The following is a 144,179-nucleotide window of genomic DNA, read 5'->3' on the forward strand; positions in this document are numbered from 1 at the left end:
ATGCATACGTCATTCATTACGCATATAGATGATCTAAGGGTCATGCATCCTTAAACAGTGGCTTGATCGAGACGTATCTGTATATGTTCTTTAAGGGGAAGAGAAATGCATGAATAAGCATGGCTCACAATTCGTGGAAGCTTCGGTTACGGCTCACTTTGTGCGGCCATGACTGGAACGGATGCCAAGCGCCTGAGACACGACGTGCCTAATCATCACGCTCGTCAACATGAAAACATTTGTCCGTCGGGTGTGAAAATACTAATCTCCTTTACCCTGCGTTAATCCCCGTTAGGCCAGGGAGTGGTTTCTCTCTCCGAATTCCTGTTTGTGGGTGTGACGTGCCATTGTGGCCGTTGGCTTCTATGGGGTCCGAGGCGGTGTAAAACACATACAGACACAGTGGAGACCAGGGAGGAACTGCGAAGTCCTTTTTTTTATTCCTCGAGCGCCCCTCGCGAGTTCGGCGCCGATCTTTGTCGTTTTCACGCGAAGGCACTAGACCCATAAGTAGCAAGCGTCGTCTTCTATCGCTCGTGACATGCTCGGGTTTTGGGACAAGTCGTCCCGACTGCATACAACGCTAAATACACAACATGTAACATTCGCGAGAGTCAAACAGAAACTATATACAAGGGCGAGCATTGTCATCCCATGTTCACACATGAAAAGTAAATGCGATCACTGGTACTATACTGCGCCACACGATGCACTGCATCCACACTGCGTCTGGCACATGTAGAGCTTAGTCCAAAGCACGGGGTTCTTCCATCTCTGCAATTGTGCTCAGTTAAGGCTTCAATTTTTGCACATGAACAATGTCCGTTCCCATGTTATCGCCGAGTTCGATCTCGTAGTTCACGGGAGAAAGTCTATTCACTATCTTCTGGGGGCCGTTATACCAAGTGGTCGATTTAGCTTTAAGAAGCACTAGTTGTCCTTTTCTAACACAACGTCCTTGCAGTGCTTGTTCAAGTAGTCCTTCTGTTTTTCTTGCGCCAATCCGACGTATGCATTCGCAAGCTCTCTATAGCTTTTGGCAGTATTTCGCGCACTACCGCGCCATAACTGGACTCTTCTTTCAGTTCTTCAAGTTCTCGTCGGCTGTAAACAACGTCTTCGTAGCTCACCCTGAGCCGTTAGACGCCAAATGTGACGTGCCGTTGTGGCCATCAGTTTCTATGGGTTCCGGAGCGACGTAAGATGCACCCAGACACAGTGGAGACCAGGAAGGGACTGCCAAGCCTTTCCTTTTTTTTATTCCTCCAGCGCCCCTCGCGAGTGCGAGCTCGGCGCTGATCTTTGTTTTCTTCGCGCCAAGGCGCGAGACCCGTACGCAACAAGCATCGTCTGCTATCGCTCGTGAGAGTAGAGAGCTTTATTTTAGGGGATGCAAGCGGCTTGCGTCCCCTAAACTAAAACTCTCTAATGTGTTCACCCGACGTGACCGGCACTCCCCACCTGCAGACCAGTGAGTGGTTTATCTCCATATTCCTCTGTGTGCGCAGGCTTGTGTGCTGACAAGGACCTCTACCAGGGAGCAAGCGAGAATGAGGTCGCCCGGATTGTGTAGGGCATAAAAAGTCCAGTGAGACGCCACGGATACCATCTTCAGTGCCCATGCGTGCAGGAGCACGCACGCCGAATGTTTCTGTACTTGTGTTGGAGCGCACCACTCACCCGTAACGATGTATTAAACTTCTGTTATTTGTTTCCATATCATCTCGTCTTCCCTTCCGGACAGTCTCCGACGGTCAATCTGGTTCGAGCTGCAAGCAGACGCTGTTGAAGGTCGCCGAAACCCCGTCCCCGTAACAACTGGTACCAGCTCGTAACAATTGGTGGCAGCGGTAACACTTCACATAAAGCTCGACATTTCGTTCAGCTTCTGACGCTGGCTTGTCGCGGGGCTCAGTCCTCAGTCGCCCACCGACCGGGAGAGTGGAAGGTCCGCGGTTGGGCACCGGGCGAAAGAGCGGAAAAGGGAGAAGTGCGGGGTATTGCAGGTCCCATCTGGAGGTCCTGCCCAAGAACACCTCGTTTATTTTTCATTCTCACAAGGCTTGAGGCACGGCAGCCAACGTGCAGAGTATCGTTGGCCGGGCAAAAAAAACCAGCGCACCTGTCACTCCGACAGCCCGTAGGCTCAAAGGAAGCCGTAAAATGTGTTCCATTACACACACACACGTACACACTTGTCTGACCGCAGGCATGGATGCCCACGCGCACACGCGCACACGAGGGGCACAACAGATTCTTGCAGCAGAACGAGCGAACGCCTTGCGTAAGGCCCTTCGGTCCGTTTATCCTGTTTGTATCGCAGCGCTCCTGCGTTTATCGCCCGGGGCTGTAGCTGTCCCCCGTAGTGCGGTCGCGTCCGCCGGCGTCGACTTCCTCAGAGGCACCGGCCGGCGTCGTCTGTTTCGCTCGGCTAAGCTCGTCTGCTACATCCGGTGTGGATCCATGGGCGTCTTTCTGCCTTTCTTTTTTTCCCCTCATGTCTTTATGTTTTCTTTCTCTTATAGGAGCATTTTGCGAAGTGACCGTGCCTGGTAAGTATAGCAATTAATTCATTCATCGCCAGTGCCTACCTCAGCCGCGTAGAGTCCCTTACGGCCGTGCCTCCCGTTTCCGCTAATCTTTCTTTCCCGGTCTATAGACACCTTGCACCGACCAGAGGGTGCTACGACGCTTTCATTTATTAACCAATCGTCGCGACACCACGTCGAGTCACGCCAGGCATGCCTTAAAACCAGAAAGCGCGCTTAAAATTGAACATGTAGTGACACTTCCGTGAGTACATGCCAAGGAAAATGCATAATTTAGAATCTGCTCACAACTCCGAAACTATTTCGCCGTTTGAATTTGCGAGGAATATGGAGCGGGACAAGAAGCTGGGTTTATGCGCCGGAGCCTATGGGCATTGTTGGTAAGCATTACTGCTAAATCATGACGAAAATATATATTGACGCGCATATTTAAGTAGGGATTCGTATCCAGCATCGCATTTTCCGCATTGCTACCGTGTTACAAAAAGCCTGTTTTTATCTACACTTCAATAAAAGCATTCCTTCTTGTTATTTACTTATCTTTTTGAAGTGCTCTCAAGGCCCCAAGGCGTTACACAAAGTGGCTAAAAAAAAAAAGAGAAATACGTATGCATTCAATTTAACAAAACCCACGGTATCAGTTTTCTTCTGACATGAGAAATCGTTAGTAGGACATCAGCTGTCGAATTCGTATGTAGCCGAACGGTATCGAAGCCGCAGAGTATCCGACTTCGCACCTATCAAGAGTGGCAAGCAGCCGGCTTGGTTCGAAGTAACCAGACGTGGCAACCCTGTGTTTTCAACCTTCCCCTGACAGCTCCTCACGCCCCCGTATGCTACAAGGCTAACAAGGAAGGTTCTTTCAAAAAGAAGAGTGCGACAAACATTTGTTTTCAGCGCACCACCACGCCAAGATCTACACGCACAACAGAACCGCCGCCAGGGGGAGCGGTCATCGCGGAACCCCTTTGGCTCAGGGCCGCTCGCATCAGCTGGTTCCCGGAAGTGACTGGCGGCGCACAGCTTAAGCAAGGCATCGGCGGCCGGTTGCCAGACATCACGCTGCGAGGAGGCTCGTTTACGCGGAAGACATGAGCTGCAGTCGTCGCCACCTTTGTGAAAAGTCGTGAAAGGCGCCTGCCTCCGGCGTCGAAGGGCGTGCTCGCTCCGTGGTGTTCACCCGGTCACCGTCGCCGCGTGTCTCAGGCAGACATACACTGAAGCGGTGCGAAAGAAAGGCATCAACCCTTTCGTTGGAAGCCAGGTTGCACAGCAGGAAGGGAGAGTAGTACCTGCGCAGGCATGGCTAGCTGAGGAGCTCCAGCGCAAACATACGTATAGAAACTTTCTTTGCATTGACAAGGACGTCCATACGCCCTCCTCTTCTGCATTTCTTTATGGAAAATGCGACTCTTGCGTGCGCAAGAAATATAGGGCTGCAGCGCAGCGTACTGACGTGTGTATAGGGACCTAGAATGCTCCTTCCAGTTCCCTATAGACGTGTGCATGGCTCCTTGGGCCAGCTCGAACTAGACATCGCTGCTGTAAAGAGGCCTCGTTACTCTGCCCAAGAATGAGAACATCCGAGAAGCGAACTGAGACGAGACTATGCCAAGACAAGCTTTCATTGAGCACTGCCATTATTCGACAAGCCCGCGTCACGTTTCTCCGCCGACGCCAGCGCTTGTCATTCCCCTACCGAAACAAGGCAAACTCTCGCGGGTGTTCACGCCTGTGTCCTCCAATTGTCGCTTCGCTAAATTGCACTCCGCCCGCGTTGCACGTTGCCGATTCTTTATTCGATTCACGTGAAAATATCAACATTGGCTGCAGGAGGGACGACTCTCTCGAGCCAGCGTTTCAAGAATGGGTCTTGCCTTCATCGAGGCAACAAATGCCACGTATGCTCGGTGTAAACGCGCAGGCGTGAAATTGCCAAGTGTGCGAGTACAGTACGATGACAGAAGTCGAAATGTTCAAAAGTGAGAGCGTTTATTTAAAAAAAAAAGTGTTAGCCACGGAAGGAGGGAGGGGTGAAGCGTGAGGGGGGGTGATGTAGGGGAGTGCAACTGATTCTTTCGAAGTACACGAGTCCCAACGCGTAAGCAGGGCTTGTCAATCTGAGGGGCCTCATTCTTAGTAGAAACCGGAAGGAAACTCGAAACACTAGTGCGCCGCCTGCGGCTTGGAACTACACTTACGCGACACTTCTTATGCAGGATAAAACGTGCCTCTAGTCCGCAATGTTTTTGTGGCCACGCAGACGAAGATGTACATAATCTCGTCCTCAAGTGCACAACATAGTGTGCACCACTAAGGATACTTGCAAGCAAATTTGTTGCTTTTAGATAGAAGACCATTCACTTCAAAAAAAGTACTTGGTCCATGGCCAACAGCGGCCCTCCAGAAAAGATAACTTTCAGCTTTGAAAAGTTTTTCTAAGACACAAACAATTTGGGAAAATATTACATTTCATTTTATCATGAGAGATCAAAACGATTGAAAATTCAATGTTCAATATTGATTTATGTGGTGATCGTCTTTTTTACGCTATATATGTGTAATTATTTTTGTTCTGTGTTTCGGACATTCAAAATATTTGACCTTACAAATGCGCATGTGTACTGAACTCATGCACAAAACTTTGTGATTCATGTAGTGTTGGACTGTATTGTTTTAGACATCTTGTGTTCTACTGAGTTCCATTTTTTGTGACATTATTCACTCTTATTGCGTATATTTGTTTCCTTTGATAAGTGACATGAAGTAGGCGGTGCCGCCATAAAGACGCCAAGCTCTCCTATTGATCATTTCAATAAAAAAAGCAGAAAAGAAGAATGCTATACTGTTTCGACAGTTAGAAAACGAGCAATAAAAATAATAATAGAAGGATAACAGAAAGTTAGTTGTATTAATATACTCATATTCAAGCTCATTGCTTTCATTTCAAATTTGCTCTACTGCTTCAATGCGCTTGTTGGCTATATAGCGTTGCGCTGCTTAGCACGAGGATATGGGTTCGATTGCCGGCCATGCAGACCGTATTACGAGAGAGTTGATGCAGTAAATGCTCGGGTAGCGCGCTTGGAGTGTGACGTAAAAGAAGCCACATGGCAGACACCAGACGGAGTGCTCTGCTACGTGTCCCTCGTATATAGTCCACTTTCCAACTTTTGCACACGATTTAACCTAACCTAACACTTTTCTCACTGCTGTGGGCTGGAAGAACAACACAGCTTTAGGCATTATATTATAGAAAAAATAGTATGAATGACGTTTTTGTTTTGCGTACATATCGCAATACAAACGCATTATACGGGGAGAATAATTAAACCGCAGCCTTCCGGCTATCAAACTGCGGAACGTAAATTCAACAGGACGCACACGAGATCAATAAATACCCGAAGTCGCTGCAGACTCCTGAGCGTGAACATAACCTCCGGCAGGCTGCAATGTTATTTTGGAGAAAGACATTACCATAAGTGTCCACGTTCGCCTTCACTTAAGCCACAACTGTAATCATTCCAGTATTCCAGCACCTGAAAAAAGAATGGACCTGACCTGATTCTAATGATTACGTAAATGAAAAATTACTCTGTCAACCATATTTTGCCTTAGGAACATTTAATATGTGCTGCACACAGAAAAAAAAATATGTGGATCCCACGAACTGTAGGAATCGATGTAAGCGAAGCTTTCCATGCTATGTGGTTGTATCGTCAATAATTAGCGGTGATGGTGACAGCGAATGTTTAATTTCATCAATGTTTAGTCCAAGACGAGAGTAGTGGGTTGATGTTAAATACCTTGCGTGCATCGCTGCTGTTTCTGTGCGTAGTACACGTAACACAGGGGCGGGAAAAAAAAAGGGGGGGGGGGGTTGCTCGAGGCGTTTTTGTGCGCCGTACTTAATAACCTCCGAGTACATTGACCATATTGATCATGTCACATGGCACATCGCATCGCGGCAGAAGTAATAAGCCGTAATTGAATTATGCGGCTGTACGTGCAAAAACCCCAATCGGATTATGAGGCACGTCGTAGTGACGGACTCTGAATTAATTTTTACACCGTGCTGTACGTAAACGTGTCCCTAAATCTAAGTGCGCGAGCCTATTTCTTTAATTTTTATTTCGACCCCGTCGAAATGCGGCTGCCGCGGTCGGGATCAAGCCAGCAACCTTGAGCAATGCCATAGCCGCAAAGCTACCGCGACGGGCACAGAAGGGTTCATTTGACGTTGTCAGGAATGACCTGCCGAGTTGCGGACCTGCAGGTTTTCTCAGCCAGCTGTAGCTGCGAGCGTTGCGATCTTCCGCGAAGAGAACCAGCGACGACAGCGCTAACCAACCATGCGCCTCGTTTGGAGGATCGGTGACGACAGCAGGGCTGGCCACGTTTCGCGCCTCGTGCATTGTTGGTTAATTTGCCAGGTCGTGGTCATGGTCTCTCTGCGGTAGGGGGAGCCTCCCTGGCAAAAGGGTGTGGTAAGCTGTGCAGGGGTGATATGGGCTGGACTAGTTTTGAAGTGAGGGACGCTCGCAGTAAAATTGAGTATGAAGAACGGCTGAGGAATATGGAAGAAAGTAAATGGGCTGGGAGAGTGTTCAGGTAACTGTACAGGAAAAAACATTGATTCACAGTGGAGGAAAAGAACTAGGAAGCTTACCAGCAAGTATGCGGCCTGTAGGGTGGACAACACAACAACAAAGGTCAAGCGGAAAGTCAGAGAAGCTGAATTAATCTCATGGGTGGCGGCAATGGAAAAGAAACCTGCCATGAGTAACTACTTAAGAGGAAAAAACGAAATCAGGAAAGAAACCATTTATGATAACTCAAAGGGAAGCTCATTACTTTTCGAAGCGAGATCAGGATGCCTTAGAACACGCTTCTATAAAGCGAGATATAAGAAGGAAGAAGAAGCATGTGCTTGCTGTGGTAAAGCTAGGGAAACTACGGAGCATGTTTTATTAGAATGTGAAGACGTCTACCCAGCGGTCGATTTAGGCACCACTGGCCTCCTTGAAGCCCTTGGGTTCAGAGGGAGCAGTGGGAAAGCAAACATGTCCGCAGTAGACATTAGTAAGAGGCGACTGGAGGATTGGTGGAAGAAAATTAGGGAAACGACAAAAGACGGGGACATACAAAAGCACAGTTCACAATGGGGGATCTGAAAATTTGGGCGTAGCAGTTCATAGTGTTTTTTTTTTCTTTTTTCATTGTTTAACCTAGGTAGAATATTTGGCAGTAGAGTAGCAAGAGCTTGATGGCGCAACCCACCGCCCCGTTCCAAAGGGGACGCTCATAACATCCATCCATCCATCCATCCTTCCATCCGTCCGTCCGTCCGTCCGTCCGTCCGTCGGTCCGTCCGTCCGTCCGTCCGTCCGTCCATCCATCCATCCATCCATCCATCCATCCATCCATCCATCCATCCATCCATCCACCCATCCACCCACCCATCCACCCACCCACCCACCCACCCACCCACCCACCCACCCACCCACCCACCCATCCGTCCGTCCATCCATCCATCCATCCATCCATCCATCCATCCATCCATCCATCCATCCATCCATCCATCCATCCATCCATCCATCCGGTGCTTTGCGGTACGGGGGCCCCAGGATTCGTCACAGTCTGCTGACACTCGTGGCGACTCAGGAGAAAGGCAGCTCTGGAATTTAGAGGCGACAGGCCATTTACGGAAGCGAAGATCTTGGGAGCCTGGCCTCACAGTTCGTTGGCTCAGAAAGCAGTTCGAGCGCTTTTTCGCTACCTGAGGGCAACAGACTTGAGTGCCCGACTATAGACATCCTACACCTAAATTCTCCCTCTGTCTCTTTCATTCCCCATTCCCCTCCCCACCTGTAGGGTAGCAAACTGGACTCTGGTTAACCTCCCTGCCTTTCCGTCTTCCCTTCTCTCTCTCTCTCTCTAGAGGCGCGAGACAATGGGCAACCGGCAGCCGCGCTGCGGGGGTCAGCTCGGGGAACCGACGAGCCTTTGAAGACTCAAGATAATGGACAACCGGCGGGTCGACTGCGTTGACGATGTCGAACGGTTCTCTCGCCTAGGGATCTAGGGAGAACGGAGTGCTCGTGATCGTGCTCGTCAATGTACTCGTCATAGTGCTCGTTTGCTGTATGCTCGTCTTGCGTGCTCCATTTGGGAGCCACGCTAGACTGTCAATGTATCTCTTGTTTAAAATGTAAATACTGTAAATGAACCCTGTACGCCTAGTTCCTCCCAAGTTCCTCCTACGACCTCCAACCCTTACAAATGGTGGCAGCGGCGAGATCATCCAACTCTAATAACTGGATGCCAGCGGTCCATGGGATCGTCCTCCAAACTCTAACAATATATAAAACCATGGAGGAGCGTGACTGTGGCAGTCAGTTGGCCGCCTCTTGTGCTACCGTATTTACCCGCATAATGTTCGCACTTTATTTTTGGGGGGAATATTGGTTTTGGAGTGCGATAATTAGGTAGTGAATATTCCGAGAGAACGTTATAGAAGCTAACGAAATTGTGTGGTTGTAAATTAGGGTTCTTACACAAGCCCACTGTAAGCGGAAACAAAAAAATGCTTTTTAACAGCATTGATCTTTCTAATGAAAGCACAGGTTATACACAATGATGAACTGCGAGTGCCCTGTATTGGCTAAACTAATAGCTAAAAGATCTCAGTACTACAAAATTCCTTTAAAAAGAGTAATAAAGGACTTCGGCACCACGCAGGAAATTACATAGCCTCCAAGATCAGAAAACGTGTGGTACGGGGCTTCGATTTCCCACTTCTGGCAACCCGCGGGCTGCCAGAGCCAGCCAGAGCGCCTTCGCTTTACTCGCGTTGTTCCGCCCACTGCGCCACACATTTCCGCCAGGTGTTCGTTTTACTCGGGCTGGACAGTTCTGGCTACCCGCGGGCTGCCAGAACTACCCAGGACGATTTTGGTTTGGCTGCTCTATGGAAGTCCTCTCTCTGGCTAGCAGACGGCTAAAAGAAGCGGTGAGCGCTCGCCGCCATGTTTGTGGGGACTTGATCGATTGCAACGCGGGCGCTTGAGGACTGTTGAACTGCAGGGGCGATCCCACCGTTAGCAACCAGTTTCTTGCGTACTCCAGGGTAGCGTACCGTACTGCTGCCGAGAAGTAGCGACACCTGCCTTTCGAAGCTCGATCGACATTACTTATTGGGTAACGTAGCGTTGTCGGCGGGCTGCAGGCATCCGGTAGACTATGGCGACCGAGCAAGGGCGAGACGACGATTTGCTAGTGCGAAACTTGCACTGTTTATTCAAAGGTAATTGAAAGAAAATAAGAAAAGCATGATGTATGAAGTATCTCACAAGTACATTTCGGAGCCCCTTAAATAGGCTCTCTACAAGTGTGGGCGGGCTCTTGCTTCCGTCGAGGACACGTGACAGGCACAGAGAGAGGGCCCCTCCTCCTGCATTACCGAGCACGGGAAGGAGAAGTCGATCCTCTTTTCGACGAATCCTGGGAGATCGGGTGAATGACCTCTTCGGCGCCGTGGGGTCCGGCCAAGTAGAGGGTAAGGGGAAGACGTAGCACCCGCGGTGCCCGACCAAGTAGAGGGTAAGGGGATGACGTAGCACCCGCGGTGCCCGACCAAGTAGAGGGTAAGGGGATGACGTAGCACCCGCGGTGCCCGACCAAGTAGAGGGTAAGGGGATGACGTAGCACCCGCGGTGCCCGACCAAGTAGAGGGTAAGGGGATGACGTAGCACCCGCGGTGCCCGACCAAATAGAGGGTAAAGGGATGACGTATGGCCCTTGGCGTCCGGCCATACCTAACAGGACATTACCTGGCTCAGGCTACAGTCAACTTCGGATTTCCTTAGTTCTAAGCTTGAGTTCTAGGTTCCTAGATCTTCTCAGGTTCTAACGCACCGTTCCGCATTGCGAGGCGGGGCGATACGAGCGGCGGTGAACCATTTGGAGCTTTTATCTGTGTGTGTGTTTCCCGTGAACGCTTCTTCCCGGCAGTGAACAGCGTGCTGCGCTCTGACGCGTGCATGTTATCTGCATCGTGTTCCGCGCAAGTTGTAGACGCTCATGCACACACATCGCGGTGCATTTTCGGTTCACCTTTCTCTGATGGTGTTCCTTTTCGCATATTTCGCGTGTATATGCGGCGATATCTCCTTTTTCCACACTTAGCGAAGGCGTTGCAGCTATAGTCCGTGCTTGCTCCGTCTCTCCGTCGTATACGCTTGGGTGGCAGCTTGAAACCGATATGTGTTTAAAGTGCAGACCGTTGATGTTAAGAAAGGATTGGTTGAGTACAATAGGTATACGTACATTAGCTTATTGCTCTCATGATCGCGCCCAACATTGTTTTTCGCGTGAAACTTTTCGCTGGTCACAGACGGCGTGTATTTTCATGCGCCAGCCACGTCCCCAGCTTCTTGCCATTGGGATGCGTCGGAGGCCGTCAGTTGCGCTGCGCCAAGTGCGGTTGGCCCAGTGCGCGCTGTTGCGATTGGGGGTCCGAAGATATGTGGAATGTACTTTGCTCGAGGAGGAGTAAGGGAACGTGGGGCTGGGCCCTATATCCAGGTCGTTTTACACACACGTTTGTACTAGATATTTACAAGGAAATTCAAAGTAGTGCAGGAAAAGTTCAAGAAGTTGTAGTAGCCGATCACTCTCACCGTCCGTTGCTCTTTTTATGCCCTGCGTGCTCATTGTTCAGTCACTTCCCCTAATCCGGCGTCAGGAAGCCGATGACACCAGGCCCCACAAATCCGGAGGTCTGTCGCCCTTTCCCTCCGAAGGGAGATTTGTCAAAAACACACGCACATCACTGGGCACAAACAAGGAAAAGGGTACCGTACACTGTCTCAAATCGTACACTGACTGTGCCCCCGGTGTGAACGTGCTAATTTGGGCGGCTGACAGGTGATGGGCCGTATCCTTGCACTGTTTGCCCAAACCTCTCCTGACCAAGGTACTCCCGTGCTGGCCATAAATCATCCGTTTTGAGAACCGTATTTACGAGGCCCGTTTCTCATAATCACGCTAGCAGTGACCGGAGGTTGTCGCGGGGTGAAGGACCGATCGCAACAGCGTCCTGTGCCGAGTCGCGCGAAATCTCGCGAGAGTGATCGTATCCCTGAATGCAACTACTATATCTTTTCAAACTCATCATCATCATCATCAGCCTGGTTACGCCCACTGCAGGCCCACTGCAGGCCCACTGCAGGCTATACTTCTCCAACAACCCCGGTCAATCTTTGCAGCGGTGGCGTAGAGGTAGAACACCCGCCTCGCGTGCAAGAGGTCCCTGGTTCGAATCCCGGTGCCGGCAATTTTCCACTGGATTTTAAAAAAAATCCGCGTGTTGATAAAATTGCACAAACAGGCCTGGAATGTGGCCTGATCCCGGTGACCAGAACCGGTAACGCACTCCCTCACCAGAGCAGGATTGGCCACCCTGGTGCAGTACTTGGCCACAACCTCCTATATGAACACAATAATCTTTTCAAACTGGCAATGCATAAATAGGCCGACTATACGCCGAGCGCGCGCAGGTCTCGCCGCCAGCTGCCATGTTGGTACAGCATGTTCACATTTATCCCGCGGCCAGCTGCCCCATGCAGCGTTAGATTTTGCAAACATCAGGCAGCTTCAAGTTGTCTTGTGATCCCAGCCCACGTGACTTCCTATCAGGACCAGAACTATCTGGATGCCAGAACTCCGAAAATCAAAGAGGCCCAGATTGTGCGCGCCACCCGATCTCGGAGGCCATGTCATTGTAACGTTCCTTTCGTTGGCATGCCTATTGAAAGAGGGGCGCAAATTAACCCCTAAACGGACGAAATAGACAGCACCTATGCATCTGTTAATTTACGACCCTTTTGTAATAGCTATGCCGTAAGCGTATATAAACGCTTACGGTATTTAACACCCTGTCTATGCCATCGATGCCGAACAGGCTGCGATAATCCGAATTTTAGTATGGAAAGCTTGTATTCATTTTGGCATTTATGCAAAAAACATACCAAAATCACATATACGCTCCAATTAAAAAAAAAAAAATGTGCTCAAGGCTTCTGAAGAGTGCGACGTACGGTATTACAAGGAAATAAATACCTGAAGGGAATAGATAAAAAATAAATAAATAAATAAATAGAGGAGCAAATGAACATCATAGAAAACGGACCAACATTAGCCCTAAGGTATAGAGAATGGTCGCACCTCTTAGGACTTCAGCTATATAACCTGCATGTGCTCACACCAATAGCTTTATTAGGGTAATAAAATAACATAAACTAAATAATGTTTGCTGTTCCGTACGATGTCGGCCTATCGTTGGTGCAGAGCTGTCAATGCTTGCGGCTTAGGGCCGATTTACGCTCGAGCCGCCCATCGCCGCAAGCCGCACCGCACGCATGCGGTCGCGCGAAAGATTGCACGTGTCAAACACTTCTGCACAAATTACCATTTACACTGTGCGCACAGTGTATGCCTTACACATTGTAAACCGAGATTTGTGCACACGTGTTTGATACGCGGAATCCTTCGCGCGACCGCACGCGTGCGGTGCGGCTTGCGGTGATGGGCGGCTCGAGCGTAAATCGGCCCTTAGAAAGTAAGTCGAAGAACCAAATTCAAAAGCGCGAACTCGAAACTACTCTTATTTTATCGAACCAAGCGCATATAGGAGCTGTTTGGAAGCGCAAATACAGAGAAAGCATAATAGAGAGCTTTAGTTTAGGGGACGCAAGCCGCTTGAGTCCTCTAAACTGAAGCTCTCTAATACTTGCGCACCCACAGTTACCATTCGCGCCATGAACATTGACAGCTTTTTCGCAGCTAATGTTCGCTCAGGCGAACCCAAAACAGCTGTTCTCGTTTCACAATATTTCGTTCCGAACGTTAGCATTTCGGCCTGGGGGTCCAAGACCAAAACGCGTTCCGCGCTGCGAACGCCTAGCTCGCTTGTGACTCGAAGTCGCGACGCTCTGCCCCGCGTCCGTGCAAGCCGCCATACGGCACAGACGCGCGCGGCGCCAGGCGCCAGCTCGCACCTACTAATCCTCTCGCCGCTTCGGGTACCCCCCCCCCCCCCACCAAGGGTCGCAGCAGCTTTGACGTGCCTAGGGGGGGGGAGGGGGAGAGAAGAGCGAAAAAAGGCGGGAAGGCCGAGAGCGTCTCTTCTCCACGTCGCCGCAGACCCGCTTGCAAAGAGGCGGTCCGTACCTGCCGCCCGGTGGCGTACGCTGGCGAGGCAGCCACTCCAAACGCGCGCTGCGATTCCAGGCAGAGCCGGCCCTCGGTAGAGAGAGAGGGTGTCGCGCGGAGGAAGGAGAGGGCGAAAGCAGGCTCGCCGTGCAAGCCGTCGGGAAAACGCATTCGCTCCGCAGTCGCGCTCCGAGAGCGACCCGTGAACACGCCACCGCGCGCTGCGCCCTGCCGCCGCCCGTTGTTGTTTTTTTTTGGTTACCAGCGAAGACGTCGACAGCGTCACGAGTTCAGCGGAGTGTGGAACGCGTGCGTGGTGGCTGCGGCTTTTGTTTTGTGTTCCTTTGGGTTCCGTCCGAGGTGTGACACGCGTGTGGTGGCGAATCCGCGGTGATCAACGACTCGGAAGCGAGGCCCTCCTCCTGGAAACGTTGCTCGGAACCGAAATGGCTGCTTTGCGAATCGCGACGTTGATCGTACGGTCGTCACCGGTGATGCGGTGACCGGGTGGACGTATTCGCCGCTCAGGCACCAGGAAGAGCCCGGGAACATCTGCACAGAGTATTCTTTTTTCGTTTGTGTGAGTGAGTATCTCGCGTCACCGTCGAGCTCGCTCGGTGTGGGTGCAGACCCGTCCGTTTCCAGCGCGAGCAGACCAGCAGCCAAGAGCGTTGCGCGTAATCGGGACCCTGCGAGGGGGCAAGGACTGTGACGCCAGATGTCCTAAGGACAAGAGCGGCTCGCTCGGCGTGATACCCGCGAAGCCTTTCGGCTCCCACGGCCCCGGACCGCTGTCCTGGGCTAACCACCAAAGGAAGACTCGTCCGACAGTCGGCGCCAAGGGGGCCGACACCCGTAGTATCGCGACGCCGTCGGCACAGGATTACTACCTTGGTGACATCGGCGGCGGCCGCAGCAGCTTCACCACGCTGAACTTCACGGACTTCTCGGCCGCCTACCCGACTTCCATGTCGGGGGTGGTGGCCGACCCCCTGGACCCGGACAAGTCGGCCTTCATGGAATTGCAAGGACAGGCGGCCCCCGCGCCTCACCAGCCGTACCCTCTGCGCGCCCCGGGCTACCAGCCGCCCGGTGCGCAGGGCCACGACGGCCCGCCGGGGTTCCAGACGCAGGGTCCGCACAGGGCCCCCCTGGGCGCCTACCCTTTTCCGGGCATCAACAACGGGCCCCTGCACAACTCGTACGGCGGACACCCGACGCATCCGTACCTGAGCTCCTACCCCGGCGGACCTTGTGGACCGTGTCCGTCGCCACCGAGGGACGGTGAGTGTGAACTTCGTTGGTCGATGCGGAACTCGCAGAATGTGCCTCGAGGCATAACCGTGGTCACAGCCACTCTGCACTTATTGGAAGCTTGGGTATGTCCTGCGAAGGGCACCCCTCACGTTATGTAGTTCCGTTGGTGGAGCCGAATATATTCGCTGCATTTGCGCGTGTCCGCCATCGCTGTGCACTGTCGCCACTCGTGGGGCTGTGTGAGCCGCGACAGGTCCTTTCTGTCCAGCTGGCAATATAGATATATGGCGCGAAAAGCATTGCACACTGGTATATGGGCTTAGTAAGTTTCGCCCAAGCTCATTTATTTACTCAAGTTCCTGACTGCCGACGCACAGGTTTCACCATACACAGCTTAATCTACACAACATTAAACCTAATTGACAGGCAAGCGAAAATTTAAAAAAAGAATATTGTAGAACGGCCTTTTGCGTTTGCTCCCATGGCGCACTGCTAGTGTCACTGCATCTTAATTGATGAGAATTGGTGATTTAAAGCAACAAGAGATAGATGGTTCTATGATCGTCGATAAGTGATACCACCGATCATGGAAACTTCACGCCATGTCTGCAGTGCACTGCGCTATTTTCATGATACTGCCAGTGCATCGAGTGCGAATTGTAGACGTCAATCTCTGTCGTTCTTCCCGTAGAGCACGCGGTTTCGGTATCCGAAAACTTTGTTAGTCTCGAGGCATATGCGATATTTGTCGCTTCATGCAGATACACAGCTGACCCTCTTTGCTGGAGTCTCAGTAAGGTTAAGAACTTCTAGGAACACAAAATCCCAACACTGACCTTCATGTCCTAGCTTTGGAGAGCTGGATTCGGCACGGGAAGTGGTCGGCGCACTGATGGCTGAACAGTTCGGGCGGTTGGAATGGCACTGGAAGTACATAAGGGCAAACGTCGGCAATGCTGCTTCATCGCCTTCCCAGGAATATGCACAGAGCTCGAAGCACAAAAAAAAACACAGTGGGTGACGTGTCACATGTTTCGCCGCGATCCTGCGTGAGCGTTGAAAGCTCTCATGCGGACAACTCCCTCCAGAGGGCAGAACCAGGCGCGTGGCACGGCTGCCTTTTATGGCGGCGAGTTTCTACCGTACAGGTTGGACCGCTATAACACGAACCGCGGGTTCATAAGGGCCGACAGTAAATCCAGCAGGACGGTAAAAAAAATAACGTGCGTGGTGGCATCGGGTGCCATTCCTTTTCAAAGAAGGTGTTCATATCTATCCATGCTGGTTCACGCTTCGAAAATACCGAGCAAAGGAAAAAAAAAAGGCGTTGTGCGCTATGCCCTAACGGCAGTCGCCGTAAAGGACATGCATTCCCAGCGTGCGCGTCGGAAATCGCCATGCAAATGCGCGTGTATAGCGCACGACTTAAGAGTCTCTCAGCTGAATGGGCGCTGACCTCTCCCGACAAGATGATTATCCGCCGAGGGCCCCAATTACGCCTAAATGGCTTGTTTGCCTAGGTGGGAGGCAAAAAAGGCGCGCGAGATAATGAGATCATTGATCGAGACGCTTGTTGACTCTGCCGCGTGCGCCATTGTGGCTTGCGGCTTTCTTTTTATTCTTTTATTATTGCCCCCCCCCCCTCCTTCTTTCACTTATCTCGCGAATTACGCGCGCGACGGTTGTTAGCCTGTCACTATACTCGCTTTCACGGACAATGATCACGGGTGTGTATGTTTTGGTCAGCGTGCCCCCTGGTCTTTCTGTAGGCTTTTATTTGTGCCGTTAAATGCTTTGAAGACGTCGGCAAGTTGGTCGATGGCAATATGGCCGCACGGATACGCACTGCTATCTTAGAGGGCCACTAAAAATAAACAATTAATTACTTTCGACCTATATATATGCTCGTTAAGAGCGAAATTTTCGATAATTTCGCCGTAACAGATAGGTTGGTGGAACAAAAAATGAGAGCTTGATTTTTAAAACCTTGCGCCGATACGTCGGTGCGGCATTACACGGATTTTAACGTACTTTGTTTTATCAATTTCTTTCTGAGCCACTGCGGCTTGGCAAGCCTCTGTTTAGAGATATATCGTAGACGGTGACTCGGTAAACACGGCATGAAGCTTTGGCCTTAACTTCAGAGAACATACATTGTAAAAGCGCTTTGGAAGCAGCTGATTAAGCTATGTTCAAACGGCGCGAACAGCATACCTGGTGGTTGTTCTAAAAGCGGTGCTAAATATGTATTCCAAGCTATCCACACTTTCCGCTCGTGAACTAAATCAGGATTTGTGTGTTTTGCTCTTCGTTCTTCATTTGGCAAATATTTTTGCTTTACGTTTCTGACTCAGTAAATTTCTTTGGTGCGGTCACTATGCGATTATTCCTGCGTAATCGCTCGCGGTTGTGCTCAGTTCCGATAGATTTGTTCTTGCTGCGCTCAAGGCTTGAAACGTAGCCGTTTTGTACATTGTAATGCCTTGAAGAAAAGATGTATTGTCGCTAGTAACTCGCTTACTCCTGTGGACCGTCGCGAAACATTCAGCTTCGACCGTTCGTGCGAGTGTGCACCCATTCACTCATTCACACGTCGGCGATAGAGTGGGCGTATGTTTTCGTGCCAATTGGCGTAGATGTGTGTTGATACTGTGCGCGAAACTTACTAGGACATGAAGAGGCGCTACTCCCTTTGTCATTCTTTAACGAGCGGTATTGAGTAGTAGTGAGTATACTCACTCTTGCCGACGTTCCGGGGCTGAAGCACATTTTTTTGAAGGTTAGCGATACAACGTTGGCGGATGGGCGTATTTCTGTATCCTCGAGGAAAGCCGTACATCTCGAAGTGCCGGTAACACGTAATGACAGTTGCAGCAACGGTCCTCGAACTTGCCTACACAGATTCATTCCGTTTCCTTAATATTCCAGTCACTACTTTTGCATACTGCACACGTCATCAATCCACATGGTTCAATCCCGCACGATTGGAGCACAGTGCGTTGGCGAAAACTCAGTTGCATTTCCGGCAGTTCATCGCTCAGTAGCAATTAGGGTAGAAGCGGTGATGGTTTCGTATTCGTTCGCTGTCGCTGAGGCGATGCGCGGCGCGCCGCCGAAAGCGCCATCTCGTTTCTCCATAACGAACTGCTCCGCGAAAATGGTCAATACTATATACATAACTACGCTTTAGTGTAGAGAATGCATGCGCAGACACCCAAGAAAGGCAAAACCGTTGTCGTGCGTTTTTATTTGTATGTCGTACGAGAGTGGTGCTGACTGATTGAGTCGATGCTTGTTTGGGTGAGGCGTTTGAATATGTCCATTTTTATGTAGCTTTGGCAACTTTATTATAACGAGTAAGTTGAATGCGGCTTCTGCGTTCTATTGTGACATGGGATTTCATTGAACGCAAGCCCATTCTCAGGCTGTTTAGGAGCGTTGGCTAAAACAGTGATATGTCGCGGCTAATGTTTCGCATTTCTTTTTTTCTTGAGGCGCTCTATGGACTAGCTTTGCACAGCGCCGCCTACTCGCCGTATAATAAATACACGTTGCAAATTAGCAACATAACACCTTCGTTATTCGCGGTAATAGCGCGATTCTCAGTCGTTACCAGTCGCCGAGTGCAAAGCAAATCTTTATCGAAAAATGCGAATTGATAATATCTGCCGGCGAACTTTGCCTCCCGACCCGCATACGTTTGTTTTCTTTTGCAAACAAGCTAAGGCTGTGAAAAAGAGAGAGAGAAGGTGTGTTCCATCTGCCTCGTGCGGGCGAAAACACCGATGGCTGCACTATTTTCGATTGAAACACATCACACCTGCGACCGCGGTGCCCTTGTGGCAAGTAACACATGTACTGCCGTTCCTGATACGCATCGCGCCACATGTGTTACGTGGGATATTCTGGCGCTCAGCGATGACGCCTGTCGAGCAAGTGCGACGGATAAACATCTGGCACATACGAGAGAAACGCTCAGTAGGAAGTGAATCGCCATATCGCGCAAACGTGTGTCAAGTTTATTTCATTTTGTCCTTTGTGTAACAGCATAGCGCAGTGAACAGAACGAAGTGAATCGGGATTCCCAAGGAGACTGTGTCCAAACACCGTGAAAATCGCACGAATATGAGCAGCCACGTTGCTGTTATTGATGCCACGACATAGCCGGTAGGGTATTATACTGTTGTTTTCACGTATACGATAATGATGTGCCTGGAAAGAAACCATCAGTCGAAGCCTCGACGGAGAGCTTGAATATGCCTCTCGAAACAAACGTTATCCTGCAGGTTGGCGGTGCAATGAGATTACTCGGTGCGCGTGTGGCGTGGAAAAAAAGGGCAGCACGTTCTTGAGAACTGAAAATTAACTTTGCAATTAAAAGCATGCGCCCCAAGGTGACGCACTTAACGCCACGGTTCTACAAGCATGCTGTCCATGAAGATAGTCTAAATACGGCACCGGGCGCTGCATTTTTGTTACTCGGAGCAGCAAATTAAGTACCGAAACATCTGCTTTAGTAGTGACATTCCGCATCAAAGATGTATCAGATTCCATCTTCTAGATTAGTTACAGCGCAAAAGGTAACCCAGACAAAACAGCGTAACTAATGCAATTGTTTCCACGTAAACGCTATAGCTTGCCATCTCCGGAAGGCACCTCTGCTTGGAGCTTAATAGGCAAATTAGTGAGCAGAAAGGTGCTGCATTTAATAAGCACGTACTGCAGAGCTTACGCAAGATATCTAGACAGATCGACAGTTCGACGTGTTCAAGATTTGTGCGCACAATAGTTCAGCTATACACTAAGTGTTCGTCTATAATGCACATCAGTAATACGCGTACAATAAGTAAGTACAACGTTTCATAGAAGCATCAAGATTGTAGGCCGAGATGCTCCGGCCCATTGCACAGCATATAGGGGCAGGAAGCGATACCGTTCCTACATATCTATATAGAACTGGGCAGAAATGGCCTGCTGTTACATCTGTATTGCAGTCTTTTAGCGACTAACACGCCCAAACTCCGTACAATGCATCAAATGGTTCCAAGTAAGCCATTCTGTATATACGCAAAAGCTAGAGCCTTTCCCTTAGACACACCAGTGATGACAGGCCTTGAAGACATCGGCTTTTGCCACGGTGTCCGCAATCGAGTTAAGGCAGCGCATTGGGCACCCCTTCCACTATAAGCGCGCAAACAAACTGGCCGTATCATGTTTCCCCAGCTCCCCCAGCAGCGCAGGCATACAGTATATATATATACGCCTGCACACCCACCCGCTGCCGCGTAGTCACACATCGTTCTTGAGAAATGGTTGCAAGCATCCTGCGGCCGCCGGGTATCCACGCCTTCTGCCCTGCCGACCGTTCCTTCTTCGCTTTTTTTTTAGTTTCGAAACGGGCCGATCCTTCTCCGTTTCGCGATCTCATCGACACGTATACGGCCGCCGCGCGGACCGCCACGGCGTTGTTCGCACGGTGGTGTATGGTACGCACACACACACGTACAGACACCGCCTGCCTCGGCACCACCGTGGTGCCTTCGTCATTTCGCGGCGTCTCCGGCGGCGCGTTGTCGGCAGAGAAGAAAAAAAAAAAAAAAAAGGCGCGACACGACTTCTGAGAAACGGCTCCATTAGGGGCGGTTCGGGCCGGGCTCGTTAGGGAGTGCTCGGTTTACCTGGCGCGGCGGTCGGTCGGTCGGCATGCGCGAGGCGGGCTGGCCGTGGTCGTCGGCGCGCCGCCGGTCCACCTTGAGCCATCAGCGCCGGCTTCGCACCGCGGCATCTATCACGGCGTCGTCTCCGCCGCCTATCCATGGCGCGTACTGTCTGTGCGTGTGTGTGCAGGCTGGACGAGGAGGGGGGGCGCGTACTGTCTGTGTGCGTGTGTGTGCAGGCTGGACGAGGAGGGCGGGTTTCGCGCAGGCGGCGAACTTTGCTCGAGCGGCTGTTTGCGCGAGGCAGTTGGCGGGACGATGTAGGCGCTTTGAAGCGGCTAAACCGCATTGAGCGTATTTCGGGCTTGATTTTCGACGATCGAGTCCGCGCGGCCTTCGCCACGAAGCGCGATCAACACGCCGTAATAATAATGAACGCTGTGCGTGCCGTACCGTTTTCGCTTCGAAGGAGCACACCGACAACACGTGTTCTGACAGTTGTAAGACAACCGCTCGTTTCTCGCGCGCGATAGGACGACACAGAGCGAGTGTGAATGTTGGGAAACGCAAATTACGTTAATTTGATACGAAAGAGAGAGAGAGAGAGAAGTAGATGAGAGGGAAGGCGGGGAGGTTAAGCAAATGTACGATCGGTTTGCTACCCTGCACTGGTAAAGCTCATGTCTTTATGACGCACCTGCTGTCGTCGACGTTATTGTGAGGTCATGACACAGCAAAATCTGCTGACGTTGTTTAGAATTATGAGTATAGGTATGATGTCGTTGCTCATGAAAAACAAAAGAAAATGGGATGCGTGTGTGGTTTTATATTGTTCTCGCGTATGGCAGCCGCAGTAGGTGCAAGGCACACGATAGGGAGAGAGAGAGAGAGAGAGATGCAAATGAGAGAAAGGCAGGGAGGCTAACCAGACTTAAAACCTCCGGTTTGCTACCCTGCACTAGGGGAAGGAAAAGGGGAAGTAAAGACGGAAAGAAGAGCGTGACAAAAATAAAAGCGTGAGAAAAAGGGATAGCGAGAGAAAGGACAGGAAAGGCAGGGAGGTGAACCAGACGAGCACCCGGTTTGCAACCCTACATCGGGAGTGGGGGAAAGGGGAATAGAAAGAGGAAAAAAGGGGACAGCGTACGCGAGCACTGAATGTGTGCGGGAGGATGCACAGGGACACCATAAACGGTCTCTTAAGCCGGTGCACTTCAAGTAGTGTACCATAGTGCACGAATCGCTTTTCGTGCCAGTGATGGGTGTGACCACGGTCCGAGTATCCTTGACGAAGCGCTCCCTTCGATATCGGCGGAGTCGTCGTCCCCAAGTTCGTTGGCGGTGCACCTCGGCTGTGGGTGCAGCGGCGACGAGCAGCACCACCCGAGCGATGAATGCCGGCCGGCCTGCCCCCACATAGTGCACGCCGGCGATGGATTGCGCGCACCCGCGCCCCGGTGGGTCATCGATCACGCTCCGTGCTCGGTGAACACGCGTTGCGTATAGTGCGCGCTCGGACTGGCACCGGCTCTGTGCGTGTGCCAGATCGTGTGTGTGTCGGCGTCCTTCTCGGGGCCAACGAGGCCAGCTGGTCTGCAGAGCACTGCTCGCAGGCCGTGGCCCGGACGCGATGGCCACTTGTTGGCCCGAGCGGCGGCTGCTGCTCTGCTGCCCATGTCGGACAGACCACTCTTAAGTATAAACCCCATGCAAGCGATCTTGCACGCGACAGCGACAAGCGACGCGATGGAGATGGCTGTCGCGTTCGCTCGTCGCCTACAAGTTGCACCCCATGAGAGCGATGACTTCGAGCGACGTCTCCCCAGTGTTGCCGGGCTGAGGGCAGCAATATAGGCGCCGAAACTAGCGTGACGCGTGCTTTATTAACTTAAGTTGATGTATTTTACTGCAAAAAGCAGCATAAAATATTTCTGAAAGTCTTGCAGATAGGTTCTTATCCTTGCACGTATAAAAATTCAATCGTTTGCTCGTTCCGTGCGACAATCAGAAGTACCGGAGTTGTGTACATCCAGTTCCGGCTTTGCGCTATTGGCTAGTGGCTCATAGCACTTCCGGGCGACGAGCGACGAATTCTAGATTTGCAAAACCGAGCGATCGCGCGACAAGACCGAGCGATCTGTTCAAGCGACGGCCCGATCCGTCGCGCGAACCCGTCGCTGTCGCGTACAAAATTGCGCTAATGGGGTTTAGCCTTTACTCGCCGAGTCTTGTGGCAAAAAGCGCGAAAAAGGACGACGGCACACAGATGCAGACCAACAAACACGAGGTCCTTCCAATTTCAACAAATTTATGCAGTTGGTGTTTAAGCCAACGCGAGCGATAAACAGACGGCAGCCAGAAACTCGAGAGCGCCGGTGTGTATACGTTGGTGGGTGTGCGTTCGCGTGTGTTGTGCATAGATCCATTCATAACAGTGAACTGCGCCAGTTATATAGCAGCAGGATTGACTACAGGCACGGTCACACCAGTTCGCGTATTCACGCTGTCGGTGGCCCTTTAATTGGAGACAAGCCCGATGCCTAACTCGCCGTTGCCGAAAGAGTGGTGACGCCACTTCTGGCGCGCCACGATACGCAGTTCTTGGCGTCACAATTTTGACGTCGCCCGTCAGGCAATTAGCGCGCGCGCCTACCGTCTCGCGTGGTGTTGGGCAGGGGATTCGGGTCGAGGCTTCGCGGATTATGCGTCAGTAAATACAAGGAAAGCTGGCCATGTTTCTGAGTTTTTCTTTTAGTTAATGAGGGAATGTTCTTCGCGGCTTCTTCACCGGTAAAGTGACGAGGAAGAGAAGTGGGAGGGGGATGAGGGAGGGAAGTGGCTTCCTAGGGCGGTGGCGGAGAGGGTCAGGCCGCTGACAAGCCGCCTGCGAGCGGTACTTTCGCGCGAAGCCGTGTCTTGGCACTCAACGGGGCACCTGACGGCACCCTCTTACGGGCTCAGCGGGGGTGCCCCGAAGGTACAGCGCAGTGGTCGAGCTATTGCTGCTTAATTGAACATCACTCACATCTTGTTTATTGTGTAGCCGCAGCAGCGTGCGAAACGAAGCGTGGTGGTTGGTTGTGGTTAAAAAATTGTTATTTTCGTTTTTCCTGCGTAAAGCAGTAATGTTCAAAGAGGCCGAATATAAGCCTCTGCAATGCCACACTGTATAGCTTAGCGCGCTGAAAGTGGGAGCTTTAGAGGCGGATACATTATTTGGCACAGAGAAAGAGGGCCGAAAGTCTGAAGAAATTTGTGAAAATTTCAAGGTTTGGAGTGTCATAATTAGCAAAGTGATAATTATTTGCCAACTGTAGCCTAATTCAAAGCAAATAAACAGCGGTGGAGAAGAGAAAGTACATTCCGATTGCTTTTGAATGGAACGCGCGAAAGCATTTATACCGAGATAACTGCTCTGCGAGATAACTCGTGAAACGGTAAAACAAAAATGGAATGCCAGAAAACAGTGCCTATATGATTCTTCTTTGCTCAATGCGCTAGCGTTACACTGGACAACCACCATTTCTTGATGTTGATGTCGACGGAAATTAAAGTGGAACGATTCCGGCTGCAGTGAATGATCAAATGCGTGTGTCGGCTTATCTTGCCAATCTTATCAAGCTTATCTTTGCCAATCCTATCTAAATATAGTGGCTCAAATATGTATACTATAAAAATCTAATTTTTCTTTATTTTCTTATTTATTTATTTATTTATTTTGTGTGGATTACGGTGGTTGAGTCCTGACGAAACTTAAGTGTGAGTAAAGAATATACCATAACGGATCACGGTTTAATGTTTTCAGTGTCTGTAAATCGATATAGGGTTTGCAGGGGGCTTGTCTGAGATAAGGCAGCAGTCGTTTCCTGCTTTTTGTGTCAGCAACACGCTGGTGAAAACGTGCAGGACGAGTAATAAAGGATGTGCTCTGCTCGCTTGACGATGCACCTTAGTGAGAAACAAATCAGAGATCAAGTGAACGACAGGGATTATGTATTCTAACTCAAAAATCGTACTGGCTGTGTCACTCAGCATATCGTAAATGTTGCAGTATGGGTAATATGTACGGCGCCGTCGGTCCTCTGTGCCTTTTGCGGAAGTGCAGTCGTGTTTTCGGGGGATAATCCATTTCGGTTTCTGCGCCTCAAGCTTTACAAATTTACAATATGAATGTAGCGACTCCTGATTTGTTCGGAATATTTACCACTCGTACGCGTGGGGGATCATACGATGAAAGACAATAAAAAAACGTCGAGTATTTTGTTACAGCGCAGAGTTCACAGTTAATAGAAACTCTCTCGACCACGACGCTTGAAGCGATGTTTTGACCACATGCTGTTTCGAAGGCTTTACTGGAAAGTATCCAGGGAACTTGGATTAGAGTAGCAAGAACCGAACAAAACAAAGAAAACACCTTTTAAGCGCCCATTTTCGCAACTTGGGAAATATTTATAAAGCGTCCCGCGTCCTCTGCATGTCCTTGCTTCTGCCAGCTCACAGCAATGGGAAAGGGCGGCGCGGTGGGTTTTACTCGTAAAGGAAGTTGTGCAGAAGCCGCGACGCTGGTTCTGCTCAAGAACAATGGGCGTTTGTTATTGTGGTGCGAGAAGCTCTCTCCCGTGCTTGTCGCCTGCTGTAAGGTGAAACGTGCTTCGCATGCGGCAGCTGAAGTCTCTCGCGGGCATGCACGCAAGAAAAAAAAAAATATGCGCGCTTTTGCGTGGGTATAGATGAAGATGCATATCTGAAAAGGCTGGCCGAGCAAGTCGTCGCTAGCCGCGCCTGCAATGCTTATCGCCCCCTGCCCAACTCGCTCACGAACTCACTTTCTCACACACATATACGCGCGGGCTCCCGAACCCCGCCTTTTCGTGTTCCTCTCGTTGCAAAAATAATGCGTGGCATTTCAATTAAATTTCAAGGAAAAAGTCTATTCAGTGCACCGCAAGGTAAACAAAAGCGCAACAGTGCTTAACGCACGCACTTCACTCACGAGCTCACACAGGCATCCGAAAACCGCTTTTCGCTTTCCTCCACCTGCACAACGAAATTTGATTGAGTTGAACCGAGAGTCCTATTGTATGCAATATAAAGCCAATTAAGCAATGTAGTTCCCATCTTACCGACGAACTATGTAACAGTCGCACGCATATTAACTACGGTTCTCGCATTTCTGTCCATAAATATGATGAGATTCAATGGTAGTTCAACAGAAAGTCTATGGAACGCAACAGGGTGTCAATAGAAACACAACAGAAATCATTACTTACAACTTTTGTGCGGGAAAACTAATTTGATCCAGCGCGTTTCTGTCCGATTAGGAATGAACGCGGGGAATCACTTTGCTCCTACAAGCGAAGGCGAACGCGCATATACACGGGGTGTATCGTGAAAGTTTTGTAATGACTGATAAGGGCATAGATGCTAAACAGGGCGCCCACAGGGGGGCTGGAAAAGGCAGCGGTGGGTTGCGCCGTGTGCAAATCATTCCGACAGCGGCCGTTTGCAAACAATGGGCCCCGTGCCGAGAAGTTTCTTTTTGCGCGCTCGAGCTTTTTCCTTTTTCTTTTTTTGTTCGTTGTGCCTCGCTTGCGGGCCTCCTTCGCCTTTGGGAGAGGATTCTCCGGCGAGGGAGTGCGTTGAAGTGGCGAGGAGGTGCGTCGATTGTTGCGGGCGATTAATTGCGGCTCGAATCGTCGCTCTATAATTACTGGATTACGGGGCGTTCTTTATTATTAGCGATAGCCGTGGTTGCTTATACGTATATGTACACGCCAGCTTCAGCCCTGACACGGCACTGAGTCAGTAAGTTTCCTCCAGGAGCGCCACCTCTGTGGTCGAGAAAGTGTTGGAGGCAGATAGGGCATGAAACCGCGAGTGGTTGTCAAGCTGTGCGGTAAACATTCTTTCTTTTTTCTTCTTTTCTTTTTTGTTACTTTAGAGCACTTTGGGGCCTCTAATTGCTGTAAGTATAAAGAGAGAGAGAGAGAGAGAGAGAGAGAGAGAGAGAGAGAGAGAGAGAAGTCATAAGGGAAAGGCAGGGAGGTTAACCTGGCTGAGCCCGGTAGGCTACCCTGAACTCGAGAAGGGGGCTTAAAGAGGAGAAGAAAGAGAGAAGTTCAGACTTTGCACAGTTACACAGACAAGCATTCATCGCTGAGTTGGTCACGGGTGGTCGTACAGGCTGGTGCATTAAAAAAAAAAAAGCGTAGCAACGTCTTTGTAGCCTCGCACATAGCAGACAGACGAGGCCGCGGGCCCAATCTCTTCTACTCTGCAAAGGGCCTGTCATCTAAGTGTCGCAAAGCTATCCGAAGGGCACTCCTCTCGTTTTCGTGTGTGGGGCAGTCACATAAAAAATGTTCGGTGCTTGACTCAACACCGCATGTGCTACAATTGACTGGCGCTGTCCGCCATTCTAATTATGAGTGAGTGTGCGTTTGTAAATGAAACTCCAACTCGCAGGCGGCATAGTAATGTTTCTTCCCGTCGGTTAAAATCCCGTAAAAGTTGTAATTTCATACTTCATGGGGTGCGATATTCGCGGGCGGCTACATGTGTTCATGGCTAAGGTGCATGACAGGAAATGGGAGTCACTTTGTGCGCGTGTGTGTGTTGCCACCTGTTCCAGGAATGAAGCGCAACTTCTGTTGAAGACGAGAAAGCGCAGTTATCGTTTCCGAGTGCGGCAAGTAGCAACAATATAAATATTTGTACTGATAACATATGCTTTCATAACTGTATTCATGCACTTGGCGGAGCAATGCTGATTATTACTCATGGAATTGAAGGACAGAATTCCCTTTGTTCAATTTGTCGCTTAACTTCGACGACGGTGCGCCAATGTGACGTCATGGATTCCGAAGTATCTCGTGCTTGCTTCGTCTTGAAACCAAAGAAATGTCTTTGGACTTTCGAGGTTTAGTGCATGGTTCCTGTGGAGTAAAATGCAACACACACACCCACCCACCTACCCACACACACACACACACACACACACACACACACACACACACACACACACACACACACACACACACACACACACACACACACACACACACACACACACACACACACACACACACACACACACACACACACACATATATATATGTGTGTGTGTGTGTTGTCTTATCGCTAAAACAACTGCATTCTACTCCACAGGAACCATGCACTGAACCTCGAAAGTCCATATATATATATATATATATATATATATATATATATATATATATATATATATATATATATATAGACCGATGTGGTAAGGCGCAGTCAAATCGTGACGTCATGACGTCACGTCAATCGTGAAGCTTCAAGGCAGCCAACACGATCACAGCCGTTACAGCACAAGATGGCAGTTAACACAATGTCGACTATGGCGTGGAATTTGCCCTTAAAAAATACCAGGTGTTTCAGCGAACACTTTCAAAAATGTTTGAAAATTACCGGCAGCGCAGATAGCACAATTCTAGTCCATGAGCGGGTCTATCCGAAGAGTCGAACATTAATTGTTCAAATAATTGAAATACGTAATTGACTAATTAAATATAACTAATTGGGGTTCAACGTATTACGTTATGGTACACATTGCAATTAATAAATTTTAGCCGGTGAGACAGCAAGGAATATCCACTTGAAATAATTGTGTGGATGACACAATCTACGAGATATGCGCCGTCATGCTTTCGGCAAAAATGCACTGTCGTTCAACTTACTTTCCTAACAAAATGTCGTTTCATGCATTGAAGCACAAAAGTAGCTGGAACGCAAAGTTCGAGCCTTAATATCTCCAAACTGATGTCATCCTGAGAATTCGTTCCAAGTGGATACCTTGCGAACTCCCCGGCTAGAATTTGTACATTTCGATATGGGTCATACGCTAATTAGTTAGAAACTTAATTACTTTATTTTCGTTAATCAGTTGTGCATTTCAATTTTTTGTATATGTAATCAGCATCACTTCGAGTAGACCAGCTCACGGGCTAGAATGGTGCTATATACCACAGGCAAATTTTAAAAAATTCTTATTTTTTTTAAGTGTTCGCTGAACCACCCGGTATATTTCCTTTCATATTGACATAGCTCACAACACTGCTCAGTTGTGGTGACTGTGATCGCGAGAAAACGTTTTGTGTGACTGTCCTCCATACAGTTTTACAGACACAATCGATGGCGATCTGCCCCATAGCTCGGGGTGACCGCCAGACCCTTGTCAAAACGAATCATTTCAGAGTACCGACCTGATAAGCCGTCGTCGTTGAGGGCTACGAAACTTGCACAAGCGACTTTACCATCAGCGACGAGAGTAGCTGTCGTGCTATTTTACGTAAATTACTAATCCGAAGCCGCCAATATTAATCCCCGTAGTGCCTCTGGGAAACATAGAAAGGAAAAGGAAAAATCGCAATATGCCGACCTTTCGTAAATCGTGCTCACTTTCCAGAGTAAGCACAATATCTTATTACCTCAACGCCTTATTACCTTATTACCTACCTATTACCGTATTACGATTACATATTACCTTATTACCTTATCTATTACCTTACTACCTATTACCTACCTTACCTATTACTTTATTAGCTTACTTATTAAATTATCACATATTACCTTATTACTACCTTATTACATCACATATTACCTTATTACTACCTTATTACATCAATGCTGCGATATTTGAAAGATACAGGATTGAGTCAGCGTCTGTAATCCGGACTGAGTGACTGAACGATATCCCCGGTGGACTTTCTCTTCTTTCTTTAATTTTTCCGTCCCCGTTTCCTTTTCCCCAGTGTAGGGTAGCCAACCGAGCTCAGTCCTGGTTAACCTCCCTACCTTTCATTTATCATTTGCTCTCTCTCTTTATTACATCAACGACTTATTGCTGGTCTGTCGCCCACCCGAATTAAGAAATAATAACAAGAAACCAGATCGCTTTTCCTCGCCACCGACGACGCCCTGTATAAGCCGGGCACTGTTCGCGTGTGCGCCAGTCGTGTCCGATGCGGCACATTGTGTTTCGCGCCTGCAGCTCGTTGCGTATTCCGGTCGAGGCGCCGAGGCCGATTGAGCCGTTTCCCTCCCCTCGCCGGGATGTGTCGCGCGTGTTCTTGGCGGCTTGTTATCGGCCCCGATTAAGATAAGCCGCTGCCTGTCGAACGAGGCGCGCGCGTGGCGGTGGGCCCGAGTGCCTTTTTTTATTTATTTATTTCTCTCAGAAAGGTGCCACTGTTCTCGCCTCCTCGAATGCGCTTGCCTACGGACGTGTTCTGAATGACGACGTGCGTTTTGGAGAAAAAGAGAACTACTGCGAGTAGTATTCGGCGGTTCTCGATGACCTATTTGTCCCAAGCGTCATTTTTCTCCTACTCGGGATTTGGTATATACCTCGAAATTCCGGTTAGGCGCGGGGAACTTAACACGTAGCTTCTAATAGCGTTCTTGAAGCGTTACGTGGAGCGAGCTTTCAGTTGCGAATAGTTCGGCAGACAAATTACTTATTAATTAATGCCTATTAGGCCCCTACTGAAATAAAATTCCGCAGTTGTTTTTTGTACGAATGTCTCTATGCGCAGGAATAAATGTGAACAAATTCAAATTTTCCGCGAAGGGGAACTGCTTTTCGGCATCTCTGGGTTAAATGGTAAAAAAAAAAGAAAAGACAGGAAGGAGGTCTAAGCTTGCGCTGTATCTGCCTAACAAGAGAGGGAGAGAGGCTGCATGAGGGAAAGAGACGCCGCCTAGTGTTTCGCGTCTTTGCACTTTAACTTTAAGAGCAGTCAATATATGTAAGGGAATGTGGAAGAAATGTGAGAGTGAGTGTACGAAACGCGCGCTACAATCACATGTTCCCAATTAAGCGAATCAGCTTTATTTCGTACGTTTTGTCAAAGTACAGTAGGAAAGAAGATGCTGACTTTGGGGAGTTGTCCTCGTGACTCCCTTCGTTTGAATAAAATTGAAATCCTAAAACGGCGCGATAGAAATAGTTGAGCACATATACAACTTTTAGAGTGCTTGGACACGTGTCGTACTCGCTGATATGGTGCCGAAGACTTTGCGCTGTATCCCGTGGTATCGTCGGCGTAAATACGCGTAGATGCACGCCAGCAATTCCTAGAGGTTCGAGTCGTTTTTGTTCATAAAAGTGCCAATCGCCGGTGGTGGAGAGAGAACTGTTTTCTTCACACTATTAATTTATCCTGCATGTTGCTTCGTGCCGCTCGCTTTGTTTTAATTCCTTCGCCTCGGTGCTGGCTTATCGTGACCAGTGGACCCTACAGTGTAACGACTTCTTAAGTTTTCCGGGCTCTTTGGACGCTCGCTGAAATCAGAAACAAACTGGCGAGCGTCCGAATGACTTCTGCTCGAGAAAAGTGCCGGCGCGACCCGCCAGTCTGGGTCAAAAAGCGGTGCAGTCTTGAGAGAGAGAGTTCCGAATGTCGTGTCGCTCGTACGGGATGCGCTTCTCGCGCGTTTCTGAGTAACGGTTGCGTGTTGTGTGCTATGCGCGGCCGAGGAGGCGTGCTGCCATTTCCGACCGCATCACACTCGGCGTCGCGGCACGATTAGCGACGCCTGCGAAAGGCCCGGCGCACCATAACCGTTCCGGCGCATCCGTCCAGACTTTCGCTCTTTCCATTCGCTCTTTGTGTCCGACTGTACTTCCATTTTCACGCTCGTTCTTATTTTTGCTTCCCTCTTTTCTTTCTTTTTGCTCGTCTGGTGCAATAGGCGACGACCCTGACTTTGTGGAAACGACTCCGTTTTTTTGTTTGCGTCCTTCCTGTTCATCGTCCTCCCCTCCCACTCGCTTTCGTTGTTCGCAGTCTCGTCCGAGCAGACCAGTGGGTCTGTGGGTCTATATACCTTGGCCTCTGGTGCGTGGTTTCCGAGTCGTGATGGCCGGCTGCATTCCTAAGGAAGTGCACCCCCGCTGCCCACGGTCCAAGTGTCGGCCGGCTTTCTCTGTAGCCGTTTTGCATGACGTTCTTTCTCTTTTCTTCTTCGTTAGGCACCTCCTAAGCAGGGAAACCTTCGCCTTGCCGTTGTCTTGGCACAAGGCGGCGAAAGTGGCGAGGGTGTGGGGGGAAGGGGTCCGGTCTTTTTGTGCCCGACCGTTGCTTGCATTGACGGCCGCTGAAGCGCGGACCACGACATTGTCTGAGAGGACACGCTTACGCGTCAGCGTTTGCGGGGAACCACGTAACCGGCGCGCTAACGCGCTCACGTGGCTTACCGTAGCGCGGGCGTAAGAACGCTTGCACAGTGTCCGAAAGTAATAATAATAGCGGACGCTCACCTTGCCAGAAGGGCGGCAAAATTCCGTTCCGGACTCATGGGAGTTAATCGACATTCTTCGTTGCGCTTCGTTTTGCAAGACGGAAAGATTTACCGTATGCGGGCATACACGCTATGCCATGAACTGTTAACGAGACCGACGTATCAGAGCTGCAAGGTTGAAGGACGTAGCTGGTATGAGGAAGACGGAACATCACCAGGAATTCCTCCGTCTGCTAACAATTCTGATACTGGGTCATTTTCGTCGGGACCGCGTAAAAAGCAAAAGCCTGGATGAAAGCAGCCACATGCGTGTCGGAAAAGTGCTCAAAATTGTCGAGACGGTGACTAGTGGACAACACGCCGATGCATTGACCCAATTCCAAGTTGCATGGCTGCGCTAGAATATATATTTTTTGAAATTTCGTTGCCGATGTCACGGTCTCCAAGCCTTTGCTCCCGAGTGTACTTACAGTAGCAAGATGCGCAGACTTATGCCGGACGCCTCGCTCGCTCGTGCCTATCGTCACCCCATCTCAGAGAACGGGTCCCACCTGCATTCCTTTTCGACTTTCGAGTCTGGGTCGTGTTCACCCACCGATCACCCCGCTGCACCTATGCTCACGACCGCATCGCATCCACGGCGTACTTCCATAGCAGTCGAGAGATCTGGTTCTTCCGATACAGACAGAGCAAGGTGCGCAGTGGGCTTGGCACTGGCGATATCTGCTATGGAGGGGGGGGATCCTCCTGTTTACCATTAGCGGCCCCAAGGGGCAGGGTCGTCGGCAGCGCTGGTTTTCCAGGCAGCGTGATGCTCCTGACCTGGCAAATGTGGCGGCATCTACGCATGCAGCCACCACGATGCCCTCGTCGTATAATCGTCTGCTATATTCGTTGCAGACGTCGGAAACCATTAGGACCCGCGTTTTGTTTCTTCTTGAATTTTCTCTTCCGTTTTCTCGTTCATTCCCATGCCTCGCGCGCTTTGGCGGAGCGTCTCGGTTCTCCTGTCCGCGTGTTGCGTGAACGCTGTGTCGACTTTTTACTTCCAGCCATGAACGCATCGCGAGGCAGTGAGCGCATGCGCTTTGCCATGAAACCGTTTTCCAGGAAAAATGGGTTCGTGCGAGGGGGCGACACGCCTGTTTGAAGCGAAGAAGGTGGGAGGGGGGTACTTTTATGGCTATGTCGGATGGCGGTGTGTTCATTGTTGAGTCACGTGGCGCACCCAAGCACGTGTGTCTACCGTTGAGCAGCGTGCCACGAGGCGTCTGTATAAGGAACCGTTCCGATGGAATGCGTATAGGCATTTGGTTGCATGTGATGCATGCGGAATCTGAAGGGGAAGATAAAAAAAGTCCATTGCTAGTGCAGCTTGCGACGAAATGTATAAGAACAGACGTTAACCAGTTTTGTTGAGTAATGTTCTCGGCACGTCGATGTACCCACGACATGCTAAATTCCTTCAAATAAACGCACGTATAGCTACAGTTACGTCTTGAATGGCGTTCGATTTCCTTTTGCCTGGAGGTTGGCAAGCCGTGTTGCAGCGGAGGAGGAGCATCCGCAGCGATGGAGCTCAGGAACAGGAACACAACGTAAAATTCTTTAGAGATCTTTAGTGCTTCGTCTGTGAGTGCTTCTGGGCATCTTCGTGTTATGTGCAGAAACGGCGAGTGTTTCCTTTCGTCAGTCGTTGAAGTGCGGGTCAGTATGTAGACGAACTGCGCCCCTTGTAGCATTGGTGCAACTGATGACAACTATATGCAGACGAAAAATGAGGGCCTTACAAAACACCTACAGTTCTCTGATACCTATCGTGTATATATATCGTTGCCATGACTACGCCGTTCTCTATATGTACGCTGGCAACTTGCCGAAGTTCTGTCACGCTCGATACCCAAGACGCATGACCGCCACTCCTTCGAAATGCGCTCGGGAGCTGAGAAAGTTTCCCTTCCAGCGCTGACGTCTGGCGCACCTTTGCAGGTCTCCTTGAAGCTCAGTCGAGAAGAAGCGCTTCAATGTTGCAGCAATGAATAGCAAGAAAACAGAACAAAGCCCGTCCTGAGGCAGACAGTAAAAGAAAGAAAGCGAGCCAGGAGTGATATCCCGCACACCTCCCACCTTACGTTTGACAGCCTCGCTGCTTCATGGACTTATTTTGCTGCGCATGTATCGTTGGAGGTGAAGACAAGGCTGGCAACGCAGTGAGAGGCAGTGCATAGAAAGAAAGAAAGAAGATACATGGAGCCATAAAAGAAAGCGCCAAGAGCTCGAGAAAGGCAGAAACGGAAAGCTCTCCGGGAACAATGGTAGCGCTATAGCATGTTCTTCCTTTCGTTCCTTCCTCCTTTTTTCTTTATTCTTTTTTCGCGACATGTGCTTGAGCGAGAGAGCGCGTTCGTCTTCGAGAAGGTAGGAAGGCCGTGGCGCCGCTTACGAAGTGCCGAGGTGGCGGCTGTGCCTTTCCACGGGATCCGACATTGTGGCGTGCGCGGGGTTTGTTTCAGTTCGGGAACCGAAACACGGCCGCTTGCATGCATCTTCGACGTGCGAGGCGGGTCTGCTGCCGCGTGCCGCATTTTCTCGCGCGTAACCAACCTCGACTCTCGTGGCGCGTTCGTATACCTCGTTCACTGTTTTCATCGCGGCGGTGCACGTGTAAAAGATCTGTCGCACACACTACTGTATACGTCATACTTTTGAATGCGGACAACTGGCACTTGGGTCGCAGAGAGGACAGAAGCTGGGGGGTTGACCGGAGTTTGTCCTGATGGAGTATACCGGCCACGACGAGAGTTAGGGCGAAGGCAGAGAGACAAGGAAGAAAAATAATAATAATAAAAATAAGGAGCTATGATCAACCGCGCATGCGCCGTAAGACAAGGCGCGGCACGTCGTATAACCGACTGACGTGTGCGACATCCCAAGCAGACTCGATGTGACAGGGACAATTTCCTACGGCACACCGAAAGCAAATGGAGCAGCATGTTGTGTGAAGTGATCGCGGCCAGTAACAAACAAACAAACAAACACACACACAATTTCCTAGCTTTTTTGCCTTTAAGAAAATTCTGATTTTAATTCCCGATTTCCTCGCGTCATTTGTATCTCCTGTCATTTGTGTGTGTGTGTGTTCACTGAAATGCCGATGACGAAAGTTTCCCAGCATTTCCCTCAATATCACGCGAATGGAATTCAGGGGAGCATAACAGGAGTGGAGGGGTGGTTACCTGAGAAGAAACGCGGTATTACGGAGAAGCCGATGCGCCGGCGCGACACGGAGGCTGCGCGCACAGGCGGGCGCGGGTGAAACGCCGGGGCGGCATCGTCGGGCCGTTCCTGTCTCGCATGCGCGCGACCCCGAGGTCTGGCCAGCGGGAAGGTCTGCGGCCGAAGGTCTCGCGCGTTCCGCGGGTCGAGGCGGGGCGGCGGCCGATGAGGCGAGCCCGTCTCGTGTGAGCGTATACGCCGTCTCGCTTTTTCGGCGGCGCGCGGAATCCCTCTCCGAGCGCCTGAAGGAATCTCGCCTTCGGCTCGCCCCGCTTGTGTCTTGTCTTGTCTTGTCTTGGAAAATGTATCTCTGTTTCGTTTTCCTTTTACGCCGAGGTGTCTCTCCGCTAGTGACGCGCGGTCGCCCGCTCGTCTTCTTTTTCAGCTATCTCTGACGTCGCGCGACTTGGAGTGACCTTCCTCTGCTACCGAAAAAAAGAAAGCAAACAATCACGCGAGTCGTGTACAGAAAGTGTCGCAGACGTCCGTCGGTGGCGTCGATGGATTGTCTGGAGACTGCTTATAGACCTTTGGCTAAGGCTTTGGCTAACCGCAGAAAGCCTGAGCAACGTTTCACACACACACACACAAATTAGGACGAACTTGTTCACCTGTACTTCTGTACTTGTTCACCTGTAAGAATGTGCACTACACATTTGTACAGAAAATATGATGAAATGTTTACTTTTCAGAGGTAATTATTAATTCGTTAATAATTAAAATTTTCAAGTATCCACAACTATAGACTTTGAGTGAGCAAAGCTTTCGGTTTTGAATGAACCACTAGAAACATAATAAAATAGATTAGCTAAATTTGTCAGTAGACCGATTGTAGACGTCATATTAATACTGATCTACCCTTTCCTTTCTTCCATTAGCCCCACAAAGGCCTTGGGCCTTCCTGTGCGATTAAACAAACATACATACATACATACATACATACATACATACATACATACATACATACATACATACATACATACATACATACATACATACATACATACATACATACATACATACATACATACATACGTACATAGATACATACATACATACATACATACATACATACATACAAATTTCGACGGGGGCGAAATACGATAACACCTGTGTACTTAGATTTAGGTGCACGTTAATGAACCCCAGGAGGTCCAAATTATTCCACAGTCCCCCACTACGACGTGCTTCGTGATCAGATGGTGGTTTTGGTACGTAAAACCCAATAATCTAATACATGCGTACAAACAATATAGGTCCAAAGTTCGCTGGCCACAGAGTTCATGAACACGTTGACTGCGTGCCCTGTTCGGTTGCAACAGGTCCAAGGTTCTGAAGAGGAGCATCAACAACTCGCTATGTGAAAATTACTCCAGGAGCCCTTCCAGCTGGCCCGTACGGACAAAAACGTCCCGAAAACCCAAGGTGATCGCGCAGGTTGTTGCCTGGGAAGTTTTCTGGCGAAGAATGCGCATGATGCTAAGCAGGTTGTGTCGGTGTGGGAGGACCGTGGCATCACGGGAGGGCCGTTTCTAATTTCTTTACACTCGCCTTCTTTTGGACGCACTTGGCAACAGAGAAAGAGAGAGAGAAGGTAAAAGGGAGACGCGGGCCGTGACAGAACGTGTCTTTTGGATGGACGATCCCCTCGAGAGACGCCGTGGCCTTCGAAGGGGGGCTACGCGTGCCTCGCTGCCGCGCGGTAGCCCGAAAGACGGAACGTGGGCCTTTCCGTCAGCGGGCCGAAGGGCGCGTCGCCAGAGTCGCCCGAGGGCTGCGGGAGAGAGAGAGGGAGGGAGGGAGGAGGGAATAGATGCCAGCGCTGCCACTCCAGCAGCCACGCAACAGCGCGCACCACCACCGCCACCACGCACGCAACCCCAGCGCCCACACGAAACGCTCGCTGCCTGCGTCGTGTGCGTGTGTGTGTGGACACGCGACACCTGGGAGCGCGCATGGTCGAGTGTGTGTGTACACACTCCGTGTAGGCGAAACCTCAAGCGACGGGGAGAGAACGCATACACTGGGTGCGCGGTGGTGGGCGATCGCGATGTCGGCGTTCTTGCTCCGCTGACTGCTCGATGATTGCACGCGGTCCTCAATTGTGTGCCTGCTTTAGAGGGCGCTTGTGTATGTGCACGTGTGTGCGTTGACCAAACTATATCGTGCATGTAATTAAAATTTGGGGGGGGGGGGGTGATTTACCGTCTCGTGGGTGAAAAAATTACGAGGGACACCCAATTTCGTAGGGGGATAACCGAATGAATTTAGACCATTTGAGTTGTATCACCCCAGGCGCGGTGCACGAGCGTGTTTGCACTGCGGCCGCATCGCAGTGCGGCTGTCGGTAATCGGACCCGCGACCTCGCGCTTGGCAATAGAGGGGCGCGATCAATTGGCAAAGTTCGCGATGTGGTTTGTGTTTGCCCCTTATTCTGATGTTGTATGGTCATTCGGCGGGGACAGAACAGTTGCCCGCTTCTTGGAGGAAAAAAAAAATTGAACCAAAGCAGGAGCTTGATGCCTATATTTGCGCGATAGTCGTGTATGTGTGTGTTTCCACACACACACACAAATGCAAAAAAAGAGAATTTAAAAGGGATGTGGCCCTCACGAGAGTTAATAGGGCATGACAGAGATTCATCATAATGGTGATTGTCATCATCATCATCAGTTAATACGGTACGACCGTGCGTGCGTACATGTGCCTATGTGAGAGTTCGCGCGCGCGTGTGTTTTTAGACGTCTGTCCCAATAGACGCGTCGAGGTGGTGTGCACGTGCTGGCGACCACCCTCGCCCCCACACAGCCTCCGGCGGTGTTCCCCTCCTCCGCTTTCTCTGTCTCATCTGCGCGTGCGCATCAGCCCCGATTGGGCGGCGAGCAGAGTGCGGTCGGGACGCGTTACGTGATTGAGTGGCGAGGCCTGGCTACGCGCCTCGCCGGCCTTCGCCTGTTATTAGCACTGCCGCTGCGACCGACGCGCGCCGATATTTGTCTCCTTTACTTTTTTTTCTTTTTTCTTACGCGTATTCTTCGCCGTCGCAGAGGAGCGGATGTCGTCGAGTGATTATGCGACTGTCGTCGAAGCAAACAAAGTGCACCTCGACGCTTGTCCAGGAGGGACAGCCATTTCGCGAGCAGAGCTCCACCGTGTGTAACAGTAGAATACCGACGGTGTTCGTCATTGCGAAAAATCTCGGTTTACCACGTACGTGGATATCTTCGTGGATACCACGTACGTGGGTAGCCTTCGTGCTTTCTGTTCAGAACAGGTGACTACACCGCGCTTGGTATAGAAAACTGATATATATATATATATATATATATATATATATATATATATATATATATATATATATAATACTGAGATGTGCTTTCCGATGTTATTTTGATGATGGGATGATTTGTCAGTAATTCGTACACTCTTGAGGGCTGCTTCACCAACGCGTCCTTCGTTCTGGCAACTTTCATGGCTTATACCAACCAAGCTTAATCTTACGGCATCGCTATCGTAGATTCGCTAATACAGCGTAACTCCAGGCACCCGATTGGAAAGAGAGACATATTATTGAACGAAACCCTCGCTGATATTCCGAAGTCTACATCTCGCGTAATAATTAAAGAAAAAAAATCGAATAATTTTGAATATATTTTGGGGGGGATTGGACTGATGTTTTGTTTAAAAATTATAAGGCGGCCAGCATGTCTGCCATATGTTGTCGTGGGTGGCGGTTCACTACAGCGTTTGCGTCGGGAACCGCGAGAGAAAGGTTTCAGGCGAGCGGGACGACAAGGACGGGGCCCTCCTCGCAGGACGCGTACACGCTGGCGATGCCCGCGGGGCTTCTTTCGCTGGCGCTGCGAGCGGGAAAGGGGGGGGGGGGAGTGGGGGAGAGAGAAAGTCTCGAAGGTAGTGTGTGTGTGTGCGCGCCCGCTGTACGGGGGCCACGCTGCCGAAGCGCTGGTGCTGGCCGTCCTGCTGGCAAAGAAAGGCTCGGCCTGGCTTGCCCGCCTGCCTAGCTATACAGCCTGCCGCAGCGAGAGCCGCTCTCGACTTTATTTTTACTTTGTGTGTTTTTTTTTTTGCTCTTCGTTCGTTCCGTCTCCTTCTCTTTATGGCATCATCTTTTTCTTGACGAGGACGTCACCATTGTCTTAGGAGACGGCCGGGCACTTGTCTCGCTTGAAGCGTGCTTCGCGGCGTACGCAGCGGACGACGTTGCTTAGTCGAGGAAAAGAAAAAACAGTGCCTAGACCCGGGTGAAGGTTGAGGCAGGCAGTGTTACTGGAATGGCAAAAAAATAAAAGGAAGAAAGAGGAATATAATATGTGAAACGACCTTGGAGAAATATTGAAGGAAAGAAAGTTACCCGGCGCATGTGACTCAGCCGCTACCTCTGCGTTCAGCTGCGAGCGCGAGGTCGCCGGTTCGCTTCCCTATCGAGGTTCCTCTGCTTTCCGACGGCGGTGCACATGTGGTATATATGAGGAAAACGCTCGTCTACTTGCACTCTATTTGGGGCTTCACGTTAAGAAAACGCCACTCTGTATATTTTGATGCGGAGCCCTTCACTGTACAGGCGCCTCTCGCAGCTTACGTGTTGCTGTCTTGGGGGGGGTCAAGCCTTGTCACTCAATCGAGGAGGCAAAGTTGCGGAAATAACGTGGGACTTCGTAAATGAAGGAGAGAGACAGAGAGAGAAAATAATGCAGAGAAAGGCAGGGAGGTTAACCAGAGTGAGTTCACACTTGGCATGGTCACGGTTCAATTTGGCTGTCGACGAAAAAAAATGCAAAGAAACGGCGCTTTTTTCCAACTGCATCAGCAAAACTTCACGATAGGCTCACACCATATGTAAACCGAGATCTCCTCTTCCTTATAACTGAACGCGATGTATATGTGTAGGCTTTGCTTTCTTTTTTTTTTGCATATATATATTTCGTACGCTGATTTGTGCCTGATAGCACTCCTGTGTCCCCCTGACAATAAACACCGGCTAGTGAGTGGTTCTACTCGCCGTCTTCCGTGTGCGTATGACGTATTTTTCTCATTTCTGCTCCGGTCCGTTAACTAACAATGGCTGGCTGGTTGGTTAGTTAAGATGTTTACCACAGGCAGAGTTAGTTAGCCTGGCAGTCTGGGCAACTGCTGCGCCTGAGCGTCTCGCGAGTTTCTGCAGCGCAAGACGCACTATCCTCAACATCGAAACGTATCCCAGTCGCAGCAGGTTCACCAGGCGGTAAACTCGCCGAAATCCAGCCGTTGCAGATGACCGCAGTTTAGCGCTTCTGCGCATGTTACTTTCAGTAGATGAAGCGCTAATAGTGACGGCACATTGGGAAGGAAGAAAGACAGGAAGCGCCTTGTCCCGTCTTTGTTCCTTCCTAGTGTGCCGTCAATATTGGCACTTCATCTATTGAAAGCTGTTCTGTTGTGACTGTATGTGACAATGCATTTACACGATGTATGTACCACCCGCTGACTAGACCAGTTCGTTAATAGGCGACAGTATCGTTTGTACTTATGAGACTTTCATCTACATAAGTGTGGAGACATTTACCTTATATATTGTATGTACCATGTGTTCCTTACGTCATATTCTTCCTGTGGAAACGTTGCGTGATAAGTCCTGGTGCTTGTGCGAAAAGACTATTTGATATGTAATCTTTAACCCTGTACGATGTGTGACGGAACCACTCAAGAGATGAGGAGTAGCCGGCGCCTTGAATTGTGCGCCAACATCTCCTTATATCATATCAATAATAAAAAAAAAGAAAGCTGTGCACCAACTAGCCCCACAACGTGCTTTACAGCACATGTTACGATATGCCTCCGAGCGGCGCATCGCAAGTGCCGGTTCGTGGCTTATATACATGCATGCCGTCCGGACGCTGCCGCCACATGCGTCGTGCCGTGGGCACGCGCTGTCCGGCGGGGCTGTCCGCCCCGCCGGACCGGCAACGAAGCTGGCCGAGAGTGAAAAGCCTCCCCGAGAGAAGTCCTTGAACGTGTTTCCTGTTTCGGAGGTCTCGGGTCTCTCCGCCGCATGGCTACCGCCGCCGCTGCAACGCCTGCTACACAGCCGCGTGCGCGTAGCATTTCTCTTCTTCTGGGCTCCGCCACGCTCTCTCTCTCTCTCGGCGTTATGACTTCGCCTCGGCGTCTAGCTCGCCCCTTCCGGCTGGTCACTCCCGGCGATGGCCGCCGGCTTCGCTGGCGGCGTCGCCTTGCGTGGTCGTCGTCGCGTGTTGCCGGACGCATTCGTGCGTGGACGCTCCAGGTCCGCACGGACACCGAGGAGACAGCCTCGGTGACGGAGGAGAACGAGAGAAGAGGGAACAAAAAAGAAAGAAAAGAAAGGGCGCTGCTACAGTGCAGCGCCTTCTGACAGGCGGCAGCTGCATACGGGCCGGCTTTGTTCGCGAACCAGGAGGTGTTCGAGAAACGTGTATATGCATGCGAAGACGCGTCCGGCAAGGTTTCCCAGCATTCATTAAGGCTACACTAAAGCAAAGCAGTCAATCAGTTCAGTGTATTGATTAAACGATATTTGAAAATTCTGCTGTCGTTAATTTCTTAATATTAGGTTGATTATTTGAAGATAAAATGGCGGTCAGGGTTTCAGTTTTTCAATTTCGCGCCGAAGCTCCAGCTCGGATACGTCGTTGTGACGTCACGGATTACAAAGTGTTTTTTTTTTGTATTTGGGTCGCGTTGGCTCAGTAAATGTTCCACAACGTTACCCTGTTTACTCTTTGGCTCCTTTAGAGCACAGCGTAGTTGATCTTTGCAGCTAAATAATTAACTAGACTTTAGAAGACGCCGCAGAAATTCATGACCTCTAGGCGAACTGGTGCGGCAGCTTCAAGTAGGCGTCGCCTTTTATCCTCGGACTTTTCTTGCTGACCAAGTGTCTTCTCGCGCGAAGAGTGACGTTTTTGTTATTGCGGAATGGTGCTTTAATAATACAGAATAAGTAATTTTCCTCTTTAGAGCTTTTTTTTTTTAAACTTGTTCCTACGATCCTGTTGTTCGCTGATGCTCGTCTCGCAAAACTGTCACCGAGCCTTGAGGTGGCCGCATTGTGATATGACCAACACCCGTTATTACCCTCGGTCGCGCCATGTGCCCCTCTGCTGCCTCGCGCTGCAACTTTATTACTGCGGAATAATTACCTTCACAATGATAGTGTAGGCAGAATATAAAACTATGACAATAGACACTCCACTATTTGTTTCTTTTGCACGTTTTTCGTGGTCGTGAACATTGTTTTTTTCAGTAATAGCTAATAGCACCTTAGCCCATACTTTGTGATATGGAGCATCCGGAAGTAGCGGATGTATATGTGTAAACTTGTAGTGTCACACTTAGTTTTGTTTGTTGACTTAGTGAAAACAAGCCGTTTGGTCCTGTATGGACCACTAGAACAAAGGACTATATATAGGCTTTCCGCTGACTTGATATAGACAGGCAGACAATCAGGTATGTAGGTGAATTAAAGATATGATTTTTTTAAAATACTACTTCTGTTCCTTCCTGTCCTTAAAGCATTGGATAACATAAATGTTATACGACCAGAACAGCCTACAATGCTGCGAAACAGTGCAACATCGAAGGTATACGCATGCGCAGAAAGCCCGAGTGAGGTGTCTAACCGAACATATATGCGGATGTGGTTCTTGCAAGAAGTGAATCGACTTAACGGCACAAGGAACGCGAAATAAATAGGAGGGGGGGTGGGATAAATTTGACATATGTAGAACACGCCGGACTCTTGGACTGTGTCTATGTTGTTCGCTCATCTACACCATCATTTGCAAAGGTGTAGATCACAGGTCACAGCTGTAGATCAGCTCACAGCTGTAGATCAGCTCAGATCAGCTGTAGATCAGCTCACAGCTGTAGATCACGGCTCACAGTGTGATCACAGATCACAGCTGTAGGCGCACATCTACACCATCATCATTTGTAAAGGAAAGCACATGAAACAAATAAACAAAGAAAAAATAATACGCAGGTCCAACGCGAACGTTGCAATGTACGTGAAGCGAATCCTTCATTAAGTGGTTTTCTCGCGCACAGGCATGACACGCGACGCCAATTGTCTCGAAAAGATATACTTGACGTTGTCAGGGAGAATCGTAGACGTGCAATTTCGGTTAGAGCACTAGGCTGTTCAATCCCACCATCGTGGAGGTTAATAATAATCCATTATTATTATTATTATTATTATTATTATTATTATTATTATTATTATTATTATTATTATTATTATTATTATAACCTCGCTGCGCAATACATACTACCGAGCTTGCACTGTGGAACAAAGTGCGCACGGCGTCCGCGTATTGCACGCGTGCATAATGCAGCGTTGCGAAGGCATCGATTCCCAATTTGCCGTGGAAGTCTCGCTCTCTTCTGTGACGAAATGTTTGACCAAGGCGTGGTCGCGTCTGTCCGTCACCTCTGCCCTTGAGCGTGGACCAAGGTCGCAGCGCCGCGGGGCGGGGTCGCACCAGCTCAAACTGAAAGTCCGGTCAAGGTGGTCACGCATCTGCGGGACAGAGAGTAGCGTCTGATGTCGACAGCGATTATAGGACGAAGTTAGTTGTTGTTAAAGACTCTCGCTTGCAGTAGCGGACACTGCCACCGTTGAACTCGTCGAGTTCTTTCTGGCAAACGAAAACTCAATGCGTTTCCCATAGAAATACTTTACTCACTGCTTAAGGAATTCATTTCAGCCCTTGTCAGCGTTTCACCAGTCATTCAGCTTTTCGTCGTTACGGAGAGAACGAAGAAGAGTTGTAGATGGAAGCGGAAGAATGAAGAGTGTTATGCCAAATATACTATATAATCTCACTCACTCACTCACTCACTCACTCACTCACTCACTCACTCACTCACTCACTCACTCACTCACTCACTCACTCACTCACTCACTCACTCACTCCACTCACTCACTCACTCACTCACTCACTCACTCCACTCACTCACTCCACTCACTCACTCACTCACTCACTCACTCACTCACTCACTCACTCACTCACTCACTCACTCACTCACTCACTCACTCACTCACTCACTCACTCACTCACTCGCCGTTACTATATAGTCTGAATGACTATAGCTTCAAATTATTCGTACTCTAGCAAGCAGTGACTCAGCGACGTTTTCTTTTATGTGTTTTCTCAACGAAGTGTGGCCGCGGCAACTTTATGGACGATACTAATCCAGCTTGACACGGCTAACGCCATAAGCGTTGCGTTCGGCCTCCATGTCTTGTGTACTAGGTTCTTTTTTTCCCTTTCTCTTACGAAAACGACTTCAGACGCCGCCGTGTTTCTTCCACGCCGCTAGCGCGTGGCCTGCTCAGCAAGCGCAAGTACCCTTCCTGCGTACGCGTACCCCCAGGCAGCGTCGTGGTTATAAATGATGCGCGAAGCACACCCCTACATAGATGTTTGCAATACCTGAACGACGCGACCAGAGCACTCATGCCGGCGCCTTTCGTATACCTATAATGCCGGTGTATGTTTTCTTCGGCTACATTTGCGACACGGCGGTTGTACATTTGCGTGATTGATGACCGGGAAAGTCTGTATTTTTTATATCTTCTTTTTCTCGTTACTATTCACGATGTTTTGAAACACAGCTGGTCAAACAAGCGGGCAAAGCTAAAACGACTGACTTTTGGACGAATTTTGTACGTATCCCATGCCGTTACACTCATTACCAACGCATAATCGGAGAGTCAATGGGATCTTGACACTCCTTAATCGATGCCTTTTATAGAGACTGATAAGAAGCTTGAGTTTTACTGTAGCATGCATTTTTGAATGCGGTGAATAGCGTAGAAGAAGAGAGGGTGGGGGAAAATCACAGAAGTTAACCGGAACGTAAACTCTGGTTTGCTGCTCTGAACTGGCGACGGTGACATGGAAATATAACAGAGATAAGTGATATCATAGTCGCCTTGCCTGCTCTTACAACCACGCAGATTGTTAAGAAGTATACGCTAACATGCTGCTTTGGAAGTGAAAGAAAGCCCCCGGAACAACAATTGCGGATATAATAAAGAATAAAAACAACACGAGTGGTCACGTTTGTTTGGACTCTTCACGTTTTAAGTGATCTGTATCAGTAAAGGGACGTCCATTTTCCCCATTAAATTTACATAAAAAAGATATTGCGCTTACTTTGCTCTATTTTTGCTCACATTTTGCACTATGGTCACATTTTGTAGTTTGAATCATTCAGTATAATACTTGACTCGGTTGTGCAAAACGAGAACAAGGTGAAAGCGGGAGCCAACGTTTCGACAAGCGGACTTGTCTCTTTCAAGGCGACTACGTAGCCTTGAAAGTTTCGTTTTGCTCATCCTCTTGAATTTCCATCTCCCGACTTCGCCCTGTTTTCCCTTGACACGATTGTGTGTGTTTAAGAAGACGTTCATTACTGCATTGGCAATTGACATCTAGTAAAAGTGGTTTGTCAAGAAAAGAACTGCGAATTTGCCTTCTCCCGCGCCTCTCGAATGAACCCTCGAGCGATTATAGGTAACCAATCACGAACGCCTTCTTTTTACCGTACTAAGCATCGCTCACTGCAAGAGGCGAGAAGGGAAGTTCGAATTCTTTTTTTTTTTCTTGGCAAACTAGGCAAGTGACAGTGGCACATCTTATATACAGAATGGTTCGGACTAGAAATTCGATCTTGCTGCAAAATTCGTGCAAGAACAGAGCAGCGGTAAACACAGAATGTTTTCTTTTTCTTTAGCGATTTCAAGGTATAAACACTCGCGTCTCTGCGTGTGTGTGTTAACGCAACGGCGACAGCATGCGCGTCTCTGAGCCCCCGGTGTTGTGTGGTCTGCGCAGACAAGTCCCAGCTGGAAGATACGCTGAGGGTGAACGGCAAGGGAAAGAAGATGCGCAAGCCCCGCACCATCTACTCTAGCCTCCAGCTTCAGCAGCTCAACAGGAGGTTCCAGCGGACCCAGTACCTCGCCCTGCCCGAGCGCGCCGAGCTCGCCGCCTCCCTGGGACTCACGCAGACGCAGGTCAGTCTGCGCCCACGTTTCCTGTGCTATATACTTTGGGCACGCGTGCAGTTCCCAACAGGGCTCTGCTGCGTACCGGCCAAGGAGGGCTGCGAAAGAAGGTTCTGCAGTGGCAGTCCCTGCCTCATACGGTGTAGTTGATTGGTTTTAGACAATCTGCAAGACTTCCGATGTAGACTGCTATATATATATATATATATATATATATATATATATATATATATATATATATATATATATATATATATATATATATATATAGATATGAGCTGTAAAATATGTATAGACCTATGTAGACAAGCAAGTCTGCCTGCATGCACTTCGTTTAGTCGGTTTCTGGTCTGTAGATGGTTTCTTTTTTATGGGGTTTTACGTGCCGAAACCACTTTCTGATTATGAGGCACGCCGTAGTGGAGGACTCCGGAAATTTCGACCACCTGGGGTTCTTTAACGTGCACCTAAATATAAGTACAAGGGTGTTTTCGCATTTCGCCTCCATCGAAATGCGGCCGCCGTGGCCGGGATTCGATCCCGCGACCTCGTGTTCAGCAGCCCAACACCATCGCCACTGAGCAACCACGGCGGGTAGATGGTCTATGGTAATATGTAGTGACGTCATGAATACTGCCATATCGTTGTACAGCCAGCACGGAGCAAAACTGCACTTTATCTCGATCCACTTATATTCAGAACCGCAATGGAAGCTATGAACAGGAAAGAAAATGGCGTATGTTACGTCACGCGAGTACTCCCCGCCATCAGCACTAGAAGTCGTTGCATAGCGATTCTTTAGTCTGCTCGTTATCTATAATAGATTGTCTACGGCAAACTGCTAAGTCATAAATATGTGTAAAGTCTATGGCGATTACACGGTATGGCTGTGTGCGCCCTCTGTAGGCCATGTATATAGCCATACGGAAAGGCTGTAAGACTGTGGTCCATTGTCCCATTTAAGGGCGTTTCGGCGTCTACTAGTACTGTACAGCGTGAAGCTCTCCTGACGGTTCATTTGTAGACTCCTTCTCGTTTTTATTACACGATGCCGTTACTACTTATGTCGGGTATCGTGTACGTTAAAAGAAGCCAAGTTGGCGGCTTTCGAACCAGCATTTCCTTATTAAAGAAGGTTGAGCACCCGTACTGTCTCGTGGACGACGTGGCGGTGACGAGAAGGAAGGGAGCTAGCCATCCGTCATATAGGAAGACTCCGACGTATCCGAAATATTCGTTTAGATAAAGAAAGGAGCAGTACATAAGGCACGAAAGAATAAAACGGCAAGAAATAATGTGGCACTGTAGATACAGCGCTGCACAAATCTTTCCGATTTGCTGGCGGAGCTGTCGGCGTCTATGGTGGCCTTGAAGCGGGCACAACTACGCAGAAACGTAAACCGGAAAAAAGGAGAAAGGAAGGAAAACGAAAGAAAAAGGGAAAAAAGAAAAAAAAAACGATCCGGAGGTTGTAAACTTGGCTGCCGAACCCTTTGAACCCGCACCGCGCCTCCGCTCCCCTGCTGCAGCGGCGTATAAATACGGCCCCACAAAAAGTGGGTTTAGCGGGGGACCTCCTTCGGCGCCCCGTCGTCGTCTCGGCAATGCGCTCACGACGCGGGTAATGATGATGGTGATGACGATGGCGATGATACTTGACTGCCCCGGCCGCGCGCGTGCCCGGGCCACCTTAGGACAGTTGGAGGCCGGGAGAAAGATGAGCCTTCCCTTCCGAGTTTTCTGGCTGCAGCAACGATGAAAGCGAATGGTTTCGCTGCGCCCGCTTTGTCTCGGACCCGTCGACGTTTCTCTCTTTTCGGCGCGTTTTGGGCGATTGTTAGAAAGAGGAGAGAGAGAGAGAGAACCGCGTAGCTACGCGTGCACGGTTTAGGTAAAGCCTGGCGGTGGCGCGAGGTAGCCAGAAGACTTAGGTGAGGGTGGTGGTGTAGGCATACAGAAGTGCCGTCGGCGAGTTCTCTTTTTCTTCTTCCGAGACTGAGTAATGGGCCTTGTTTCTGGGTAGCGTGCCTCCTTTGCCGCCGTGCCCGCTGGGCTCTCTCTCTCTCTCTCTCTCGTACAGTCGTCCGTTGCGGCGTTGTCCGTCGACAGCCCGTTCCGTGCTCCGACGCCTTCGGCGGCGTTTTTTCTGCAACCAGAGCGGAAAAGACTTCCCGCCTAATGTGGTACCGGCCGTGTGTTTTGTCGCTCGCCCGTACCTTGCTCCGTCGGCCGGTGGCCGCGTCGGCGATCTTTTGTTCCGTTTCGTATTTGTTTCCTTCTTGTTTCTGTTGCCTTCTTTCTTGGCTCCCTGCATTACGTACCACGGTGCTGCGCAGCCTGCGTGTCCTGGGAGACAATCTTCTCTTTTTTTTGCTTCTTCTTTTTTGAGCCGCGATGTTGACGCCGATAACGCTGCGATAAAAGAGGGCGTTCTGTTTTGGCGGCCAGAATTAGACTTCGCCAAGTGGTCCTGCTGGGTTTTCTGGGTGACGCGCCTCTAGGTGTACAGAAGCGCTGTGAGTCGGGCTGGGCCGGAAGGGCCCCGTGGCTACCGTCGGGCTGGGGAGAGGATGCGGCGATTACGTAGTACGCTCGCGGCGTGAACGACACTGCGAGGTCATCCCGTCTGCGGTCTTTAGCTCCGGCCTCGTTTTACGTAATCCTCACGTCTCCTCGGGCCCTTATGAGAGTGGACGTAGTGTACGAATTGTTCTATTGCGCTTCAGTAAATCACTCTCATTTCTTGTTCCGCTAAAATATTTCCTTCTTACAAAAGTCACCTGAGCACATTGGTACTTTCGACACGATTGTGCAATAATGGACGTCGACAACAGAAATAAAAGCATAAAAGAAACAAGTCAAGTTCCGGATTTCATGAAGGAGGCTCTCAATAGCTTTGTTCACAGTCTATTTGTGAACAATGAGGCTGCGGCACGGGAGCCGGAACGTATTTTTTTTTGTTTTATATTAAACTCTTATTTCTGTCGTCGGTGTTCGATATAACTAAAATAAGTGGTGATAATCAACGACCAGACGAGTTTCGTCACACCCTAGATTTAATGGCTCTTTTAATTTCGAGATTGCAGGAAATATACCGGTAGTCAAAGATACTACTACTTTGCCAACAACGCCTTTATTTCAATGTGCGAGAGTCTAAAAAAAAAGAAAACACCAGTGGCAAAGTTTCTGGCGTGACTCAACGCAAGAGCATGTGTATCACCCTCACGGAGCGTCTACTACAGGGGCGCATAGTTTCGGTATGAGTCAGCTTCGCTGAAACCAAGTAACAGGCTCATCCGTGTATTTAATTTTTTCGTCTTCAGAGAAAACGTCCCGAGTTTCGCCCAGAAGGCGAAGCAACGATTGCGATAGCAATTTAACAGACATCCATACAAAGTAAGGATAGTAAACTAACAAGCATGGTGTCAGCACGCGCAGCAATTATGAACACATCACACTCGATGACCGCAGACATTCGCTCTCAAAACGCTGGCTTTAGGAAGCGCGACCGCAGCAGCGAGCGAAGTGACCTTCGTGCTGTCTATAGCTTCAACGCAAACTAAGTGCAGATCACACACAGCATGCACAAAGCTATGAGCCGTCGGTGCACTTGGGCTCAACGACCAACGCAGATCGCTCTCAAGATACGGCCGCGCGACCACGCGCAGCAGCCACGTACGCAGTTGTAACCGGAGTAGAACGCCGCCCCCCTCCCTCCTCTCCTACCCGGTGCCTCGCAGCATTGGGTGCCTCGCCGAGCGCGCGACGGAAGACGGCGCGCTTTCTCCTCGCTTTCCTCCACGCTTTCCTCCCTTTCGAGCGGGCGAGATTGAGCCGCCATCGTCGGGTTCCCCCTCGCAAGCTTTCACTCGCACACATAGCGCAGTGCGCGCGGCGACCGTGTTGTCGCCTTTGGACTTTATGCAGAACGTTACGGCGACGCCGACGGCAGATATGCGCCTGGAGTGTCCATATATTTGCTGTGTCCCAATAAAAAGATATAAAAACAAGCAAATATATCCTGCGTCCCTTGGCGTGGCTGGTTCGGCCAAGTGAGCCAGCATCTCGTCCCGACATCTCGAATGCGACGCCCTCTTGCGGCGGCAGCGGCGCCGTTCCGCTCTACAGGTCCCCAAGCGGAGGAGTCTGCTTTGGTTGTCCATCTTCTTGGCTTTCCTCTCGTCACGTTCGTTCTTTTGCTTTTCCTCTCTCGCTTTCTTTATTTCGTCCTGTCCATTGGCAGGTTGCACGGTCCGATCGGCGGCCCTCTTGACGTTGCAGTTCTTGCGTATCCGCCTGGCAGACAACAGGAGTGCAAGCGCAAGGCTCGTCGGCGGATCAAGAACGCGGCGAACGAAGAAGAGAGAGAGAGAAACGCCAAAGTATATAAGAACGAAAGGAAACGAGCTAAAAACCGGAGAGCGCCGGGCCCTCGGCCAGGCTGCTGCCTGGAGAGCTTCCAAACACGCCCCTGACGTCGGTCGCTGGTTCCGAGACAGGAGAATTCACGGACGGACGCGTGCGCATGCAACGGCGCGAACCGCCTTCGACGGACGGCGCGGCGCGCCAGCCGATCACGCTTCGGCCAACACCGCCGAGGGCCAACACCGCTGTGTGCGTGCGTGGCCGCGGCGGGATGCCGGCGTGCGTGCCACGGGCGGCTGAAGGCTGCCGCCGCAGGCCGGCCCTGCGGTGTACGCGGCCGCGGACATCCGTATACATATACGTACGCGCGGCCAGGATTTTTTTTTCCCTTTTTGCGTTCTTGATTCCAGCGAGTCCCGATATGAGGGCGCGCTGCCAGAGGGGGTTGAGGCTGGACTTCGAAGCCGCGTACTGCGGAACTCAATGCGTCTGGACGTGGTCGTCAGTGTAGACGGTTTGCTCTGAAGCTGGCGCATAGGTCGATTCGGCGCCCGTTCGGGCGTAAGGACTGCTGCGTCGTATACCAGCAAGCAACAACGTCCGCGCTGCTGGCAGGCTCTGAGATGCCTTTTAGACGCGTCGCACACCGTATCGGACGCTGCGTTGTGTTATGTGTACTTCTGGTTTTACGATGTACATGCGTGGCTCTTCTGCTACACATGGATGTGTCCCCTGCTGTTGTACACGTGTCTTCATATTAACACGGGGCTGTTCGCGTGTGCTTTCAAGTGTGTTCTGCATCCCATAGATCTTCTTATGTATAGACGTGCCTTCGGTCGTGCATGCGACTTCTGGCTCGCATGCGTCTTCTGCTGCACATGCACCTTCTGCTATAGCCCTGTTACTAGAGCCGCCGGGATTCGCAATACACTTACGGGATGAATTTTCCTCCGAGAACGTCCGGAATTTAACAAGGCTGGTTGCCAGCGGGTGTCGTGTACTGAACTGGCTGCTACATACCGCGGACATTCATTGCCTGCGGACCTGCTATAAGTGGCCAGTTTTGTTCTAACGTGGCTAGTCTCCGCCCTGAGGGAATCGCCTCTTCGCATCGATACACTCGCCAAAGCTTCCATATATAGCACTCAGCTGGAATAATCACACTATTTGGCGAAGTGTCATGTGAGCTCCACGTGGTCAGGTTTGACTTTCCGGTGTCTAGCTGTCATTGATTATATACACTAAACGGCGCAGTCAATTCCCCATGCGCTTGCGTCTCTCTAGTTTAGTCGACCACTCTGCGAAGGAACACGGAGCTTCGTGAGACGACGCGCGTACAGGAGCACAAGAGTAATCAGAGGGGATCTATTCTAGTGTTCAGCCCAGAAACCAGTGAAAAAAAAAACGAACAGAAGACGAGGCAAACACAGGCACTTCTTTCGTCTTCTATAAGTCTTTTCTCAAGTAGCAGTCTGCGCTAAACAATGGAATAGGTGTCGCACCAACAATGGCAGAGCTCAACGCTTGCAAATGTAGTCTTCATGTCGACTCACCAGTTGAGGCTTCTTCGCTATGTGCGTCGGCAAGTTTCTAAATGGTCGCGCTTCAGAATTCTTCCAATGAATCGCTGTCGTTATCATTCCATTTATGTCCACTGCAGGACGATGGCACAGCGATCTCCAATGGAGCCTCTGCTGCCCTAACAGACTGCACCTTATGCCTGCAAACTGTGTGTGTCTTTTGTCATCATACCGCCTATTTTTTTCTCTGCCATTCTCGATTGTGTTTTTCTTTTTTCGGCTCTTGCACTTCTAAACTATGGTCTGCCACGTGGTATCTCCTCGCCAGCTGCCATACACTATTTCTACTTCTAACTATCTCAATGACAGAATATCATCAATCCGCATTTCCTGTCACATTCATATACTGCTGTCTTCCAATTTCTTAACATTTCGTTAAACAGCTGTCCATTACCTTAAAGCTTTCTCTTCGAAAACCAAATGTTCTCGAGCACCAGAGAATCGCTGCGTGTATAGACGGCCACGTCCAGCACCGTCCATCCATTGATTGCCGCTTTCCGGCACCGGAAGAGGGCTCACCACCTTCTCCAGTGTTCCGACAGCCGGAAGGTTTCCGGCTGGCTCGATGTCTCGTAAGCCGGCTCCACGTGCTATCATCCGTCGCCCGAGGCATTCGCGTGAGACTAGCTGCATGCTCCGTGCGGCGGCAGGGACCAGAAGACGTGGCCTACATACGGCGCCTGTGGCTCCGAAAGGCCCCTGCGAGACACCCTCGCAAGCACGGCCTCCCTTCTCCGGATCCGGCAACCCGACAGACGTGTTGCGTCTGCGAGGGTTCTCGATCGTCAAAGCTCGCTGACGGACAGGCCGTATTGGGGACGCCATGCTGGAGCACGCAGCAAAGTCAGCCGAGCAGAGAAAAAAATGAGATCGACGGCGGGAAAAAGCAGCAAAGCAACGTGACGACGTTTGGTTTCTCGGAAACCCCTACCTTTCGACTCCGCCCCTATAATCTCGAGCTTTTTTGTTCTTTACCTCGAGCTCGTGAAAGTGAAAGTGTTCGCACATACGCATAACGTGGCCATAGATCAGTCTAACTCGCACTGTGTCGCGTTCTCGTGATCGGGATGTTCCGTTCGATTTGGATAGATTGCGTTTAACAGCCTCCACTGCCCCCCATAAACCGTACCCAGGATATTGACCCCGCTGAACTACACCCAGGATATTAACCTTTGTCAGATTGCATGCAGCGCTTTTTTCTCCTCTTGTCACATCTTGCGGGCATGTCGTATACGCGTATGACTGAAGCGAAATTGAAATACAATATCGGGCGCGTTATGCAAACCGAACGCAAAACAGAGAGCACCCGGAGGCGGCCGCTTCGCGTCCCCACCCTGATGAATGTGTTCATCAGATTTGCGCGCAAGCGTGTGTCCATACTCGCCGCCCATAACCCCATGGCCGTACGAACGTCGCCGTGTTTTCGGCAGCTGCGAACTCGCCCACTTCATCAGCGCGCGGGCCATTAATCTCGTTCGCCCCGTGTGTAGCCGTCAGCGCGGCGCAGTTCGCCTTCCTCGTCCGACGTACGCCTGGGGCGCCGTCTTGCGGTTGCCACGTTCGTTTGTAGCCCGAGACTCGCCAAAAGCATACGCTCCTTCCGAGTTAGCGAGATGCCGTCCGGTGATGAAAACTAAACTCAATTAGGATTGCAAGCGACGATAAAATCGATCACGTCTGGTTTTCTTTTTTTTATGCTGAAGAACCGAAAAGATCAAACGTTGCCAAGCCCGGGTTTATCGACGGGTGTAATGTAGGACAGCTTTCCACTCTGCTGTCCTTGCCAAAACGGAAGGATAGCTTCGTCAATCAAAGGAGTCATCGCATTTGGATTTAAACATATATGCGAACATGAGTGACATGCCATGCAGCGTGTCTTAGGCAGTCAATTCCTTCTTTACCTTCGTCATGCCGTCGAAGTCGTTGTATCAAAACGGAGAAGGGTTTTTTCAGCTCCAACGTTCTGCATGGTTGGTCTCTAGCTACACATGAACCCGTCTATTATTACAGAGAGTGAGGAAAAACATTATGACTTTATTTTCCATCCAGACAACGATGGGGAAGAAAGCCCTAAATTACTTTTCTAGCTTCCCCTCAGAAGGGCTATGGTGTTGGGCTGCTGAGCACGAGGTCGCGGGATCGAATCCCGGCCACGGCGGCCGCATTTCGATGGGGGCGAAATGCGAAAACACCCGTGTGCTTAGATTTAGGTGCACGTTAAAGAACCCCAGGTGGTCAAAATTTCCGGAGTCCTCCACTACGGCGTGCCTCATAATCAGAAAGTGGTTTTGGGACGTAAAACCCCAAATATTATTATTATTATCCCCTCAGAAGGGAAAAATACATACATATCTTTACATTCTTGGGGGCATGCAATCTTTACAGCACCTCGAATTGGTCATTTAAACGAAGCAAGAACAGTAGGTAGCAGTGAATATAAGCAGTATAGTAAATATAAATCGAAATGCTTGTGTAGTCAGTGTAGTGTGCATAAATCATTTTCAAAGTAGATACAGCTGCGGTAGTCCAATCACTGCAGAAATATTACATAACGGTTACTTCAAAAAGAACAAGAATCGCGTGTTAAGCAACAATATATTCGAAAACAAGCAACACTAAAGTAAGCTACGTCTCATTTAATGCAATCTCCTCAACGCGCGCGAAGGGGGTCTAAACATTCGGGCGCACTCTGGCAACGAGCACACCCTGTTCGAGCACGGCTCGGTGAGCATCGGACATGCGATAGCACCTTTCTCCCGAAGACGCCGAAGAAGCGACGATTTATACGGCGATCGCTTTCGGCCAGGTCCACTTCGATCTCCCGGAGATGAGAAAAGATCGCTGCACACAGGTGGAGGGACGCGGAGGAAGGGGGGGAGGGTGATTCTAGGGAAAGGTTGCGGAGGGCCGGTTCCAGCGGTCTGCAAGGGGGCTTCGCAGCGCGGTTAATGAATGAATGCCCCCCTCTGGCTTTTTGCTCGGTGTGGGCCACGAGGGGACCGGCACCGGCGCGCGCGGTCGGGCATAGGAAGAAGAATCGGCCTCGGCGTGGCCAGCCACCACAACACGCGCCGGACCCGCGAAACGTAATCTGATCTGCCCCGCCGCCGCGCTGCCTCTTCAGGAAGGAGGTTCGACTCCCATTTTTCATCCGCTACGGGGCACCGCGTACACTTCGCGAAGCCACCCTTTATTCTTTTCTTTTTTTGCTCTTCTCGTCGCCTTTTCCTGGTCGTCTGCTGCCGTCCTTCTTTGCCTTGTCTTGGATCGTCTGTTCTCGCTGCGTTGTCCGTCTGTTTTATACATTTCGCCTTTTTTCTTTTTCTCTCTTGTCTTTTGTCGGCTCGGCTTGCCTTGATCAAGGAGGCAGTGGCCTGCCATGCCTCTTCGCGTGGTTTCTTTCTGAGGAAGGGAGGAGCTCACACTGCGCCATTTTGATCGTGTACGTGCTTAGCCTTTTCGTTTTATTTTATTTCATCTTTATTTTGCCTAGTTCGGGAGGAATTCTTCCTGGCGGCTAGCTCGTTAGCGGCCAGCCATGTCCCCCCGGTTTACTGACGACTGGCCGCAGTGTTTGTTGATTGTCCGAGGTGTTACGCGTGCTTTACTGCTCGATATAATGCGACGCCATATTTCCGTCAACTGGACGCAGCAGTAATCGGGAAGATGAGATTATTTTGCTACAGACGACCACCCGCAGTGTAGCTGTGCGTCGTTGCAAAGAAGATACCCAAGCTCGCATCGGTCATTGCATCACGTGCACGCACTGTGATTGAATGGATGCTGGAAAGTTGGTGAGGAAAACTATATCTATAAATTATAGTTCTACACTAAGAATCACTTCAGTAATGTCCACTATAGGGGAGGCTTGGTTATGCAATAATGACGTAGAAACGACGAGGGAGGTGACATTGTATCTTGATGCTCTCGCACGAGATCCCCGTGACGTCAGAGATATCGACAGAAGCATGTATCGAGAGGCACGAGGTTTTTGAAATGGGGTTGACACCGCTGATTTTTCATCTGTTGTGGAAAAGAAGAAAAGAAAGGAAAGGAGCCATCCGCGCTTGAAATTGGTGCGCGCGAGCAGATCAATGTGTTAACCACGACGATGTGCGCAAATCGCAGTCGGCATCGCCGTGCTGAAAGGTCGATGCGGTTGCTCAACACCGCGGAAGCTGTTGTCATCCGCGCAACGGTCGCCTCGCATCAATCGCGCACGTGCACCGACTCGGAAACGTCGAAAAGCTTTCGCTTTGTTTCAAAATTAACCGTAATTGCGGCGCAGCGCACACCGCTATGCAAAGTAATAACAGCCCGTCCGGGGCGTTCGACGCGGCAGTCTCTCACAGGGCAGCGCTAATAAATTTGCCGAGGAGGCAGGTGCGTCCGCTTCTATCTAGTGTATTAATTCAGCGCTGTAACTGCTGCAGGCTCGCGTGTAACTAACAAGCCACTGATACATCGATGCAATTACGCGCGCACAGCTCGCCGTTATGCCGCACGCATGCAACGTGTGGACTCTACGAGTAAAGCCTTTGGGGCAGTTATCACCTGTGCGTTGATTGGAGCGGTAACCACTGGGCTCGCGCGCGTAACTGGTCGCGGACGCAGTGTATAACGCGATTACGAACGTTTACAGCACCTGGTTGCCGTGTGCATACAAAATTACGAACGCGGCTTTCGGCGTTGGCGCTGCTGGTTTACGGACTCGTTACGCGGTCTCCGAAACAAAATATCCTGAGACTCTGAGCGGCTCATCTCTGTGTAACACCGGCATCGCAACGAACGCGCAGGCTTCCACGCCTCGTGGTACGAGCGAATAACAACCTTTCCGGTCTCGCCTTCCTTCGTGATGCAAGATGTAGCTCTTTGAGACGGTTGTAATGGCTCGCGCGGAGGAGAGATCGTGCCCGCGACGATGGGCGAAATTGAGCCGCCGGGATTTATCCTTCCGAGCGGCACACATCTGTACTTCGCGCTGAGAATGAATGTGTGTTACGAGCGCGCGGGCCCAATTACGGCCCAATCATCGTGGCTCGGAATCGATTACGAGGATTACACAGAGCGGGAGTCAAAACGGCCCGCGACGCATAATCGCGACGAGTTAACGCGAAAGGTGTTACATTCTGACCCCTCGGCCCCCCCTCCAGCCTCCATGAAGACGCAGAGAATCGCCGTCCATGATTGCGTCCGCCACCGTGCGCCCTGTGTGTCGTATACGTGAAAGCGAAAGGCCGCTTCGCCACACGATGGCGGGTATTTATCTATCTGCTGTATTTTTTCTCTCTCTCCCTCTCTCTTGAGAGGTCACATGATTGGCTTCCACGTGTACACGACTCCCTGTTGCTGCGTGGTTCAGGGCTCGCAGTTCCCAGTTCACGTCACTCGTGAAATGGCACGCGCGCAGAATGTAAATATAAAAAAAATAAAGAAAACCCTCCAGAGAGAGAGAGAGAGAGAGAGAGAGACAGAGAGATAAATGTGGTCTGTCGGCTACGGCCATGTTCAACTGCGCATGGCTGTAATGAAGTCATGACGGGAAAATGTGCCCCCTCGTGCATTGCGTGCGCGCGTGTGCATGTGATCGAGCTTGCGCGCCACTTTTTAGCATGAATACGTTGGCAGGATTGCCCCAGTTGCAGTTGTTTCAGCGGGTCGAACGGCAAATCAAGCACTTACACATTACATACCGCATTGAGGGGGAAAAAAGAAAGGAAATTCCAAAGAAGAATGAAAGAAAACAAAAGGAAGCGCCGTGCGACGATCTTGTGGAGCTGTGATGGGCATGGTCAGAATTTGAAGTCGACCGTTTTGGTCCGTATTGTGAGTTGTTTGAGGCAGCGCAGCTTTCACGACACCGAGAGGAATCGATCAGTACTTTCTGGGCATAACCGTGTCGTGGAATTCGTATCTCATAGACCTGCGTCACAATACGAACCCACGACGTGCTGCCGCGTAGCAGCATATGCCTCACCCGCGTAGCCACCATTGGCCCATGACATTGCGTCGCTTCGCCACAGAATATCAAGAACTGGAGAGGCAGCATCTTGTTTCCCATGCAACTGCATCGTCACGGCTCTGCCAGCATCCCAGCACCTTGCCACATGAGTGCTTGAAGTTAATTTGTTTCTATTACATGCAGAAACGGTAGCAAGAGAAAAAGGCTGCTAGGCCTGATAAAGGCTATACATAACGACAAATTTCACAGAATGTTCACATAACGAAACCCCCGGCCCCCGCGACCATATATATACGTATCGAACCCAGGACCTCGTGCTAAAGATTGCCAACGATACGGCTCAGCCGCCGAGAGCGTCCTTAGCACGCCAAGTATTTTCGGTTCCTTCCTTGCTAGTCGTCATATCTGGGGTCGCATCTCTGCAGCTCAGCCGTGTGATCCAGATTCGCTCCGGCGGTGTCTTGTACGTTGTAAGGCCTCCGGCGACAACCGACTTTTTCTTGGTTGGTCGGAGTGAGCGGCGCTACCGAAGGGGCTTCGAACTGCCGTTAATTATTGCTCTCTGATTACGCAAGCGATATGCCTGTCGATATATCTGAGAACGTTGCTTCGGGCCGTCAGCGTCGTACAGAGAGAAGGAAAGACGGCGTGGCGGCACATGTCAGGGACTGCCCACATGGAGCTGAGAAACAGTCGCTCGACAAGATCCGAGGGAGAGGGAGGCGTTTATTTCGGGCTGCCTACTTATTTAACTGGGTGATACATTTTTTTTCCCGTCGTCAAACTAGTTCGGATCTGTTACGACGCAACGAGGTGCTTTGCTTTCCCAAGAGAACTGCATGTGGCCGGGATAGCTTTCCCATGGACGACTGGTAACAAAGCGACAGGCCTTGCTTTTTCACTTGATACATGGACTGTCCAGAGAACAGGTCGATGAGGACGCGATGGAAGAAGCTCTGAACATCGCCGATGGCGCAGGATCGGCGTTCACACAGACGGCTCGGCACGTCTTCCGCATCTCGCTTGGCTTTCCAGCGGTTGAGTTCCCACACATGCATGCGAGGCGAGCTCCCGGGTTCGATACATTGAGAAAACGAGCATGCGAAGAAAACTGCGGCACCCTAGATTGCCTCGTGAGAAGCTGGCCACGTGCTGACATACGTGCTGTTTTCGATGTACCTCGATATAGGAGCGGTGAGGGCTCGTTCGTGTTACTGACACGTCCGCCGACAGGGATTTTAGTTGCTACTACGTAGAAGTTGTCGTGGCGTTCAGCAGACTACATATTAGGTATATATATACCTGTATCACCATAATAATGTATACGGCCAATTCCTTTAAAGTGCACCTTCTTCCTGACCATATTCCCCTGTCAAGCAGCTGTGGTTGCAGACTAGATGTACTCAGTCGACGGCTGTACCGTAGCTCTCGAAAATGTTGTCGAACGCGAGACCACGCTGTTACACCCGCCTATAGGAGTTGTCAACAATCCCTTTGGGTTTAGGCTTTGCTCGAAAACAGTGCAATGAAAGTGTAGTGAAAGTAGCGCAAAAAAAGAAAGAGAAAAATAGACTTCAGCGCTCCCCTGGTTTTCAATATACAAAACAAAAAGAAGGTTGTATATTGCCTTCCCAAGTCCGTATGAGTGTCTGTCTACCTGTGACAGGCTTACTCCGCCAATGCGAATGCACGCTAGTATACAGTAACGGATAAATTTCTGCTCTGGTGGAAGGAAAGCGAAAAGCTATAAAGTGGCGGAGCTCCTGCGCACGTGTTTTTGCTAAAATAGTCCAGGATAGATTGACAGCGCTTTCTGTTTGAGTTCATCGAAGCAGACAATGAATCTTCGTAATTTGCTATACTAGCGATGGTTTCGTACCTGCCAAAACGCGGAGGAATAAAGCGATGAAATGAACTTAATATCCAGCACTAAGCGGTATATACATTATGCTTCATTTTCAATGCGACGAAGTATTTCTGATGTTTATATTTTTTCCTGGAAAACAAATCCGGGTGAACGCCACGCATCAATTGCGTGCTGCCGATTACATGCGCACCGTTTAACTCACTACCCCTCCTCGTCATGGCTTCCAGAGGTGACTGAGCCGGAAACGTGCAGAAGCAGCCGCAATTTATTCCTTGCTTGGGGACCAACAGAATTCATAAGCGTATAAGAACATGTGACCGAAAAGGAAAACGTCATATCGTGTATCTCTCGCCAAATACGCGCCGATCACATTCTGAACGATGCCTAAAGTGCTTGAGCTGCTTTACGTGCTCCTTTTCCTGTAAATGATAGAAATACCGAAAGAGTTAAGGAGCAATCATTGGGCAACCACGCATGTAGGAAGAGCCGTTGCCAGCGTCGGCCGCCTCCACAGCTCCTGACGGCCTTGCGATACGGCATACGTCTGCACGCGTGTGTGACGTTTATTCTCCCTGTGGAGGCTAGAGCGTAGTGACACGATTGGCTTGTATTCATGTGGCTTTCTTTTTGAAAATTTGTTGACGAGAGTCAATAATTCGTCAACAATTTTCCAACAAGTTCTCGTCAACTTTTCAACAAGTTCTCAACAACTTTTCAACAAGTTCTTAACACCTTTTTAACAAGTTGTCAACAACTTTTCAACACTTTTTAAGAATTTTTTGACAATTTGGCAACTTTCGTCAACAATTTGTTGACGAAAGCGAAAGTAGCTGCACAGACTCCGAGGTGACTCGAGCCGATAAGCGAGCCACACGTATACGCCACGAAGCAAATGCGCGTCCTGAAGCCAGGCCAAATACGTCTACAGCGTAAGCTGCTATATGGGCGCATTCCAATAGCGGTTTCGGTTGGCGATGGTGTCCGCCCCCGATTCCGCCGCCGGTGTCCTTTGTATGTAGCAGCTATTGCCGGGAATGAGAAAAAAGAAAAAGAAAACCCCACTTCCCACCGATATCTAACCCGAGCCCTATTCTTGGGAGTCAAACTACTCCACCACTGAGCTACGCCCGCGCTTGCTAGCATGCAGCTGGAAAACGCCCTATAAACGCTGTCCTTGCGCGTGAGGAGACACGCAATGTGACATGCACGCCGCGTAGTGTCGATACGTGAACATTTTGCATTGCAGTTGCAAATTATTACACCAGATAGAACGCCACGTAGCAGATACCCACGTAGGGGTAGAAGGTCGGTAAAGAAGGTTTGAAAACAAGAAGTTTCTAGAGATGTATGCAAGAATGCTTGAAAAAAAATATTACGTATCTGATTAAATCAAGCCGGCTAGGTGACTCCGCGTTACAGAGGTTATGCCAATAAATCATCACCAGCACCATCGTATCGTGCCACTTGTCAAATCAATCAAGCTTGACTATGTACTACCCCGCTTGAAAGGTGATGCAAATAAATCATCGTCATTATCATTGTATCGTCCCATTTGACTGACACGCGATGGAACGTGCGCGCCGCGTAGCGTGCATTTCCGTTATATTCCACCAGCTGGTGGAATACATGTGGCAGTTGCATGCTGCATGTGACTGGACTTGGTTAAGTCAAGCAGGTCAGTCACCTAGTCTCTTCTCTTTGTCTCATGAGTAAACCTTACTGCCCAACTAAAATTCTAACTTGTATCCTTACTGTGCAGGGGGGTTCGTGCAGTCATAACCAGTGCTAGTGGCCGCCTAACATGACTAGGACCTAACTCGGGCCCTGAACATACCTCCAACCGCGAGACGGAGGCGTTGTGATCCATCAAAGCCGCTGTATACCGTCCTTCGCTAGTGACGATGGACGCTAGGTGGCGCTGCGTGAGGCGCCTCACCCAGCATCACGAGGCCCGTAGACGCGATCTCCAGTGGGTTTCATAACGTCCCGTTAGTCCATAATGGGTGCCCCCTAGCACCGGCGATGGGTTGAAACTCGAAGAACGAGGGCACCAACTTGGAACAGTGCTGCAAGCCACCCATCAGGGTTCTGTCACCCCACTGCCTCCCATCTATTTCATCAAGTGCATTATATCCTCTTGACAACATCTCTGGTGGGGAAGCTTAGACTGAGACGACCAAATATACCTTCCAGCTACAGGTAAATGGTCGGTATATGCCACATAAAGGGTAGACACGTTAATCATTGAACTGTTTTTTTTTATAGTTGAATATCATTCTTTTATGGTGTCCTCTAAATAACAGAAACGGATCTCGAAGGCTGCGCTTTAGCTGGCTGCATGCGCCGAAAGTGACTATGGAGCCGGAAACATGTCATGGCCGCCATGTTTTGTAGATCATCATCATCATAATAATAATCATCATCATCTACGTTTCGCAATTGCCCCACAGTCTCACTCAAGTTTGTTTAAACTTGAGTGAGACTGTGGGGCAATTTTGGGAGCGCTGTTACTTGTCCGCGGTTTACCTCCGTTGCTTCTCTTGCCACCAGAACGCTGTCCGCGAATATAACAGCGATTCACACAGCGGTTGTAATTCGCGGCGGAGAGAGAGAGAGAGAGAGAGAGAGAGAAAGGCAAAGGAAAGACAGGGAGGTTAACCAGAGATTATCTCCGGTTGGCTACCCTGTTCTGGGGGAAGGGAAAGGGGATGCAATAGGTGAGAAAGAAAGAAGGATAAAAAAAAGGAAAAAGAAAAAAAATCTAAGCACACACACGCACGTACACACGAACTATTTCTGTGGGCACTGTCACGCAACCCGCAAAGGCATTCCTAGTCTTACGCAGTGTCACCGTACAGTCCTGCGCCACACAGTGTACTGTCACAATTTGTCAGAAAGTCCCGTGTCTTTCAAGTATCGCAGCAGCGCCTTCATAGCGGATCGCGCTGATGTTCGCGTAGGCCAGGTTCCAAGGATCTTGTCTTCTGTCATTGGGCGCTTGTCCAGTTTGTCTAAGGTGGCTGAGAGGACAGTTCTTTGTAGGTTAAAACGAGAGCACGCGGAGGCTGTGGCTGGAGCTAATGTGCTGCTCCGTGCCGCGGCGCAGGGCGTTAACGGTTGGTTTGCCACAGGCGAGCTCGCTGGCGTTGCGAGAAACTTGCATCAAGGAAAGGCGGGGGGAAGGTGAGCTCATTAATTGGATGATTGCTGCCTCACGCGGCCGTCTCGCGTTTCAAGCGAGAGCGGTGTGATTTATGCCGGCAACGGTGCGCGCGCGCGCGCCTCTTCCCGTCCTTTGAGACCTTCTGGTCGTTTCTCGCTTGCCGTGCTTCTCTTGCTTGCGCTGTACGTCTTATATCGGCGCTATGTTCGTTTGGCACTCGAGCGATATTTGGCACTTGGACGTGCAGCATTTTGCGAAAGACTGTGGCGGAAGACGCGCGAGTCGGCTGATGTTCTCGCGGTAACGGAACTCGTGGGTCAGGTTCGGCCTTTGTCTACAGTGGGCTGGGACGTACCGCTAAGTAAACCGGATGTGACGCCAAAATACGTTCGTATATAGATTTCTGTGTTCACAAGAACACAGAAATCGTCTATATTTTCTGCGTGTATACATTCGGCGTCACCCTTGTGTAGAGACCGGGGATGGCGGCCTCCGCGTCGCTCCGGAGGCAGCCAACGACGTCTAACTCTAGCTGCTGGGCCCGACGTGTAACGGTACCTATACTGGGCACGTTTGGGTCCAGCAACTGCCGTTAGACGCGATTCCTGCCCCTTCTGTGCCGCTCCTGTCTGCGAGGTGGACACTGGGCAGCTCCTCTGGACTTGCCCCTCTCCACGCGCTCTCTGCCAGAAACACCTGCTTCGATGTGGACCACCCCCAGGTCGGCCACCAGTAGTCAACGGTTGGATCTTGGGGACCCACCACCGGACATTGCTGGACTTCCTCCGAGAATCTGGCGTGTATCTACACGTGTAAATAATTCTTTGTGCCAGAAAGCACGCTGTCGCAATTAAAAAGAAAAAAAAAATAACTGCCGTTAGACGTCGATGGCTGGCTCCCGAGTGCCCCTGAGGCCGCCGTTCTCGCTCTCTACACAAAGGTGACGCTGAGTGCACACCAGTGAATTGCCAAAAGTGCCTCTTAAAATTATATGTACAAAAAAAAAGAGATGTATGAGGCTCTCCGGCTGCATGAACCTTGCAACGTGACCAAGACGCGCGCACGAAAACGAAGAAGAAAACAACAAAGATCACTTTCTATAAGGTCTATAGGTCCACCAGTGCTTTGGCAGTAAAACTGGAAACAGACGGGCAGAGAAAGCTACATCGACAGACTAAAGAAAAAGACCTTGGACTTCTGACCTCGATGAAGAGCGTAATGAACCAAAATATTGGCGTAATCCCAGTGGATCGGGCAGTGACCCACGGTTGTGCCGCCTAGCGGTGTTCAGCACTATTTCAAGCTACCCTATTTTTTAAGCTATTTTTAAGCTATTTTAAGCTATTTTTTTTAATCACTGCAACGTATACAAGGGGTTCCGTGGCATTCCTGGCTCGTCACGCCGAGAGCTCATGCAAGGCTTCAGGCTTCAGCTCAATTTGCGTATGCTTATACACAATGCCTCAACGCGCACTTGACTCACACCACCATTGATCCGGGCTCGACTCTGAATGAACTCTCCTCATACTCAGAAAAAAAAGAGAGAAAATAAATACCACCCTATTCTTTTGGGTTTGTCGAAAAGCACGGAAGAAAGCAAGAAATAAAGAGATAAAGAAAGAACCGTACGGAAGAGTGTACACATGCTTTCGCTATCATGTTTGGCGGCGCCGAGTATAAGAGGGTCGAGCGCTTCAGGCCGGTCTGACACAGTTTGCTTTCAGAGTCAGCCATCCGAAATTTAGTTTTCGCCGCTTCACGGATGGGGGCACCCGAGCAGGAACGCCGGCTCGCTCGCCGCCTCAGCGCAGAGAGCCAAGCCGAGCCGCGTGACTGCGAGCTACGCACATACAAACACGACACGGCGAACAATAGGCGCGGTTGCGGGCAACGTTAGCCACCCTCGTAGACGTATCGCACTTGGCTGCCGCTGGAGAGAGTCGCGGAGTCGCTACGGACGACGTCATGGCTAGCTGGCTATCGGTTCTCTGGTGCCTTTGCCAGACTCACATAGGTAAATGCGCAGGGGATGCTAACGAGCCGAGAAGTGACCAGTACAGGGGGATAAACACAGTCTGGCTGGCCCACTCCCCGGAGGAAGCAACGCAACTGGTGTTTCGAGAGCACTGCCCGCCAGGTCTTCATTACAATGCGCTCGGCAAAAAAAAAAAAAAGTACACATTCAACACCCGCATATGCGATATATACGATATACCGGGTGCTTCGGCTAACACTATCAGTAGTCTTAACTATAAAGTTTTAACTAATTACCTTATGTGACCCATTGTAATTGACAAATTCTAGCCGGATAGTTCGCAAGGTGGATCTTACTTGGAACGAATTCTTAGGATGACGCCAGTTTCGGGATATTAATTCCCGAACTTGCGGAGAAATGCACTGGCGTTCCACTTACTTATGTGCTTTAAGTGGAACCGCAGTGCATTTTTACCGCAAGTTTGACTCCTCATGTGTCGTAAATCGTGTCATCCACACAATTCTTTTCGAGTGGATATACCTTTCATTTTCACGTGCTAGAATTTGTAAATTGCGACATGTGTCATACGGTAACTACAAAAAGCTTAATTAGAATTTTTTTTAATTTGTCGATTGTGCACTTCAACTGTTTGTGTAAGTAATGTCCGCCTTTTCGAGTAGACTAGCTCATGGACTAGAATTTTGCTATCTGCCACAGACAAATAAAAAAAAACACACCCTGTATAGCTCATTCACCCTTCGCTGCACACGCTTCGTCGATGTTCTTGCGATGCAGTTAGTTGTATCGTCATATTTTGCTTGTTTGTTTGGAAGTATAAGTTTCGCGATTCTTAACTGGTGGAAGCGCTCTCTCTTCTTTAGAACCTTTATGCTCGTCACGATGGCGAGGCGATGATCACTACCGAAGGCCTACTACAAGAAACAGCCTACGGCAACGACTTTGGACAAGGGTCCTCGTATATTGTTGTGCAGCTCGGAGGGTCTCGTACTGCTGTACGGCTGCGTTAAAGCTGGCCGGCGAACGAAGACATGCCCTTTGTTTCGAGCACTGAGGCTGCGCATTTCTCTTTTGCGGCGTCCGCTGTGTATACAGTGTGCCGGAGGCGATCCTCGGCGTCAACATGCATGCCTGACCGCCTTGGTTATACGGGCGGACGGTGGTGCTTGCTCCGTGCCCGGCGGCGAGATGTGTCCTTGGGCAACAGCGGAGGGTGTCCCTGTCTCCCCCTCCCTCTCGAAAGTGTAGCGGCTTCTGGGCGACCCTATGCATATGCACGAAGGCTCGCAGGAAAAACAGAAAACAAGTGGACGCTGCGGATGAGGGGAGGAGGGCAATCCAAGAGAGAGAGAGAGGGCGACGGCGGGGCAAAGGAAACGACGGGGGCCCCCCCTTCGGCGATGCTTACGGAGGGTCCACTTAGAGCGGCTCATTAGGCCACCATTACAAGACCAGGCGAGACTGCAATGCGCGGGATCGCCGTTGTGCGTGACGTTATGCACGTGTGTGCGTTCGCCTGTTTGGGTTTGTAAGCGCTCGATTATGATGCGCCCGCACGAACCGGTGCGGCTTCGCGCGGCTCCGTTATGAGCGCGAAAGATCCGTTATTCCGCCGAGCTTTTCTCGCTGTGCGGTTTGCCACGTTGCATGCCGATCCGGTAGACGGCGCAATGAGTGATACCTTGCCCGAGAGAGAGTGAGGGAGAGAGAGAGAAATAGAAGACAGAAAAGGCAAGGAGGTTAACCAGACGCACGTCTGGTTTGCTACCCTACACTGGGGGATGGAGGCATGGGGGTGAAGAGAGAGAGAGGAGATAATTTGGGATCATGCGATTGTGTTGGATTTTGCGCACTATATCCACCGCGGCTTAGTGTGAGGTGGCTGATCTTGTCTGTGGCGAACTCCTCTGCTACAGGCGATCTGCGGTTATATACTCCGGATCAGACTCGAGCTAATAACAGCCTGTGCGAAGCTTTGTATGCAAACTATCCAGCTTCATTGCTCAGCTTCACTGAAAGCTCCCAAATATAGAACGAAAGTCGCCAGGTCATCATCCCGAGAATTTTTCTATGGCAGTTACTTAAGTATATAGTCAGTATCTTAAACGACAGTGTGTTGTTCACTTAGCCTAAAGCATGTGTATATTTTTGTTCGTGGCATACTTTTTAGCTTTCACTGCTGGTCACAAACGCATATTGCAAGGAGATTCAAGTCATTGCTGCTAACATGTAAAATAAGGACATAACGAAAGAACAAACGGATCTTGATGTGTGCACTAGTGATTTGACAGGGACTTCCGGATCGTTCAGTGTCGTCGGCCACACATGATCGACGCATCCCCGTCTGCGCTATGTTGTACGTTTCCTTTTGCTGGATCAATCTCCTTTCCTGCCGTCGCACGATCATGCTCGACGTGTCGTCGACCCTTTATGACATACGCTTTGACACCGCGGAGCGACGCATCGAAACACGAGCAGGGTCTACATATAGACCTGCAACCGGAGCCCGCGCTGTTCTGCATAGAAGGACGTGGCCACGCGCAGTTATTTGCGTCCGGCCCGTCATTCAGACATCGGCTCAAGCTGTTCTCTGTGAGCTTGGCACTCGTGGCAGTGTAGTGGAATCCCGCCGTAAACAGTGTTAGTCGGGGTGGGAGTCCGTCTGTTGTTCCGGAAACGACCCGCCGATCGCTGATCGATCGTGTTTACCGTAGGACCCGTGAATGGGGCCCGTCTGTGCTTCAGCGGTTCTTCAACAGGATGTCTGTCGCTGTTTCTCTTGGCCGCGACTGGCGGTCAGCGTACTACCTCGCGCTACAGGAAACGCGCGCGGGGCGTGCTCTTCAGTGAAGCCTCCTTTGGTGCGAAAAACGGCGATAAAACACGCTTTTCTTTATTTTTTGCGGAGTTCGTTTTCGTGTTGCGCACGCCACGAATTATTAGATACCTTCGTGTCCTGTTGGCAGGAAGAGAATTAAAGACGATAATAAACAGGAGACATCATTAGTAAATCGTATGGGTGGGGAGCGGTGGCCAACGGCGCAGTTGGCGCAAATCCAGTCCCGTAATTTACTAACCTAAACGAAGTTAGATCCCCATATATAATCCCAGCAGCCAACGTTTCGACAAAGGAACGTGTCTTTGTCAATGCCGCGTCGAAGATAGTTGCATGCTCTTTAGGACTGCGACATTATGGCATCCGGTCATCTACATTTTTCTCTCAGGGAGATTCGCCATTCATTTGTCGTTGCATTCATTCGTCGTTCCTTCTGTTTGCACCACAGCCGTCCACGACTACGTTACAAAGAGCGAGGCTAACTGTTATCGGTCATTTCCTTTGGCGTTCACACCTGCGCTACGCAGTCCTTGCATACACCTATACCATGCACTGGTAATACAAGAGACACCCTTACTGCGAGGCCTCCTGTTTTTCCGTCCTCACCGGCTTCCTCATATCTGAATAAGCGGAGGGCGAAGAGAGTCTTCTATGGGCCTTGATTTAGGGCTGCGTTAAGCGAACGCGACAACCGTGGCATGTAAGCGGCGGCGGTTGTAATGAGAGCTGCTAATGACATGGCGGCTACCGTGGGCAGATGGCGGTCTCGGCGTGTGCATAGGAATCCATTCGTGCCGTAGCTGGCGCGTTCTTGCGACGTTGCGACACGTTTCTCGGACAAAACCAGCTGCCCTTCCCCCACCTTATATACCTCGAAATATTCGGGGGCTTGGCAGAGCGGCTAGTTTCTTATTTGCGCGCGACGAAGACGAAGGAGCTGTCTTTCGCTCGCATCTGTCGTCTTTCTTTCTTCTTCTTCTTTCTTTTTTTCAATTGCACGGTCGAAAGCAGCGTGCTTGTTCCTCGTGAATGGGAGCGGTTCCCAGTTCGTGTGATTAATAACGTGGCTTGTCCCTTTAGGCGAGGCGTCGCTGCATTTGCTCATGCCTCGCTATCGGTTGCGGCAACTTGGGTCCTGCAACTCGTTGTCCTTCCCTGTTTTTTTTTTCTTTTCTTTTCGGGGGTGGGTTGGGCATGGCGACGTCGTTACTGTCCTTGCCGATTGAGAGAATACTGAGCGAAGTATGAAGACACAGCGGAATGCGAAGAAGGAAGGGCTTGATTTCCGGCACCAGGGCGCGTGCATTCTGAAGATATAATTAACAGCAGACCGTCCACTGAACCGTTCTTGGTAGGCAACATACGTTTTTTCACGCGTCCCTGTAAGCACGGTGACTTGCATAATTCACAGATTTTATGCCTTAACTCCGCTCCTTACCTTATATATATGTAGATCATTATAATTGCACTTCTGCGATATATTGTACATCTTGCCGCGCTTAGACGCTTGGTAAAGGCCGCCGCGCGCCGGCAGCTTGTAATTTCTGCACAGATTCTTGGTGACGTCATAGCTTATGACACCAGCTGCTCCGGTTCTTATCGATTATGAACAATACATACGCTACTCTTGAAAGTGAGCTTAGACTCAAAGGTGATTACTTTTGTCAATTGTCCGTGCATCAAAAACGGCTGAAATACTGAAAGGTTCCAGCAAAATCGGCCACGTCGCCCTGACGTCATCCACATCGCAGTGCTCAAGCGAACTTAAGGGAAAGTTCTACCGTTCCCTATGCATACTGCATTCTGTCGCGCTCCCGGGCAAACAGGCATGCGGATAGAAGAAAAAAAATTGTCTGCCCTTTATTTTTTCAGCTTGTAGTCAACGGCTTTGCGACAAAGAAATGCAGTTGCGAATCGATGTACTCTACCAGTTTAATCTGATTTGTATTTCGCGTCAGTCAGTCGTCAAAGTTTCTAGCCGGTATGCGTATAATCTGGCGGAGTCGCACCAAGTTGTCCAGCGTCCATCCTGCCCCTGCCACGCGGCGTCGCTCTTCAGATCGAGCCGACAAGCGTGCATCGCAGTTCCCGCCTTCCGCGCGCGCCACATAGCAGCACGGCACACGCTTGTGGAGGCTGCAGCTGACGCCTTCGCGTCTCGCATCTCGCCGATCGAACTGACTGCCGTGAATGGCGGACGCCAGCGGTGGTGTCGTGGGGCCGGGCTGTGCCGTGCTGCCGCGGAGTCGTCTGTTGCCGGCCGGCTCTCCAAGCAAAGTCGCGCATGCGCTGTGCGTCTGTTCCGAAACGGAAGAGCAAAACAGCAAAGTAAAGAAGAGGAGGCGAAAGGCGTTGCTCTGTGTCCCCCACCCCGAGCCAGCAGCAGCCACCACCGCCGTCTGCACCGCGCTGGAGACATTCGATCTCCATCCAGAGCGACACCCGGGGACTGGCCCCTCCCCCTGGCCGTACCAGAAGCCACTCAGCAGTCGGCTGCTTCGGCAGCAATCGATATCTCGCCTACCGCCGGCGCTCTCGCCCGCGCTGGAAAGAGGAGTGCGACCGGGTCGGTTATGCTTATCTGGTCTTAGCTGCGACGTGGGAGGCAGAGGAGAGATTTCTCCCCCCGCTGTGCTCGTTGGCGGCTTCCCGCCGGCATCGGTGATGGCGTCCCGCTGTGTGCGAGCCCCCCTGCGAGCTGCTGCCCCCGCGAACCGCTCCATCAGCGAAGGCGCGAGCTGCACGCGCCGCCGTTTGCAGCGCTACCGTCGTGTTCCCTTGTTGAGAGGCCGCGCGCGCGGGCTGTTACCGGTTGTCAAATAACCCGCTGTCGAAACGAGCGGCTTGAAGGGGGGGAAGTGCCGGGAGTTGAAACGTAGTCGTAAAGGCGCGCTAGATTGAGAGAGCTCTTCATTGTTGATTTTGAAGGTCGACACTTGACGTGAACAGCATGACGCTTCGTGCGGAACAAGAAAGCAGTCGAGATTAGGGTACACAGGAGTTGCGATTATTTCCGTTTTGTCCAGCACTTGTCGTGCATTCAGTGTTTCTGAGAAACGTTCTCAATTGTTTCGTTTTCTTTTCTTCTGGAGATTTGTACATGACGGCGTCTCAACATCAGGTGGCCCAGCAGGAAGCCCTTCCTTTCGTACACTGGTGGAAGACGGCATTATTGGTCGATCACAGGCCAGGGTTCCACAATCGCTTGAAAACTTGTCGTGTATCGGCAGGGGTTGACGACAGTCAGAAAGGCAGCGAATAAGAGGAACTATGCTTCTTACCGTGAACACAATTTACGCATGCCTTCCTTATGTTGTAGAACGTCAAGCTGCGCAGTCTCATTGATATTTGCAGAACTGCTTCGTAATAACCACTACTGTTACTGGTGTATTATGAGTGCAAGCTGCTAGATGTAGTTCCTGGCTTTGTACCCAAATGCGCGTTCATGTGACTTTTATCGAGCTTCATCAGTTACCGAGCTTCGTCAGACTCCACAGCCCGTGAGCCTGAGCATGTGATGGTGCTTGCAGTATTAACTAACAGTTCGTCCTAGTCTAAACCTTACGAGCTCCATCGTGCAAGATCTCCCGTCAGCTGCCTCGTTGTCATTTTGGCTCGCTTCTTATGCATGTATGCGTCTTCCTCGTTGCTCCACCCTCAGCCTCTGAGAGTGGGTGCCAAGAGAAGGGAAACGCATTCGAGGACGGCAGAAGACTAGGTGTGATGAAATTAAGAAATTCGCAGGCGCAAGTTGGAATCGGTTGGCGCAGGACAGGGGTAATTGGAGATCGCGGGGAGAGGCCTTTGTCCTGCAGTGGACATCAGATAAGCTGCTGCTGCTGATGGTGATGATGGGCAACCTGGCTTCCTACTATAATCGGAGGCAATAGGCGTTTCGCTCTGGCCGATATAGCATTATGCAAGGAAGCTATCGCAGCCTTTTTCCATGAACCTTTTCGACAGTGTGAATTTTGACCGTTTCTCGTACGTATACAAATGTAGTCACTTGGAACCATATTTTTCCTTGTTATTCGGCACGTCCACTAGTAGACCCGATCTGCATAAAGAAGTGAAGCCCAGAAAGGGATCCCTGGTGTTTCCAGAGAACTATTTCTTGGTCTATAGCTAGTTGGTATTTGCTGGAACACACATTTGCCGTGGACAGGACAAACATAAATTCGAAGACGCACAGACGTGCGTGTCGCCGTCTACGTGTCTTCCTTTTTGTATATATCTTATTTGCGGCAAACTAGTCTTTCATCCTGATGCTTTCCAGGATAGCTTCGCAGGATCCCTCTCGTTCCCCACTTGCCTCTTCTATTTGTCCCTAGACGCATCGGAGGTGTTCAATGGAGGCGGAGGTCTATGTGTGTTAAGCAGTATCTTGCTCATCCTCGGTGTTGCAAGTTGATCTTCGGCTTTACAACATTTTGCCTTCTCTCTCGATGCTGTTGCTCTGTGCAAATGGTTAGAGGTCAACTGCAACAAAATATTACATTGCATACAAAGCGTACTTTCAGATGGCACTGACAGAGCTGCATTCGTGCAAAATTTGACGTTTGAGATACACCACGAAAAGCCTGCTACTAAGCTTTAAAAAAGAAAGAGAGAAAAAGAAACCGTCATTACCGCTCGCCGGAAATAGCGTAGAACTCGGAACGCTCGGGAACCAGCGCTACGTTTCGACACGGAGCCTCCGAGACTCAGCGCCTCTCGTGGCGTACTGGAAATCTCGGAGGCCATGGTCCGTGATTTGCGTCATATCCGCTAACCACCAAGTGTACACGTCGTCTACTTAGGTACCGTTAAAAAAAATATATGAATTATAGAATTCGACGATTGCCAGCCCTGCAGCATTGTCAACATTTCTGCAAAAGCGCATTCTACCCACTCATGGCCTTTTTTCGCGAAAGCGCAATTCCGTTACCACCTTGGTTTGAACGCAGCGCGCATCCCGCACCTCCACCACACGAGCAATAAAGCTCTCGTGCTCGCACGAACGTCGCAATCTTAGTCTATAATAACTGTTTAGCTTTCTTTTTTTGACGCGCACTTTGCTGTTGCTGTTTAATTCGCCGGCGTCACGTCCTGCGCGTCTGAGAAGAACTCGCGTGCGAAGACCTCATCGGGGCACCCCTTAGCCCGACCGCGTGCGTCTAAACTCACCCCCCCCCCCTTCCTCCCCTCCTTTCCCCGAGGGACCAGGGGAGGCTGCGACGGCACAATCGATGAGGAAAATGTGCGCAAGCGTGAAATCCCGGCGGCCGTACATGCGCCACAGAGTGGTATATGCGCACACCGTGCGCCTACATACGGCGCCCGTAGCGAGCGCCCCCTTGCGCGAAGAATTAGCATAATGAACGGGACACCACTAAGGGTGTGCAAGGCGGGGGGGAGTTGCGCTTGATGACGTAACTGAGCGGAGCCGTAAACTTCGCGTGTGTGCGCACCTTTGTTTTTTGGCCTTAATGTGCCCGGAACGAGGAGAAAGGTGAGATTTAAAAAACATGCTTTGCAGGCAGGGAAACGAACTAATGCGTGAACCCTGTGCTGAAGCGCGCCGGCGGCTGCGTTGAGAATTCGGCCATGCGTGAAAACGGGCTTGCGCATGCGAACCTAAGTTCTGCCCGTTTGGTTCCTCTCATTGTCTGCGGGTTTTTTTTTTGTTTTTTTTACACGAAGGAAAGCGGGGGCTCAGTTTGCTCGATTTCACTTCCCTTATTTTTCACAGCTGCATGTTTGGCGTGTTTTCGTGGACAGTGCTTGCCATCGTGTTTCCGCCACCATTTACTTTGTCTCCAGAGCTTAAGTTTCTCAAATTTTTCCTTCCAACAAGCTTACTTTTATTTGCCTTTCCATGGCGCATGCATGGTCAAACTTGCAACATTTGTGTCTGTAGCAATTCGAAGCAGCTCATTCGAACACAGGATGAAGGAACTTCGAATGCGCTTAATGTCTGATCGCTTTTCGGCATCCATTAGGCAGTACTTGCATAATGCTGCAGCACGTGTTTCGTCACGAGGAAACGCATGCTGTGTAGCATGGGGCTAGCATGCTGCAGTGCATGCTCTTTATTTTGCACCTGCTATAGTATATCTTGGCAGCGGAGATGAAAGCTGTAAAGGTAGCACATGTGCTGTATATCTGCTGGATGTGTATGCGTGCAACCACACGACGCGCTTTAGAGGAAATTCAGTCGGTTAGCACTACTCTCAACCATGCATCACAGTAGCTTCCGCATCTGCGATACCATAACTTACAGAAATCAAGGCAAGTGCGCTTCAATAATGTTTGCCGGCACGAAATTATTATTTTTTTATTTTATAGAAATGAAAATAAAAGAAAGAGCTGTAGTAGCCTTACGTTTGTGACAGATGCTCCGTCCAACATAATATTAACAAGGTAATATAACATAAAAAACGCTTTATCCCTTTTATTTCGGCTTTACTGCTTAATTAGGAAGTGTTAGCCAACTGTGACAATATATTCAGCTTTTAACGCGATAGCGTTAAGGGCCTCGTGTCACGGAAAATCCGGCGTCGGTGTCGGCGTTGGCGGAGTTGTCCGTGAGCGAAAATTTCCGTATATATTTCCGTATATTTTTATATATGAAATGCGGCCATATATGACATGCCGGTTTTATTGCCGCACCATTCTATCACTAAATTTGCTCATACCTTGTTTTACATTCTTGACAAAATTATTCCTCGGAACTTTGAGAATGACAGCCCACAAACAAATCTCACGATACAAAACACCGACCACGCGTGCCTTTTACGTTAAATCATCTCAGACTCAAATATTAAAAGTGCGAAACAATAACAGAAACGTGAGAATGATGTAATACTTTTTTTTGGTGCGGCTGTGCACAGCCTCCGGGATCGACCCACGCAAAAGGGCGCGTTTATACCAGAGAGCTCGCCTTCGTGCATAGCGTTCGCCGCCAGCGTTTCCCCGGTAATTATTACGGTTACATGCGCTCCAGCTGTCGGGAAGCGTGAGAAGCAGTAAGGGATCTTCGAATGCTATCGCGTTCCAGTCTAAGGCGAAGCTTAAGCGTCCTCGAAGGTTTCTTTCTCTCTCTCTCTCTCTCTTTTTTGAGTAATTCGGTTGAAAAACTTGAACGCTACGAGGAAGACTGAAAACTGTCTTTCGATGACCTCCGTACTACCTGCCTATAGGTACAACTTATGCAAGACTTAAATGTTTTAAATGAAACTTACATAGTTTAGGAATCACTATTAATTCAAAGCCCTAAACGAAGTGGGTGCTGCAATAGATTGATGGATGGATGGAGTAACTTTATAGAAAGGTCCTGCGAGCTACGGGGCGCAAGCTACTCCCACGTTGGGACCGGGAGTTGTAACTCCCTGGACGCATCGTGGGCTCGCTGGACGGCCCAGAGCTGCTCCGCCAGGTCCGTGCTGCGTAATACGTCTTGTAGCCTGGCGGAGTCTTGATCTTTGTTTGCGTGGGTCCGACCACACGGCCATAGAGTGCTCCGGGTGAATTTTCACCACCCGGCGTTGTTTTAACACGCGCCCAGAGCGCGATGCACAATCTGAACGCGACCGCCGAGGCCCGGAGCCGAATCGGCAACCTGACGCTCGCCCCGAGAACGCCACATAGCGCACTGAGTCACAGCAGCCCGTGCGGGTCCGTTTAAAAAATAAGAGTGACGTCAACGCCCACGAATAAGCTGGACCCTGCAGGTTCTTTCAAAAACCCTTCTACAGGGGCAAGGACCACACGCATATATAGGGTATGCACCCACTCGACTGGTGTATTCCGCGACGGAAGCGGAAGCAAGTGGAAACGGAAGCGTTGGACCGCTTACAAAGAAAAAGAAGACAGAAGCAAAAAGGAAATGACGAAAAGAAAACCAAAGCCAGGTTCCGGAAGCGAAAGTGGTACTGCTTCGCCCGTGCAGGCACCGGGAACCACGTGACTTCGGCGTCCGCGAGACCAACTCTTTGTTTCTTTTTTCTTCGATCATGTGTGCTTCGTTCTGCATCAGAAGTCGCGTCTCGAAAGCTGCGGGATCGAAAGGAGGAAGGAGTGAAGAAGTAAGAAGGAAAGCGAAACGAAAAAGATAAAAGAAAAGAAATCATTACGAAAAAGAAAAAGCAAGCAGGGCAAGGAAGAAAGCGCGGGAAAGAAAAGAAGGAAACAGATAATAATGCAAACAAACGAAAGACAAAAAAAAAAAACACGTAATGCGGTTCTGCTTCGTTACGCGCTCCTCAAGAGTCCCTTTGTTTGCCCTCTATTCCGCATTCTCTGTGCCACTCGTATACTGTTAACGGTTGTCCGCCGTTTCGCGTTCACCCCCCCCCCCCCCTTCTTGGCGTAAGAGGTTTTACTCTTAGGAGTGTTACGTGAATAGCGGTCCCTTGCGTAACTCTCGGTAGTTTTCCGTGTAGCGCCGATCTGTAGCTAAAGCCTTGCCACCCGAATTTGGGAAAGAAACGGAAACAAACCTATATATGCCGATAAACAACCAAATATATTCTTGCCGAGTACGCTGTTTGAGACCCGTTTACGCCGAAGGAAAATTCATTACGGGGAGGAATTAATAGTGCGATTGCTTGCTGAACTGTATAAACGAAGCGGGCTGCCTTCCTCTAATAAAATGAAAAAAAAAAGTGATTTAGTCACCTAGAATGGTGACGGCTGCTCCTTTATTTTTTCGCAACAGTAACAATAATGAGAAAAATATTGTAAGATAAGTAAGATAAGAACAAACGTCACAGGGTCGGAAAATCTATTGCGGGGTTTGACAAGAAAGTAAATTAACTATTCATATAGTTCTAGACGCGCTGGAATATACGAAGACGAAAGACGAGGATAGGTTGCGCAACACGCTATGTACTGAGTCCGACACGTACGCGTGTAATGAGTTTCAAACATGAACACGCGTACATACGAAGAAAATGCGCAGATGACAAAGCATAGTCGCACGTACCTCCAATTAGTTAACCAGTCTGATAGGTTATATGGCGAAGTGGAAATGGTGCGTTTGTCGACGAAAAATACGCCTAACGGCCCCCTCTTGCGACTCCAATAAATGATAACCAACTACTTTGAGGGTATCTTGATTATTCTTTGCAGCCTTTCGCGGAAATGATTAAATGAGTTGACAAAGCACAGCACGTTTGATAAATGAAATAAGTTCAATTGTAAAAACTACAAATGCATGAAAGCACACTGTAACAAGCCAGCGGGAACACGTGAGAGCGTATAAAGACGTAGAATGCAGGGATGAAAAAATCATGGGAACATAATACACCCCCCGCCGCCCCCCCTCCCCCAACAAAAGAAGTAAGAACAAAACACCACATTCTCAACATGTTCGCTGCTGTGGTTGGTTATTAAGCGAGACTCATGTTCCCTTTTTGTACAAGTGCAGTCTGTGCCAGAGATTATTCGAATAAACACATCTGCAAGCTTCATGGTCAGTTTGTTTTGTTTCGTTATAACTTACATGTTGGCTCATTAAAACTTTCTAGTTCATTCGTTGCAAGTGCGTTTGATGCATGTAAGTGGCAGATACTATTGTAAAATGACGGCAAATCCATAGGAAGGTATGTTACATAAAAGCTCGCTATCCCAATAGTAGAGGAGGCAACTATGCACGCACATCACCAGCGTAAATTGTTATTGAAGCTGTTTGCCCTGCGTCTTCTTTATAAAATGTGAAGTATGGGCAGTTAGGCCACAGATGGGGCTGGCTATCACACAATCATGGGTAGAAAAAAAAGGGTAATAAAGAAATACAAAATATTGCCGAAAGTGTATTTAGACATCAGAATCATAGGTAAGAAAAAAAGGATAATGAAAATACTAAATATTGCCCGAAGCTTATTTTGACATGAAAATCATAGGTAGGAAAGAAAAAGGATAATAAGAATACAAAGTGTTGTTCGAAGTCTAACATCAAAATCGTAAGTAGGAAAGAAAAAGATAATGAAAATACTTACTATTATCGAGGGTCTGCTCGAACATAATCGGTTGGAACACACTACATGGTACCACTTGCATTGGAAGTCTTGGTTCGATTGGCACAGAGCGTATTGGTGACCTTCACTTGCTTGGCTATTTGTGTTCACTCCGGAAGTTTGTTGTGGAATCAATGTATTCGGACTTAATCCCGATCAACAGCAAGGTGTGCCTGGCGTGTTGGCACAGTCGCGGTATTTTGTGGTAGTTTCGCGTGTTGCAGACAATATAATGCAAATGTAAGCGCGGCCGCCCCGTTTTAAGGCTAAACCCCAAGAGCGCGATCTTGTGCGCGACAGCGACGAGCGACGGCTTCGAGCGACGGATCGGGCCGTCGCTTGAACAGATCGCTCGGTCTTGTCGCGCGATCGCTCGGTTCTGCAAATCTAGAATTCGTCGCACGTCGCCCGGAAGTGCTATGAACGACTAGCCAATAGCGCGAAGCCGGAACCGGATGTACAAAATTCAAGCACTTCCGTTTGTCACACGGAACGAGCAAACGATTGAATTTTTATACGTGCAAGGATGAGAACCTGCTGCAAGACCTCCAGAAATACTTTATCCTGCTTTTTACAGTAAAACACGTCAACTTAAGTTATCAAAGCACGCGTCACGCTAGTTTCGGCGCCTATATTGCTGCCGTCATACCGGCAACACTGCGGAGACGTCGCTCGAAGTCGATGCTCGCATGGGGTACGACTTGTAGGCGACGAGCGAACGCGACAGCCATCTCCATCGTGTCGCTTGTCGCTGTCGCGCGCAAGATCGCTTGCATAGGGTTTATACTTCATGCTGCAACTTCACGACTTGACCGCCGAGGGGCCCAATACGCTCCAGCGATCAATATTACTGCGCACTACACAGCAAGGTCTCGTGTATAACACAATCCCGAATATAAGGTAGGAGCGCTTTCGGTTCCCCGATCGAAGTAGAGAAGCAATATGTACTTGCATTATAAGCAGTAAAAAGGAAATCACTTCAAGAACACGCGGTCACAGTTTTTTGCGACTTTCTGACCTTATAAGGTCAGTGACTGCATATATGCAGTGCAGTCACTGAAAGACAGGACATTGTGATCGTGCTCACAATCTGACTTTTCTAGCACGTGTATGGGGAGTTATGCTATTGTTATGTGCTTTATTCTTCACCGTGTTCTGATTTTTATGTCGTGACTGTACAAATCAAGACTGTTTTGACAACGCTCGCTGCTACTGCACGCTTGCATGTCAGCGATGCATACAGCACGCTCTGTATTCGATATTACATGCACAACAGGCTATGCTGGAGTCAAGTGGCGTAGTCTATATTCCTCAGCTATTTTCTTTTCCTTATTTTCTTTCTTATCGTTCATTTTACAGTCGTTTTGTTTATTACAGCGTTCATTCCTTATAGTCGCTGAAGTTTATTTTTGATGATTACAACAGCGGGCTATTCAGTGGCCTATTCTGCCACTTGCTTACCATTTATTAAACAAAACACTTGGTTACGTAGACTCTTGCGCAGAAGACCGCCTGTTGACTGTATATGTTTTTTTTTCTTTCGTTCAACTATCTCCGAGTGATCTATTTAAGTGAAATCAGAAATTTTGGCAGCCATTGAGTCACCTGTTTCTCCGCAAGCAAGAATTTGTTCAATCATAAAAGGAGGATAATGCCTGATGACCGGAAAAAGGTCCCGGCGAGCAAGGACAATTCGTAAACGTGCTTAAATAGTAGATATAAAAGGGCAAAAAAATTACAGCAATTCAACAACTAATGCTACACTTTACGGCACTCCCTCAAATTAAGCACAAGTCAATCGGTCCTTTTCTAATGTTTGGAATGGGACCAGCATTACACGCCACAGGAGCGCGAGCACCGTTTCAGCCGTTCCGGTCTACGCAAGGCATATCTCTTCTCCCTCGCCTGACACACGCTCTCTCGCTCTCTCTCTGTACGTGATCGGCTCATTAACCCTGCTCGCCGCATACATACATACCGAGTTCGAGACCTTAGCACTGTGATCACCGTGCATCCGAGACTTGGCGCGGCCGAGATTCAAAGGACGTCCTTGGTGTCAACCCCGGACACCCTCTAAGCAGTTCGCACGCGTGGTCGCTTGCGTCGCCTGGAGCCACCATTCGCAGACCCTCGAATCCGGCCATGTAATGCAAGCGCTTATACGTATTACACCGCGATTCTGACCCAAGATCGTCATTCCTTCTTGGGATCGCGCTTGGGCCCCTCTTTTCGGTTTCTGTTATGATACGTTTTCTTTGTATATTTGGCACGTGTCCGTTTCGTGAGCTTGAGTTGTTAGTGCTGGACTTGTCTGCTTCTCTGCCCTCCTTTTTTTTTTTTAGCGCTACTTGTAACTTCCCAATCAAGAATATATGCTCGCCTTCTTCGCCGAGCGGGCCTGGCAAACGTTTAACGAACGTCTTTTTCAGCGACATTACCGCCACTTTTCCGTATCGGGTATGTTTTCAAACCTTTCCTGTGCCGATCCAGGAGGTTGTGCACAACCGCAAGAAATTTCAGCTTTGAGCTCTGTTATTGTTTCGCACTTCAAATATTTAACTCCGAGAAGATGAATATTTTATTGATAAAGAAGAAAGGGAAGTCGACCTATCAATAAAATGTTCTTCTCAGACTTTCCATTCGGAGATGATTTAAGATAAAAAGCATGCGCTCTCGTTTTGTTTCATGACATTTGTTTGTGGACTGTCCTTCTCAAAATTCTCAGGAATAATTTTGTCAAGATTGTAGGACCTGGTGTGAGCAACTTGGCAATATAACCCGCATATACCGCATGTCATATAGTATGGCATGGTATGTACCATACATATACCTAAACATATGCGGAAAGTCACAGTGACAAGTATGACAAATATCCGCTTGGAATGTAATTATAATTGCAGTCACAATGAAAACACAAAAAAAGCAAAGGTGCTTGAGGTTGCCCAGACGTTTGCGCGCTACCAGGCAGTTCCTCACTTGCACGAGTCGATTTCGCTCGTGCGTCTTCTAGAAATAGTACGTTTAGGAAAGTAAAGGAATTCACGCGCCTTGAGGAGAATCTTGTCCGAAAGGCACACTGGTCTGCGCCAAATTAGGAAAAGAGAAATGAAGGTAGTGCCGCTCATTCGCCCTACCTCCTCACCCACCTCCTCCCTCCACCCTCACGCGTATACTCTCCCCCCTATTCTCGCCTTTCGTGTTTTTTTTTTTTTTCTTCATTCAACTGATTCGACTCTGCTAGCGCTGCGGTACCAAATCGTGGCCCCCCCGTCTGGTCGCGTGATACGAACGGGACAATATTTGCTCGCTCGTTCCAGGACACGGCGGTGCTCTGCGTGGAGCGGCCGCCCGCCGCTGCAGCCTGTCGGCGCGCAGGCCGAAAACGCCGCAGCCACGCTGCGCAAATATGCGGTAGGCGGAGCTGCGGCCGTGACGCGTTGTCGGCTGCAAATGAGGTGACGGCACCGCGGCTGTAATCTTCCTTATCTGATTGCTTTTGTCTCCTCTGTTTTGCGCTGCTTGCATTGAAGTACACGCGGCAACGAGCCATTCAGAGGCAAAGAACACATCTAGAATGAGCAAAGGTAATAATAGTTCGGTGCAGTGACGAGCAACTTGCGCAGTTCACGTCGCAAAAAGGGGCGAGAGCACAGCTGCACGACGCTCTTCCATGGCGTACTGCGTATGCACTGTATATATGGCTTTTTCTGTATCGATTGAAGGCAGTTTTTCCAGACGTAACAGGATGTCGCAATGATTAACCGTTTCGTTTGGATGTATAATATGCGGGCGATAGAACTGCACTTGCAGAGATTCGTTGTCGTCGATATATATGTTTTGTGCTACCTTTCTTTATTCACGTTTTGCTCTATGACAACAGACGGAAAAAAAGCACATCGTGCTTAAGTACTACAAACTTAATGTTGTCGTATCGGCAGCTATACCACTCTGAAACCCACCCTGCCCAACGTCTAAGCACGTTGTACGCAAGTTTGGTGGCGTCTTATACGGTCACGACGTGACATTCGAATAGAAATACGTCGTGCTTCATTTGTCACATTAAGACATAATGGACAAAGCCGAAGTAGGCGTATATTGCAGCACCTTTCATCGTGTTTGCATAGCGCTTCTACTGCGCATGCTCTAATGTAAGCAGCTGCTGTCCTCTGCGTGCCGCTTGCATGAAATGACATTGAAAAAGTGTCACACGAGCTAGGAGATGGGGGCGTGATTTCGAAAGAAGAATGAAAAAAAAAAGGAAATAAGTATTTATTCGCGCACCGAGGACGCATTTTGGGGTTCTGTTCCGGACTATCGTCGAATTCCGCCACGTTGTCAAATTTCTTTATGTTGGCGCCATTTTGAACCAATCAGAGCGGACCTCTCAGCCAATCGAAGCTGATAAGATGGCGAATTTAACAGCATGGCCGAACCTAATAGTGCCCAGAATAGGGCCCGTGGTTCGCACAGTACTGCGCGCTTCTTTCGAGCCGAAAAAAACAAACAAAACGTCGCAAAAATAACGAGAGGGCGCGCAGGTCGTGAAGGATGAAAGGCCCCGGCAAGCTCCTCGCGGCTTCCGAATGTTGCAGACGACGGTCTTTTCGTTCGGTCCTGCATTGGTTCGCACGTTCGGTGGCAGGCGTGAAGGAATGGGGTACGGCCGCACCGTTGCCGACACACAAAGCCACGGCGGCGCTTTTTCGCTGCCGCGATCGAGTGTTTGCTCTGGGGAAACACTTCAGGTCATCGGTGGGGCGCCTCGCTAAAAGGGCGCCCGCTACGTTCGCGTGCCCATGTACCTGACATGTGTGACGAGGCTAAAGTGCTGCCGCCCTCTCTGTCTGTACTCTACATTGCGGAGGGAATCGGAAGCACGTGGCGCCCCGAATACGTGCGCGTTACGTTGTGTGGTGCAACGACAGTTCAGGACAGTCAGGGCCTTCGTGAGCATTGTGTGCGTGCGTGCGTATGTATGTATGTATGTATGTATGTATGTATGTATGTATGTATGTATGTATGTATGTATGTATGTATGTATGTATGTATGTATGTATGTATGTATGTATGTATGTATGTATGTATGTATGTATGTATGTATGTATGTATGTATGTATGTATGTATGTATGTATGTATGTATGTATGTATGTGTATGTATGTATGTATGTATGTATGTATGTATGTATGTATGTATGTGTGTGTGTGTGTGTGTATGTATGTATGTATGTATGTATGTATGTATGTATGTATGTATGTATGTGTGTGTATGTATGTATGTATGTGCAGAACTGGCAGACCTCGGCGCCTTAATGGGAGTGAATAATTTATATCGCTACATTCTTTCTTTCCTTCTCTCCAAGCAAACGCACTGGTTGCTCCCTCTCCAGAGAAAAATACCTATAGCCTATTTTTCTTGCTCTCTGTGCGGTGTTTATATGCTTGCACGAATTAAAAATGGTCTGAAAAAAAAAACGCAACAAGGTTATCTCAACACCGAAATAAGTTTGTCGTTTTTTATAACACGCTTTGACAACGGTGCAATCTATAGCTCGTCCGCAGTTACGTGTAAGGGGCGAGCTCCCCCGTGCCAAGCGAAGCCACCGAGCTATTTCCCGCCCTCTCCTTTGGCTTTGGAGCATACCCTCCCCCCACCCCCCCACACTCCCACCCCCCTGGTCGGGTGCACAATTACGGCGACGCCGCGTAGGCGAGACGCTCGGCTGGCGCTCGTCGTTTCCCTTCGGCGAACTATTGCTTCCGCCATGGCAGTTCAGGAAGTCTCGGCGCCGACGACTCGCTGCTCCACGCCTTCCTTCGCGGCGACGCTTCATTGAGCTCGGCTTCACCGCGCGACTCTGCAGCTGCGCACGACGGAGGTCGGTTGCCGGGCGGCGAAGCCTGCGGCACGCTTGTCGCTATCGCGACCGTGCTGGCAACTTTTTTTTTTTTTTTACGCTGTAGGACAGACGACTTGAAGGAATGGACCATTTGCAAAGATATGGAAGTCGCCTGTGCCCTGCAACGAAAACCCCTCGTCCACTGACCATATATTTTCGCTCTAAGGGAGGCTTTCCCAAAGGATCCTTGTAAACGAAAATTAATAAATAAACGGAGAAAGGAGATGCGAAATGCCGGGAGGTTAACCTGGAGACAAACAAACGATTTGCTACCTTATACTGGGAAAGGGCAGGGGTAAACAGTAAGATAAAATGAACATATATAGATACATATACACAATACACAGTCTATGGGTGATCTAGAGACAGCTTTCGGACTCTGTCGAAATGAAATCCGTGCGCGTAAGCCTTCACGTTGAGCGCAATATGGGGCAAAAAATCAAGAGGGGGGTTCGAGTGACTTTTTAACGCCTTTTCTCCCTAGACAGTGTATAATAGACAACGTACATTGCTGTAATGGCAACTATACTATTGTCAGGCAAAGTGGTTTACGAGACGCGAGTGCTAATTTATAACACACCGTCTGAATTAACTATCGCCAGAGTCAACCTCCGTCGGTTCTTCAACACCCTCTCTCGCACGGTTGTCCTTTACTGAGACTCTCGCCGCTTCTTTCCGCTCTGCATACCACGGCGATTTTCCCGAAGACACGCCGCTCGCGGGCGCTCCATTGTTTCACTTGCGCTTTCCGGAAAAGGTGGGAGTATCCGCGCTGGAGATCCCGAACTTCATTACAGCTCGACGCACGCCGGCTTTGCAGCGGCGGCTGGGCGTGCGCAAATACCGCATAAGCTCGCCTACAAGGCGCCCGCGCTTTTGCGTTTTACCGTCGTTTCCTGGCTATACATTAAAGGCAGTGACGCTCTACTGTTCTAAGCGAACTACCTTTTTCTAAACGGCAAGTTAGCTTTTCTGCCGTTCTTCTTGTAAAAACGTGTCGGTCGACATTTCTTATTTAACAATGGCGAATATGTTGGAGATATTATGGATTTCTTCGTGAAATGCATGCACGTGTGGAGAAAGTCGAATGGCATAAAGTAAGCAACACGTGTTTGTTTCGTATCAGTAGCTATTTTTACGCGGACCTGATAAAAGCGGGGCAAGTGGGCGATTTCAGTTAACCCGCGTGCTAGGGTTGGGTCGAGTTGCCCAACCCGCTTGGCAATTATGCACGTAAACGCGGTCGAGTCGGGTTGCTTCAGCTCGGCTTCAGACTCGGTGCGCTCGAGCCGAGTTTGTAAACGAAGCTGCTGTGGAGAAGCAATGGCAGGAATCGTGACGACACCGAGGTGTAGGATTTGTTCACGAAAGGGAAAGAGTGAGATAGTGAGAGAGACAAGAAAGAAGCGTAAGAGCGCGAGGCAAAAGGTATAATGCTTCAGGCTTGTCTTACCACTTTATGTCACGCTTATACAAAGAGAGGGCCGTACTTGCTGTAGCTTTGAAAACAGGCTTTGCGCGGAAGCCGCCTTTGTATGGGTTTAGTTTCGTGACACCCTGAGCTATCCTCCATCGGCGTTAGTAAGACGCAAGAAACGTAAGAAATACCCCACGAGCGCTGAACTAACAACTGAGTGCTATTTCTGGTTAACCGACATAACTATATAGGGCAAGGGTAATATAGGCCAACCTGGGCCTTATTCAACTCGCGCTCTGTATAGTCGAATGTGTCCTCTCTTTTGTGACCAGCACCATGCACGTAACAACCCATCTATCGTTCCCGGTGCACCACCGCACGTGTCCGTGTTTCCCGCCTGTCGCTCTAAGAGGAAATGGGAGAAGGAAAAGGAGGAGAGGGGGAAGAGGGGATGGTTGCGGAAACCGCAGTTGCGAACTGCCCGGTCGGTACAACTTGTTGGCTGTGAAGCGAAAACAACGCCACCGGCTTGGATGCGGCCGAGTCGTTAAGAAAGATAAGAAAAGAAGGAAGATATTAATGAGAATAATAAAGAAGCAGCCCCGAGGCTTTTGGCTCGCCGTCCGGCCTGGCCGTGACGTCACGTGAGAGCAATTAAAAACGGCCCGCGGCGTTCGCGCGCTCCCCCCCCCCCCCCCCGCCCTCTTCTTCATCGCGTCTATAGCGCTCAACACGACTGCTAAAAATACGTCAAAAATAAAAGATGCCGCAGCTCGGAGGCCCCTTTGCGGCTGTTTGCGCTTCAGAGGTGTGTTGCGTCACTCCCTAAAAAACCCCAAAGAAACAAAGAAGGCAAGGAAGGAACAGAAAAAGTTACGGCGCTAATGCTGACGGCAGATGCCATGTTCGCGCGTCGTACGCGCGCATAGTTTCGCGACAGCGTTTTACTATGAATCGCTCGGCAATGAAAGATAAAACGTAACAGCAAAAAGAATTGCTGTACCGAGTCCTCCTTCGCTGAGCAGCAGATTCCTCGTGAGTCGCTTGACGTGGCATCGCTTGGCTTGTCGTGGCATCGCTTGGCTTGTCGTGGCTTCGATTCGCACTCATTCGTCTTCCTCCTTATTTGCGCACACTCCCTACTTCCGGGTAAGAGTGAATGTATCTCCGTTCGAATGTCACTGCTGTTTGTTTTGCGAAGTCTTTTTTTATTTGTTATTCTTGTTGTCGCTAGTGATAATTTCGCGTGTGGTGAAGAGCAGCTTATCAGCCTGGAAAGAAATGAAAGAGAGAGAGAGAGAGAGCGATATGACTGTAAAACCACGCAAGCTAGTCGGGCGATGCGTGTTGGGATTAATGCTCTGGCTTTATCTTTCAGTCGTTCCATATGTGGCTGATATACGTCGGACAGCCTCACAAAGAGCCTGCTTTTGCGGCGATATGATTTGCAGGCTTGTTCTGCTTTCGCTTTAGGTTGCGGTTCTGCTGACACGCCGGTGAGTTAGTGGTGCGCATGCGAGCTGAAAGAACGGTTAGGGTCCGTTCTTTCAGTCTCATCGGTCGCACCAGATTTAAACTGCCCAAGGAACTGGGATGCGGAACTGTCGACCCCCTCCCTTTTCTTTCTTTCCCTTTTTTTCGTGTCTTCTTTATCACGCCCATGCCCAAAGACAAAAAACAAAAGGAAAGATTCACTGCTTAATCAAACACAGGACCACGTAGTTGTGCTAATTTCGTGCTACTGTAAGCGTTAAGGAAGAATGCTAAACGCCACAGGAAACTTTTTCTATATGCTTGCGTTAGGACGGTTACTCAGCAGTTCGAAAGATACCTGTTAACATCTCTACAGTAATATCAGCGGGAAAAGAGGAAAGTGAAGCTAAGTAAATACACATGTGCGCAAACAAACAAAAACTGACTCTAACTAATGACTCCAATCTTGCGCCGTTTTGCACTATATATCGCTGCAATCGCGCTTATTCCGCGCGCTGCACCAAAGGACCGATGCGCGGCAACACCGTCTCGAGCAGCGTATTCGCAATTCCAACCCTCGACAACTACTGAACAATGTCAAGGGACAACGCCTCGGAAAGGTTGCACTGATGTGGGAGGAAAGTTGATCCGCCTTTAAAGAATGACAGAAATCACCATCTGGGGGTGATAGATTCGTCACGTGTTTACAAGCTCCCCATCTGTGAGCGACACCTGAAAGCCTACATTTAACGCCAAGCGGTAATTAGCGACGGTCGTGGAGACTCGGTGAGAGGCGGCGCAACCACGACTCCGCGGTTTCTCATTCATGAGTTGATAAGTCGATCGATCGTTGCAGCTTTCGCTTACCGTTCCCAGACACCGCGCGGAGCCTGCCAGCTTCGCGATAAGGTTTCCGCTTACGGCAAAACTCGACGCGTTGCTCTTGTCGGCTCTTGTTTTGTTGCGTGCGCGACATTTCTCAATCTAGCGCGGACTAAATTTCCATTTGCCTTTCGATAACACGCTCTTCATTCGAATGCGAACGAAGGCGAGATGTACAGAGCACAGGTAGATACGTACGCCACCACCTCTGCCACAACAGCGACAACGACAGCAATGTTTTCAGTGTGCGGTGCTGGGCCCAGTCGGTGCATAGCTAATCGGACGTACTGTGACGCAAATAAATAAATAAATAAATAAATAAATAAATAAATAAATAAATAAATAAATGAAAGGGAGACTGACAGAGCGACAGGCGCTCGTTTTGCATTTCCTTTTTCCTTCTTTCTTTTATTTATTTATTTTTGTGCCACAGCACGTCAGATTAACAATGTTTTCATGTGCGGGGCGTGTCGAGCGACCGCGGTGCGACAGAAAGTTAACCCGGAGTCCAGCGCACGATATACGCATGCGCAGCTGCGAAAAGTGCCAGCGTGTTGCGCTTTCGACAAACTGCCCCGTGCAACGCAACATAGCTCGGGGACATGCGACGAGCTGCGGTGCGGCGTCAGCCGCCATCCGACAAGTTCGCGCAGCGTTTTGCAGGATAGCAAACGTCACAAGCTTTCTTTCTTTTTCCTTTCTTTCTTTCTTTCTTTCTACGCTGGGCGCACTCACGCACGTTCGCGTATGCAGCGAGTCTGGCTCACGGCGAAATGGAAATTTTTCTGGCTCTAGCAGGCCCTCAGGGGGTGCAGTGTGTGTGTGTTGGTAGGGGGAGGAGGGGGGGGGGCGAAGCGGTGCGCGGGCTTGTGTCTGTGCGCGCGCGTATACGGGGGCCCACTGGGCGTCCTGGGAAGTAGACGCTGTCCGGCGCTGGGCCGCTTGCCCGCGGCAAACAGAGTGTCCGGTATTATTTTTCTTTTTTGCGCGCTCAAGGTTGTCGCCTCCTGCGAGCGCTGACCCAGAAAGCAATGGCTGCGACGGCAGCTTCGGCGATACACGCGAAGTGCGTCGCTCGCTGGCTTCGCTGGCCGACGACGCCGGCAGTTCGTTCGCACGTCAGCGCCGAGGTTTGGCTCGGCAACCTTCTGTGTGTGTGTGTGTTCCCGATAGATGGATGAATTTTATGAGCGTCCCGTTTGAAGCGGGGTGGTGGCGAGCGCCTGCCAAGCTCGTTAAATGTAAAACATCTTTTTTTTTTTTTTCTTGCGCTACGCCCTGCCTCAGCCTCTGTAGTAACGAGCCATCAAAAAGTTTCCGCGGCCGCAGAATTTGTTGGCCAAATGCTGCAGCACCCTCGTGCGTATCGCTGCGTGGACAGTTTCCCCGGACTACTAGTGAGTACCTGCCCGATACTAGCCAACATAAAAAGCAATAATATCGGTGCGAAAGGCCCTCACACCGTCCTCTCCGCCGAAGCGTAAAAATTAATTGGCGCAGTGCACCCGCGTGTCCAGCAGGAGGTGTCCCTGACGTAATACCGGTGTTTCCCGATAATCGGTTCGCAAGTGCTGCGGCAGCGCCGCGTAGTCGTAAAAGGCGGCATTCAAGCTGGGCTGCGAGAGCACTCGGCCTCCATGGCATGCGGCGACAATCCTGCATGCACCGTTGCGCTTGTTGGGGATCGTTCGGTAACGTGGCAAAGCTTTTACATTTTGCCCTGCGCCCAAAGTTTGCATTTCTTTTCTTAAATTTAATATTTGATCATACACGGTGGGCGACGTGAAATGCTCGAAAGCTGCTCGAAGGATAATCGGGTTTTCAAATGGCGACTATTCGATTCGATTGTCAAATCGAATGGGGCAGTATTCCATTCGTTATTACGACGTTTCAAACGTTCGCACATCCCTAATAGTTAAGCTTTCGACGACGTCCGATGTGTCGCCTCGGCCGACCGATTCGCGCCCAGCAGCTGCACAGATCGATCGCAAGTCCGCCAAACGAGATCAAAAAAAGAAGTGAAAGAAAAGGAAACATCCCAGAAGACGCCTCTCCGCATTACTCGCTCGCCGGATCAATTTCCGCCGCGCTATCAATCGAGTCCCCCCCACCCTCAGCGTAATTAGAGATGCCTATCGGGTGCCCCGTGCTGGGTGCACCCCCCCCCCCTCCCCCACGTCCGCTCTCCCGTCACGATTCTGGGCGAGCGTCGCCGTAGTCGTCGCGAGCGCGGCGGAGCGAAGACGTCGCTTTCGCGAATCTCTTCATCCCTTACCGAAGCGCTCAATTTTCGATAGCGCGGAAAGCCTCCGCGCTATACAGCCTCATTAATCCCCCCCACGGGAGAAAACGATGGCAATCTGTCGGCGAGAGAAAGCCGACGCCCCGCGTGGAAGCAGGTGTCAGTGTTGTCACCATCCTTCGGAGGAGACTGGTTGGAAGTTGCGAGCATCTATGCGTGCGCTTTTGTTCCTCTCGTGTAGGTTAGGTTAGGTAACCTTGACGTTCCCTTTAGTTTGGGCCTTTCTCTTTTGCGTCCAGAGTATCGCTTGCCACGTGATTAATTAGCACGACTGAGCGGTGCTGGAAGAGAAGTATCGGCTTGATTTCTTAAAACGAAGATTACATTTCACACGTCCCCGTGGCTCGACTCAAGTTCGGTGCGGTTGGCTTTCTCGTCGAGAGAGTGTGGCGCGTTCGCCTATTGGGTCCGTCGGGCTTATGCGTCACGCTGACGTCAGAACGTGCTTAACCCCGAGCTCGATCGCTGAATAAGCACGAAATGGGGGAGATTACATGTTGAGGTCCGAACGAGGGTGCCCACCGCAAAGAGCCCAATGCTATACCGGTTGGGTCACTGACACGCGCGTGGCCCGATAGAATATAACGACCTATACTATTCCTTACATCCGGGAGTTAGCGTTCTGATGCGCTTGGCGGGTGCCACAGAACAACAACAATTCGTCTTCCATTGAACTCATTTGTATGTACTCGTGTCTCTTCTCTCTTACACCGTGTCGCGTCTTCTCGCCGCAATCTGCGCTAATCAAATTCAAAGCAAGTTCACCTCCAGTGTTGCGCTACGTATAGTGACGCGTTCGCGGTACACCGCGTCGTGAACAAGGTCTCTAAGAGTCTCAATACTTTGCACTGCGTTACGCGCGCGGATATCCTTCGAGCCGTCACAAGGCTTTCGGGGAAAAAAAAAGAAAATTCCGCCAGCTTCACGGAGAAGGCCAACTTTATCTCGCGTGCATGCATTACCTTCCCTGCGAGCACTGAAGCGCAGGACAGGCAGGAAGGCCTCGCGCGAGGGGTGCACGTGAAGAAAAAAGTGCGTGTACAAACAAACGTTGCTGCCGGACCGCGTACGCATCGGGCGGGCGGAAATTCAAACAAAGGATTGAAGCGGCAGCAAACTCGCCGGGCCGGTTGTTGTGAAAGTGGAGAGGCGGCACACAACCCGGCGGGCCGCTGCTGCTGCTGTGGGCGCTCGCCGATAATCGCCGTAATTCCGTGCACTGTTGCGGAGGCCTGCGCACAGCGCCGTCCCCGTTGGGAAAAGAAACGAGCGACACGATGAAGAGTCGTTTGCTTTATTCGCACGCTAATGCACGTAACAGAAATGCGATGCAGAAGGAGGAGGCCCCGTAGTCCGGGTGAATGCCGGGACCTCCTGTCAATAGCGTATGGAAAATAAGTACGCGTAGTGTGCGGCAATGAACGAACAGGTGAAAAATACAGAAAAATGAAATGAAACGGAGCTATAATTACACAACGGTAAAGTGCTATACACTAGTATACGTAGACACATATACACACGCGTACGCACAAGCACACACACACATCTTATAACTTCACCAATATAGTTTAAATTGTAGTACTAAAGCGCAGCAAGTGCATTCCATATTACGCAAAGCGCGAAATGCAAAAAAAAATTGCCGAAACAAATTTTACTTTTATGATGTAAAAGTACTTTTAACGTTATTCGAAAACTAGTGCTACGTCAGCAATGTTACATCAAGCGGCGAAATATGACAAAAAGAAAAAGATAAAAAAATTATATGCCGTTATTTGTTTTGAACTTTTGGTATAATTTGAGCGCGGCCTTGTGCGGTGACGGCGTTGACTATGAAACCGCTTTTGCTATACATGATAATGCACGAGGACACCCTTGGGGTGTACTGAAGATACCTACAAATAAATGTGTCGCGTAGATCTTGAAATACTTCTGATGCGACTTGTGCTGCAAGTTTTAACAGTACGTGTCAAGAGTTTTAGCAAAGCTGTAATTGGAATGTAGAGGGCTGGATGTTTGCTCCACGTGTCAGTCAGTTGTTATGCATACGTATAACGTGCTGACTTTCAAAGTTTTCCCCGACGTTTCCCGTCAAGCACGTTTTTCCAGTGGCTGGGTGAGTTCTTTACAAGTATATGCTAGGCGTGAAGTCGTCAATGCTTTCATGTATCTGAGGCTGCTGTACAGAGTTCTCACATGATGTCCACATTGTGTGAACTCAAAAACTTACAAAAGAATTGGCAGTTCTCTAGTGAGTGAGAAATTTATTCGGTTCCTTGCTGTGAACCGAACTGCCCGAATCAAAGTTCAGCTTGAAAATTCTTAATCCATTTTCTGGATGCACAGTTATCATGATTGCGAAGATGCAAGAGTATGGCGAAACTAAGTTTTCAATGGGCAGAACTCGGTGGGTATTGATGGGGATATTTGCATGAGCGACACCAGTGTAGTTAAATTCCTACTTGCTTTCACGCAAATCGTCGTAACGCGAATTGCTCCAAGGAATCATTAGATGCTCCACGGACTGGAAATGCTGCGATTATCCTTCGTCGTGATTATTGTGCATCCCCATTGCTGCTGTGATTGATCTCACACCTCGGTAACCTTAAAGATGCTTCAAAACAAACAATTCTTCGTTGTCGTTTTCAATATCAGCAATCAGCGTCATCATCATCAGCCTATTTATGTCCACTGCAGGACGAAGGCCTCTCCATACGATCTCCAATTACCCTTCTCCTGCGCACACCGATTCCAACTAGCGCCTGCGAATTTGTTAATATCATCACCCCGCCTAGTCTTCTGCCGTCCTCGACTGCGTTTCCCTTTTCTTGGCGCCCATTCTGTAGCTCCAATGGTCCAGCGCTTATACATCCTGCGCATTACATGGCCTTCCCAGCTCCATTTCTTTCTCTTAATGTCAATTAGAGTATCGGCTATCCCTGTTTGCACTCTGATCCACACCGCCCTCTTCCTGTCTCTTAACGTTACGCCTGACATTCTTCGTTCCATCGCTCCTTGCGCGGTCTTTAACTTGTTGTCGAGCTTCTTTGTCAACCTCGAAATTTCTTCCCCATACGTTAGCACACGATCAGCATTGACAACTGCCAACTTCGCCAAGGAAGCGGATTGTCAGTGACTTCGCCACTCGTCAGCCGGCAACACTGAGGCTGCAGCTTTTTCAACTTGTGCACCGTTTTCTCATGAAACGTGGCGTATGTGGTCACGTGCATGTGTTCTGAGAGAAAAAACCGTATCACCTGCACCGTTATATAAACGCACGCGTGTGCGCGGACAAACAAGTGCGCGCGCTCGCGTGATCCGTTGCCGCTTCGAAAGCCAAAGCGGGCAGACCGGCGGCTTTTGCGACGCTGTCTCTCTGTGTCTCGCACGGGCATTGTGTGCGCTATAGACGTGCGGACACACGCGACTGGCTCGGCCCTGAAGGGATCTCCGACTGACCTCGCCCGCACGAATGCTGCCGCGCGCACTCGTTCTTGCGCAATGCGTGTGTACGCCTAACGTTGTAATAATGATTGATTAACGCGGTTGGCAGTCCCGATGCAACGCATGCGTAACGAAAGATGTTCGAGTCTCTTCCGAGCGCGCTGTGCCAACGCGACACTAGATCCTTCGATGAGGCTAAAATCCGGGATGCATGGCGTCACCTGTCAGCGGCGTAGCCAGCCATATATATATATTTTTTTTTTCGGGAAAGGAGACGGGGGCGGGCGTGGCTAGGCAGGCGGGTGTTTTCACACGTCGTTTTAAGCCAGGCATCCTGATACGCAGAAATTGTTTTCCAAGGTGAAGGGGATGCGCCTGGTGTGTCGTGCTTGCTAATTACTCTATACTAATGCGAATTTGCAAATGTCTACGGGTCTTTTCTATCCATCTATAGAGTCCTGGAGGAATGTCGAGTTACAAACGCACTTCCTGGGGATCAACGCCGGTGCGTCATTTCTATGCGCCACATCATTGGGCATGGGCTGAAAGAGGGCTTTCGCCACCTTGGTTGCGTTCGCGTGCTCAGTCCTTCGGTGCCGTTGTCAGATTAGAAGAGGACTTTGGCAACCGCAGGTGCCACATTCCAGAGCTTACATGTACTCATCAACCCAAGATCATTCGGCACATTGACCCCGGCACTCCCCCTCTACCCGAGTTGACTGGGCGGCGAGGCTTTGGTTCGGGTCAACGGTCCTTCCCGGAAAAGGGGGCTGCTGTGGTGCAGTGCAACTGAGATACTGCACTCGACACATAAACTACCACGTCGGTCGTGCAGGACATAAGCCTGACAGACCCTCCGATTGCCTTAACACAAAAGAGGTCAAGGCATACAACCATGGAGGCCACCAAAGCCAACCGCGAAGCAGCGCGACCACACGGGGGTGCGCCACGGCGAGTTCCGGCTCTGGGTTCCACTGTTTATGTCAAGTATGCACCGACTCGCCCAGAAAGAAGTTCTAATGGGTTCCACTGAGTCAAACAAAACCCCGGGGATTGACCGGCACACATGGCCAAGTCGATCGAGCTTAGGAGCATGCATCATAACTTAATAGATAGCTTTCCACCGGGCCTATCGAAAATCACGGCAGGACGAGCCCACATTTGGAGAAACTTCTTGTCTCCCAAGTGATGCCGCTCCCGGGTAAGATGGAACTAGAACCCTTCCGTGCTTTCGCAAGCACTTCGTGAAGGCCCGGCGCACGCCCCCCCCCCCCCCCCCCCCAGCCCCGCCCCCGAAAACCGCATCACAGTGTGCTAACCAAACTGCAAACTGTATGAGCACTCCACAAGAAGAAGCACGAACTGGTTTATCGCCTGCTTTGGCAACGGGTGCAGAAACCGAACAGTCTGATATGGAACACCTGGGAGTCTAAAAAGACTAGCAGTCCGTTGGAGAACAGCTGCGAGAAGCAAAGACTGCACAAAGGTATGAACCGAATCCTCACGACTGCCACAAAAAGGGCACACTCTACGAGCCTGGATAGCGGCAGGCACCCTCGCGCCAGGCGGTACAGGAATCGTAGCTCGCCTGACGTCGAGTAAACTGGCCGTAATGAGCTTACGGCTTGGCCTGTGGATGGACAGATCGTACCTTTGGCAATGCGGGGGAGAGCTGGAGTGAGGATATCGACTAGTTCATGGACTGGAGCTGAAACTACATCGACGCAGGGGTGAACCTTGCGGAGGCATGCCAGAGAATTGGCAGCGGCCGCATAAATGGTGGACGGGGAACCTGAGCGAGGCACATAGTGGGGGGAAAATGTGCGTTTGCGTGCGCAATCCTTCGGTGACCGCGTCCGCTGTGTGTCTCGCGTGAAAGGACACTGCTACTGCGAAGCTCGGCCTGGTGCCGTGCTTTTGTTGGCGCTTTGTAGCAAGGTCCTCTGCTTCGCGTGCATGTTTGTTCTGAACTGCGTGTGCCTCGCATTCCCCTGTTTTCCGAGAACGGAAACGTCCTTGCCGTTACCCGGGATCTTGGATACACAGACACCGTCTTCCCCGCCCCGTGGACGCCTGCTAATCTCTTCATTGTCCACCGTCACGCGGAAGCAGGCGCTACGGACAGCTCCTCTCCGAAGACACATACGCACACAACCTGCGAACACTTACAGGGAGTTGAGGTGGGGGGCGCGGAATCTCCTGAGCGTAAGACTCACGGGACATTTTCTATTTTACTTTCTTCTATATATTGCAGTACCGCGTAGGGGCGCGAGTACTGCGAGCTTGCTCTGCGCTTGTGCCATCACCCCACCCCGTCCCTGAAGAGAAACTCGTAGACAAACTCGTATTCCGGTTTGCAAGGATCGTCTGAGCGTGGGCTTTTCTGCGTCGTGCCCGTCCAACACCACTCTAGGTGGTGGTGCCCCGTCTCGCGGTGGTGACGCACCCCTGTCGGTGTCGCTTCGGCAGCTGTGTCCTCACCCCTTCTGAACGCAGGCCTTTGGGGTCGTAGGTCAAGTTGCGGTTTGGAAACGAGGGGTGGGGGAAAGACGTTTTGGAAATGTGGAAGGAAGGATTTAACAGTGATCGGGAGATCGCTTCACAGATACGCAAGGCTGGTATGCACGGTTCGTTCGCCCGTCTTCTGTCTGTTGTGGGACGATCCGTCCGTTGACGAGGGCGGGTATGGTCGCAGTGAAGGCCTCGCCACACAAACAAGGCAACAAACAGCTAGTTTGTTGCCTTGTTTGCTTGCGTGTTAGTTGTTCCTCCAGCGGTGGGAAGGGGTTTTTTTCCCCTTCTTTTCCACTCTTCCACTGTTGGGCCGTGTCCCCGAGGCCGCCGGGAATTTGCGTGCGTTTCTGCAAGCTTGTCGTTCACCTCTCTGTGTGTTAAAAAAAGAGAGAGAGAAAATGAAAGACACGGAGAACTGTAGCGGAGGTGACAATGTGATGGAAGGAGCGGTGACGTGCACGCCATGCTTTATCGAGTTTTGCTCGTTGGGGTGTTTGTATTCTGTGGGCGGCCGGGAGACATGAGCGATGAGTTTAGAGCTCATAAAAGCTTTTGCGAGAAGGGGTTTTGGGGGAATGTACCGATCACTGTCCTCTATTGTTTTTAATATGGGTAAGATAACGTTGGTTCATTGCCGCATTCTTTCTAATTTTCTCTCGCGAAGCAAATTTAGATACTCGCGCCGGTCTTGTAGCCAAGGCGCGCGGTCTTTCTCATCCGCAGAGACAACCGTGCATTTCGTCGTGCCTGTCTGTCTATCGAGTGTCCCCGGCATCGCAAGGGTCAGTGACCTTCGCGAGCGTACCGGCAAGAGCTTTTTATGAATAATTGAATCATTTTCATTCGTTCCCGTCAGTTGAAGAATAGACTTTAGACAAAAAAAAAGCTACAGAAATGTAGCTCGAGGCCATCTGGGGCCCAGTAAAAAAGTACAAACATACGTAATACAGGGATGACATGGAGGCACTATTTATGTCAACATAGAATGACCAAATCACATTTAAACCATCAAGGACGCAAGATGCAATATGAAACACTGATGGACGGAAAATCTACGTACGTGGTTTTTGATCGCCTGATAAGATTATTCCAATTGAGTACGAACGCTGTCTATTTAAACGCCAGGACTGCATTCTTGACGCTGCACCTGAACTAATATTCGCGGTTAGATACGGGTTCTCGTGAACATTTCCGTAGAAGAACGAGAGAATGCGCTTGGCGCCCCTCTTACACCTCAAATTTCTTTACTGTCACATTGTATTACCTCTGAACCATGCACGGATCACACCGCTGGACATAATGCGTGATTCCGCTATCATTTGGGTCCGTCATGCAGTATGAAAAAAAAACAAAAAAAAACAGAGGGATAAATCAGAGACAATTCTCTTATGTTATAGGAGACCGCGATTTTTTTTTTTTTTATGTACCGACATTTATCTCGTAAAGGTTAGCTGTTATACTGGCGCAGTAATTTTCTAAATCAATATCTTCGTCATCTGTTGTCTCCAGTTCTTTAGCTTTTCCGCACCACGTGGTTGAGCCTGCCGTGTAGTTTTTGTCTATCGAGGTATCGGGTCGCTCACTGGGAGGCTTCCACTTGATTGCCTAACGCCTTAGCATCGGAATTTTGTTGGCTTTGTCTTCCATTGTCTCGTTACGCTGTTCGAACTCATCCCGCGTTAATCTTTCCCACTGTATACTTGAATAACCTCCAACTCCCGTGACCGTCGCCAAGCTGACTGCCACCACCATTGCGCTCGTAATACAAACGTGCCCGATGGCTGCTGACTCGTACGGTTGGAGCGACGTCGATTCCTCTCAAATTCAACGTTAAATCTGGTTTTGACAGACCTGTTCAACTCGATTCGCCTTATCGTTCGTCTTCGAGTGTACGACGCTAGACGGCAACGGCTGGTTTACGCTTCGCCGTGCTCTTCGCCAAGCCGGCTTCCAGCCTCTTCCGCATAGTCAGCCTCCCCCCCACTCGACTCGATTCGCGGCTTTTTCTGCTACAGCCGCGGCAAGCAGCAGCAGCAGCAGCAGCAGCATTCCTCGATCAGGTCAGCTGCCACTTTCGCCTCCCGAATAATGAAACGGGAAACAAAATAACGGAATAAAAAAAAACGCGGCTGGTTGCGAAGAGAGAACGTAGGCGTTCGAGGCAACCGACCGGGCAGCGGAGCGGGGCCGCAGGAACTATTTTCTTTTCCGGATGCCCATGACAGCCGAGGCTGCGGCGAGGAAAGCGCCATTGTTCGAGCGAGGCATCGCGCGCGGCTCGCGGTCTGCGCAGGCCGCTGTCGGGCGCCGATGCTTTCGGCGACGTCTCGCGATATCGGCCATGCCGGTATCTCGGGAGAGGCACGTCTCGGTCCAGTGAAAAGGAGGCCATAGGCCTTATCCCACCCCCCCTCCGCCCTCTCTCGAGCGAAAGGAAAAGAGAGAAGCTTCGGAGCGGCCGGCGTGGCTGATGGACATGTTCCTCCGCGGTGGTGGCCGGGCACGTCAGTCCCCTGCATAGCGCAGCATGCACGCATGCACCGCGTGTGACGTAATGGGAGAAGGAGGCTCGCTTCCCTTCCGTTCGTGGTCCGGCCGTCCGGTGAGAGATTTTGCGGATACAATGCGGAACCAATGGAGAAACAAAAATAAAGAGAAACGTGCACTTCGTTTTTTTTTCGTTTTTTTTTTTTCCTGACCGACAAAGTTTGCCTCGACATTTTAGACGCGTGGGGAAGGGGGCTACTTTCTAAAGCAGAAAGGGGTGATTAGAAACGCCGTAGTAAGGGTCTTCGGATTAATAATGTGTTTGTTTATCGTGCGTCGGAAGCTAGGTATGCCTGCGTTTTTAACGTCCCCGATTATTAATTGTCGGTCGCCGTGGATGGGAATCGAACCGGTGACCTCTTGCCTCCAACAGCGAAACGTCACTGCCACAGATTTAACCGCGGCAGATTAGGACTCGCTATGTTACATTTGTTTGTTTGTTTGTGAGATTGACAACGTCTCTGCGCAAGGGCTTTATATATGAGGTTATTGGTTCATGTCAGTCACTTGACACTTTTATAATAAAGTTTTACTCAGAGTGAATAAGGCGTGTGCAATGATACATAGTTCTCGTGCTACCAATGCCCGCCTCTTCGAATAATCAAGTTCAAGGACAAGAATTATGCTAACCGTCAGAGAACATTTTTAAGAGCACCATAAAACTTAAGAATGATCACCCTGTATCTCTTGGTATACCAATCGTACCGTGGTATATATGAAATGAAATAGATTTAGGCGTAACCGTCTCCGCCGCTTTATTAAGGTTCCCCACTTTACGCTTTCCTTAGCCTCTGTATGGCGCCGAGATTGACGCCGTATCTACATTTTGAAGCGTGCCGTATCGGGCACCCAAATTCTGTGCCTTCTCGAAATTATCGGTGTCACATGTCGTGATAGGGAGGGTTCCACGCCACACTGGCACAGTGAAGGACTGGCCGCACGTAATCTTTATGCAGCAGTTCTCGTGCGGACTGACTGAATCCACGCGAGAACTGTACTGTATAAAGCTTGCATCGCGCAGGGCGGCGTGTTTTCGTGATATCCCCGATTTTCACACGACACTCGGCTGCAGCGACGTGCGGCGGCCGCAGCGGGTTTCGTAGCTCCGCAAGAACTCTATCCGGCTGGAATGTATCATTCGAGACTGGACCTGCGGTCCCGATTGGTGGGCAACCCTTCCGGCTTTGCGTTCAGAGATAACACTGTGTAGCAGCCACGAGCTCGCCGTAGAACCGAGCACCCGTCTCGCAAAAAAGAAAAAAAAAGAAAAAGAAAACGCGTCGATGAACGCGGCGCGATTTCCATCTCGCACGAGTCTACGCGCTCTTGGCCCGAGGGACGCCTCGTACACCCCGACCGACCCGTGGTTGATGGATGCCCGCGGAGCCACCCAGTCTTTTCTGGTCGCCGCAAGCCTTGCCGCTCTTGCGAGAGCTATGCTCGCAGTCCCCGTATGCACCGTCGGCCGTGCCGGCGGTGCCTCACTCTTCCCAGCATTCGAAGACACGGTGATCCATTTCCTCGGCCCTGTTTCTTCACCGTCCTACCTTCCTTCTTAACAGCGCGTGCTGAAGAGGAACAAGAAGAAGAACGACCACGAACCACTCGGTAGTCTCCTTGTCCCCTTTTTCCCCCTTATTTTATTTGAAATTTTCCTCCATCGTCGCTCAGAGTGCTCGGCACCAGCTTTTAATTGCACGTTTTTGCTTCTTCTTTTGCCCCTCTCTTCGTTGGCGGTGCGAAAAGAAAAAGAAAAGGGCCCTTGCTTCTTCCGCAGTTTTTCCTCGGTCGAAGAGACCGTGTCGTCATAGCCCGCGCTTCGTTTTCTTTTTTTTTTTCAAGTACAAGTTGCGTGCATTTGAACGGACTCTGCGAGGCGACGTGTCGTCCATCCCAGAGAGGCCACACGTTCGAATGTTGCACCTGCCGCATGGTCGCAGCGCGTTCCCCAGCCTTTCAGTTTGCGCTAGCTCGCAGTAGTTTTGCACCGCTGCATTTTTTCCCCTTCTAGTTACAGCTGTCTCGTGCAGCGCCGACAGCAGTAACCAAGATCCCAACTTAATAAAAACGAACTACCTTGTCGCACCTAGGAAAACCTTTCCATCGCCGCGCTGTTCATTTTTTATGCTCGGGCAACGGGTTGCCTCTGCTCATAGCTACGGGCAGACTGCAGATTTCCTTGTTTCCTAGAAATTTGGCGCAAGTGCTGCTTTGCATTCACCCGTCCTGTCTGCTTCTAGTTTGTGTCCGTGTCACTTCGCGCTACAATCCAAGATCATTCACCCGCGTTTCATTGAGCTCAACACGAAGCAGAGGTATGTACGACTTAAGTTACTATTGTGACGTCAGCAGAGTAAGGGCCTAAGTTCTATAGGGAGCTTTGAAGTCAGTGCAACCAATTCTACGGAACGCCACCGTCTCTTGGTACAGAAAAACTCAAGCAGAATGTGCACTATGCGCAGTGTCTCTGATTCTGCACGTTGAATGCACAAAGTCGCTTGCATTCGTTACTTCTAGGACTCCGTATCATATAAGCTTATAGCGAGCATCGGGTCAGGCAGATACGCCTTTATGCGAACGCATTGCAGCAGTCACTTTACGCTGCGCTTCTCATTACACAAATTTTTACAACCTTAAGGGCTTATCGTTTATAATCATCATAAATCTTCGGTGCACTTGCTTCGTTCAAGCCTCTGCACGCTGATACATGCGTGTGCCGTTCGCCACCTAAGAGTGTTTGATGCTCAGCATTTTGATAGAAATGCAGGCGAGATAGATGACGATTATTGTTGGTTGACAAAATAACTTCCAGAGGCTGCAATATTTTCTTGTGCCTACGCTCGGATTGAAGGTGGGACATTGCAGTTCACTTCGCTCTTTGTACAGACCTTTTCCGAGGAAGTGCCGGCACTTAAAAGCTACGTCACGGACTTCCGAAGGTATGGTACCATGTTGTTTAGGACGCAATCCTTGTTTTCGGCAAACTTATTAACTTGTCCCGAACGGACACTTTTGAAAATCTATGCCGTCACGAATGGCTAGAATACGAGAAATTCAAGGTGTGGTGTCTCCACCCGTTCGTCGTCGTTGCACGTCTTCTGCTTTACCGTAACCGTGCTCACGGTAAGACTGACGCTTCCGTAGTATCCCAGGAGCATAATTTACCAATCCAACTTAACTCAATATTGCCGTGTAGTGTTTCCATTTAATATCCAAAGTCAAATTTGGTGCAGCGGTTCCTTCTTCTTCAAAGACATCGGCGCGAAAGGCCAGCTGGTTCCCGGGGCACGTAGGCCTTCGCACGCTGCCTGCCTGCCGGCCACGTTGAATGCCTCGGGCCGCCTCATCTGCATAGCGGGCTCACGGCGACCGCAGCCATGAGAAAGTGGCCCCGGCAGCAGCACGCGCCCGTGCTTATCGCCTTGGCATTGTTCGCTCCGCGTACGCACACGCGATACTCGCATCGGACGCATTCCGCTACCTGCACCCTCGTAGATGTGCTGTCGCAGATATTACTGCGTCTGTGCCAGGATGTGTATCCTTTTCACCGTTAGCGCCCGAGCTGTGTGTACTTTTTTCCGGTGGAGCCAGCTGTGCGGGACAACTCAACTCAACACTTTTCGCCAATTAATGTTTCCTCAAACAACCGAATCAGAAATATTTGGACCGCCAAACGAAATACACACATAAGGACTTTGGCTACAGACCGTGTACTGATAGGGAGGGACAAGTCTATACCAAGGGGAAGTGGTCTGCGACAGAATTCCGTATAGGCAATCTGCAATATGTGACAGTTCATTTGCGTAACGGCTCATTTCACTGACAGATATGTTTTGAGGTCTATCCCACAGTGGTTAAAAAAATATCGTGCCAGAAGTGCTCAACTGAGACATAACATTTCTCTCACAGAAGTGAGTTTGACACAAGAGAGGTCTCTGCTAGAAACGCGATGAATGCGAAAAGATGCGCTGGTATGTTTTTACCATGTGGCACGTGGGATAAATAAACAATAATTATTATTTTTATTATGAGGATAAAAGAATCGGGGGCAATGGACGAGGTGGGGAAGTGCACAGAATGCCCGTTATCTGCTTGTCCTTGCAGCTAGTGCTGTGCAGGTTCGTACGCGTCGTAAGGTCATCGCTTAAATCGCGTTGACAAGACTCGCAAGAGGTTGCTTCGCGGAAGTCACGTCGACCGAACAGTGAAGTTTGCATACACACCACGAAGAAGTGCTGTCCTTTTGTTCGTGCGTGATGTATGCGTCTCCGCCGGGAGAATTAAAGGTGGGAGAGAGGGAGGGAGGGGAGTTAGGCAGACGCGCTACCCCGACCTCTCCACAGCTGCAGTATAGTCCCACAGCGTGCGCCGGCGAAACCGCTACCGTACGGCGTTTCTGGAAAAAGTCCATCCACGGTGTGCGGGGCCCACTGTGCCGGCAGCGGAGTCATGGACCGCAATGCGACTCGAATGCCAAAACGAACGAACCACCGAGTGGAATTATCATAAGTGATGAACTGTGCTGCCGAATGCGAGTGCACGCGTCCGCGCAGCGGCTAATAATTGCCGCAGCGCCGTCCGCACGGCGACCGCCCAGCGGCGGAGGCTCGAATGCGGACTGTTCTGCCATAGCAATGAGCTCTCTGTCTCATTGAATTCCGTAATTAGTGGATGAACTGCGTCTGAATGCAGAACCACGCGTGCTGTGCCTTGCGTCGTCGTCGTCGTGTGCAGTAGTGCTCTTTCCTGCTGCTGCTGCTGCTGCTGCTTCGAGGCCGCACGCGCGAAGAATAGCCGTGTGCACGCGGCGTGGCTAGGTTTGGCTTGGCTTGGCTCCTGGCGGCGGGTTCGGTTCCGGACCCGCCCCTAGTCACGGATCGCTCGTCACTTGTCGCCGGCTTTTCTTTCTTTTTTCTTTCTTCTTTCTTTTTCGGGTTCGTCGTGCGGACTTTCGGCGCCTTTAGGGGCTGCATAGATTTTCTTTTTTTTGTTATCTCGCTCGTGTTTCTTTTTCTTTCCTTCCCGCTTTGGCTGCGGTTTCGAATCACCGTGAAGTAGGTGATGCCTCGCGTAGTGCAATGCGAGATAATCATCCCGACTTCATGCGTGTAGCTCAGCAAAAGCTGGGCTTGTGGCTGATCCATAAGGCGACTTGTGTTATCGGATGCTACAAATGAAAAGGAAGTTACCCTCCTTATGCAAAAACCGGGAGATAAGGTCTCGGCACGGACAAGTGGACATAAGCAGAGGCGTCATTGTGCTTCAGTTTCTTTTCTTTTTTTCTTTTTGTCGCGCCCCGTTAGGCCATGCTCGATTATCATATGCGCATTGTATGCACCCTTAGAAAGAATTTGCAGCCTCCAAATATTATCTCGTCCTCCGTCAATATTCGTCATAAATCTAGCGCACATTTTCATTGTTTGACACAGCGCTCCCGGTGCATTCAGGTCACGAACGGCATGTGCGCATTAGTACATTTCTCACAGGCGGGCAGTCAGCGCAGTGTTAAATAAAAGAAAGCGTACGCAAGACTTATGACAATTCCTCTTGAGAGAACACGCTGGATAGCTAGAGTTGCACAGTTTCGCTATTGGGCGTATGCAGTTCCGTGATTTCTCAGCTGCGTTTCATTACTAACGCGTTTAATACGGGTGTCACACGACCACTTTCGATCGCGATCAAGCCCGATCCGGATCGAAATTCTCGACCGCATCTCTCGCGCAGCTTGCGCAAAGGAGCCAATCGCGACCGAGAAATTCGATCCGGATCGATAGGGCTTGATCGCGTTCAAAAGTGCGCCGTGTGGCACCCGCATTGTATACGTGACGGACATCGATGCAGGACCTGTTAAGCGGGCACAGTGCTCTGTCAAACTACGTGCCTTTAGTCCCGGCATTATCTCAAGTGTGCGAGGAATCAATCCATAAAATAAAATCTTCGTTCTTCGAGTGTGAGTCACCGTCCTCAGCCACCCGTGGTCATGCAGCAGGCTTTCTTCTTCCAGTTGCCATTTTTTTTCACCTTTTCGCGTTGTTTCGCTGTCTCCACGGTGTTCGTATACTTTGGTGGTTTCTTTCTAAATTTTATTTTTTTACTTTCTCCAGCCCAGCCCTACGCGTGGCATGCCCGTTCTTCCATTCCCGCGGCCTCGGCCTCTGCGACAACGGCAGCTGCAAGCGAGCTGTCCTGTGCAAGAGAGAAAGAGGGAAGGGGGGGGGGTGAGGCGATCGTGTCCCGATGTCCTACATATCTCGCGCGAGGTGACCGAGGCGTTGTTGCGGCGACCGACTCGCGAGAGAGCGACAAATTGCCGCCGGAGCCGCCGAGGCATTGTTCCGATTAGGCCCGCCGACAGTCGACAAGCCGCACCGCCGGTCGCTGTGTCTCTCCTGCTCCTTTCGCCCGTCGTCGCCTCTCGGCCGCGGTTCTTTTTTCCCGCGTTGGCCTTGTGGTTCGATAGGATACGACGAGAATTTCCGTTGCGATTTCGTTTTCCGAACTACGGGTGTATAGTCGCCGCGTTTCTACTGTCTTGAGCGTGTTGATCGCTTGCACTGGCGTATCGTTGCCCTTCTCGGTCCACCCCTTGAGACTGCCTATCGGTATCTTTCTCTTATTTTTTGCGGAAGGCTATATTTAATCAGTGCGACGACGTCGCCCGCTGAAGTTGCTCAATGTAGCTGTGTTGTGCTGGCCAGGTGCGAACAAGGTCGGGCGTTCGATTCGCGGCCTCGCCATTTGCATTCCCATGGAGGCCGGACGCAAGAACTGCTCTTCTACTTCGGTTTTGGTACGCGTTAAAGAACCTAATGGGGGGTCATGGTTAGTCCGGGGGCCGGGGGCCGCTCCTAACCCAAGTTTTGTTCAAAGTGTTGAATCTATCAACCAATCTATCGATCGATCGATCGATTGATCAGTGTCAGATTTCTCAACACGCGTATTTCACTGTCAACCGTTCAATAAATCAATTATTCAGTTAATGGATATGAGATCTCCCAGCACATTTATTTCACTGTCCAGAACCTCAGACCTTCACAGGGCGTCGAGTCGATTATGGTCTCGCTTCCGGCTGGGTGCTTGACTCGCACGCAAAACGCTTTCTCGCAAAGATGCTCCGGCGTAGGAAAAGAAAAAAAAAGGGGGGGGGGGGGCAGAACGAACTGTCAAGGCGTGCACGCGAGGCTTCTCTACTTCCTCTTCAATCTAAGCCGGAGAGAGAGAGAGAGAGAGAGAGAGAGAGAGAGAGAGAGAGAGGGAGAGAGAGAGAGAGAGAGACGACTCAAGCGATAGGAGCATCGGCTTATGTATTCTATGAGATAGATAGATAGATAGATAGATAGATAGATAGATAGATAGATAGATAGATAGATAGATAGATAGATAGATAGATAGATAGATAGATAGATAGATAGATAGATAGATAGATAGCGCGAAGACTCGCGGTGGATAGCAGTGGTGGATACAGCAGCGCCACCGTTCTCTTCTACGCCCCCAGCGCTGATTCTGGGCAGGTGAAAAGACGAAGCATGACTGTGGGAGGAAGCGGAGGCTCGCGGTTCTCCTCTGCTTGTTCATTTTTTTTTTTGTTCCGTGAAGGGGGAGGAAGGGAGGAACAACCCCGGGCGGGTGGCGTGGCCGTGTGTGTCTTGCGGGACACGCACATCCCTTCTAAGGCCCGCCGGGGCTGCAAAGTAGGCAGGTTGCAGACAGGCCGCTGTTCCTCGCGCTTTCCGGTGCGAGCGTCGGGCTCTTCTCTTCCATCTCGGCCATACCCCCTCCCCCCTCCCCCCCCCCTCTTTGCAGTTCACAACCGACCACTCCCCTCAAGGCTGGTTTCCTTTCTTGCTTCTTTTACCTGCGAAGCAGGCACTAACGAATCAAGCGTCAGATAAAAAACGAAAATTGTAAATAAAGAAAGCAGGCAACGAAAACTCGGCGCCAGGGATGTTTTTCTTTTACCCCAGTTCTCCAGTTTTGCTTTTGTCCCGGCCAAAGGAACGGTATGATGGAGAGCGGCGGCCTTCGCTGCAGTGTAGTTGTGTGTAGCTGTGTTTCATATTCTCCTTAATTTACGTTTATTTTATGGCGCTACTACACACACACACCCATATATAGGAGCGTTCGCGGTGTGCCTTTGGTTTATAACGTCGGCCCCGCTACGTCATTGGTCCAGCGCGCGCGAACGAGGGGGTCTGGTGGAGTACACGGCTTGTAGGTGCTGTTTTTACTGTTCTTGTTTTTCTTTGCGACTTTGTTTAGGTCGAGCCCGAAGCATAGAGAATAGCTCGCGAGCATCGCTTTGGGAGTACCTGTTGGAATAGCTTATCTGAATCGACGAAATGCTCCTCGTTTCTGCAACATTGAACTTGCGGACCTTAAGGTTGGTAGGAGAGCATATATGTTCATGGGAAAATGGTTTTGTCGTTATATGAAGTGCTGAAAAGTACAAATATGTCACGTTATGAAAGCAATGCTCTCGTAAAGCAGAAATACACCAGCTGGTGAATCTTCCCATTCTACGCGCGTGTAGTTGGCAAGTGATCTCACGTATTCGATCTTGCACATGTCATGCTTGTATAACTGGAGAGACGTGCTTCGTAACATTAAAAATATTTCTTTCTTTCTTTTTTCAGCTTTTCTCAGTGTGCGATTCATGCACACTACACATACAAGATTGAATATCACAGCAGCCGTAGAGCTATGTACCGAAAGCCGCGATTTTTGAAATATCGGGGACGCCTCAAATCTTTTTTTTTTTTTTCGTGCACGTGTAATTCTTCGAACTGTCCGATAGGGCGCGAAAACGAACGCTTTCGTGTCGATCACTTCTATCCAGTACGACAATGTTCATGCTGTGTTAATGCAGTATGCCGTCAGTGTTTATGGCGTTCGATGTTATAGTGACGGTCAGCCGCACGGTTCCCACTCTCATAACGACCGTTCAGAGCCAAACTCGTCTTGTTCGCACGCCCCTACTACGCGCCGACGTATTGGCCTCGAGCTCCACCACTGGAAAAGCTGGCGCCACCGTCGGCGTGACGTGCTAGGAGGGATCACGTGGACATAGCGGCCGCGTCGGCTGCTTCGGGCGCGCCGAAGCGAGCTGAAAACGAGTTTAAATTCCCTCGTACGCTGCGGTTTTCATTTAGTGGCGAAATTTACCCGCTTCGAGTGTCTCCTTTACAACGCTTGAAAGCACTACAATAGGTAGTGGCTGCTTTTGAAGGCGCGCGACATGGTAGGCTACTGCTCGGTGCCGCAGGGCCGGACGCACGTAACGGAGGCCGGTGTCAGCCTTATTCAAACGTACCCGCAGGACAAGAAGCTGCGTGAAGCTTGGCTCGTGAAACATAAAACCGGCAAACAGTCATCGGCTACAACTCGGGTATACAGCAAGCACAGACGCGAGGAAGATTTCTGCTACGGCGCCCGGTCTGCGATGTTCTGAAAACACGCACTGAGACGCACGCCCGAGTCCGCTGCCCGACTAATGTCATGACGGTTTGGTCTATGAACTTGTCGATACTATAGATACTGGCAAGTTCAGTGGAGTGGAAAGGCAGCGGTAAGAAGCACATTTAAAGAAAGCATGGCATATGGTCATGTTTATGTTATGAATTAATGCACTGGATTATAAAAAAGGAGCAGCGGGAAATTGCACGCTGAGAACGCCGATAAACATACAGTGCGACGCAACTCGAGAAATAGTATCGAAAGGTCAAAGAATTTAGAAGAAAAAAAAAAGATTGAATCGTCGCGACGGCACATCACAGTCCCCGTAGGCGTCGAAGTCTCTACAATGAAATTATTTTTGAACAGCTCTGATAGCGCCCACGGAACAACGGTTGCTTGTATACTGTCAAATGCTCATATTCTGCGGCCTGAAGCTCATGGCACGGTGCGAAAACGCGCACGCGGAGAAAGCGAAACGGTGCGCGGACAAGCATGCAGACGCGCAGTCGGTCGCTGCGAATCTGCGCGATCGCTGCATTGAGGCTTCGTTCTGTTACGCTCCATTTAGTTATACGAACACTATAAGAACATATTTCACATGGTTCGCTCTCAGCGTTTATCTACCTTTCACGCAACAAGGCGGTTCGGGAGACTCCATCGCGGCGACCGCGCGCAGTGGCGTTCACTGTACGTATTCGGTAAAGAGATAGCGGCTGTAAACGATTGTGTGCTTTCAGTTTGCCTAAGATTATTATTTAGACAGTAAGAAACTTCTCTTGTTTCGAAAGTACTTGCAGAAATGTCCGGGAGAGCTCGCGCGTGGTGTTTTCAGTGAGCGCTGACAGCAAAACCTATGAGGAGCGCGCCACGTGATCCCTCATACTACGCCAGCGAGGCGCTTCCGATAGAGGGCGACTCCGTAACTCCTCGCCGCCAATAGCTTCACGTAATACAACACAGCAGCGAACAGAAAAAACCTTCTTAATGCCATCGCCAATTGAATGTTCACGCAGAGCGTCAGCTTCCAAGCGCGGCGTACGGAAGACAAATCGGGCAAGAGTGTCCGTGCCTTCGGACGCTTGCAGACAGACTCGCACGAATTCTTTCTCAGGCTCCATCCAGCAGGTGGTCAGCCCGTGCATACACAACTGACTCAAAACTCGTACTGCAATACGTATACTGCGCGCATGCGCCAGGCCCTTCGGTCTCGCTGACGGGTTGTCGGTGCCTCGCGCGGGTGGCACGAGGTGCTCCATCACGCGCCCTCTGGGGGGTCGGGCCCGATCACCCGCCGCACTCGCACCCGTGCCCGATTCGGGTCGGAATGGATTGACGAAGCGCGTTGTGTGTATAACGTGCGTGCAGCCCTGCAGCCTCCGAGACCTGCCCCGTCATTCACACCGCTGGTTGGCAACGGATCTCGAGGCGCCGCTGCTGAGGGTGAAGAAGGGCGCCGGGTCGGGGCCGCCATTGTTCGCCGTCGTTTTCCCTGCTTTGTGGTGAAGAGCGAGGTGGTAGCGCCGCCGTGTTGCGTGCGAAAGGCAAACGGCTCCGGAAACAACCCCAACACAGGCGGCGTGTCGTTGTGTGGCCCTTGAGACAAGATGGGAGGGGAGAGTTTTCGTTTTTTGTGGTCGCCGCTCGTCGGGCGAAATAATTGAAAACGCCCGTGCACCTTTGCGATGCAGGATCTCCGTGGCTCGCACGCTTCCTTTTCATCTTTTTTTTTTCTCGCATTGTGGTATCCAAGACTTCTTCCACTTGTGTGTAACCAGGCGATGCGATGGGGCGTCCATATCGTGCAATAATTTCCAATGGAAAAACTCTGCCGTTATTGTCACTACGACATCACAATACCGTTACCCAATGCAGTGGCTCAGTGGCGCTTTTTTTTCTTTTTCTATGCAACTGTAAGAAAGCGCTTGTGTAAAAAACAGAATTACACGTGGCAACCCCCTATGCGGCAGCAACAATGCTGCAAAGTCAATTTATGTTCCTCGAATGAAATTTATGTTCCGCCGCCTTACACTCACAATGACACTCACAGCCGGCCATTGCGATAGAGGACGGACGAAGCAGTGTATGAAGACCTGCGAGGAAGACACAAGGAGGAAGGCTTCCCTGAAGAATCCGCCCCAGCCGCAGAAGAACACAGTTACTAGAGCTCAATAAAGTTTCGCTCACTCACCCTTAAAACAAAACAAAGGGTGCAAATTGGTTTATAACGCACACCCTTGTACCATTTTTGGTCGTGAGGATGTGAGGTCACCGATTTTCACCCTTTCTCGCTTTTAAGGCCGTAAATTGTTTAATAGCGCAGGGAGCCCACATTCGCTACGTGTGTGATGGCTCGCGGACGGGCGATGTCTTCTTTCGTTCATTGTTCCACCTAGGACGACGTCGCAAGCGCTGTCTTCGATTGTGCCGTCACCCTTCCATGCCAAACCTTTCATCATCTCTGGACGTACGCTCGCTCCTTGGTGCTTCTGCGCTTCCCCGTCGCCGTTGCGACCATAACGGTGCCTTGTATTCGTGCAGAGACTGCAGCGTTGTTTTCGCGTAAGGCCTGCCTCAACGTCTTCTTCTGTACGTCTTCCTGTTCCCCCCTTTCTTACCGCACTCCAGATAGGGCGGTGGTGAATGGACCCGCCTCGGCAAGTGCAGGGTCCGAGACATCGAAGGCGGCTTTCGGGTGAACGGCGGCTTAGAACCGAGGTGGGGTGATGGGGTGTATTGCAGCGAAGCCAGAAAAAGAAGGAGCACTCGCAAGAGCTCGGAGACCAACGAGTCTAGAAGAAGCAAGGGCGAATAAGAGGGTGTCCAGAAGGATTTCAGGCAGAGCTCTATACCTGGCCAACATGTGAAAAAAAAAAGAAAAGCGTGCAAGTTTTCGGCCGAAGATGACGGGCATTTCCCGAAAGGCTCTCCCGCGGCTGCCGCCTCCGATGCCTCCGCCGAGACCGAAGGTGGAAGACGCGCCACGCGGCGTTCCCGCCCCCGAGAGACAGTTCAACTCGCGGGCCGGGACCGACGTTTCGGTGCGCCATGCCGCCGACAGAGGGAGGAAAAAAAAAAAAGAAAGGAAGAAGCGACACCCGCCTCCCTGCGCTCTCAGAAGGCGGTTCTTTGTGCTGCCTCACCGTGGCAGGCGGCGATCTGCACTCTTCTTCGTCTGGCAGCGGCTTCTTGCACGGCTGTGCGGCGTCGGTCGGCGCCTGTGTCTTCTACGGCGCCCGCAGGAAAGGACTAGCGGGCCACGCGTGTGTGTACATTGCGCGGCTGTCTTTTCGGCCGGGCAAGCCTGCCCGGCCGCCAGCGCGGGCCTTTCTAACAATAGTGTTTCCGGGGGCTTCGGCACAGCTGAGGCGGGGTTGGGGGCAGTAGCACCCCCTTTTTTACTCCCCTGGACCTCGAAGAAGTGTTGTGTGCCGAACCTGCGTGGTGCTTTCTTCGAGGCGCCGCAAAACAATGACGCGCGCGTTCTGTCTCAGTACCATTGACGTGTGTGCGTGTGTACGTTCGTGTGGGAAGCCTACTGCACGGTGCTCGCGAGCTAGCGGTGCACCGCGCATAAAGCACGAGCACTTTGGCGGTTCGCACTGACGCGGCCGGAACACTTGAGGGCGGCGGCATGTTGGAGATCGAAGTGCAGCCGCAGCTTCTTGCTCGGTTCTCGCGTTATGGCTGTTCACGTTCTCGGCACAAATGAGTGCAATGCTCTTATTTTGCGAGCCTGTTTGACTCGGTACTCCAGTGATTCATCGCTGGTTTGTTATCTCATGTCACGGACAAGTTTGATGGCCGACTGACTGGTAGAGTTCACCTTCTTTTTCTCTTCGCCGGACAGTATGAGCGTTTTTACTTCGGGGCGTTTTCTTCTATCTCTGCTAATCGGAGAAGGACAAGGAAAGAGCAAGCAGAGCAAACTTTTATTTAGCACGCGTCGTTCAGCAGGGGTCGATCCTAATCTTACTACTCAAGAGGACAGCCTCTGAACTAGTCTTGCCACAGCGTAACCTATGGTAGAAAACACTCGGGGTGAGTAATCGTAATGTGGCCATGTGCAGCGAATCACTGAAATTATGGTAGGCACAGCATAAAGCAGATAGCCAGTGGTCTATTCGACTAACCGAATTTGTCAAGAGAAAGGAAACAGAGTTGAGTATATCAGATTATGTTGTGTGATAAAATTATTTCTAGGCATAAGGGCAAGTCAGTTGACTCGAGACAGGTCTAAATGCAGATCGCAGATCTCCGGCAGACACCTTCGTCCTGCAGTGGACAGCAGTTAAGGTGGCAGTGATGAGTATGATTATGATGATGATTATGACGATGACGATTATTATGACGATGGCGACTGTACGTTACGATTTGTGGCATTCCCTACACTCATGCACGTCGATTGAGTTTATTCGGTCCACTTGTCGAAGTGTCATCTTCAATTTGTACAGATGTGTTGCCTTGCGGTGAAGACGCGTACCTGTTGGTCGAGTGCATGCACCGGACATTTCAGGCCCCCGAATGAACATTTATGCCTTGCTGCTTCTATTTCTAAAATTATTTTGCCTTCACCTCCAGCAACTCTCACAATTAACATTTGCATTTTGTGGAGTCACATTTCGTTCTACAAATATGACTGTACAAATTACTGTAGCAGTACTGTGAACGGCTACATAGACGCCAATGCAATACTGCGTTGACGTCTTAGTATGGTTTGTGGTGATTTGCAAAGCAAGGAAGCAGCTACAACAGAACATGAGATCGATGGCGGTCGAACAGATCCCTCGTTCGACGAGTATTTATCGCTTCAAGTCGGGACGATTGTGCACAACCTTTGTATTGCTTGAACAACAGAACGAGTTACTCAAGTGTTATTGTCGATCGCATTTTTTTTTCCTAACGTGGCGATCCTATTTTTGCTCTCTGGACTCAGAAGCACCTTCCTCTCTCGTTTTCGCTGCTGCAGGTCAAGATCTGGTTCCAAAACAGGCGCTCCAAGTACAAGAAGATGCTCAAGGCTCAGCAGCAAGGCGGCAGCGGCGGAGGAGGCGGCGGCGGAGGCGGCGGTGGCGGCGGCGGAGGCACGCCCACCAACCCGGGCAGCGTGGGAACCCCCCAGCCTCAGAACCAGGGCCCGCACACGCCGAACCCGGCGCCCGGCACCCCGGGGCCCCCGTCGCTGGGGCCGCCCAACTCGGCCGGCACCCCGCAGTCGCCCAGCGAGCCGTCGCCCGGGCCGCAGAGCCCGCCCACGAGTCACCACCACCACCACCCCCAGCAGCACCAGCAGCCGCCGTCGCTGTCGCAGCACCACCCGTCGCATCACCCGCATCACCCGCATCACCTGCCGCACGGCGCCAGTCTGACGCCCCCCGCCATGTCGCCGCCGCTCGGCTCGTGGGAGATGTCGCCGGCGGCGGCCAAGGCCGTCGCCATGTCCAGCTACATGCCGCAGTACACGTGGTACCACCAGACGGACCCTTCCATGAACCAACAAATCCTCACTTAGCGCCGCTCTTCGCCGCCATGGACGTGTTTTTTTTTTCCTGGACTGTTTTTTTTTCTTCTCCTGCTTTCGCTGTGCGTGCGTGAGCGTGGCTGTGTGTGTGTGTTCGTGCGCATGCGCGGTATGTTGCGTGGGAACGTTGCCCCAACTGGTGCGTGGGCACCCTCGTCTGCGGTGGATGAGGACATCGTGTGGAAAAAAAAAAACTGCGCGCTATCGCTGGTCTTGTACCGCCTGCACGGTGCTGGCGCAAGTCGCCCGCAGTTGCCCGTGTGTCATGGCGGGTAGCAGTGTGTGCGAACGGCAGCCATCGGCAGCCGGTATTCGACAAGCCGGACTTCAGGTGACCCATACGTGCGCGTCATACAGCACTCACTTCCTTAGAGATAAATGTAATGGAATAAAATGAGGAGTGCAAACGCGCAAGCAGTTGTTAGACGCTTAAAGTGTCAGCGTGATGTCTAAATAAAGGTGCTCGTTGAAGCAAAACAGATGAAAAGCTCAGAATTTAGGCGTGCTCATTACACTTTTAGAATTTAGAGCGCTCACTACATCAAGCAATGCAGAGCAGATTTCTTGTTTCAGGCGAGGGGCGAAACAGAAGCCTGCACTTGGAAAACTGGCTTGCACCCACTGTCTAAACACGCGCGTACCGACCAGTCGGTGCTCGTAATTTTCTCAACAGCATCGATTCTCTGACACGGACCCCACGATTCCTCTGCTTGATTATTGATAATATATGCTCCGTAGGGTCCAGATGCCTTCATGCGTAACATAAACGCTAGCCCAGAGTCTAGCTGAGCTCATTGGTCAGCAAATTTATTCGGCTAAAGTTGCCCTGTAAAAACCACTGCTTAATCCTTGAGAAGTATGGCATTGTGACGGCCAGGGTGGTACATGTACCATCTCACAACGGTAGCGTGCTTTCCGCAATGCCTAGGCGGGCGTGGGCTGCGCGTCACGTGACTGCGACTGCGCACGGCGTGTGATTGCATTCGCGTTCATGTTTGATTGTGGTGTGGTGTGCGAAAGCTCGTGTTTGCTTTTGAAAATGGTGCAGTGGACTTGGACTGCGGTTACGCCTCATAAACAGTCCCAAGGCCGTTGAATGGCCCTTGTGTGCCGTGTGGACTGTTTTCCTGTTTTTTTTAGGTGCACAAACGCCCGTTTTCCTCTGATTTCCCCAAACGAAGTTTGTTCACATGTGCGCGCAAGGCTGGATAATGCATTGAACAGAAAGAACTGTGCAACAGGGGAGTCGCCTCAATGTTCTTATAGACGCTCCTAACCACATGAAGCGCTTCTTCTGGCGTCAGTGTCTCGTTACCTCTGCCGTCGTACTTGCGCCATTTTAAAGCCGGCTCTTCTGCAGCCGATCTCGCAGCGTTCTTTTCAATTACCATCGTGTGACTGCAAGCATGTCTATCAGCTTGCTGCAGATGCAGACGGATGGTTTGTGGCTGTGATGGACGGACGCTTGAAAAGACGCTTCATGTAGTTGACGCTTAACGTTTTAGTAACATCAACTTAAGCCAAGCAAGCCTACATTTGTTGATTGCCCTCTGCGAGCGACGTACAGAAAGTGACTTAGGTTGCAGTGTGCATCCGACGATCTAGAACGCTTTCAGGTATAGAGTGTGTCGACTGAATCGGCACATCGCTTCCCGCCGAGCTCCACTGCTCCTTTTGCATCTTAATCAGGGGCCTCCTTTGCACACAATACGGTTAGAATCTGGCCCGCTGCATATCCTACGTGCATCGAAGCGAGCTTGTTAAGCCGGTAAACCCGCTTTGTCCATGACTTTACATACAACTCACCATCACCACCATCATATTCGCTCGGCTCAATCATCATTATTCGGTTGCCGTATTTCATTAAAAATTGTGAAGTTTGACGTCCCAAGGCAATTTTAGGGCTTTGAGGTACGCCGTTGATTGATTTTGACTATCTTGAGTTATTTGATGCGCACCTGAATCTAGGTACGCGAGTGTTCTTGCGATTCTGCCCCCGTCCTATAATGCGGTCACCGTCACTGGGAATCGAACCCGCAACAACATGCTTAATTGCAGCCATGTTTCATCGATAACTATTTTATTTGTCAGCGACAAAACTGCTCTGCAAGTGAGTAATGAGTGAGCAATGCTCTGTAAGTGAGCCAAACTTGTTCGAAGCATTCCGCCAGAAGCGTTCTACAGGCTGTCTAAATTCATTTTCGTAAGAGTTCTTGCGAAACGCCCTTTAGCAAGAAAGGACATGGGTACGCTTGCTTCCTGAAATCGGTAGATCCAGAGTGAATCTCGCCATCGTTATTCCCGTATGACGTCACCCCTGTTGCACAGATCTTTGACGCCTCCATGGGTTCATAATTGTCGCCGCGTTGTTGGGATGTGGCCTCGGCGTGAGATTTATTTCGAGCGCTCACGGCACAGCGGCATGCAATAAGTGGCAAAAGTCAATCCCAGAATGCATAGTTCTACTTCTGGCTCAAGTTAAAGGCCATCTATCTCGCTGGCTCTTGACTTTTGGCTCTCCAACGCTGCAGATGAATTCCACGTGACGTCACGGGCACTAGTTCATGAAGTGCTAGTTTTGTGCGGTGCCGGTCGGAATTAGGAAGGGCGGTTATTTTCTGTCTTCATTTATTCTTTGCTTTTCGTTCACAGCCCAATAGCATGGCTGCTGTGACGACGTCTCTGTGGAAGTTCACCTGTGTGAAGTTGGGAGCTCGCTTGACCAAAGCGATAGCAGTCAGCAGCAACTTAGAACCGAACGTGAGAAAAATTCAAATCGCAGCACAACACGGAAAAGAAATAATGTTCACGAGCCATTCGCTACCAGCTACAGTGCTTTATTTTTAGCTAATCGTGTTGTAAACCGATTGCAATAGAGAAAAACAACAGTTACATTCATCAGAAAACTCTCCCGGCATATTTCTTTTTTTCTTTTTTGTGCTCCTGTTTGAATAGTCTCGTTTAAGTTTCAACTGAACAAGACCATACGTCGCTTTGCGTCGAGGAATGGTTGTTGAAGGAAAATGGTGTACAGCTGCCGGTCGGGTGATGCTGTCGACGTGTAAAAGAGTGTATTTAATTTTTGCCGAAATACTTGAAGGAAAAAGAAAACTTGACGAGGACATTTCTGTTCACTTTGTGTTATTTCTTCTGACCTCACTTGTGTCGTGGTTCTCCACGCATTGTACATAGATATATGATAGAGTGCCGCGCGGAAATTCATCTGCGATCATTCTACACGAAGCAGCCAGATACGTATAATGCGTGAATGCAGCACCCGGCGTTTCGGTAGCCAGTGCCGTGGAGAAATCTCTGGTTGGTGCCGGACTCGAATGCAGCCTCGGCTCCCCTGGCCCCAACTTGAAACCGGTTCTTGAAACCCGCGTAATGCTCACTAAACTCCAGTATACAGTTTGTTCCAGGATATTATCTGTAAAAGCCCAGTATTTTTCATGTTGTTATATATAACAACGCTTCAGTTGTCACCGATTCAAGATTAGGCAAATTTCGCGTATGGTTGCGATTTTAGTGTCGAGACGTCATCGGAAAAAGTCGCCGCGCAATCTTTCTCAGTTTTATCTCCGTATAAACGCAAATATAACGAATTACCTGATATAGCACAGAAAATATAGTTTCTCGCGGATATGAGCGTGTAACAAATGTACGCTTATAACGAATGTCGGATATAACGAAGGCATATCAGTGTCGATACGACTTCATTGTAACGAGTGTCTATTGTATAGAAATCTACGGAAAAAAGTGCCGATCGTACATTCAGAGCCAGAAAAAAAAAATTCGGAACAGGTACAGCGTTCGAACCGCTGGTTCGACGGAAATGCCGATGGCCGATTAGGGGAGATCGGTTGAGTGCGAGCGATCAATTTGAAAATGTCTCAGACACAGGCTTCCCGTTATAAATACCTCGTGCAGTGGCGCCATTGCGAAATTTCGATCGAAGCGTTATAAACCAGATGGTCCTGTTCAGCGGCTCCATACGAGGTTAAGGACAGCAATATTTATCATAGATGGTCCCGCGCAGCCCGATCTTTCTTTAACAGTTGACTCTCTGTCCGTTTAAAAGACAGAAACGGAAATGCTTAGAGCAGGGATAAATGCTCAGATCAAATAATACGTCCGTAATCTGGGAACAGTGACCACCACTGCTGCTCTCATCGACACTTTCTTTCTGTATAAAGAAGCAAGCTGCTGCCTTAGCGAAATTGTTCGTTTCCAGATATGGAACACGTATTTAACTGTACAGCAGCTGCCTTAGAACCCTCTTCCTCTGGAAGTAAGATATCTGTCGCCATGGCAAAAGCGTAGACTTATCATGTGCAACTGCAGAATTACCTGGAACCAGCTGTGGAGTCGCAGCATTCAGTTCACGAACGAGGGCAATAAATACCGCGCGCCGTTTGAGACCAAGGATCGCAGGCTGCTGCCGACCAACCGGAGGCACGACGCATGTGTCTTGGGCAATCCTTCTCGCTGTGTCTTGATGCCACTGGCGCTTGATCCACGTCGGGTGCTTGTGTCTGTGTGTGTGTGCGTGTGGATGGAGCGTGCATAAGTGTGCGCGGGCGGGGCGCGTTTTGTGAACGGACGCGTGCGGTGCGTCGCACCCGGCTAGGCGGCCTCTGTCGCGGTTGTGGCTGCCAGCATTTGTATATTATTTTGGGAAGAAAGAGAGAGAGAAAAAAAATCATGAACTTTGTTGAAGAGAGTGATATCAGAGAAAAAGAAATAAATGTCGCTCAGTTGTACATAAACCTTCACCACTGGAGTCAGTTGTCATTTCCTTGCTTCTGTACAGCCAGGCTAAAGTATGTCCTGGGACCCACGAGACACCGGCTCCGAAGGTCATCGGTGGACAAGGTGAAGATGGTCGACATCTTGGTTGCTGTGTTCGATAGGTTTCAACGCGACTGGGTTAATGTGTGCATAACCCTGTTACACGGGCCCTTTCAGCGGTCGTTGGCCCGTGTGGTAGTTAGGCTCATTCGCAGCGCTAAACGAAATTTTCAACAGCCATCGACATCGGAACGGCAGTTGGCCTGAATTGAGACCAATGACGGCCTAGAGTAGTGGGGACTGCGGCGTCGTACCCAAGTTGACTGTTCAAGAGAACGTATGAAAAATTAAATTTTATTATACATAAATTGCTATGTGGATGCAATAATTGTTCCCAAAAATGAAACTATAATCTGATTAGTTCGCTAACACGCATCGTAAGTGCGACTACGTGATCGGAAGAACGTAGCTGAACGGCCATGGAAACACCAGTTTTCGTTTGACTCGACGGTCGTTCAAAGTCTCCTCGTAGCAAGAGGGCTGCTCCTTGGGGCAATTGCTTATCTATGTGCCTTACTATGTGCCTATCTTAGTGGCGCACACCTTCACAGTCTAACAAGGATATACGAGTGCAGGAAAGCAAAGGACACTTATTTTGATGGGACGGAAAAAAGACGACCCATCGCTGACACTTCCATCCTGTCACAAAATAAGTGTGTGCTGTTTTCGCCAGGAGTATGCGAAGTATGAGAAGTACTAGTACTGTATATATATATATATATATATATATATATATATATATATATATATATATATATATATATATATATATATATATATATATATATGTGTGTGTGTGTGTGTGTGTGTGTGTGTGTGTGTGTGTGTGTGTGTGTGTGTGTGTGTGTGTGTGTGTGTGTGTGTGTGTGTGTGTGTGTTCGAGACCATCGTTTATTCCAAAACGAGGGTCTCGAATCCGGCAATATTGCAACCTTCAAGTAGCATACATGGGTTTATTGACCGGTTGCCTTCACCCAAAAAGATCACGTGGTCGTAATTCCTGCAGCAGAAAGGATGCTCCACATCCGCCGCCAAGGTTTGTGAATGGTGGGGCTGGCTAACACTCCCTTCATTTCCGTTAACTTATAATTTATTTAATTCAATCAGTAAGCAAAAGTAATTTGGCCGATTTTTTCCTCAGTGTCATTGTTTATTGGCCTCTCATGATACCGTTTTCATGATATCATTATTGAACGTCTTTGCTGTCCCCGTCTCCTTTTTCCGCAACGCTTCTGCGCCCCCCTTCACAAAAATCATGTCAAACCAACTAGCCCAACACCTTACTATTCTATCGTTATTGAAAATAGGGCCTCTCGGTTAACACCCTTTCTTCTCGTTTATTACATAACGGCGGTCTCGAAACCGGCAACATCGATGCCTTGAGGTAGCATATGTGGCTTTATTGACCAGCTGGCTTCACCCAAAAAAGATCACGTGCTCGTGACTCCTGCGGCAGAAAGGATGTTCCACATCCGCCGCCAAGGTTTGTGAATGGTGGGGCTGGCTAACACTCCCAGGGTTAGTTCTAGTAGTAAAACATAAATACCCAAGAAAGTGGATGGGAAAACGGCGCCGCGGTAGCTCAATTGGTAGAGCATCGCACGCATAATGCGAAGACGTGGGATCGTTCCCTACGTGTGGTAAGTTGGTTTTTTTCATCCACCTTCATTTCTATTAATTTATCATTTCTTAAATTCGGTTAGTAAGTACAAGTAATTTTTGCTATGTTTTCCTTGGTGCCATTGTTTGTTGGCCTCTGATGATAAGATTATTAAAAATCGGGCCTCTTGGTTAACCTCCTTTCGTGTTATTCGTATATATATATATATATATATATATATATATATATATATATATATATATAGCTCGGCTGAAGATCTCCGTAAAGTATATGCAAACCAAACTTAGGTAGAAAAGACAGTGAGAGGGTGTTTGCGAAAAGGCATGCCTCAAGGGTATTAGTTTGGCCAAATAGGCCAACGCTTTTACAGTAGTTTCAAATATGAAGCTGAGAAGAGCGATTAGAAAATGCGTAGAGATGCAAGAACGGATAAACTGCCATTGTATAGATTGCCCGTCATCTGTCCCAGACGTGGAGGCGAGGGACCTATTGATCAAGTTTTTACCAGATACCTTGTCGCCTCTGACGAATTCATTTTTCGCCGCAGCTATATATAAGCAAGTACTGTTCAGCCACAAGAGCAAATGAAATGCCGAGGCACTGAAGGGCAGTGGGTAAGAGATTCGTGATGTTAGCTTGGTATGAGAGTTTCAGAAGGGAATTAAGTTTGCATAGACCCTTAATTCATGAGCTTGCCACAGCGATTGTGCTTCTTCTTAGTAACTTGTAAGTAAGCAGCGCTGACACAATGAATGCTTTGTGTTAACCTCCGTAGGCGCTTCAGGGAGAGTGTGCCAAATTCCATAGCAAAGCTTTTTCTATGAAGGTGAGGAGGAAAGTGTTGTGCCCCCAGCGCTATCTATATAGCGAGTAGGTTTCGTTCGAGGTAGCGCGCAAATATGTACGTGCGCAAAGAAGCCCTTTGAGCAAGAGGATTCTTACAGGCGTTCTCACGGAGGACACTTTTGTTAAGACCTAGCACTTTCGCCACGGTCAATGACAAAGTAAGCATACGACTATGACGTTTGCTGATATCATTTTCAACAAGTGGTATGCGCGAAATCACGTGACGGGTGGTTGGAGTTGGATTTACATACAAAGGAGCGTCAAGTGACAGTGTAGCAAGCCCGTGTGAGTAGCATACTAATCAGACGGTAATTGAAAAAGTTTATGTCCATTTTTTGTAAGCAGCAGCCAAATAAAGCAAAAGGCGAGTCATTGTTTTCGACCGGAGCTTAAGTCAGCTGCTGTAGTTTCCCTACCGGTGTTATGATCACATGGTGTTTCAAGATCACATGGTTTTTCAAGAGTCAAGTAAGAAAGTCATCACCGCTATGTAACATACATAACAAACGAAAATCGCTGCGGGCAGTAATGCTTCAGGTGCTTCAACTCTGTATATAGGAAGGACGTCACCAAGGACAAGCTACTTTCGATCGATTTGCAGTGAAAGTGACGCAGGAGCGCGTCCAAAGTGTACCCTTAGCAAGAGTGACAACACATTTTACAGGCGACTCTGCGTCTGCATAGCTCCTGTGCGGTTTTGGGATGTCTATTTATTTATTTATTTATTTATTTATTTATTTATTTAAACCGCCGCTCTATTAGAGGGCGCTAGCAGGAGTGGGAACAGGAAATTACAATAAACAAGGCAAACAAGCAAACAATTAAAGCACTTAACATAGGCAAGTGAACCCAAGCACAGAAGAAAAATATATGCAGTATAGAGAATTGCCTGTTCGAAATGTACTCTCCTATGCCGACTAAGAATTCATTCAATGGTGAGGAACACTGCATAATTTATTTTAGCACTCTATTGTGCATGAAAAAGAAAAGTATTTGAACGTGCTAGTATGGGCAAAGAAAGGTTCAGAGCATGAGAACTACGAGTAGAATTCTCTTTATCAAATTTGATATGACTGCAGTCGAAAATGCTATAGAGACGGAGTTAATGACGGCATGAATAAACTTAAGAGATTCAATTCAATTCAATTCAATTCAATTCAATTCACTTTATTTCAACACCACAATGTTGAGGACCGCGAACAAAAAGCCTTTTATGGCTTGACAAGGTCCGCAGCCCCTTTTAACAGGCAGTGACAGCGCATAGGGTTAGGTATTACATATTAAGCTAGATCACGAGTGTCAGGCATAATGCATATGTATAATATATACATACATACAAGTGTAAAAATGAATTAAGTGAAACAGAATGTATATGCAGTACATATAGCACTCACGTACAATTAAAACCGAAAGAATTAGCGTTAATTACTAATGCACGTTAAACATATATGAAATCAAAGTGATAACCCAGCAAGAGTGGTTGTAGGTTGAAGAATTGCAGTACCTGTGTCGGTGAAAAAACTGATCACAGCTATTACAGATGAAACGAATACATTTTCTTAGCGCCGATTCAAGTGGACTTATATTTCGCACAGTTTTTATGGGTACTGAACCACAAAGGCGTATTCAAGAACGGGGCGAATATTTAAGCTCGCTCGCTCACTCACTCATGCTCTGCTTTGCCAACGCGTTACCTTTCTTTGAATATCACACATGTATGCGTGAAAAATCTTTATAGATTAAATTTTGACATTGGTTGAGAAGGCGGCTTGCTGTTGAGAAGGCGGTTCGTGAATAACAGAGCACCATGCACGTGAGAAACCCGCAGTTATGATATATGCTGTTGTTACGTGGTGTTTAGTGGAATGCAAGAACACGCCATACAGGTGAAGTTTCGCCTGGAGTGGACGCTTGGTGGTTCAGTATAGCCATTGCAGGCTAAGCCGGAGTCATTCACTGTGAAACACTCGTTAGGAACTGACAGTGCAAGGAACACAAGAGAGATACGCATATCTAAGACGGAAAGGAAGGGAGAATAAAATGGACACAAGAATAAAAGAAAAGCAAGCCGTTATCTTCCCTATAGCCACACTGCAGATGACGGTGACCAGATGCAGATGACCAAGAGGACAAAGCTGAGCTGGTTGAAAACCATGTGCATCATTCACAAAAAGAGGACGCAGTTTGATTCGTTTATGGCAGTCCCGGGTGGAAAATGTGTGCTGCGGTGCGACATCTCTCTAACAAACAATAAATTGTGCATGCTGCAAAGTACGTCACTGGCCTCTTTCGTTCTGAGGAGTTCACGCTCTCAGGACTTCACGCATTCTCTCACTCTGAGCACTTCACGGCCTCATTGTGGGAAGAACCACTATCACTTTAAAAAGCTGATGTGGATGCCTTATCTCAATCGCAACTGCCATGCAAGCAGTACAGCAGTACATCGTGCTCCGCTGTGTGCATACATTACATTTGAGTCATGGACCTACACTGCGCCGAGCTTCACACTGCAACCCGCTTTGTTTCGAGCCATCTGGGAGTGAGCCCTAATTGTTGTTCCACGCAAGGTGGCGGCAGTGATCGGGACATCATTCTCCTCTTCAGGTTGCCGAACGGTGAAGCGTGTATACGTACGCCTGGCCGTATATGTGGACAAAACAGAAAAGACAAAGATAACGAGAAAAGAATTCCGAACAGGAGGAAGACCGGAGATAATAAAAGAAGATAGCAAGAACACAAGCACGCGCAGAGCAGCTTTCGTGCAGGAAGTCGGGGAGGCCGTTCCGCTTGGCAACATGTCGCGGCGGCGGCGGCGGCGCTGGTGCCGCATGCAGTCGGCGCGCGATCGCCTACGCCCCACAAAGCGATAACAAAAAACAAAGGCAGGGGACGTCATTAATGAAAGAAGGCAGAGAAAGAAAACAGGCCGCGAGAAACGGCGAAAGTAAGGCAGGAGGAGTGTGGAGAGGGGGAGAGAGGGGGGGGAAGAGGATCGCAGCGACAGGTGCGTCGGGCGAAGGGCGTTGCGCCCCGCGGAGATCGCGGGCCCAGTTGCCGGAAGCTCGACCCCCGCCGAGCATCACCTTGCAGATCTGACGCCCGCCTGCTCCTGCCGCGCTCTCCTTCTCGGCTTCCCAAATTTCGCAGTCACCGCCACTTCGATCCTTTGTCTCTTCGGCCACTCCTTATCAGTCGTGCGTTCATTGGGACGAGTGACGATAAGCGTGACGAGTGTAAATTTCTCGGACGAAGGGGGAGGGGGGCAGCTAGAGATCTTTGAAACTCTAACTGACCCCCCCCCCCCCCCCCTCCTCGCGTGAAAAAAGAAATCCTGCGTACGTCCCTGAAAACTAGTAAGATTTGCCTGGCTGCCCGCCTAGCTTGCCGCGTTAGGTGGAGGATGCGACGCTTAAGGAAATGATAAACATACATGACATAGCGCAGACACGCAACATACATAGGTACCTCGTTGAGATCACGTGCCTAGCAGAAAAGTCAAAGCTGCCTTTCCCTCGCGGCGTACCCGGTCCGAGCATACACCGAATCTCACGGTACGATCTCTGACGCACATTCGGTGCACAGCGTTTAGAAAGGTCCCCTCAGGTGTCAAGAGGCTGCAGTGGCACATTGGGAGTGCTCTGTCCTCTCGCACATTACACGCAGCGAGTAGATGGCAGGGCAGCAGGGTGGTGCGGAAGGTGTCTTCGATGTTACGTAATTTTGGCACGCACGTACCTGTTAAACGGACTGACAATTGGTCAAAATGGGCTGTGAGACGTCGATGGAAATGAAATGACCATGTTTTATAGTGACAGAATCTAGCACGCTGCTCGCAATTTAAGTAGGAGTGATAATTTTTAATTGGCAAAGAAAGTCTCAAAACCCAGTAAGTGGCAAAGCCTGGTGGTGAAATCTTGGTACTTCGGATGTAGTCTTTGAGGTTACTGTACGTAAGTCGGCTGTTATTAAATAACACATGATTATTGCTTAAAATTTCCTTTTCGTTGTGTGCGCGTCCCTTGCGTTTCGCTGATACTCCCCTTTTCAAGTTTAAAATTGCTGTTGGTATATCATTAGTCACTCACGCTTTATTCTCTGCTTCAGAAATGAAAAGCGTACGCATGACTACGGCAACGCGCTGAACGGCGTGTCACGTGTAAAAGGGTCGTTTAGTTATTGATCCGATTGGTTTAATTTTGACTGGTTAAATACCGAAGCCGTTGGATAGGAAACCACCAAAACACGGACCTATTATCGCTGAAATATTTTAACGCTTCGGAAAACATGAATCGCAGGAACATCGACTTCCTAAACAAAAAAATTGGTAGGCGACCCTAATTTTTGACTTTGGTGTTTTGTAGTGGCACTCGCACCTCGGCGTTGCTGTTCTTTAGGTTAACTTAAGGCGAATGCAACGCACGCACCGAACTCGGAGGCAACTGTTGTACATTAATTAGCCGGTTAAATATCATGCAAGCTTCTTGCGTGTGACGTCATTAGTAACGTCATTACTTCCGCTTTCTACTTCCGGCTTTCCAGGAATTTCGCTAATGTAATGCTCACGAGGCGGGTCTCTAAAGTCTACGAGTCTGTGCTTTGGTGTGCGGTAATCAGTGATTTCTAATTAATTCTCATCATTCCAGACGCTTCAGTAACTCAACTTGTAACTTAACTTATGCTCTGATGTCATATATATAATGAAAGCCATGAATTTTGTACTGTACTATATTTTTCTGATTTATGTTGAATTTCGTCCCCGGTCGTCTCAGTGGTTTCTAATAATTCTCATTATTCCAGACACTTCAGTAACTCAACTTGTAACTAAACGTATGCTCTGATATTATGTATATAATGAAACGTATGAACTTTGTACTGTACTATTATTTTCTATTTCTTTTCTGATTAATCTCGAATTTCCTCCCCGGTCATCTCAGGAGGCAAATCGGAAGTGCTGCACAAGAAACAAGAGTACCACCCAGTACTCGTGCCACGAATAATACTTTCACACATGTAGTTGCAGCTGCACTTGTCGACTGTCTTCTACTAATGCTGGCGTATAATCACTACCGCGCTCACTTATCACACTTTTCAGCGTGCTTCCCAGTGAACGACTACATTCTCACTGCAGATCGAAAAATTCTGATAAAAAATGTTCCACGGTGTTTTGCGCGTTACCACTTCATGATTAGACAGTCTGACCGGTAAGATTTCCATTGCATTAAAAATATAGCTACCATTAAAATTTGTTCTTAGTCCCTTTAAGCGATAGCGTTGAATGCCCCGTGTCGTAGAAAATCCGGCGTCCCACGTCCAGAGTCGACCATCTTTTCACGAAAAAGTCATTCTGAATCACGCATACCCGACCACACAGTCCGTCCGTGTAGCACAGAGACGCTACTGAACTAACTGAATTTGTCAAAGCATAATGCGTCAGAACTATCGTAAAGTACTACTTACGCACACCCTACAGACATGGTAGCGTCGTATTGTAATTTGAATATACGAGTAAAACATATTTCTGTTACGCGGAAACACAAATACACACCCGTTTTCTAGCATTTCTACCATTCATAGAGTGGCTCGACCGGTTCCTTGCAACACCTCCTGATGGCGCTCGCATACGCGGCCCGCGCAAGAGGCCGCGTTTCTACCAGAAAGCTCACCTTCGTGTATAGCGTTCACTGCCAGTGTTTCCCGGTAAACGTTACCCTTACATAAGCTGCAGTTGCCTAGAAGTGCGAGAAGCCATCAAAGACCCTTGAATGCTATCTCGTTCCGCTCTTAAAGGCGAAGCTTAAGCGTCCTCCAAATTTTTCACCCACTTCGGAAAGCTGTTCGCTACCGTTCGACACTAAACTGTGCTGTAAAATGCACTTGTCCGTGTGCGAACCAGCACTGCGCCGTAGAAATAATGCCTCGAGCTCTCGCAAATCTTATGCAGTCCTATACATCTCCGCTTCCGCGAGCTCTCGTACTTTACTGCGAAGTGCATTTACAATGCCTCATCCCGACAAAAGTGAACGCATTGCTTTTGGGGGAGGAAATAGATGAGCAAGTAGCACGATTATTTTCTGAAGAGGAGTTACCTATACAAGAGTGAAAGTGGGAGAAAGAGATAGGGAGGTATACAAGGCGCACGTCCGGTTTGCTACCCTGCGCAGATGGCAAGTGCGCTAAGGGATGAAAAGAAAGCATAAAACAGTGAGGGAATTATATTGTATAGCCGGCTGCACAGGATGCTCCAGACCAGATTCTGTATTCTTGTTGAACAATCATTCTCGCTGACGTCACTTTCAGTAGGCGCTGATTGGTTAAGGCAGAGGAAACGTACATATCGCAGCACAGCTCTAATGTTTCCACGCATAGTTCTCGAATGCACCGGTAAGACGCCCGTCGCTTCAACAAGGGAGCGCGTAGCATCGTGATGGACCTTATGCGGCGCGTAAATGTTGAATCGTCCTTGGAAGGGATCAGTAAACATTGCCACCTGCGGAACTACTACACTTTGGGTTCAAGAGAACGCTTGTATGTTCAATTCTGGTGCAGGCCGATCTAAGCTTTGCAGGCTTATAGCATATTTGCCGGTGTTCTCAGGAACACAGCTTCCCACCGCTTAAACTGCACGTTACCGTTAGAGTTCGCCAGACAGACAGACAGACAGACAGACAGACAAGAAACTTTAATTGGTCCTAAGGAACTACCGTGTCGTAGTCGCGGGCCGCACCTGCGCCGGGGGCGGAAGACCGTGATCTTCAGCCCTGTCGCAGGCCCTTTGGACAGCCCGAAGCTGGACTTGAAGGTCGTTGCTCTTGACGGCTTCATCCCAGTCTTCTTGCCGGTTTAAAGGCGAGTGGCGCAAAGCAGAACATTGCCACAGCATGTGGTTCAAGGTCGACCGTTCCTCGCCGCAGTCTGGGCAGCGGGGATCCACACCTGGAGTGTAGTGGCTCAGCCTCGAGCGAGACGGAAAGGAGCCCGTCTGCAGCATTCTCAGCACCGAGGCCTGGGGTCTGCCCAGCTTCAGGTGAGGAGCCGGATACTGTCTGCGTCCCAGCTGGTAATGAGTAGTGATCTCGTGGAAAGTAAGCAGCGGGTCCGTGGTTCGGTCGATCCCCTGCGAAGCCGGGCCCCTCGGACTGGCGCGGTTGATGAGACCTCGCGCCTGGTCGTGGGCCAGCTCATTAGGGTTGATCGAGCCGGGGGAGACGTTCCGGCCCATGTGAGCCGGGAACCAAGTGATGACATGACGGGCCGTGCCTGTCTTGCGGGTCCTCAGCACCGCTGCAGCCTCGGCCGAGACAGAGCCGGCGAGAAAGGCCATCGCCGCCGACCTGGAGTCCGTGAAGATATGCGTGCGCCCGGGTTCGCACAGAGCCAGCGCCACTGCGACTTGCTCTGCGACGGACGCCGTCGAACGTTGTATAGACGCCGCATTCAGGATCCTGTCCTGGGGGTCAACCACCGTGGCCACGTACGAGTTTGATCCGGGATACCCCGCCGCGTCGACAAAGGACGAGCGCTCTGGGGTTTGCAGGGCAGTCTTGATGAGTGCTCGGGCTCTGGCTGCGCGCCGGGCCTCGTTGTGTTGTGGATGAACATTCCTCGGGAAGGGGGAGACTCGAAAGGTTTCCCTTTCACTCTGGCAAAGCGGCACGGCGCACGACTCCTCGGCCATGGCTGCCAGACCCGCCATCTCGAGTATTCGGCGGCCGGCCTTGGTGGTAGAGAGGCGAACGATCTGTGCCGTTTTCTGTGCTTCGACGACTTCGCTCAGGGTGTTGTGGAACCCGAGTTGCATCAACTTCTCCGTGCTGGTCGTCATGGGGATGCCGAGGACTCGTTTGATACTCTTCCTCATGAGTGCGTCGATCTTGTTCTCCTCCGAACGTGACCAGTTTAGCGCAGAAGCCATGTAGTTGATATGGCTCATAAGGAAGGCGTGGTAGATCCTTATGAGGTTGGCTTCGCTGATGCCCCCCCTCCTGCTCGTCACTCGCGAAACAAGTCTGAGCATGTTCTCCGTCTTCGCACTCAGGCGCGCGATCGTTTGCGCGTTGTTGCCCTTTGCATTGAGGACCAGTCCGAGCACTCTGAGAGAATCCACCCTCTGGATGCGCTGACCCGTCTTCGTTCTGAGTTCGATCGGTACTTGGTCCAGCGTCGTGTCGAACTTGCGGCCTTTTCTGTCGGGTCGATAGAGCAAGAGTTCCGACTTAGTCGGCGAGAGGACGCCAGACCAGTTCAGATTAATAATACGGCAGGCGCCCAGTTCGGAAGACTACGAGCTGCGCCGAACATATGCCTCGACCAAGTCTGGTGATAAGTCGGGTTCGCCTCTCAGCAAGGGGCGCTGTAAATGGTCGCCTGACTGCAGGACGTTGCGTGCTGCGGAGCTAACCTGTAGTGATATATATATATATATATATATATATATATATATATATATATATATATATATATATACTGAAGTTCGGTTTATGAAAGGTCGCAACACTTCCCCACCTACGCCATTGCTGGCCTTAGTTCATTTAATTCTTTGTTCGGACAGTCTGGCATGGCCCGGAGGAGAGAGAGAGAGAGAGAAAGGCAATGAACAGACAAGGTGGTTAACCAGAAATTATCTCCGATTGGCTACACTGTACCGGGGGAGGGGCAGAACGACGCGATAGGCGAGGGAGAGGCAGATAAAAAGAATGAAAAAAAAACAAGGACTATAAATCGTTGGTATATAACTTCTTTACACTACACGTGGCCATAGATAACTGAGGGGCCATGACGAGTACCTAATGTAAGTTTGAAGGAAGCCAAATGGTAACGGATCATAAAGAGCCCTGTTCGTTGGCACCTTTCAGTACCACTAGGTTAGGTTGGGTTAAGTAACGTGCGGGGGCCCATATAGACTGTTTTTGTTTCAGCGCATACATAGAGGCGCCACGGGCGTCACCCAAGAGCCCCAACGACGTCCAGAAAGCAGCCAGCCAAAAGCCCCGCAAATTCGCCGGTTTCGACAAGAAACTTCCAGGAAGGGAGCGGAAGAACCACGCGAGTTTCTACGCAGGTAGTCAGTCGACGGAGAAGGAATCCTTGCGAAATGCGCTTCTCTTTCTCTGTTTTCTGTTTCTTCCTTTCTTTTCTTTTTTCTCTATTTATTTGACAGCCATTTCTGGCAAGGAATAATGCCTCTGGAAGCACACAGCGCCCGCAGCGCCGCGCTGCGGACTACAGCGTCACCACGTCGCCGCTTCTTTCTTGGTTCCTGCCTGGCGGCCGCTTTATTATTTATCCCGCGCCGTAGCCTTCCGCGCCGCCGCCGCCGTCTTTGTCCTTCGGGGGCGGTGCGGGGTCCCCGCGGCGGCTTGTTTCGCCGTGGCGCGCCGGCGATGATTTATTAGCGCCAGCGTCGAAGGAAGGCAGCGGCCGGCGCGCCGTCGTGCGGGCACCAGCGGCGGCGCGGTGCGCGAGCACGCGATTTCAGAATTAGGGACGAGTGCTCGACCCCCCCTCCCTCCTTCCCGTCCTCCTCCCCCTTTCTTCGAGAGCCTCTCGGCACCCGTCGTCTTCCCTCGCGTGCACGCTCTCCAGCGCCGATTTTGGTGCGCGCGCACCGCCATGCGTTTGTGCGTGTGCGTGCTTTTGGGGTAGTGTGTTTGCGTGTACCCGTTTCTGTCAGTCTCCGTATGTTTGTGTTTGACCATGCGTGTGCTAGTACGCATTTGTTTTGCGTATATGTGTGTGATATTGTGTGCTTGGGGCCAGTTCGGGCTGACTCGTGTGTGCGTGCGTGCGTGCGTGCGTGTGTGTGTGCGTGTGCGTGTGCGTGTGCGTGCGTGTGTGTGTGTGTGTGTGTGTGTGTGTGTGTGTGTGTGTGTGTGTGTGTTAGCCGTAAGTTCTTGTTTGTTGCAGTGCATCTGTGCGTATCCGCGTTCACTGCGTTTTGTCTATATGAGTATGCATTTGTGGGAGTGTAAACCAGCTTGTTTGTTCGTGTGCGTTCGATGTTCGATGGCTAAGTGCACGTGCTTTCGCAGGTGCACACTGTATCAAGATTATCGCCATAGATTGCGCCCAAGCACGTGCTTGTAAGGACACTGTTTATTCTTGAAAACGCACGGCGACGTTAGGATCGAGTGCGAACGCGTGAAGCCAGAATATCGACGCACGTTGCTGCGAGTAGATTTTCCGTTGGTTCCTACACATTCCCTATGTCGACGTCCTATCAGCACTTCCACTATTATCTGAAGATACCGTGCCTTGAGGCCACCGACTGCCCTTGCAATTTTATTTGCGCGAGATGCGCAAATAAAATCATGATGATAAATAAACTTGATGCCCTACTTTGCTCGCAATCATATTTCTACATTCAGCTTTTACCCTCGTTCTATAGAAGAATGGAATTCCTTACCTGGGTCTATTCGCTCATGCTCATCCCGAAGTTTTATATCCGCCATTCAAGATGTATGATCTTAGCACATCGTCCTTATCGCTGTGTAGTATTTTGCTGTGTATACTTCCCTGCTAAGCGACACCTACTATAGCGCTTATTGCGCTGCAGTATGCACCAATGAAATAACATAGAAAATTCCATGACGTCATACGTCATCGATGACCTATAGTTGGGCAGACGCCACCTAGACAGCACAAGGGCCGTGCATTCCAATCCATGACGTAATGCTACCTGGCCTAACTACCATAGAATCCAATGGGGATCCCGCCGAGTAAGATGCACTGGCTTTGACGTCACACCTTTCGTCACGCCGGGCTTGGAAATGCAGATTTCGTCTAGAAGCAGTATTTCGCAAAGAAGAGTGCACAGTGCTTGTGCTACCTATAGATGACTTTGGCTGGGCGCGAACTTTAAGAAAAGGTCTGACTTTCATTTTCGGCATTAATGAATAACCTTTATTTATGCACCATAGAAACAACGTTATAGTTACGCCTATATTTCTCTAACCGTGGTATAATGTGTACGGTGCGTGATTCAATTCTGGCCAGTCAGGCGCGAAGCGCTAATTTGTTTGAAGGTGCTTGAAAGATGCACTCGTGCATCACATTTTGGAGTTGTCATTCAAAGCTCATAGAAACAAAAGCTTTCGGACTTGTCAAAGAGCTTACGGACACAAGATTGTTGTGGCTCTTATCGCGGACCCTTCTCGTGCACTGTCGACGCGCCGCGGTAGAGCTATGGCGTTGAGCTGGTGAGCTCGAGGTCGTGGGTTCGATACCGGCCTATAGGAGCGCCCGCATTTCAATGAGGCCAAAGCACATAAAAAGAAAAAAAAAGAACCGCTTGTGCACTTAGATTTCGGCGCCCGTTAAACAGCCCCATGTTGTCAAAATTAATCCGCGGAGTTCCCCTCTATACCGCGTGCCTCATAATCAGACCGTTGCTTCGGCACGCAAAAGCCCAATTTTATTTTTGTCATTTGGTCGGGCCTATTAGGGGCAGACAGAACGATCCTAAACGATCGACTCGGAAAACATCGCAACAACGTCGACGAGGCGAATGGAGGCTTTCCTGACGTCCAGCACAAATTGTGCGTCTGTCGACAATTCCTTGGTAGAATTATTATTGTCAGGAAAAACCACAACAAACTAAACAGATGACTGAAGAGAAGGTGATAGCTATATAGGCTTTGTGCATTTTTGGGTTAAAAGCATCAATTGCAATATCAGAAAAAGAAAGGAACTGCATTTTTGAGAAAATGAAAAACGAATGCCGTGAGCACGCGTGGCGAGCGTATTGCGTATAGCGTGGTTTACATCAATAATGAAAGTCGGCGCTGCGTGTGTGCCCGTTTCTCTCTCTCTCTCTCTGATTTTGTCATTGATTACCGTGCACCACGTATATGAAGTCAAGACGTACCGTAACTCAAGCAAACCTCGTCATGGACTTTGCGTGCGTGAAGTGTACAGGTGTTGTACACTGTATTCCCAACTTCGAAAGTATGGGCGATTTGCTTGAAAACAAAGCGAGCGAGCTCGTCTTTTCTTTCGTTCTTCCTTCCTTTCTTTTCTTTGTTCTGGGCAGCCGTATAGCGGAGCTACCCAGAAGACTAAACGAAACGAAGCTGCCGAAGTGCGGCAGGCCGGCTAGTTCGCACGTGACAGCGCTCTCGGAGCGGCGTCGCGTTAACGAGGCGTGTGACCGATGGCCGGGCGATATGGACCCCGGCCGCGCGGAAAGCTCGCTCCCGGCTACACGGCCAATTGAACACGTAAGGGACTGCCCCCCCATTCAATCCTCATCTCTTCCTGCGACGCGTTCTCCCCCGCAATGCACGGAAGCGAGCCGCGACGTTAAGGGCTGTGTAACGCGAACTGGCCGGTGCTTTCATCTTTTCGTTGTTCAACGAGGAGGAATGCTAGAGGATGGGCAGCAGGCCTCGTAACCGTCTCATCTGTTTGTGGACAACTGAAATGTTGTTGTTTCTGCGGTTGTAGTTGTTGTTACCTCACCACATGTCTCATAACTATGAGGGCGACAGGCCAACCTGAACTGCTGTCGCTGTTCTTTCACCACATGCATCAACCTGCTATATTGTCCAAGAATAGGGTGGATGAAGCAAAGCGAATAATGAAATATAGATTTAAGGTGAAGAATTGCAGGCTTGTAGAAAGGTAAATCATTATGAGAAAGGACAAACTCTTCTTTGTGTGCTACGGTCACGAACATGTTCCACGGTCAGGGAAAGAAAGAGAGAGGGAGAGAGAACAATAGCAAAGAGATAAGTAAAGCAATGAAGGGAGAGCGAAAGCGAAGACGCACGCAACCACACAGGCACAAAGGTGGCATAAGAACAATAACATAAGTAATACACAGCGGTCTCGGCTAACTCTAGCCAAGCTGTTAAAAAAAGGAACACTAACTGGTAAAATATACCACGATGAGAAATACACTATTCGGTCATCAGTCCTCCTCTACCACTACAATAATTTGATTCCTAATCATCCGGCTAATTGAGAGGATTAATTCCACAAGTTCTTTAGAACGACAGAAAGCTGAGCTAGTTGGTAAGGATTCATTATGCAAAAAAGGTGAGGCGTTCGTGTTCTCCACTTATCTTCTCTTGTGTCCTGGCACGCCTCACCTTTTTTGCGTAATGAATCCACAAGTTCCAAATGTTTGAATTCGAGGCGTGATTATGAATATAGGAAATTTAAATCGTTAAACAACCTATTGATTCGTTTTCACAGCGCTTTGTCCTGCATAAATATTTTTTTTCGGCGTTTTACTGATAGGGCGCGAAATACTGAAAGTGTCAGGAAAGTGATTTGAAGAAACTTACTCCGGTCATTGCCCGGCCTGACGGTGTTTCCTTCTGGCGATTGCAAGTTGCCTGCTCTGGGCGACAACCGCTGCCTATACGCAGTTAAGGCTCAGCTACAGCGAGCTTTTACTATGCGCAGCAACTGCCGTACGCATAGGAAGTCAGCTCTTCCCGGGCAGCGCACATAATTGAATTCAGCGCATACTGTCCCCGTACTGCAGAAGCACATCTTCAGCACGTGCCGACGAGGTAATAATCTCTCCAGCCTCCTGGAGACTTGCAAAGCTCCCTGTACGTTCTACGAATATTTTGTCAATGTATGATGCGCAGACCATGACAAACACTGAGGCAGTACTTCGTGACGACCGGCTTCATTTATAATTCTTATCGCCCACAGCACCGGATGGCCGGACACATAACGTACGCTTCGAAGCAAGTGACGGAAAGTATGAAAAGTGAAATGAATTATCGTACAATATATAGCGCCTAGCTTATGCTAATTACCGTATTTACATTTAGATAACGTGACCATGAATAAAACTAAAGGGGGAACTTTTGGACTCTTACAGAAAAAGACAAAACAATGAGAGGGCGAGTACATGCACAATTTAGTCACCATCACTGATGACGTCTTTGTCACTGTCCGCAAGAATGGCGCTGTTTTTCAGGCCACCAAGGCACATGCAGCGGTTCAGAAGTACCCGCAGCACAATGAAAAACAGCAATAACGTGTTCGATAGTGTGTGCTCGGACATGACGGCGTATGCAGTAGTGATCGCGGCGGTTCATTGTCGTTTAGCTCACTACAATTTTAAGCGCCAGAAAAAAAAAAGAAATAAAACCGCGTCATATTCCTGTCAGGGACCCGATCATACCGCGAGGCACGTTCTGAGAACGGAAAGTTCGAAGAAAACGCTGGCGTCACATTTGCGCAAATACAGTACAATCACACTGAAATCCGCACAATAGGCACATACCAGGCGAACATATTTGACAGTCTATTGAGCGTTGTTTTTAATGTGCAACATAGCCTAAGCTTTACAGTGCCTTACTAATTGCCAACCTTGACATTGAGACAGAAGTTGGCGAAGCAGGCCAAGTAAAAGCAGCTAGCTGTTGCTGCTCTAGGGGGGCAATCGGTAACGGAGCGCGGTCAAGGCGCAGTGTTTCCTTATCTACCAATCTCCTCTTCCGCACAGTAGTAGCCCCTTGCTCCCCGGGCACGCCGCCGAACCGTGTAACGAGGTAACCCTACACCACGTAGGGCGGGGAGCAGCCTTCCACCTCTCTCGTTATTTTTCCTTGTTTGATTGTAACTCGCAGAAGCCCTGCGTTTCCCTTCCAGCCACTTCTCCTCTGCCTCGTTGAAATGGGAGACGGACATCGGCCGACCGGCTCGGGTCTCATCCCCCTTTCCCCTTTCCCCACCTTCCTCCAAACACCATAAACGCCACACGTATATAGGCTACGCCCCGCAGGACCCTTTCCCGTGGCACCCTCTGTCTTCCTACGGAGACAGTCGCCTGTCGCGTGCCTGCTTCCTTCACTTCGAGGCAAGGCGCATTTTATTCGTATTTCTTAACTTTTTTTCTTTTTTTTGGTTGCCCGTGGTTTCGTTGGCTGTCTGCGGGTTCGCGCCCGCAGGCGTCTCGGGTTTCCGGCTGACTTTCGCAATCGTGTCAAAACCGCGCCCCCCCCCCCCCCCCCCCTAGCGGGGATAAGCGGGACACCGTGTGACTCCTACTATTGGAAGCTTCTGCTCTCATTCTGCGAGTCCCGCTCAATCCCGATCCTTTGCATGCTGTCCTGTAGAGCACGGATAAGGAAAAGCTTGCGGGGAGGGGGCTTGCGCTAGAGGCAAAGGATAAGGACGACAGAATGCAGAAAAGCTACGATGTTGGCCAGAACCGGACATCCGGTTAGCTAGACTACACTGAGAGACTGGGGCAGATATAAAAGTATATAAGAAGGAACAGAAAGAGAGAAATCCCCAAGTTATGTGGACGTTATCGAAGCACACGATAACAATTAAAGTCCGCCAGTGGTAAACTCGATTTTGCAGGTTTGTTATCTTTGAGTAATGTGACAACGGTTTCGTAGAGCTGCGCTGCATTGGCTTACGATGTCGACATTCCAAAATGCCGACATTCTCGATGCGGTAATGAAATCAACGGCTCGGGACTTTGTTGAAAAGGAACGCCAACGCCATGGTTGGAAAGTATGACAATCTCGCATATATATATATATATATATATATATATATATATATATATATAATGTGAACCTTGAGTTAGTACTTGCCACTGTTAGATATCGTTCATAAAATCGCGCCACATGTTCGACCGAGTGGAACATATTTGCAAAAATGTTTTATTTTTAGGGGAGAGAGAGGAAAAGAAAAGGAAGGAAGGAAGGAATAAACGGCAAGGCGGGAAAGCTTGCTTGACTTTGTCCAGTTTGCTGCCCTATACGTGAGGAGGGGGAATGAAATTAAGAGTGTATCTGTAGCTCCACCCTCTCTCTCTTTTAATGCCATCAGCTCCGCCCTGCTGGCGCTGAGCCGTGCTCCCGCATGGGTTGCAGAAGATAGTGCTAGCCCTTCCTCCTTCGCCACAAGAACTACTTCTCTCTCTTCGTGCTATATACTCTCCGAGCACGAGGTCGCGGGATCAAATCCCGGCCACGGCGACCGCCTTTCGATGGGGGCGAAATGTGAAAACGCCCATGTGCATAGATTTAGGTGCACGTTAAAGAACCACAGGTGGTCGAAATTTCCGGAGTCCTCCACTACGGTGTGCCTCATAATCAGAAAGGGGTTACGGCACGTAAAACCCCATATTTTTTATATACTCTCCGGGGAATCACGTTATTCCCTTTCACTATGGTAGCAAGGGATTATTACCGTTCAATTCTCTTAATTAAATTACTTAAGCTCTGGGGTCTTATGTTCCGAAACCATGACCTTAGTAGGAGGTACGTCGTCGAGGAGGTGTATCTTAACCTGGTGTATCTTAACGTGCACCTAATTCTAAGTGCACAAATGTGCGTGCGTGTGTGTGTGTGTTCTTTTTCGTTCTTTTCTTTTACATTTTGCCCCCATCGAAGTACGGCCGCTGGGGCTAGAACCGAACCCGCTACCTCGAGCTCTGCAGTACCACAACGGTAAGTTCGCTTGGCTAGTTTACGTATAATTTGCTCACTGTAACAATCTTTTTCTGTCTGGCTTACGCAAGACGCCTGGCAACGTGCTTACTTCCCAATGCTATATGCGGCTTTTGTATTTCTTAAGTATATATATGTCGGAGAGGGGGAGGGCGAGGGGTGGGATCGATAGCGTCTTCCTACGGACCTCCTCCTAAAGCAGCGAGAGCGGGGAAAGTGGAGGGGGGGGGGGTCGGCACACGACGCCGTACGGGCGCCCATTGTTTCTCTACGTCGACGAAATACGTCGTGCTGAACCGCGGAGGGAGGCGCGTTCAACATAAGAAACCCATACTTTCCCATCTATCACGGAACCTCAAGAGCCACGGACCACAACAAAACGCTAAACCGAAATCACCCTGAAGGCCGTACCGTCCCTGCTGATCAGTAGCTACATATTTCTTTTCGAGTTTCGGGCGAGGGGGTATTGTTTCTGCATTCGCTGGCGCTACTGCAAGTGTTGCCGAACGGCAAGTACGCGATCAAGATGGGCCCGGACTGCAGTTGTTTGTCGGCGTGCGTCTCGCGCCATGAAAACGTGTGGGCGTTACTCGAGTACGCGCGCGCAAGCGTTGCGACACGAGATGAAAAGAAAGAAGGAAAGGACGATTTACGGACGTTTAATTCGGACGTTTACGCGCATATGCGTCGCTTGCGAGCCCGTTCACCGCGTGCACCCGTGATGTTGCCTGCGCCTGAGAAGCGCGGTCATAGTGTCCCTGGCGCTTTTGACGCAGATCTTGCGGACGATGCGACACCCTCAGTGGTTTCTTTCTTTCCTTTTCTCTTTCTTCCGTTCTTCCTTTCCTCCTTCCTTCCTTCCTTCCTTCCTTCCTTCCTTTCTTTCTTTCCTTCTTTCTTTCTTTCTTCCTTTCTTTCTTTCTTTCTTTCTTTCTTTCTTTCTTTCTTTCTTTCTTCAGTTCTTCCTTCTTTCCTTCCTTCCTTCAACGCCCTGCCTGCTGCGTATAGTAGCTCCAAGTTGAACTCTCTGCTTTTCCTGCTGCAGGAAAGGCTGGAAGGCCCTGTGCTACAGCAGCCTTTCCTGCTGCAGGAAAGGCTGCTGTAGCACAAGGCCTTCCTCTCCAAGAGCAGGGAAAGAGCCCCCATTTATTCTAACTTGCTTAATATTGGAACCACAAATACTAGAATTTCGAGGGACACGTACGAAGCCAGAAAAGAAGCGGAGCCTGCCCCTAGAGTAACTTCGCTTAGCCCCGTCAGCCAGAGGCCCTTTTCTGAGCGGTTAGATGCCAAGGTTGCTGAGCAAAGTCGTCGCGGCACCACGCGGAGGCCGCCGTATCCAGCTGGGCAGCAGTGTAGCACGCTAATCTCGAAGGCTACGGCAGCGCATGGTATTCAAAACGAAAATACACCTAAACTGATTCCCATATAGTTCCCACAATGCTCTTGGGGCCACAGGTGGTCCAAACATTCGAACAGTGGTGGTCCGAACAAAGTCAAGACTTCGGAAAACATAATGCAGAGAAAGTGAACTCAGAAGGAAAACATATAGCTGTTCGTGTTGACAGCAGCAAACGTTTATATCTAATTTTTCTTATACTAGTAATACCGGGTGCTCTTTTCTTTTTCTTTTTACTCTTCCAAGTTAGGGTCATTGGTCGCTCTGGTGGCTGCTAGGAATTGGAAACACTCGTGGACTAGTTAACAAGTGATTAGGTTTTTAATAACTGTCTGATCCTGAACTTTCGGGTCATAATGGATAGCAAAAATTGGATCTGCCACCCCATAATCGCTTGCGACCAGAAGAAGAAAAAAAGAAAACTGTGTGAAAAAAATCGCGCGGCCGGGACACAGGAGGCTGATGAAACCCTCATTCTTCACAGAGTTTCAGAGCGTAGAAAAAAAGCGCAAATTTCTTCAATCTCCAGCACCCCTGCGATTTGTCATGTTCGTTCGTTTTCTTGGGATTAATTATGTAAAGAAAGGTCTTAAATTCTGCTCTTCCAACATGCCCGATATTGCCGCATGAAAAGTTAATAAAATCGACGTTATTAGACGAATAACTTATTCAAGAGTGTTTCTTTTTAATAGACGCCGCCGGAGCACCTAATGCAACTGTGAGGCTAGCTCAGCCTGCTTTCCTACCATTAGAGCGGTCATGCGAACGAAAACCCGGCTGTCGGTTCGTCGACGATGCCAATGAAAGAGGAAAGAAGGCGGCGAGCGCAGTGCGCTGGAAGTGCCCCCGCCCCGCACAGTTGGTGCTCGGCCACGCGCGCACGGCCCACGTGACCGTTCCCTGACGCTCAGTGCGCGGCCATGGAACGGACACGTGTCGCGCATTCCGATAGTCGCGTCACTGGCTATGCGTTTGTGTTCTGTGTGCTGTAAACTAATGCGAACGCATTAATGTCGCATGAATCCCATTGATCGCGCTTCGCTTTTTTTTTATTTCATCATCATCATCATCAGCCTGGTTACGCCCACTGCAGGGCAAAGGCCTCTCCCATACTTCTCCAACAACCCCGGTCATGTACTAATTGTGGCCATGCCGTCCGTGCAAACTTCTCAATCTCATCCGCCCACCTAACTTTCTGCCGCCCCCTGCTACGCTTCCCTTCCCTTGGGATCCAGTCCGTAACCCTTAATGACCGCCGGTTATCTTCCCTCCTCATTACATGTCCTGCCCACGCCCATTTCTTTTTCTTGATTTCAACTAAGATGTCACTAACTCGCGTTTGTTCCCTGACCCAATCTGCTCTTTTCTTATCCCTTAACGTTACACCTATCATTCTTCTTTCCATAGCTCGTTGCGTCGTCCTCCATTTAAGTAGAACCCTTTTCGTAAGCCTCCAGGTTTCTAATTTAGTGCAGCTGAAATGAAGCCTGGGGTATATTCCGCGAGTGTAGCAGCGGGGTGCTGGAAACGCCAAGAGGAGAAAGGGAAAGGGGGAGAGAGGCATATAGAATTAGCCAGGGGCCCCCACTTTTTCCTAATCCCGCCCTGCTGCCGAGCTCGAGGTCGTGGGTTCAGCTCCCACGGTAGGCAGTAGGCAGAAGCGTTCTTGAAGTTGGATTTATGGATACAATGTGAAAGAAAGCCTAGAATGAAAAAACAAAAGAAAGAACGTGCCATACGATGCCTCTTGGCCCTCAAATTATTTTTGCAGCTTTCTGACGCTGAAATCTATTAGTCAAGGCAACGTTAACTTAGCGTTAAGAAAAGATACGTCGGGAAAAAAATATCCGACTCTCCCTCCCTCGCTAATTTGAACAAGTTTACGCACATATACACATATTTATGAAAAGTTGTGACCGTTCAGAGGAGACAGCACTATGGGCAACAAGAGCAAAACAAAAAGGGGGGCGACACGGCGGCACGGCCGTGACAATGTCGCCTCACGTACCATTGTTAGTGCAGGTTAGCAAAAAGAAATGCGGTTTTCGTCCGATTACATTTGTCTAGTCGGGCTGCCGTGTCCATGCATCATAGCGAATTGCATTGCCGAATGCTTTTCTTTGGCACGGATGTTGTTGTCGCTGTCGGGTGATATAGAACAATATACTGGGCCTACTAAAGCGGAAATGAAACGCAGAAGGTAATCTTGTGCAAACTTTCTGAAATTCAGGAAAAGCAGCCCTCTTCTGAGGCAAGATTACTTCAAATGAATAACAGGTTTTCTACAATAGAAGAAAGATTGAAGGACTTCGATGCTGTCGATAGCAGACTTGCCAATGTTGAGGCCTGTCTTGACGAAAAATACAGGGAAATAAAAGCTCTCAGCCGGGAGGTTGATGAACTAGAAAATCGGTTCAGGCGAAATAGCTTCATAATAAGAGGGATTGAAGACGGGAGAGAAACTGAAGATATTTTGATGGAAAAGGTGAATGATGTGTTTAGTGGCATTTTGAAACTTAATGTAGTTACAGTGGAAAGAATACATCGCCTAGGTAAAAAGACTGAAGGTAGAGACCGACCCATCATATTTAGGGTGGCGGACTTTAGAGATGAAAAACATTTACGTCAATGTTCTATGCTTAAGGGAACAAATATAAGCGTCAGTAAGGACTATTCCATAAGAATCGTCGAAATACGTAAATGCCAATAGACTTCTTCACAGGAGTAAAGGTCAAAGGGAGCGAAGTTTAAGCTTGTACATGACAAAATCAAAATCAACAGTGTTCTCTATGCATGGAATGACCACATGAAAGAGTGATACTAGTGTCATGCGCTCCCACAGAATGACTCTGCGTGAATTTTGGAAGGCGAAAGCTTTAAGATATTGAATATGAATGCAAGAAGCATGCTAAATAAGATCGAGGATAACGAAGCAATGATTCTAGAACATGAACCGGACGTTATAATGATGACTGAGACATGGCTTCATAAGGATATATTAGATAGCGAAGTAACACCTAATTCTTATGTAATGGTTAGGAAAGAACGGGATAGTAGAGATGGCGGAGTTGCGTTATTGATTCGGGATAATGTCGATTTTACTATACTCCATGTTCCAGTTGATATTGAGGCTGTATGGTTTAAGGTAATTTTAAACAACGGCGCCGTCCACATTTGTGGTACGTATAGGCCACCAAAGTCCTCTGTCCAAGTAATTTTTAAGTCTCCGACGCTTTATGCAATGTAATATGCAACATGATGATAATTTTGTACTTTTTAGGGACTTCAACCTACCTGGAATAAAATGTAACGATTACTCTCCTGGAGCGACAGAAATTCCTAGTTGTGAACAACTAGAACTTGCTTTTTGCTTTGGTTTAATCCAGGCGGTGAGCGACTATACAAGAATCAGTGCACGTACTTCGTCTATCCTCGACCTTGTTTTTGTGTCTAATCACATGATGTCTTTTCTACTTGACTCTGAAACGAGTGATAGTATCTCAGACCATAAACTATAGTAGTGCTGTCCTTGCGCCTTTCCCCCAGCACCATGCGCCCTCTCCCCAAGAAGGTCCTCTTAAATTAAGCTGGCGCTGATGATGTCGGGATACTAGAATTGTTAGAGGAATCTAATGACAGATCCTGTGAACTTTATCAGCATATCCAGAGCCCAGATTATCTCTGGAAGTATTATTTTAATTTGGTAATGTCTTGCATACAACACTATATACCTAAGCGTATTAAGAAAACTAGTCACTCCTCGCCCCCGCAATGCTGCACGTGCTTCACCCAGAGCTCTATCCGAGTGGGCTGTGCGGTGTTTGTGCAGCGGGTCCGGCGGACCAATGGCATATCATGTGGGACTGTGCCAGGTTCCCGACGGCAGCTACCTCCAGGACTTACCCGCCAGAACTTCAAGTTGCACTGCAGTCTGCAGACAAGGAATCGCAACTATGGGCCGTCCAGCAGGCCCGGGGTGCGCTCGAAAAGCACAAGCCTCATGACCCACTACAAACGGGCCCAACTGGGCTAGTGCAGAGTAGGGTATAACCCCGGGTCGACGCTTGGCCAGCGTCACGACACGTTAAATCGTCGTATGCCGGCACCTCATTAAAGTTATCCCTATCCTATCCTAAGAAAACTAGTAATAGAAGTCCCTGGATAACTAGAGAATTATTACACATAAAAAGACAGCTAAAAAGGAAACGTAAGAACTGTAAGAATAATCCTAACACTCAGCTTCGATCCACCATTCGACATCTCGGCAAGGAACTCAAGCAACTTGTGAAAGCATCCAAACAAATGTTCTTCGGCCATCACAATCCCGAGATTTCTGAGAGGCAACTGACAAATTTTCGAGATATATAAACCCATCGTTGAATGCTCGTTCAACGGCACAGTCAATGAGGTATCCACCCGCTGAGAGTTTCAAGGAATGCTTTGCTTCTGTGTTTACAGAAGATTATGGTATTATGTCAAGCGTTGAGTCTCCATCTGATAGGCTACCTATTACAAACATCGAAATTTCCGAACGAGATCTGCTCAACCTCTTGCTAAATTTGAACCTAAGGAAAATCCCCGGACCCGATGGCATCCCAAATGAGTTTCTGTGGCGGTACGCTGAATGGAATCCAAAATATTTCACATTAATTTTGCGGTCTTCGCTTCGTAGCGGTTTTTTCCCCAAGCTTTGGAAGCAAGCTAAAGTCATTCATATCCTGAAAAGCGGCAGTCCAGGCAATTCAGCAAATTATCGCCCTTTCTCGATTACTAATACTTGCTCAAAGCTGCTGGAACATATCTCGAAACATCTCATCAGTTATATATTGTCCGATTGGCAACATGGCTTTCGGCAAGGCTTGTCTACTACATCTCAGCTTTTCGAATTACAGCACTATCTTTCGCAGACCATTAACTTTCGTGGACATACAGATATGATCTTCATGGATTTCTCAAAACATTCGATAAAGTGTCTCGCCGAAAATTGGTATGAAAAATTGAGTTAAACTTTAATAATGCCACCATTTCAAATTGGTTCTCATCCTATTTTCATTCTCGCGAGCCATATGTTGAGATTAGAGACACGAAATCTCGAGTTTCATCTGTCAAGTCAGGAGTACCCCAAAGTAGCGTTCTGGGGCTCCTTTCTTCTATTTATTAACGACCTCCTGAATGATATAGACGTTTTCATCAGGCTCTTTGCAGATGACTGCGTTATATACAATAAAGTAGAAACAGTAGCGGACCAGGAAAAATTAGATGGAAACTTGGAGAACATAAAGAAATGGTATGATGAATGGCAAATGGAGTTAAATCCACTAAAAGCCGTAGTTGTGAGAGTCTCTCGAAAGAAAATTTTCTTTGTACTGCTCTTACTGCATTAATAATTATCCGTTTAAAAGAGTATAGGAGCATAAGTACCTCGGCTTGATGTTCTCAAAATATCTTCGCTGGAACGAACACATAGATTTATAGATTTTGTGTGTTCTAATGCCAGCAAGTTGCTTTGGTGCCTCATGCGTAATTTGCC

At 49.6% G+C, this 144,179-nt stretch overlaps 1 protein-coding gene across 1 annotated transcript; it reads left to right on the forward strand.

Moving 5' to 3' along the window:
* The first annotated feature begins 13,873 nt into the window (after positions 1-13,873).
* LOC135920399 (homeotic protein distal-less-like) lies at positions 13,874-118,277 on the forward strand. Its single transcript, XM_065454658.2, has 3 exons — positions 13,874-15,047; positions 46,121-46,302; positions 112,951-118,277. Exons 1-3 carry the CDS (start codon positions 14,732-14,734, stop codon positions 113,491-113,493), a joined length of 1,041 nt encoding a protein of 346 aa, XP_065310730.1. The 5' UTR covers positions 13,874-14,731; the 3' UTR covers positions 113,494-118,277.
* The last annotated feature ends 25,902 nt before the right edge of the window (positions 118,278-144,179 follow it).

The sequence above is a fragment of the Dermacentor albipictus genome, chromosome 10, assembly GCF_038994185.2.
Source record: "Dermacentor albipictus isolate Rhodes 1998 colony chromosome 10, USDA_Dalb.pri_finalv2, whole genome shotgun sequence".
NCBI lineage: Eukaryota > Metazoa > Arthropoda > Arachnida > Ixodida > Ixodidae > Dermacentor > Dermacentor albipictus.

Coding starts and splice junctions, on each gene's coding strand:
- LOC135920399 (XM_065454658.2), top strand. CDS start 14,732: ATGTCGGGGGTGGTGGCCGACCCCCTGGACCCGGACAAGTCGGCCTTC. Junction 15,048..46,120: donor TCCGTCGCCACCGAGGGACG/GTGAGTGTGAAC, acceptor TGGTCTGCGCAG/ACAAGTCCCAGCTGGAAGAT. Junction 46,303..112,950: donor TGGGACTCACGCAGACGCAG/GTCAGTCTGCGC, acceptor TCGCTGCTGCAG/GTCAAGATCTGGTTCCAAAA.